Below are 144,179 nucleotides of genomic sequence, written 5' to 3' on the forward strand. Positions count from 1 at the left end.
CTACAGATGACAGCCGGAAGTTATTCAGTATTAGTGCCATTTGAATGGGACGCATACAATATTGACATCTCGGCAATCACTTATATATACAATACTACAGATGACAGCCGGAAGTTCTGATTTTTTATGGAGATTTGAATGGGACGCATACAATATTGTCAGCTCGGCAATCACTTATATATACAATACTACAGATGACAGCCGGAAGTTCTGATTTTTTATGGCGATTTGAAAGGGACGCATACAATATTGTCAGATCGCAAATCACTTATATATATAATACTACAGATGACAGCCGGAAGTTATTCAGTATTAGTGCCATTTGAATGGGACGCATACAATATTGACGTCTCGGCAATCACTTATATATATAATACTACAGATGACAGCCGGAAGTTATTCAGTATTAGTGCCATTTGAATGGGACGCATACAATATTGACATGTCGGCAATCACTTATATATACAATACTACAGATGACAGCCGGAAGTTCAGATTTTTTATGGCGATTTGAATGGGACGCATACAATATTGACAGCTCGGCAATCACTTATATATACAATACTACAGATGGCAGACGGGAAGTTCTGAATTATTATTGCGATTTTAAAGGGACGCATACAATATTGACAGCTCGGCAATCACTTATATATACAATACTACAGATGGCAGACGGGAAGTTTGGAATTATTATTGCGATTTGAAAGGGACGCGTACAATATTTACAGCTCGGCAATCACTTATATATACAATACTACAGATGGCAGACGGGAAGTTCGGAATTATTATTGCGATTTTAAAGGGACGCATACAATATTGACAGCTCGGCAATCACTTATATATACAATACTACAGATGGCAGCTGTTACTTTATCGTTTACAAACAATATTGCAGCAACATTGATCGATCACATTCGATGCACATTATACACAACTATGCACTTTCATTCATGTTAGCCTGGACGTGTGCTTGTTACTATAACATCGCGTTTAAGAAATATTGATTACGCATATGATCAAACATTACAAACATGCACTGTATGTGTGATATTTGACACTTTCACATTGAGATTCATTGTTTGAAAATAACATTTCAGCAAACAACAAATAAACGCCCACTGTGAAAGCATTCGCGCCGCTCACATACAAACAGGTGAATACAATCAGCAATCATTACAAACTCACTACCATTGGACTAATTGTACTATAAATCACCCAAACAACATGGCCAAAGCATCACTTGTGATCCACATCAGATCAAGTGCATACCTTGTTACGCTGTTTTGAAAGATGGATGACGATGACATGGTAGACGCTGCTGGTGCTGCTATTGGCGAACTAGCTGTTGGTCGAATCAGGCAGCCTCAGCGGCTCAGACCGAGACGAAGGGGTCGTCTGGTTCGAGGTCCTCGTGTCTACAGGGTGAGACCCACCTTGGAAAACATGAGCGACTTTGAGGTTTTTGATAAGTATCGGCTCGATCACGAACAGCTCATTGGCCTTTACGAGCTTCTTAAACCTCATTTGGAGCCACGTATACAAATAAGGACTGCTGTTCCCGGCATGAGTAAGATGCTAAGCTGTCTATACGTCCTGGCCTCCGGGAGTTTTCAATCCGGAGAACTGTACATGCATGGCCTGGCTCAAGGTACATTCTCTGTGGTGTTTGATAAATTTCTGGACGCCATGGTACGTATCAGTAAGCAATACATAGGATTCCCACAAAATGATGGTGATTGGAGGCGCCTGAAGCGGGAATTCTTTGATATTGTTCAATTGCCCAATGTCTTGGGAGCCATAGATTGTACCCACATTGCGCTGCGTGCTCCAATTGATGACTTGCCCTTCAGAAATCGCAAACATTTTCATAGCCTGAACGTGCAGTATGTTTGTGACGCACGGATGAGGATTATGCATGTGTGTGCGAATTTTGCAGGTGCTTGTCATGATGCCCGCATCCTCTCTCTGTCGTCCCTGTGGAGACAGTTTGACGAAAGACAAATGCCCCCTGGTTATCTCGTTGGTGAGTATTTGTGCACAACATGTTTAATTAGTTTGAGAATTGCCACTGTAGTTTTAAAATGTTAGCGTCATGTTCATCTATAGGATGCAATTTAACCATTTGTTATTTACCGACGCTAATGTTTGCTTTTATTTAAATGCAGATATGTAGCATGTCTTACCTTAAGTGCTCAGATAGAGAATGCAATGTAACCATGTATTTAGCATTTTACACAATTTTTTTTTTTTTGGAGAAATACGCATATGTAGCATGTCTTAGCTGAAATGGGAAGATATTATCTCATGCAATGTAACCATGTCATTGTCTCTTTCCGCTAATGTGTACTTTTAGTTCAATGCAGATATGTAGCATGTCTTACCTTAAGTGCTCAGATAGAGAATGCAATGTAACCATGTAGTTAGCATTTTACACAAGGTTTGGTTTAGGAGAAATACGCATATGTAGCATGTCTTAGCTGAAATGGGAAGATATTATCTCATGCAATTTAACCATGTCATTGTCTCTTTCCGCTAATGTGTACTTTTAGTTCAATGCAGATATGTAGCATGTGTTACCTTAAGTGCTCAGATAGAGAATGCAATGTAACCATGTATTTAGCATTTTACACATGTTTTTTTTTTTTGGAGAAATACGCATATGTAGCATGTCTTAGCTGAAATGGGAAGATATTATCTCATGCAATGTAACCATGTCATTGTCTCTTTCCGCTAATGTGTACTTTTAGTTCAATGCAGATATGTAGCATGTCTTACCTTAAGTGCTCAGATAGAGAATGCAATGTAACCATGTAGTTAGCATTTTACACAAGGTTTGGTTTAGGAGAAATATGCATATGTAGCATGTCTTAGCTGAAATGGGAAAATATTATCTCATGCAATGTAACCATGTCATTGTCTCTTTCCGCTAATGTGTACTTTTAGTTAAATGCAGATATGTAGCATGTCTTACCTTAAGTGCTCAGATAGAGAATGCAATGTAACCATGTAGTTAGCATTTTACACAAGGTTTGGTTTAGGAGAAATACGCATATGTAGCATGTCTTAGCTGAAATGGGAAGATATTATCTCATGCAATTTAACCATGTCATTGTCTCTTTCCGCTAATGTGTACTTTTAGTTCAATGCAGATATGTAGCATGTCTTACCTTAAGTGCTCAGATAGAGAATGCAATGTAACCATGTAGTTAGCATTTTACACAAGGTTTGGTTTAGGAGAAATACGCATATGTAGCATGTCTTAGCTGAAATGGCAAGATACAGAATAATATAGAACTTTTTTTTTGGATGTTTCTGAAAAAACTTTTAATATGGATTATCGTGTACAAAAAAATATTTCTAAAACAATATACTATTTTAAGGATTCTGTTTGAATTATGTTCTGTTCATAATTTATAGGTGATTCTGGGTACATGAGCCGGCCTTGGCTCATTACCCCCTTGCGTAGCCCGACTGATGTGTCTGAGGAGCGCTACAATAGGGCTCATAAGAGAACCAGGGCGGTGGTTGAAAGGATGTTCGGGCTCCTGAAGATGAGATTCAGGTGCCTGGACCGTTCTGGAGGAGCACTCCAGTACAACCCAAAGAAGGTGGCTAAGATCGTTGTAGCCTTAGTGTCCTGCATAATATTGCACAGCGGGCTGGGATGCTGCAGGCCATCACGGTGGACAGAGACCTCCTCAGAGATGAGGAGGATGATCCTGTTCTAGAGGGGGAATTCCAGGACGAGGGACTTGATGTCAGAGCAGACGTCATCAACCGCCACTTTAGACGGTAAAGAATAGAAGTTAGACTGGAGTATTTTCAATAGATGTGAACTCTAGGGAAATGACAAGTAGAGAATTGTGCAAACATGTTAGTATTGATCAAATTTTAAAAATATTTTTAATTTATTCATATAGGTGATGCTCTGGGCATTGGGTCCTGTAGCGAGTCTTTGCCACCTGGTTTTTAAAGAGGACATCAGATGGTAAGTAGAAATGTATGGACTGTTGCTGGCATGAATTGTACACAAATACATCATATGGCATACATTTTCAAAAATAGAATTTAGTTTACACATTACTTAAAATGTACATACTCAGAAAGGGATCCTCTAGAATGACTATGGTTCAATGTCACATATTAGATGTTTGTTCTGCTCAATATGACTCATCTTCACACTTGATAGAAAATAACACACGTTGATACACACGCTTAGTAAGCTAGTGACAGAAATTTATTATGAAATGGGGGGTGGGAGAGGGGTACAGAACTGATTCACACACTTGTATGAATTTTATTTAAAATATTTCTTCCATTAGGGAGATGACTTAATCTAAAGACTGAAAGGGAACAATTAGAAGCCTGACAGTGAAGATTGCCCAGACTGACAGTGGGGAAAAAGCCAAGATTGAAATTGAAGTATACCAATGGGATCATGTCTGGCATTATCTTTCAATTCTGCTGACCTTGAAAACCATACAAAGACATGTTCACATGGTAAGTGCAAACTATTTGATAGAATAAGGCTGTGGAGACATCCTATTGGAGACACTTAGATGATTTTCTAATTTGTAGATGGTATTTCCCAGTCCTCTATTTAATGAACTGATGAATAAGACACCTATTGAAGATCAACTGTTTACCCCTGAATTGACTTTCAAAGACCATGCATTGTCCAGGTTGGTGTACCAATGCATGCTAGTGAAGGCTGTTGAATATTAGTAGCTTACATACATTAGTCATATTTAGTTCTAAATTATATATTTAGGGATCACAATCAGACACTTAGATGATTTTACTTTTTTAGATGGTATTTCCCAGTCCTCTATTTAATGAACTGATGAATAAGACACCTATTGAAGATCAACTGTTTACCCCTGAATTGACTTTCAAAGACCATGCATTATCCAGGTTGGTGCATGCTAGTTAAGAATCACATGAAGAATGTTGATTATTGTTAGCTTACATACATTAGTCATACTTATTTCATCATTAGATATTTAGGGATCACAATCCGAAAAAGGAATACATATTATAGTTGATATAGAGGTATTTGAATGGACATGAAATATTACATTTATGTTCAGCATACATATATTGTTGAAATGTGATATACATTATTATGTATAATTTGAAATTTGGATATTTAAATAGAATTTTGATTCAACAATATAATGGTGTATGTATTTTTTTTTTTTTTAAATCAATTTAATAATTATCTTTCAAAAATGTTGAACAAAGTTAGAGCATAGACACAAGATGATTTTAAATGTATTTTATGAATATTTGACAACGTGTGTATTAACTTTGTTCCATTTTTTTATTTGTCATTTCAGATTGGCATCTGATGACTTCCAGGAATATTTTTATTTTTTCGATAAACTTTTATTTTTTTATTTTTACATGTTAATAATAAACATTTTATTATTAAATACATTCTTTTGAACAGATTCTACTAAATATCAATATAATCTGTCAATAAATAAAAGTTGGACTCCCATGACTGGTAGTTGGCTATTTGACAAGCACATGCATAAGATCAAATAATGCATTAATATTAGAAAATCAACTGATTCCGAGAATATTACATTAAAATATCTTTTATAACATTAATTGGGGAGTGAGATCCTTCAATGCTTTTCTTTTGAAAATGTAGATATTAAATTAATTTTGGATATGTATTCAAAAGTTTTTTATTTTAACTTTAACTGTTGTTGAATGTAAAATTAATTTTATAAGATCTTGTATCTTCCTTAGGTATCTCAAAACATTATTTTCTAAATTCTTTTAATTTTTACATTTATAAATGGTAGGTCATTTAACTTGATATTTTTCACAAGCTAGTTATTGGATGCCAGATTAATCTATGTAATTTTCTAGTGGAGTCATTTAACTATACTTAGTAATATTATGTATTTTTTTAAATCTTACCTCTTGGGTTAGACATGAAATATCTATATAGAATTTTAATTCCACTTTAGTTTATTTTGTCAATGTTAAATCAACATTCCAAATGTTTGGGTCCTTAAAGGGACATTCACAAAGTATATTGTGTATAGATTTTTAAAAATATCATACAAGAATTTCAACATATTTAGAAAGTAATATAGAATTACATTCAGTCTTTAAATATACTTTTCCAAAAATACATCAATGCACATATCTTAGTCAATTACATAAGGCATCTATATGCAAACAACAATCAGCATCAAAATAGCCTATGTAGAGATGTATTTAATCCAAGAATATATATATAGTTACAATATAATGATTGAATAACAAAACATATTAAGTTGGTCAAATATAAGAATATTATACAAAATGCATACATAACATATAGCTTAATGTCCCTCTAAGCTGAAGGCTCCAAAATACCTCCTTTAATAAATATATTTCAGTCAGTGTGTAAAACAATCTAGAAGTTAATCTAAATTTGCTTTACTCATATGTTAGACTAATTTAGCAAAAGGAAGGTGCCTAGGTTTATGATATTTTAAGCATTATTGTGAAATGTTTCTTTAAAGGGACATGAACTCAAAATATACTCAAAGGTAGACAGTTAAAAAATTAATGATTTATACATTCTGAATGAGTATACTATTTTAAGCAACTTTAAAAATGGTCTCATATTATGAATGCTCCTTGTGATGTTGCTATCATTACTTTAAAAATAAGGCATTAAATAGATAATTTATTTGCTTCAGTACTCTGGACAGAACTTGCTTGTTTTGTTTGGAATAATTGATCCAACAATCGTCAAGGACAACCCAGGTTTTTTTAAAACAATTGTCCGTAATATAAAATATCATTATTGATTTGCAAAGAAACATAACAAGATAACTGTTAACATTTGATAATCGGATTAAATAATAAAGTTGATTAACATTTCATGCTCAATCACCAATGCTAAATTTGTTTGGACAGTGTCCCTTTAAGAGCTTTAAATAGTGTATTTACTTATCTTCCTATCTTGACATACTTTGCTTGAAAAGCATATCGAGATCGGCTCAGTAGATGAAGATTGGTGGATGCACAGAGATGCCTTATGTGATTGGCTCAACCATGTGCATTGAAATTTCTTCTGTTGAGGATATCTAAATACTAAGATAAATTGATTTACATTTTAAAGTCTAAACAATCTTCTATCTCTACAGATCATTTGATACAATTGTTTGTTTGTAATGTCTATTTAAAAATAAAGACGCCATTGCACAATAACATGTATGAGCACTTCAGAGAAATACAAGCTCGAGGTTTATTTGCTAATAACAAACAAACATGTAGTTTAACATTTATAAACAGATTATCAAATTTACTGACATTCTAACCGGAATTTGAACATTAAGAAATATTGCGTGGGAAACGCATCTTGAAACACCAGATTAGCATCTTTAAACATTAGAGTCTAATGTCATGCAATAGCACACAATCAATGTGTATTATAAATAAATACAAATTTATTTAAAGAACAATAAAGACATACAATATTAAATGTGTATTTGTATTAAAGAAACAGACCGTTATTAAACCGAGAAATGTCTACAACATTTAATAATGTGACAGTATTAGATTTTAAAGAGTATTTAATCATTAATATTTAACGGATCACGGATATTAAATCTGCGTCACACATATCCGCATGACAGGCCCATGAGTTACAAATAAGTCTACATGAAAAATTAAGTAACAGCACCACCAAGCGGTATGTGTAAGGAAGTTACTAAGATATGAAACATTAAGGAACGGCCAATCAGAGTTCATCACACAAACACAACTTGAGTCAGGATGGTCTCACAGACATTCTAACAATATTTCAAACTTTTATCCAATCAGATGTACAGATAACTTGTCCCATGGTGCATCTCATGTTTACTTCACCATATAAAAGTCCATTACACGTTGCCATCTTTGTCAGTTCTCTAATGCCTGCAGGCAGTATATATATTGATATATTTATATATTATTATCAAACCGAGCAGGCATGTCAGTTCCCAGGTTCACCAAGGAGGAGAGCGCTGCACTGGTCCACGCCGTCAAGGACTTTTATCCCCAGCTGTTTGGGAACAAGAGGAGGTTGACAGATGCGCCTGTTAAGAAGGCCCTCTGGGAGTCTATCACCAATGCGGTTAGATTGGTGTGTGACGTCCAGAGGACCCAGGATCAGATCATGAGGAGATTCGGAGATATGAGGTTGCGTTTATCCAAAAAAGTCAACCTCATAAGGGACTGGGTACAAGCCCGTAAAAGAGGTGGCAAAAGAGAGGCCCCGCGGAAACTGTACCTACTCCCTTATGAGGTGACTTTATGCGAGCTCCTCAATCTCCGGGTCCCCAAAAGATTTAGATCCTCGCCATCCTCGGCCTCCTCTTCTTCCCTCCCAGCTGCGGGATCTGAAAGTCCTGACGCGGGGGACAGGGCAGATGCTTCTCCGTCCGGTGGCCTGGGAGGAGCTGATAGAGAATCTGAACCAGGTAACTATCCATCTTCATATAATATCTTAAGATTTGTTATTTTTATCCAAATATGTGTATATAGTCAGATACTAAACCTATACAGATCTCACAACATACACTACATATGATGTTTAGATATCTGATTTTAGATTAGTGACACATGAAATAGGAATGATGTTTCTTGCGCTCTACAGAATATGCGTCACAGAGCGGAAATGTAATTTCTCATCCACGTTAACATGGCTTTGCTGTAAGTTGCATTGCTTTATACATGTTGTTCAAATGACGGATGCGTAATTCCGCTTGGAATCATTGCGCAATGATCGCGAAAATGGAATTTCTCATCCACGTTAACATGGCTTTGCTGTATGTGGCATTGCTTTATACATGTTGTTCAAATGACGGATGCGTAATTCCGCTTTGAATCATTGCGCAATGATCGCGAAAATGGAATTTCTCATCCACGTTAACATGGCTTTGCTGTAAGTGGCATTGCTTTACACATGTTGGTCAAAATTAAATGTGAATTCTTATATTAGTGAAGAATACAGTATTCTTATTTTCAATATTATAGCTAATAAAAAACGAAGAATACAAATAAATTATAACATATGGCCATCAATTGATGATTATGAAATAACAACCAAAAATTATTAAAGATACAGTAAACAACACAACTGATTGAAAATAAGAGTCCAGGATATATTTATCATTCATTTAATTGAGGAAACAATTAACTCATGGGACTACCAAAGGATTAATATTTTTAAATTGATTTGTTAATAATGTAAAGTTTTTAAACATGGCATGATTAGTATTAATGATATGCAATCCTCATTTAATATATTACAGATATGGATGTGGCTGCTGGATCCTCAAGCCAGGGCTTGTCACAGTATGGTATGTCTCTTTTTAATTGACATTTGTCTTAGAAACATGGACAGAACATTACATACTAAATCCACATTGTTCAATATTTATATGTAATGTCCCTTTAATAGATGTAAATTTAAATAATTCTTCGGATATACTTAAATAACATATTAGATTTGAATTGCATGCTCAATACCATTCATTACATCAACATATGGAGTAGATAATTCATTAACAACAACATTGTCGAATCAATTTAATTTTAGATTAAAGGGATACTGAGCTACAATTATTAATGTTGTCATTCAGATACAGTATGCAATATTAATAAACATAAAAATATAATACTATCATCATATGTGACATATTCTAGTGCTAAATGTATTTTAAAATCAAGAATGTACGTTTATCTGCATCTAAATTTTGGTTGACCAACCTGGGTTTTTATTGATGATTGGTGGATACCTTCAACAAACAATATTTATTGAATCCAATATTGCTTATCTGCCTTTAAGATTAAAATTTAGCAACATTCTAATTATAATAGGAGTCAATGTTAAATCATTTTGAACAGTTTGAACATAGAAATCAATGATTTAAATTAATCATGTCAGTGTCCCTTTACGACAAAATAGATTCATTCATCTTTACATTCTTTTGATTAAACAATATTGATATATAATTCACATATTCTCTGTTGGAGTTACTTTATAGATATCTGCATACTCTAACAGCACCATGATTACATATTTGTAATAATCAATTTTGTTTTGTATTGTGATAAATATGTGTTGTGTCCTAAACAAGATTACTGTACATTGCACAAATGGCTCGATGTGACACATGTGTTTGTTTAGATTTGTCAACAGATGCTCTTCAAAATGTGGTTTGTGTGTATTTTTTTAACCTCTTAAGGACATATGACGGAATTATTCCGTCATAAAACAATTGAGCAAACTGAAAGCTGTGTCCTTAAAGGGTTAAGAACATTGATCAATGGGTATATTTAGATATGCAATAGCATCGTATGAGATGATTTTGATGTCTAATATAGTCTGACATTAAACATATGTTCAATACAGAATTTTTAACAGAATCCCCTTGATTCAATCAAGCATTTTCTGGTGTAATGACTGCTCTATTCTTCACATTTTAAAGTTGATTAATGGTAAAATTCGAGACAGATGTGATTTAGTGATATCCCAAATGTGTTTCATAATATATATCTATATCATTCATAGAGAGAGTTGGTGTGGTGAGCCCACAGGAATCCAGCAGTGACATAGAGCCGCCTTTGCGGTCTCCTGGTAAGTCCATTGACTCATTTATATGTAATTGAAAGTGTATTGCTAATCAATATTATAAGCATGATTCTGATGAAGCATAACATTAGAAAAAAAAAAAAAAATTCTCTTCTGATTATATATTAATTTTCTTTTAATATTGAACGATTAATAATTTCAACTTTATTAGTCTCCACATTTGTTATTCAGAAGATGTATAACATATGTTTGTTTCCATGTTCTTTTTTGACAACAGTCATCAAGTGATACACAAATCTTAAATGTTCTATGTACTATGCTTTTATGATTTTTACATTAATCCAAACAATACATCGAAAATATGAATCATTGAGAATAACAAATATAATGTAATTTGTATGCTCCATCAAAATGATGTAAATCATAACTTTGGGTGTGTATATCTTTAATGCAACATTGATGTGTGTCTTTGACCAACAGTAACATATGTTATAATATCTGTTGTTAACGTGTACACAACATGTTATGTTTTACAGAGATTGATTTAACATATGTGACGGAGGAGGAAGAGGCTGCCTTGGAGTCTAATGGTATGTGAAATATGTCTATCATGTTTCCAACATGTTTGTTTATTTGAAATAATTTAATTGAAGACATTCAAAGTCTACAGCTTTTGCACTTTAAAAAGGAATATTATTTGTCTGTTCAAATACACTACTGCCCCCTTTCTATATCAGGCAGCATGAAAAATTTTGAATAGAAAATATTTAAAATTCATGACATCATTATGTCACATGCATATTCCAGGCCAAAACACAATAATAATGTTATAATTGTACAGACAGTCATTGATATTCATCTGAGTGCCTATATACATACCATATCCTCATTTCAGAATTGTTTACAAATTCAAACACACTTCGAAGTATATTGAAAACATAATCAATTTGAAATGCGTTGATTTGATGTCAGGATGTATGAGATGTTAATATATTTTTTTTAAATTTTCAGATGGATCCACCACTTCTGGTCATCTGGTTTCTGCCCCTGCCCAGTCCCCTGCACAGTCACAGAACCCTCCCCATGCACAGACCCCTGACCATGCCCAGACCCCTGCACAGACCCAGACCCCTGCCCATGACCAGACTCCTGCCCATGCCCAGACCACTGCCGGCCCTTCCCATTGTTCATTTCCTGTCCCTCCCAAAAAACGCCCCTACACCCCCCTTCGCCGCTCTCCCCGTATTATGGCCCGTACAGCTGCCCAGACCCAAACTCCCCACTCCCCAGCTGTACGGCCTACCCCGGAGCGGCAGCTCACCCCTCCCCAAGCCATTACCATCCCTCCCCAAGCCACTCCCATCCCTCCCCAAGCCAATCCCATCCCTCCCCCCTGTCTCAACCTTCATTGTCCTGGGTGTCGGATTGTCCTTCCCAGGCACAGCTGTAAGTATCATTCAAAATACATGTTATAAGATACTTAAAGGTACAGTGAAGTAAAATTTTTTCAATTGTGATTCCAATCCAGCATGCAATGTTAATCAAATTTATAATTTACTACTCTTATGAATTATTCTTCATTCTCTTGATATCTTTATTGAAACAAAGAAATGCCTATAATTAGTTTAAACAATAAAAAAATTCTGGCCATCATTTCTTTATTGTTGGATGAATGTATCCATCAACCAGCAGGGACAAACAAAGTTGATAAACAAATATTGGCTTCCCTAAAAAGCAACATTCTTGCATTCAAAATCTAGCTAGAGAATTCAAACATTTAATGAATATGTGTAAGTTTTAAAGATTTGTAATGTCATGCTCTATCTGAATCAGTCCATTAAATATTTAGGTTCAGTGTCCCTTTAATTGGATATCACTACATATACCAATCACCACTACTTGGATCCAACAATTAATGTACAAATGTTGATACATTATCTCTTGTCTAACCCAGTGGGAATGTAATTTCTTCAGGTTGCTATGTTTACACAGCTTGTCCTCAATGCCAAAATGTTTAAGGATAGGTGTGCCTACCACAGTATAATTGAAATTTTTAAATTGCTAATGTAAGTACAATGTAAATCCTTTAACAAGATTTGATACACTCAAGCTGTATAAGTGGATCATCTAAAACCAATTAAAGGGGACAACATGTTTGAGTAAAATGTCCCTTTAATGATTTCTGTCTGTCTGAATAACCTAATTCATGTGTAAAGAATAAATGTAAACTAATTGATGTAAAGAATTATTTGTCTTTATGATGACAATGTATGTTGTAAAAAATTTTCGTCTGTTGTGTAATTATCCTTAATATTTAATGTATTCTTTATTTTAGGCTGTGACTCAGCATGGCTCATGCTAGAAGGTATAGCAAGAGTAGAGCAGGCCGTGTTGAGGAACGCAGCTGTCCTGAGAGGGATGAACGACACCATGCAGGCCCAGCTCCGGGTTCAGGACTTGACTCTGCGTGCAATTATGAGATTAAGTTCAAGGCCTGAATCTGGAGCTGGACATGCACAGGACGATGAAGAGGATGACCAGTAAGTGGAGGATCTGGAGATGCTCCATGGTGGCAGATAAGAATCCTCCGTCCACATGTTGATTTTGTTGTTTTATTGTTGCCAGTTGGCCTTTTTAAAAGTTTATTGTTGTGCCTGTTGCACTCTTTTACCTTGTCATATGTCTCCATTGGGGCTATGGTGGCCCTTGGCAACTCTCTTCATGGACTGTGATGCACTGTGTTACCTTGTCATATGTCTCCAATGGGGCTATGGTGGCCCTTGGCAACTCTCTTCATGGACTGTGATGCACTGTGTTACCTTGTCATATGTCTCCAATGGGGGCTATGGTGGCCCTTGGCAACTCTCTTCATGGACTGTGATGCACTGTGTTACCTTGTCATATGTCTCCAATGGGGCTATGGTGGCCCTTGGCAACTCTCTTCATGGACTGTGATGCACTGTGTTACCTTGTCATATGTCTCCAATGGGGCTATGCTGGCCCTTGGCAACTCTCTTCATGGACTGTGATGCACTGTGTTACCTTGTCATATGTCTCCAATGGGGCTATGCTGGCCCTTGGCAACTCTCTTAATGGACTGTGATGCACTGTGTTACCTTGTCATATGTCTCCAATGGGGCTATGCTGGCCCTTGGCAACTCTCTTCATGGACTGTGATGCACTGTGTTACCTTGTCATATGTCTCCAATGGGGCTATGGTGGCCCTTGGCAACTCTCTTCATGGACTGTGATGCACTGTGTTACCTTGTCATATGTCTCCAATGGGGCTATGCTGGCCCTTGGGCAAACTCTCTTCATGGACTGTGATGCACTGTGTTACCTTGTCATATGTCTCCAATGGGGCTATGCTGGCCCTTGGCAACTCTCTTCATGGACTGTGATGCACTGTGTTACCTTGTCATATGTCTCCAATGGGGCTATGGTGGCCCTTGGCAACTCTCTTCATGGACTGTGATGCACTGTGTTACCTTGTCATATGTCTCCAATGGGGCTATGCTGGCCCTGGGCAACTCTCTTCATGGACTGTGATGCACTGTGTTATCTTGTCATATGTCTCCAATGGGGCTATGCTGGCCCTTGGCAACTCTCTTCATGGACTGTGATGCACTGTGTTACCTTGTCATATGTCTCCAATGGGGCTATGCTGGCCCTTGGCAACTCTCTTCATGGACTGTGATGCACTGTGTTACCTTGTCATATGTCTCCAATGGGGCTATGCTGGCCCTTGGCAACTCTCTTCATGGACTGTGATGCACTGTGTTACCTTGTCATATGTCTCCAATGGGGCTATGGTGGCCCTTGGCAACTCTCTTCATGGACTGTGATGCACTGTGTTACCTTGTCATATGTCTCCAATGGGGCTATGCTGGCCCTTGGCAACTCTCTTCATGGACTGTGATGCACTCTGTTACCTTGTCATATGGCTCATATATTCCTTATTTTATATTATTTATAAACGTTGTGTATGTTTTCTTACATACTAATAAAATACATTTTATTGCACGAATCTTTGTCCTGATTCTTCATGTTATTTTTTGAAAGCTCTAGTTTATGTTGTTGATCCTTAAAGGGACCTACCAAATATATTTTTTAATAATAAAATCATATATGTAAGACAATTGTAAATGACTTTAAGATTAACATCTCCAATGTAATCTTATTATTTGTCTTTATATATTTTTTCTCTTAGCTTTATCATTGCCTGATTATGATTAGCATAGTAATTGTTTTATATATGTATATATAGATTGTTATTTGTGTATATATGTATATTTCAATGTTCAGATCCATGTGTGTATTTAGAAACTCTGCATGAATTGATGCACCTTTACCAAATGATCTGAGTATTGATACAATGATATAATCCCTGTAAAGTGTTCATTTTATTGAAATAGTATTGTCTATGTGTATGCTCTTTTTAAAAACAAAATCATGTCCCTTTAAGTGATGGTGAGCACAATTGTTAATGAATGTATTTCCATTTCTAAAGCGTTTTTGTCCTTTTTACATGAACAAGGACATATAATCTTATTAATAAACAATCTTATTGTAATGTTGACAGCACATGTATTTCATTTTCAATTCTATATTATTGTAAAAGTGTAACCAAATAAATCTCTGTGTGTAATGCAAATAATTTAGATGATGAATATTTGTTAACAAATATGTTAACAAAATACTTCTCCTCCCATATATGGTTATAGGTAGGCTGACAATAATTAAACTTGAATAAATGAAATGTTTAATCAATCCATGTATAACTATTGTTATTCCACAACAATCCAAACATATCTTAAAACATCAATGGCATATGTATTTCTCATGTGTATCTTTTAAATGTTAAAGATATACACCATAGCTATAGTTCAAGGGACAGTCAAGTCCGAAAAGATGATTCATGATTTGGTGACATTCCTAGATAGCAATCTAGACACATACTAGTTCCTAAACTATAAATACGTTTCTTAGTGATATGCCAAGATGTCACTGAGTCCTTGTATTGGCTGCGGTTTTTCAGCGATGTCGGATGCGCCATGTTGCTTAATACGTCACCTGCCAGGCTGTCCAATGATTCCTTGTATTCACTGACGTTCTTACGTGATCAAGAATGTGCCTTTTATTGGATTGCGTTTTGACGCGATCAAGGATGCGCCTTTTTTTTTGGGCGTTCTTACGTGATCAATAATGTGCCTTTCATTGGATGGCATTCTTACGTGATCAAGGAAGCGCCATGTTAAGACGTCACATGCAAAGGTAAAAAAACGTCTGATTGGATTACGTAGTCCCGCAATATTTGTGCACGTTAAAAACGTTTGTGACTGCAGCCAATTTTAAAAACCTTGCGAATATGTATTATTTGCATCATGTTACATTGTTGACCCGTAGCTGATAAAGACCAACACATTCTCTTTTGCTGGATGTCTGGTTGAATAAACGAACGAAAGCAAAATGTTTTCATGCATATGATATTTCGAGGCAAGTGCAAATCTCTATAGTCCATGTTTAATATGTTTGTCAACAATGTTCCTTTTTCTGAAAAATTACTGTTGTGTTTAATGTTGAATATATCTAATTAATAAATATGCGCTATTGTGTTTGAATAAAGTAATCAATATGCATTTATATTTATCATATGCTAAATATATGATGCCGACTTCTTCTAAATGTAATTTCGTTGTATATTTTATTAAAGGTTCATTAGACACTCACATTATAAATCAAAAGCTTTAATTTTGTCTCTAGTTAGATAGTCCATTGTTTAACCAATACGTTTATTTTTTCTTCTGTTCTACGAAAATGTAAGTAATTTTCTGACTCCTCGCAAAGCCTCTGAGTTTCATGTGAGTACCATCTCCAGCTTTCTCCTGTTTGTGTAAAGGGTCTTTTCATATGTTAATGATGGGGTATTGTCTTGTTTTACGTTTGTAATGGGGGTTCATCTATATTTTCAATATAGCTAACCCTATTTTATTTGAAAGTGTTTGAAGCTTTGTAATATTGATATCAGTATATGTTAATCTTGTTGTTTGTAGTAGTGTCTATTACATACAGTTCTGTTAAAATATAGTATACTGTCCCTTGAATGCAAATGTTGTTTTTTGTATCATGTATGAGATCCACATTGTTTAATCTTCAAATATATTATTGTTAGCATATTTTCACCCCCCCCCCCCCACTCCTAAAAGGACTTTAAACCATATTAATTGTTCAAACAAATGTCTTTACAATAAAATATTAACACAATAATGTCTCTTTAAGAAAATAGACTTTATTTAACACGTCAATATAAATGTGATTTCAATATTTATTTTTTCACAAAGTACATGTAGATATACCAACAAGCTTCAAATATGTGTTAGCATATGTAATTTTGTTAAAGGGACAGTTTCGAAAACAAATAATGTTTTTCATTATTCTAAAAGTCAATTATGTAATATCAATGATATCAAATGTTTCTCAACAATTGATCATTTGTCTGGGTTTATTTAAATTTGCTAGCTAAACCTATGAGGTTCGTGTGCTCATTTCTTCGATCTTGAAGAGTGCTTGTAATCATTATACAATTTGACCACTAGAGGGCATTTGGATAGCATTTGTATATGTAAAACCTTGCGCTCATACAGCATATTATTGACCATGTATTGATCATTGATATCTAAGATGTTGTTATGTCTGAACAACAAATAAGTGGTCATTTTTCATAGTCATAGATACAAGGGTAAGCACATAAGTCACACGTATTTCTCCATGTTTTGTTGTTTCCAACTTGATAATGCGTAATACAGTGTTTTCTTTGTAATCAATAATTTTCTGACTGTCCCTTTAAGCTGTGTTATTGGCATTCAAACAGTAATATGCCATCATGGATAATTGTAATGGTAATTTTGTTTGCGATTCGGGAAACAGTTTGGACATCACATCACAGAAACCAATCAATATCATGAACAAGGATAGGTATGTGATGATGTGGTTTTCACACACTTATAACCCACACTCTGAAAACAATCTGCCTCCATGGACCCGGTCCCATAGAAGTCGATTATATACAGAGTGTGGTCCACAAGTGTATGAAAACCACATCATCACATACCTATCCATTACACATTAAATTAAAAAAACCAGTAAAGATGAAAACAAATACTTACTTCCTCTTCCTTCCCCTCTTCCCACGGGGCTGAGGCTCTGGGAGAGGCAACTGCCGACTCCGAAGAGTTCTCCTTGGAGCTGTTGTGGGAAGAGTGGAAGGAAGAGTACTGGGACGACCAAGGTGAGGAGGAGAAGATGGCTGAGGAGGAGAAGATGGCTGAGGAGGAGAAGATGGCTGAGGAGGAGTAGATGGCCCGGCAGGAGTAGATGGCCCGGCAGGAGTAGATGGCCTGGCAGGAGTAGATGGGCCGGCAGGAGGAGATGGGCCGGCAGGAGGAGATGGGCCGGCAGGAGGAGATGGCCCAGCAGCAAGAGGCCCAGCAGCAAGAGGCCCAGCAGCAAGAGGCGGACCAGGAGGTAGACCAGCATGCGCCTCCCGAAAAAAGTGAACATTTCTTGGTGAAGCTGAAATATTCTGTTTTGTCCTTCTTCGATTCGATTGAGTATGGTGATGATTTGGTTTTGTCCTTGAATAATTTGATTTTGGCCATCAAGTATTCTATTGCGTCCTTCGATATTTTCTATCCGGGAGGTACGCATCTGGTCTATGTAGTCCAGTAGAACCCGCACCTCCGCTATTTCCTCTTGTTGTGCTTGTTGTTGTACCCGTGCACGGCGGGGTGCCCGTGCACGGCGGTGTGCGGGTCCTTGAGGGGCCTCGGGTTCCACGGGATCCTCCTGTGCTTCCGGGGCCTCTTCATCATCTCCCGTGCGCTCTTCGTCACGGGGGGGCCTCTTCCCTCCGAAGTGGAAATTCCTCCCCACCACTCTCATCCCGGGGAGATGCATGAGGCTGTGTTTCCTGTGCTGCCTCCTCCCCAGACTCTGTATATTAAAAAAATTAAAAAAATAAAAATGTATATATTAGCATATTTGAAAATCAAGCTTTAAATGACTTAGCTTACGATACAATTACAAATGCAGAATCATTAATCCACTTAGAAATCTAACAAACAATCAATACGATTTCAGCTTTTTCATAAACCGTGTTTGTGATATCTGGTCAATGTGAATGTTTTAGCGTTTGTTTTCAGTCTGTTTAAATGCACACCTAACCTATAGCCTAGATACTGATGTAACCGCAAAGTAATTGAATGCGTGTAAACAACGTTATACCATTAATCGGATCCTTAACACATGAAACACAATGTTTTATCTTTCATGATTTAGAAGCATACATTTTTTATCAACTTTCGAATGTACTTTTCTTATCTAATTAGCTTAATTCTCTGGATATTCTTTGCTGAAAAGCATATCTAAATATGCTTATAAGATGCTGATTGTTAGCTGAATATAGCTGCCTCCTGTGATTGTTTCACCGTGTGCATGGCTATTTCTTCCTTAAAATATATCTCAAGAAGGATTCAAATTAGGTAATTTAAGTACATTTGAATGTTTTGTCAAATTGGTATTCGCTACCTCAATCATGAAAGTAAATGTTTGCGTATAGTGTCCATTGAAATACATTCGTATGTGAAATTATTGTTCAATGAGCTTACCGTCAGATGAGAGTGGCAGGTTCCCGGTATCAATTCCTCCGATACCGACTACTTCCACCTCAGAGATGCTGGGCCGCAACATTTCCTCCCATTGGCAGTACTCGATTTCAAGGGCAGGTCCGCCACCGGTTCCTGCGGCATGTCGTGCCTCCAGACCTAACTTTTTTTTGAGTTCCAGTTTACAGTCCCGGTAGCGATGTTTGATCGAATCCATATCTCGGTTCCGGCCACCCACTGCATTGACTGCATTCCTGATCTCATTCCAGAGCCTCCTCTTGTCAGTCGGGGTTGTCTTTTGGTGCTGCAGCCTCCTATGCCTGGCCATATAGGCCTCTACGAGGGCCTCCTTCTCCTCCATCGAAAACCTCGCCTCCCTAGTCGCCTTGGCCTTCCCCTGTGATGATGCCCTCTGTTTCCCGGACTGTGAAGCCCTACTCTGACCGTCACTGGGCCCAGCCACTTGGTCATCTTGAACCAAGTGGCTGGGTCCACCCACCGCTTCCACCCCCCGCTTCCTGCCCCCCTTCCTGCTCCCCTTCCTGCCCTGTTCCTCTCCCCTCCCTCTCCTCCCCCCCTCTACCTGTCCCCCTGCCTGGCCTCCATCTGTTCCCTAAACTAAACCCCCCAAATAATCAAACAAAAAGTGAGTGTGATGAAATGAAAGGGGGTCAAAATAAAGAAGTAAAAAGACAAAAAAGGTTGCTTAAAGTGTGAGAGGGATGTAAAAAAACAAAGAGGGGTAAGAGTATTTAAATAAACCCAAAAGAAGAATAAGACTAAAAGGAGGATATGCTAAACTAAATGTAACTAGGGGGATGGGTATGGGATGGGTATGGGGTATGGGAATAAGAGTAAAATGGGATGAAAGGGAATGGGAACTACAAGGAATGGGGTATGGAGTGTAGCTATGAGGGGTAGGGGGGTATGAGGTGTATGTAGTGTTATTGATTAGTGTATGTATGTATTGAATGTGTTTGCCGTGTAAATGTGTTAAGTGTACAGAAAAATCACTCGCTCGCTAACTCACACTACTACTAATTCTCACTAACAAACACTCCCACTAACGCTCACTAACTACCAGTAACTTACACCTCCCCACTAACAACTCCTCACTAATAACTCCCACTAACTCACTCACGCTCCCACTAACAGAACTCTCTCCCACTCCCACTAACTCCCACATACTCACTCACTCTCTCACGCTAACACTAACTCACTCTTCAAAATTCTCAAACTCTCTAATATTAAACCTCCAATCTCCAAAGACACCCAATCAGCAACACAGTCAAAGAATCCCTGCTTGTGTGGTGCTTATATACCCTGTGTAAATGTTTAATGATGTCCCCAATTTCCGTTGTAATATAGGTGTTCAGGTGTGCTTTATTAGCAATTAATATTATTGCAATGTGTATTAAGTGTGTGAATTGCGCATGCTCATTTTGAGTTGGGTATTTGTGGAATGTGTAGAATGCGATGATGTCATAGTGGTCGTTTTCTCTAACATTGTCCAATAGTATTCTTTTTAAATGTGAATTTGCGATGGTGTGTTCTTAGTGAAGTGTTGTATATGTATGTTTGTCATAATATATAGTGATATTGAATGCGATTTTTTTTTCTAGTGTATGTATATCTTTTTTAATCCTTGTTGTTATTTTGCGATTTTCCGCATCTTAAGTATATGCGTATTCCCCCGTATTAAATTTTATTACAAATTCCCCCGCTTGTGAATGTGTAATGCTTGTGTGCTTTGTTGATTGATTGTTGTTGTGACATTGGGGCGTGTTATTGTTGTGCATGAATGTGGTATGCGTCATATGACCTGAGCTGTGCGTATTCTTGCGAGATCGAGTGTTAGGTGAAAAAAGCTATTTTTTTGCCTTTCCCATTGATCTCTATGGAGACTGTCTAACGCGGGGCAGGATTACGCGTGTGACATACACGGCGTTTGGAAGTAGGCATCTTTAGATGGTCTTATTTGGAACTCTAAATACCGGAGTTAAACAATGCCGTGCGTTAGACATAAAATCACGCGTGCGTTAGCAACCCATCACCGCCGAACTCTAAATCTAGCCGGTATGTGTGGTAAAAAATAAGGCACAGCATTACCAACAATCAAAACTTCATCCCAGACTGTGAAGTATGGTGGTGGGGCCATCATGGTTTGGGGCTGCTTTGCTGCAATCAGGGCCTGGACGGATTGCTATCATCGAAGAAAAAATTAATTCCCAAGGTTTATCAAGGACATTTGTGCAGGAGAACTTAAGCCATCTGTCTACCAGCTGAAGCTCAACAGAAGATGGGTGTTGCAAACAAGGACAAATGATCCAAAGCATAGAAGTAAATCAACAACAGAATGGCTTAAACAGAAGAAAATACACCTTCTGAAGTGACCAGTCAGAGTCCTAACCTCAACCCGATTGAGATGCTGTGGCATGACCTCAAGAAAGCAATTCACACCAGACATCCCAAGAATATTGCTGAACTGAAACAGTTCTGTAAAGAGGAATGGTCAAGAATTACTTCTGACCGTTTGTGCACGTCTGATCTGCAACTACAGGGAAACGTTTGGTTGAAGTTATTGCTGCCAAAGGAGGTTCAACCAGTTATTATATCCAAGGGTTCACATACTTTTTCCATTTGCACTGTGAATGTTTACATGGTGTGTTCAATAAAAACATGGCAACATTTCATTCTTTGTGTGTTATTAGTTTAAGCAGACTGTGATTGTCTATTGTTGTGACTTAGATGATGATCAGATCAAATTTTATGACCAATTTGTGCAGAAATCCATATCATTCCAAAGGGTTCACATACTTTTTCTTGCAACTGTAATTGATCAAATTAAAAACACAGGTGCTAGAGAACTATTGGTAAAGGTACCTCTAATATCCTATATTGGTAAAACCATTATTGAAAATACATTTAACAACACACTTACTACAGACAAAATAAAAATATTTTTTAGATACAAATTCATGAAAAAATAAAATATAAAATATAACCCTAATATATCTCATTGTGAATATCATGTTATCACTATAGATTGTAACTAGAACTAGTCAATTAATTCCTAATAGCTGAATTCATTAGTATGGACACTATTTGATGTTTATTACGTTCAAACCAATCATCTTTAATAGATGCCTGTTCTTAATGTTGCTTTATGTAGCTTGCTCAGTGCAACTAGACTTATAGAATGAAGAAATCTTTATTTATTTATTTTGGTCCTCAATATATATTTCGATCATATAAACATATATAGCTATACAAGGAAGCATGTCAAGATATATGCAGGAGAGATGGTTTCTTTTTATTTATTTATTTAAGTATGTTCTCAATCCGTTCAAAATTCAAAGACAGCTATATATAGACAGTAGATCTCGTAATGATGCCAAAGTTGTACCTTGTTTTTAGCTTCCTTCCTGATGGCATATAAACTATTGTTTTAATGGCGATTTTAGTTTATGCCGGAGGTTACATCTGTATAAATCACTGGTGTCTACATCAGAAGATACCAATGTTTATTGAGTATTTTCTTTATGGCTTTGTGATTAGAGTTATAGTTAGTAATAATTGATGTAGTTTTCTTTTTATTACTATTATTATTCCTATTCAACCCATTTTTGGGTGGAGGATTAAGAATGTCCTCTCTTTCTAGTTGTCTAGCTCTCAAATACCCTTCTTCTATAAGCATCAAAGGATAACCCTTTTCAATATATCTATTCCTCAGAGTGATGGACTGCTCATCATATGTATCTAATAGAGTGCAATTGCATCTAATGTGCCTAAATTGACTAAATGGTATGTTCCTCTTCCAACTACCCAAGTGGTTACTTTGGTAGTCCAAAAAATTATTACTGTCCACTGTTTTGAAAACAGTTTTGGATTGGACCGTATTGTTTTCATCCCAAGTGAGAACTATATCACACGAGGAGGCGCCTTTTTTTTGTGATTCCTTTTCACAGAGAAAGTTTGTATCCACTTGTAATCAAGCCTATAATATTTATTATAATTATGCCTTTTAGAAGGGTTCACATGTGCATCATTTTCTAACCCTTTAACCTGAAAAATGAAAACATAACAAAATAGCATGATAATGTAATAAAAACATATCCCACGGGGGGCGGAGCCAGCAGCCTGAGCAATAAGACGTGTATCTAAGAGGCTCCTGAATTTACTTAAATTTTACTCAAATTTTCCTCCGTGGCACAATGTTTGACTATCCAATTAATGTTAAGAACCTCAGGGGGGACATTGTAAAACCCCGGGCTGAGTGAAGAAGACACCTGCACTGGTATATCGCTGTTTCTGAGTCGCAGCAGGCCGCAAACTTTCCCTAGACTATGGGGGAAACCATCTACGCCACACTACGGACCCTATTTGCTGATTATGAGACACGGATCCTAACTAGATTTGATGACTTGCTCACAAAGATTGAAGCAACACATCCACCAGGGAGCCGCATGCTAGCTGATAAGACAAATTATGGTGATCTTTTAATCATGCCTGACCAACCTGAGGTGGCGCGACTGCAAGATGGAGGTATGGGAGGTCTTGGTGAGATCTGTAAAGTGCCGGTCCAGCGGCACTGCAATGTGCTGATCCCCGGAACAGAATATTGTGAGATCGGGAGGATTCTCTCCGTCGGAGGCGGGCTGGTGAGTCATTCTGAAGGCTGCACCTGGAGGTGTTTCTTGACCTCTACCACGGGGCTGAGCACAGATGGAAGTGTGGCCGGTTTCTGTGAGGGTGCTCCTGCTGACATACGTGGATCACAGGTGGCCTCCTATCGAAACATTGCCTTGGTGACTCTCATGGTCTGGGGCCTAGTGAGACGCTGCGCTGGGGTTTTGCCTATGGTCCTTACCCCCCCACACGATATCCCTGCAGCGTGAAGGTCTCTGGCCCCCTGAGGCAAATATAAAGGTTGGAGTCGGATGACATCTTTGTCGGGGAGGTGGTTGCTAGACACTCACTTAAAGTTCAGCTCACGGATTTAATCAATAATCTCCCAATAACCGTAGCTACAAAGTCTGCACTTATGAAGATTGTTATCGGAGAATAGGTGGATTTTGTGACTGGATCCATGTGCAGAACTGTGGGACTTATCAGTGATGATTTTGGGTAGAGTGCTTGGTTGACTAACTACAGTTATGTTTTTGTTGGCTCGCCACAGTATTTCATGTTTTACTTTTATCACGTTGCAGTATGCTATATTTTATTAGTTCTATGTTGTTATGTGTATAGGTATGTCTCATGGCCCTTCCTTAGAGGCAATTGCATGTTCTTGCATGAGTGGATAACTCCTATTATAAATATACCAAAGCTAGAAAGCATCATTACTGGTCAGGATGTGAGTTTGCATTGTGTAACATTGTTTGGAGCACTTTCTTTCCTTTTCCTCCTCTATATACTAGGTCCTGGTGATACACAAGTACACAGCAGAGTGAGGGGCTCATAGGGTGGGCTGTTCAGTTTAGGATAACCCTCTGCACATAGCTGTGAGTCTACCTCAACTAGTACTACTGCATCTCAGCCCTATGCTATAAATGATATGTCTTCCCAGTTCAGGAACCAACAATTACATATTTGCCCATCAGGTGTATATTACTCTAACTACAGTGTCCATATTCATTTAAGCTGATTATTTGGCTGATCCACTCTCATAACGTCCAGCTCTTCTGTTATATTTCAGCCATTAAACTAGGCGATTGGTATTAAGCTTAAAATTTATGCCTGCTAATGAGGGGGACCAATCTTCAGTGTACACAAACATATTAACCTATGCTCGTCCTTATGCAGTACTGTAAAAGCCCTATTTATGCGGGAAAAAGACGATGGAAAGGAATTTAAATGTGGGAGCTAGCTGCTGTCTCACACTGTACACTGTATGCAGCTCTTTTTTTGATAACTGAAGTACCTTTGTCATACACTGTTATTCTCACTCCTATGTTTACAGCAGCTCGGATGAAAATCATTGCCATCACTCTGTCCCCTTGCTCTGACTGTTACATTAATATTGTCATTCCGGTCCCCCCCCATCCTTTTTATGCAGTAGAGGGGATTATTGCTTCTTCCCCCGCATTCTCCCTTTTAGCAGAGTAAAGTAGTCTATGCTCAGTTTGAAGAGTCCATGACTAAGTTTTTCCCATATTCTTGTAATTAGGCTCTTCGGACCCTACTTTAAGCAATTTGCTATTCTTAAGCTGCCAACTCTTAGAAGACTGTCTAGGCTAATACTCTTAATAATGTTCTTATCAATGCAAATGCTCAGGGTTAATATCTAGTTATGTTACAACAGCAACTTGAGGACTGATATGGCGCAATTTTCTTTTTCACTAGTTTGATATGACTAATGTTAATGTGCCATTAGCTGAGAACAATTTAGATGCTATCATGTATGTGTATATTTGAAACGTGTATGCAGAACCTAAAGTTTACTGATGAGCCATAGCATTGACACTGGACTTTCTTCTATTAGTTTTCTTACGGCTAGATTTAGAGTTTTGTTGGTAACGACCCCGCGTAGCAAACGCTGGCTTTTTTTCTGGCCACACCTTTAAAATAACTCTGGTTATTTGAGAGTCCACAGAATGGCTGCGTTAGGCTCCAAAAAGGGAGTGTTACTTGCATATTTAAACGGCCACTGCAACTCTCGATACCCAGAGTTGCTTACGGACGCAGCCAGCCTCAAAAACGTGCTCGTGCACGATTCCCCCATAGAAAACAATGGGGCTGTTTGAAGCTTGAAAAAAAAACCTAACACCTGCAAAAAAGCCGCGTTCAGCTCCTAAGCGCGAGCCCCATTGTTGGTCTATGGGGAAACAATCCTACCCCTATGTACCCCTAATCTGCTGCCCTAACACCGCCGACCCCTATGTTATAGTTATTAACCCCTAATCTGCCCCCCACAACGTGCGCCTTCACCTGCCTACACTTATTAACCCCTAATCTGCCGAGCGGACCGCACCGCTATTATAATAAAGTTATTAACCCCTAATCCGCCTCACTAACCCTATAATAAATAGTATTAACCCCTAATCTGCCCTCCCTAACATCGCCGACACCTAACTTCAAACATTAACCCCTAATCTGCCGACTGGAGCTCACCGCTATTCTAATAAATGTATTAACCCCTAAAGCTAAGTCTAACCCTAACACTAACACCCCCGTAAGTTAAATATAATTTAAATCTAATGAAATAAATTAACTCTTATTAAATAAATTATTCCTATTTAAAGCTAAATACTTACCTGTAAAATAAATCCTAATATAGCTACAATATAAATTATATTTTTATTATAGCTATTTTAGGATTTATATTTATTTTACAGGTAACTTTGTATTTATTTTAACCAGGTACAATAGCTATTAAATAGTTAAGAACTATTTAATAGCTAAAATAGTTAAAATAATTACAAATTTACCTGTAAAATAAATCCTAACCTAAGTTACAATTAAACCTAACACTACACTATCTATAAATATAATTAACTAAAATACCTACAATTACCTACAATTAACCTACACTACACTATCAATAAATTAATTAAATGCAATACCTACAATTAAATACAATGAAATTAAACTAACTAAAGTACAAAAAATAAAAAAAGAACTAAGTTACAAAAAATAAAAAAATATTTACAAACATCAGAAAAATATTACAACAATTTTAAACTAATTACACCTACTCTAAGCCCCCTATAAAATAACAAAGGCTCCCAAAATAAAAAATGCCCTACCCTATTTCTAAATTACTAAAGTTAAAGCTCTTTTACCTTACCAGCCCTGAACAGGCCCTTTGCGGGCATGCCCCAAGAATTCAGCTCTTTTGCCTGTAAAATAAAACAAATACAATACCCCACCCCCCAACATTACAACCCACCACCCACAAACCCCTAATCTAACCTAACCCCCCCATTAAATAAACCTAACATTAAACCCCTGAAGATCTTCCTACCTTATCTTCACCGTACCAGGTTCACCGATTCGATCCAGAAGAGCTCCTCCGATGTCCCTGATCCAAGCCCAAGCGGGGGGCTGAAGATGTCCATGATCCGGCTGAAGTCATCATCCAAGCGGGAGCTGAAGAGGTCCATGATCCGGCTGAAGTCATCATCCAAGGCGGGAGCTGAAGAGGTCCATGATTCCGGCTGAAGTCTTCTATCAACGGCATCTTCAATCTCTCTTTCTTCCGGATCCATCTTGCAGGACCTCCGACCTGCAGAACATCCTGCTGCCGCGACGGACTAACCGACGAATGAAGGCTCCTTTGAAGGGACGTCATCCAAGATGGCGTCCCTCGAATTCGATTGGCTGATAGGATTCTATCAGCCAATCGGAATTAAGGTAGGAAAATTCTTATTTGGCTGATGGAATCAGCCAATCAGAATCAAGTTCAATCCGATTGGCTGATCCGATTAGCCAATCAGATTGAGCTCGCATTCTATTGGCTGTGTTCCGAATTTTCCTAACTTAATTCCGGATTGGCTGATAGAATCCTATCAGCCAATCGGAATTCGAGGGACGCCATCTTGGATGACGTCCCTTAAAGGAACCGTCATTCTTCAGTGGGACGTAGTCGGAAGAAGATGGGTCCGCGCTGGATGTCTTCTACGATGGAGCCGGGTCCTCATCGGATGAAGATTAGAAGATGCCGCTTGGAAGAAAGATGGTTGCCGGTCCGGATCTACCTCTTCTTCCCGGATAGGATGAAGACTTTGGACCCTCTTCTGGACTTCTTCAGCTGTCGGTATGTTGGATGTCTTTCCCCGCTGGGTTTGGATGAAGATTTTTTGAGCCAGGACGCGATCGGTGTGGATACCCGGCGAGATGAAGATAAGGTAGGAAGATCTTCAGGGGCGTAGTGTTAAGGTTTATTTAAGGGGGGTTTGGGTTAGATTTAGGGGTATGTGGGGTGCCGTGGTGTTGTAATGTTGGGGGGGGTATTGTATGTGTTTTTTTTTTACAGGCAAAAGAGCTGAATTCTTTGGGGCATGCCCCGCAAGGGCCCTGTTCAGCTGGTAAGGTAAAAGAGCTTTGAACTTTAGTAATTTAGAATAGGGTAGGGCATTTTTTTATTTTGGGGGTCTTAGATATTTATTAGGGGGCTTAGTAGTAGGTGTAATTAGTTTAAAATTGTTGTAATATTTTTCTGATGTTTGTAAATATTTTTTTTATTTTTTTGTAACTTAGTTCTTTTTTATTTTTTGTACTTTAGTTAGTTTATTTCATTGTATTTAATTGTAAGTATTGGTATTTAATTAATTTATTGATAGTGTAGTGTTAGGTTTAATTGTAGGTAATTGTAGTTATTTATTTAATTAATTTATTGATAGTGTAGTGTTAGGTTTAATTGTACTTAAGTTAGGATTTATTTTACAGGTAATTTTGTAATTATTTTAACTATTTTAGCTATTGTACCTGGTTAAAAATAAATACAAAGTTACCTGTAAAATAAATATAAATCCTAAAATTCTATAATATAAATATAATTTATATTGTAGCTATATTAGGATTTATTTTACAAGGTAAGTATTTGGCTTTAAATAGGAATAATTTATTTAATAAGAGTTAATTAATTTAGTTATGATTTAAATTATATTAATTTAGGGGGGGGGTGCTAGTGTTAGGGTTAGACTTAGCTTTAGGGGTTAATACATTTATTAGAATAGCGGTGATGCTCCAGTCGGCAGATTAGGGGTAATACTTGAAGTTAGGTGTCGGCGATGTTAGGGAGGGCAGATTAGGGGTTAATACTATTTATTATAGGGTTATTGAGGCAGGAGTGAGGCGGGATTAGGGGTTAATAACTTTATATAGTAGCGGTGCGGTCCGCTCGGCAGATTAGGGGTTAATAAGTGTAGGCAGGTGGAGGCGACGTTGAGGGGGGCAGATTAGGGGTTAATAAATATAATATAGGGGTCGGCGGGGTTAGGGGCAGCAGATTAAGGGTACATAAGATAACGGAGTTGGCGGTCGGCAGATTGGGGGTTAATTATTGTAGGTTGCATGGCGGCGACATTGTGGGGGGCAGGTTAGGGGGTTAATAAATATTAATATAGGGGTCGGCGGTGTTAGGGGCAGCAGATTAGGGGTACCTAAGTATAACGTAGGTGGGCCGTCGGCAGATTAGGGGGGTTAAAAAATTTTAATCGAGTGGCGGCGATGTGGGGGGGACCTCGGTTTAAGGGTACTAGGTAGTTTGATGGGTGTTAGTGTACTTTAGAGGCACAGTAGTTAAGAGCTTTATGAACCGACGTTAGCCCAGAAAGCTCTTAAGTACTGACTTTTTTCTGCGCTGGAGTTTTGTCGTGTAGATTTCTAACGCTCACTTCAGACACGACTCTAAATACCGGAGTTAGGAAGATCCATTGAACAGTTAGGATACGCAATTGACGTAAGGGGATCTGCGGTATGGAAAAGTCGCGGCTGAAAAGTGAGGCTCTAACGCTGGTTTTCACGGCTACCGCCAAACTCTAAATCTAGGCCTTAGTGTGTCCTCAGTGGTTCGCCATAGTTGCCGGTCCCTTGAGTGGACCTCACTTGGAGGACACGGCAAAGCTACAGTAACAAATACTGAGGTGCCTGTAAAGCCATGTCATGTTAGTTTGTTGTATGTCAATCTGTTTTCTCCCTGAAATGACTGTTGGTATAAGCTATGTTTTGCTTCAATAAAAATAAAATAATAATACAAAAAAAAAAAACATATCACACCGTGGTAGGAGTCAAAGAGTTACCGTGGTAGGAGTCAAAGAGTTACACACAGCACAGAGCTACAATAGCGAGGTAAAGGTCTTCAACATGTTTTGTCTTCCAGAAGAAAAAGATAAAAAAACAAGAAAATCATTACACATCACTCATTGTTAATACATATAAAGACCTATGTCTAATATAATTGTTGTGTTCTAAAAGACTCTACCAATCTTGTCCTGGGAATTGGTTTTGCTAATAGTCAAAGTACTTTCCTAACTGAGCTTGCACTATTGTTTGTTCTATTGTTCCAGGTGCATAGAATACACAGTTTATATCAGAGTGACTCCTGAAGCACATTCTATCAAGAATTCATGGGGCGAATGGTACAAAATATTTACTATACCCGGAACTGGCAGAGGACAGAGTAAACCGCAGAGTCCTGGCTGTCACAGGAGCAAGTTGAATACGGCTGCGGTCTCAACCCTCAAAATTCCTTGAAGTGACAGGAGCAGCGAGCAGCAAGAGTGCATGTTTTCACTCTGACTCCGCAAACAGTGGATGCTCGTGTTGGAAGGGACAAACGTCGCCTTGGGTGAGAGCTCATTTGAGCGGTGATAGGCAATATCTTTCTCTACCTTACTGAACAACACATTTGTTTGTATATATCCTTTGCTGTTTGAACAATTGCCTACACTAAACCGTGGACTGCTTTATTATATTCAAACGTTATTTCCAGTATAAGACCAGAACTATTTCTTTTATTGAAAATATTTACTTACTTTACTGCCCACCAGCTTTTTTTCTGGAAAAAAAATAATAATAATTCAGGAGTGGGGGTTGGTGTTAATGGTTAGAAAAATGCATAGGAAAAAATAAAAATGATCATTTTCAGAACAGTAAGCACTAACTTTATATTTCTGCAATGATTTTAATGAATTGTACTAATCTGTAAGGTTTAACTTCACTTCAACTAATACAAAAGGACACAATTCTAATGGATTGAACAGAATAGAAAGTATTTTTTTCACATAAAATTCAAATGAATTTGAATAGAAGCCCATATTATTTTGATCACATGGATAAATAAAGAAAAGATAAATGGTGTGATAGACTTTTGATGTAGTGTCATTTTTTTCTATAAATTAAATCCAGAATTTTTTTGTTTAAAAAGATAAATAGGAGCGCGGAGCTAGCTGCCGTGCAGGATAGAAGCATTTAGCTGAAGCTCCGCTTAAAGTCCATCATAATAACAATTTTAAAGGCTATAAATTCTTGAAATCTGCCCTAATCTAGCTCCTAACATCAAAGCATTTTTTTGTGCACTAGAGGTACTTTAAAATAATGGAGAAAAAGAAGCAGAGGCCTTGGAGGCGGGCTACAGTTGCCGGAGGGTCGGGGCTCTGCTCCGACGGCTGTAGGTGAGACCCAGAGAGAAGCACTCAGAGAGAAGCACTCAAAGTCCAAACAACAAAGTAGAAGAAAGTTCAACAGTGCAGAGACATAGTTCGGAGGGTCGGGGCTCCGCTCCGGATGTAGGTGCAACTTTTGTTCGCTAAGCAGAATCGCCACTGTCTACAGCTGTCCGGATCCCCACTGGAGGACTCACAAGTAAGCAGACCAGGGACCTTTTAACACATAACCAAGCTAGCACTGTAACGCTTGGTCCACAAAAAGCGCAAAAAGATGCCATTTTCATTCCTGACTGACAGTACTTGGTAGCTACAGTTAATCAGTGAGCTGAACAATATTGCTTAGTAGGGATCACCGTGTCTGAGGTTGCTGTTCCCAAGAGTGGCCTGGCAGCACTTTTATTAACACCCTCTCTAGCCCCCTGCTCAGTTCAGCTCTGGGTCACTATAAACCTGTACCCCTTAGCACATATCATCATTTTCTCTGTCCCCTTCAGAGACCTGGGGAAGTCACGTTTTAGACAATAAACATCCACTATCTCCTGGGTAGCTTTGATGGAAATAACTGGATTGCCCTATTTCATTTGCCAACACAGACTTAAACAAAACAGCATAACAATAAACCAAGAAATGGTCTCCACTGCATAGGCTTATTGGACATTACAGACAGGGCCAACAGATAACCTATCTAATCTGCTACTGTTAATATACCTTATCTCAAATACTCTCACCACAAAGCAGCATTCTTATACTAAGGGCAAGTGGGAGACATCAGCAACCGTAGTTCTAGAAAGGCCTTTCACTAAGGAGACTCCTGAATATATTGTTTATTATTAAAAATTAATGGTTTTGGCCTGCTTTGAGGGGTATACATTTATTATATTGCTTGCTGTAATTACCCACGGTACGCTGCCCCCCCTTTCCTGCTGACCCTTGTGCCAGTAGGTCATACCCAAAGCACTCTTTTCCTGAGATCGTTCCTGTGAGGACAACTTCCCTGTGAGTAGCGTATTGGTGGAATCCTAATAAATGCCTAAGGAGGGCTGTTCTTGTAACGTGATCTATAGGATACAATAAAGATGGCCTTAGTCCTCCAGCCATCATCCAACCTGAGACACCTGGCAAGTAAGATCTGACTTTATTTTCCCTTTCTCTTGACCCATGTTGTGCCCAGTCCACCGGGCGAGTTGAGAAGCCAAGAAAGAATTTACCCCAGGAGGGCCTCAAAGAGTTCTGAGAACCACCAGAAACCCCTTTACTTTCGCCTACTATGAACATGATGATATAAAAAAAAAAAAAAAAATTCAGAAGCCAACAAACCAAAACTTAGGAAGGTTCAGGAGGAAACACCAATCTCTACAGTTCCATTACAACAATCCGCTCATTGCTGCTTTCTCTTACCTGGAATAGTATAGGTCCACCTGCAGGATGAAAAGCCAAAACCAAACTATGAAGGACTGCTTATCTAAATCCCAGTCAAGAAAACAAAAAGGGGAGACTTTCACCACAGGAACTGCGAGTGGGAGTTTTCTAGAGAGGATTCGACTGAGACATCACACATGTCTAACACTGGTAAACACTAATCAAGAGTTACTGGTCCAAATCAAATCAGTGGGAACTCTGGTCAGCTTTACAAGAGCTTAAGCAGGACATCCAAGATGATTTGGAGGCAGGAACAGCAGACCCTCGAGGAGAGGGGTAGATGAGATAGCAGATGTTGTACCTACAATGCAAACTACACTGGAGGAACAGCGCTCCAGATTATGGGGGCTGGAACTACAGCTAGAGGACCTAGAAAACCACTCTAGACGGTCCAACTTGAGAATCCGCAATATACTGGAGTCAGTTACTAACCTTCAGGACGCTGTCACATAGTTATTTCAGCAGCTAATTCCGTCCCTAGACAAATCCTTACTATTATTCGATAGAATCCACAGGGCTCTTTCTAAACCACCCACTGGAAATCTTGCAAGAGACATTATACTCAAAATGCATCATTACCACATTAAGGAGCAGATACTCACAGATCTTCACCGATCTCTCTCCAATAACCCTGAGAAAACGGAGAGACTTAAAGCCAGTCCTAGCTGCCTTGCAACAGGTACACATATGCTACAGATGGGCCTTCCCATTTAAATTAGTGTTTAGACATGACAATACCACTCATAGTTGCTCCTCCTTGGTAGAAGGCCTCTCTCTGCTCCAAAATCTGAAGATAGCCACACCTGTATCATCACAGCCTTTACCGCAAAGAAGCCCTCGAAGACCCATAGAAGAACATGGACATGGGTCCAGAAAACAAATCAGAACAAAAAAGCACGCCAAGTCCTCTATGGCTTATAGAGGATCAATCCCACCAATCTGATGACAACACAATGAATTTCTATCTGAAACTCTAATCACTACTGAGGGGACCAAAAGTGGTAGTGATAGAGATTTTTTTTTTCTTTTTTTCCTGAAGAATCAGGGGTTTGATTTTGTGTACTGACCACTAGGAAGATGGTTCAACCACTACTTTCTGAAGCACAAATAATTGATATCTCATGTCTGACCATGCAATAGTCACAACTAAACTCTCAGGCCATACTTAACCCCAACAGACGAAAGTCTTGGAACTTAAACCCAACCCTATTGAGGGACCCATTGTTTCCTTGAATCTCTGAAAGAACATCTCCAACACTATACTAGGCATAAGGAAAATACTTCCTCTAGCCCCCTCTTTGAATGTGGAGCACTGAAGGCCTTCACAAGAGGAATTTTTAATAGGAGAGGTCCAGCAAACAAAGAAGCTGCAGACAGGAAAATGGAATCACTTAAAGGACCAGTCAACATTGTACATTTGGCATTATCAACAAATGCATGATAAGAAGATAATGCAATAGCACTTAGTCTAAACTTCAAATTAGTAGTAGATTTTTGTTAAATAAATTGCAAAGGTTATGTCCATTTCCACTCCCCCTGGATCATGTGACACTCCATCAGCCAATCACAAATGCATATACGTATATGCTGTGAATTCTTGCACATGCTCAGTAGGAGTTGGTGACTCAAAAAGTGTAAATATAAAAAGACTGTGCACATTTAGTTAATGGAAGTAAATTGGAAAGTTGTTTAAAATTGCATGCTGTATCTGAATCATGAAGTTTAATTTGACTTGAGTGTCCCTTTAAGTTAGAATTAGCAGATCTGTCGCAGCAGAGTGAGAGGAATCAATCGGCTTATCTGCTTAGCCAGATAAAGATTTAAAAAATGGGAGTTAGAAGACCTCATTGATAAGGAGGGTCTATAGGTCACTTAAGATATTGGGATGCATACTACTTATATTCGCGGATAAACCGTATAAAATGCTGGCGAATAAATTAAAAACTAGAACTAGAACTACCACGATAACTCCAAATTCAGACACCTGAGGGGACAATAACCAACAACCCCCAGGAAATAGCTAATACATTTGCTAAATTTTATAAAAAATTATATGATCTGCCTAAGCCAGAAGATCAAGCAAAACATTTAGAAGAAATAAGTAGTTTTCTGACAAATTGACACTTACCCTCCCTTGACGAGGGAGGGACAGAAATATTTAATGGCCCTGTACCATTACAAGAGGTTTTAATAGCAATCAAAAATACTAGAGTAGCTAAAGCCCCAGGCCCAGATGGCTTCCCAGGTATTTTTTACAAAACTCTAAAGGACATCTTAGCCCCGCAACTAGTGAAAATCTTTAATCACATCCTGGAGGAGAATACAGTTCCCTCAGATCTTTTGTTGGCTAGTATCTCAGTAATACCCAAGCCAGATAAAATAAGCAGCATTGTCAGAACTTCAGGCCAATTTCACTTATAAACCAAGACATCAAGCTATTTACGAAAATTCTAGTGGATATATTGAACCCTTTTATGACGACCCTAATACACCAAGACCAAGTGGGCTTTATCCCTCATAGGGAAGCTCCTGACAACATCTGTAGAACCATAGACCTAATCAATTTTGCTGATAGCACAAAAATGCCTTCTCTGCTCCTTTCGTTGGATGCAGAGAAGGCGTTTGACAGGGTTAACTAGACTTATCTGTTCACACGATACTCGAAAGGGTCAGGATTAGAGGGAGATTCTTAAAGGCTATCAAAGCGTTATACTCAGGGCCCAAAGCTTTTACCAAGATTGCGGGATATCAATCAGAAGATATCCTAATTATAAATGGCACGAGACAGGGCTGCCCATTGTCCCCATTGCTTTTTGCATTGTGCATAGAACCTCTGGCGACCCAGATATGAAATTGCCCCGACATTTCTATGTATAAAATAGCACTATTTGCGGATGACATGATATTGTCACTTATTAGAAACCTAATTTCTCTCCCTGTACTTTACAATACGCTACAACAATTCGGTAGGATATCGGGATATAAGCTGAACAATGATAAATGTGAGGGCTTGAGTATACACTTGCCTGCAGACACAAATAAACTTCTTGAATTAAACTTTAGGAATTGCATGGGCACCTAGGGTCTCAAATATTTGGGGACCAATCTCTCCAATGACATAAACTTCTCTTTCTCTCTTAACTATAGGCCTGTGTTCCTCCAGATTAGAAACCTCCTAAAAAAATGGACCAAAGAGAAAATTTCCTTCTATGGAAGGATAGTGACCTCTAAAATGACTAATCTCCCCAAATTACTCTACATTTTCAGGTCTCTGCCGGGTGTCGTTCCCAGTGGCCATACGTAACACATAACTCCAATAAGACATAAATAACTTTATCTTGGGAGTGAGAAAGACCTAGGATTAATTGTCTACCTTAACAAAACATAAGAAGGGGGGAGGGTTGGGGGGTACCACATTTAGTCTCTTATTATTATGCTGCCAGAATGGCATAAACAGCGCTTTGGCACAATTCTCATGACCAGATCTGATGGGTCCAATTAGAATCAGACTTAATCCAGACTAATCCCATATATAAAATACTATGGGCAGGCAGGAACACAAGACCATCTCAATGGCAAACATTTACATAACCATAGCACACACGGTATTCCTGTGGGATAGAATAACCCTCCTCATACACCCTGAAAATTTACAACATTCTAGGTTGACTTCCCCTGGGACTCTTGTGCTCCCCTTCTGACCCTGGTAGTGGATAAATGGGCCAACAAGAGGCCTGTATCGAATTGCTGATGTATTCATAAAATAGCTCTGTTCTATCCGTTAATCAGTATGCGGACCTAGACCCCTCTGAACAACAACATATGTTTTCATTATCTGCATCTTAAGTCAAGAATGACATTTTAAACAACTTTTTGGTTTCTTATATTATCAATTGGTGCTTAGTTCTCTTGGTATCCTTTGTTAAAGAGTAACCCTAGGTGAGTCTCAGGAGCATCTAAGTGTCTATAGTTATCTGCAGCAGTGTTTGCACATTGTGTTATTGCAATATTATACATTGGTAGCAAATACTGCTGCCATAGACTGCTACAGATATGGTGAACACTCCTAAGCACCTATCAGCCACCCTAGGGTTTATGCTTCAACAAAGGATAACAATAGAAAAAAGCTAATTGTATAATAAAAGGTAAATTGGTAAGTTGTTTAAAATGACATGCTCTATCTGAATGATCAATATTTAATTTTGGCCTTATTGTCCCTTTATGTAAAAAAAAATAACCTTAGAGTAGTGTCCCTTTAAGTGAAAAGAGGATTCTGGAAATATGTACTGTGCAACATTCCAATGATCCCTTTCTGTAAATATTTTTCTCTCACCATTGCTGAGTAACTTTTTATGGAAATACATTTTTAGGCTGATGATATTGCTGAAACTATGTAATATCTGAAAGAATAAAACATATTTGTGGTTTGTTTCCAGTTATTTTCCACCTGCATCTCATAGTACCAGTTCACCCCACACCCAGTGAGGAGATATTTAATACCTTCAGTATTATCCACAATATCCAGTTGTTTGTTTACTGGCTTCTAACTACAGCTGTGCCCTTTAAGTTATTTTTCTCATTGAATATTCAAGGTCCTAAGCCATTTTACTGCAGAATTCTTTTTGAGAGCCTCATGTTTCATGTATAGAAAAATGTGAATTATGCTTCTGTCTTGCAGGATTAAACAATCTCTGACTTTGTCCCCCATAACCTTATGTGCCTAAGAATAAATAAATAGTAGATCCAGAGAGAAACAAACAGGTATAAAAGACAAAATGTGCCTGTATTTTCAATAAAGATCTCGGAAAAACATTTTCCAAAACTTCTTCCTATGTAGGGCTTTACTCTCGTTTTGAGTGGTGTGAGGCCTCTGCTGATTTTTACTGAAGAAAAACCCTTGCATTTTTTATTGACATTTAGCTGCCATTTGTCTAAAACATTATTGGTGCATTGTGATTGTACCACATACAGTGATCGTTTATTGTTTTAAGGGACATTTACCGTCAAGATTCAGCATAAAAAGTTTAATATGAATGAATTATATATATATAATACTTTCATGAGTTATTTTTCTACCTTTCTATAAATTTTTTTAAAGAATATATTCTTATTGAGTTTTCAATATAACAAGGCAAATTAATAATATAACAAAGGTGTATAAAGTAACATATTTTCTTCAGCATCAAATGCAAAAATCACATATCATATCAATTTGGTCACAATAAATCTATATCATAAAAAAATGAAAAAAAGAAAGGAGAGAGACCCACATTTTCCTATTACCACCTCACTGATTAAATAGTACCTTTCTGCAATGGATCTATAAAACTTGTAGATTTTCTATTGCCCACAGATAGCTTGCATCATGCAGAATTCATTATTGGTGATTTTTATCAGTTTAAGGAGCTCATTTAAATCTGTTGCTAACTGGCCACAACAAAAGAAATACGATTAAAAAATCTCAAAAAACTTTTCTTTCATATAGGTGGCGAGAGTCCATGAGCTAGTTACTGATGGGGATAACACTTTCCTACCAGGAGGGGGCAAAGTTTCCCAAACCTCAAAAGCCTATAAATACACCTCCCACCTCACTCATACCTCAGTTTTAAAAAGTTGCCTCCTTAGGTAGGGTGGGTGAAGCGTGATGTACTTGATTTCTTCAATGAAAGGCACTTCTAAGCATATTGAAGCCCAGTTCCTTTCTAAGTGCAGTGTTTGTCTGAGGGATGTGAAGGGAGTATTGCCTGATAATACAATGTTTTTTGCCTATGGGAAAGCTTCTCATAAGGCTCTCTGTAAATCGGTTGCAGGGATTCATCTGCTGCCTCCATTACAGATCAACATTATACTCCTCTACTAGTACCTCTGCTGATATGTTTTAGTACTGGGTTGGCTGTCTGCTATGTGAATGGGTGTCTTACACAGTAAATATATACTTTTATTATAAGACACTTTCAGCTAGTGATTGCCACTCTTTAAGTAAAAGTTTGTTATATATTGTTTGTATACATGCCTTGAGTCAGTAATTCAATGCTCTTTTTTAGTGACTTTATTTGGTGGGCTAAATATTTTCAAGGTTGGTAGAGTCTGTGAAAAAATACAGGGTTTTTTTTGGAGCTAGTAATTAATTTATAAATGAGGATGCTAAGTAGTTTTTTTAGGTCTCATGGAATGTTTGATAATCCATTTTATGCAGCTATAATAGAAGCATCCATTAAGCTTTATTTAGGTACATTTAGTTTTTTTGTGTATACAATCATAATTCTTACCCTGCGTTTTAAATGATAGGTGTATTAAAATCCACTACAGGCTTTGCATGTCTCGCATGTGATGATGCTATTTATGCCATAGTGTTTTGTCATCATTTTGTGTCAATAAAGTTTTTGGCGCCAAAGCATTTCCCCCAAATTGTTTTATTTTCCAGACAAAATTGCCGTTATAAGCTCTGCCCCAGCTCATTCAGTATTTTAGGAAACACTTACGGCTAGATTTAGAGTTGGGCGGTAGCCGTCAAAACCAGCGTTAGAGGGTCCTAATGCTGGTTTTAATAACCGGCCCTCCTGGTATTTGGAGTCAGTCAGGAAAGGGGTCTAACGCTCAGCCTTTCCAGCCGCAACTTTTCCATACCGCAGATCCCCTTAACGTCAATTGCGTATCCTATCTTTCAATGGGATCTTTCTAACGCTGGTATTTAGAGTCGTGGGCTGGAAGTGAGCGTTAGAAATCTAACAACAAAACTCCAGCTGCAGAAAAAAACAGGAGTTAAGAGCTTTCTGGGCTAAACGCCGGTTTACAAAGCTCTTAACTACTGTGCTCTAAAGTACTCTAACACCCATAAACTACCTATGTACCCCTAAACCGAGGTCCCCCACATCGCCGCCACTCTATTAAAATTTTTAACCCCTAATCTGCCGTGCAAGGTACATTATACTTATGTACCCCTAATCTGCTGCCCCTAACACCGCCGACCCCCTATATTATATTTATTAACCCCTAATCTGCCCCCTCAACGTCGCCTCCACCTGCCTACACTTATTAACCCCTAATCTGACGACCCGGACCGCACCGCTATTATAATAAAGTTATTAACCCCTAATCCGCCTCACTCCCGCCTCAATAACCCTATAATAAATAGTATTAACCCCTAATCTGCCCTCCCTAACATCTCCAACACCTAACTTCAAGCATTAACCCCTAATCTGCCGACCGGTGCTCACCGCTATTCTAATACATTTTTTAACCCCTATAGCTAATACTAACCCTAACCCTAACACTCCCCTCACTTAAATATAATTTAAATCTAACAAAATAAATTAACTATTATTAAATAAATTATTCTTATTTTACAGGTAAGTATTTAGCTGTAAAATAAACCCTAATATAGCTACAATATAAATTATAATTATATTGTAGCTATTTTAGGATTTATATTTATTTTACAGGTAACTTTGTAATTATTTTAACCAGGTACAATAGCTATTAAATAGTTAATAACTATTTAATAGTTAACTAGTTAAAATAATTACAAAATTACCTGTAAAATAAATCCTAACCTAAGTTACAATTAAACCTAACACTACACTATCAATAAATTAATTAAATACAATACCTACAAATAAATACATTTAAATAAACTAACTAAAGTACAAAAAAATAAAAAAGAACTAAGTTACAAAAAATAAAAAAAATATTTACAAACATAAGAAAAATATTACAACAATTTTAAACTAATTACACCTACTCTAAGCCCCCTAATAAAATAACAAAGCCCCCAAAATAAAAAAAATGCCCTACCCTGATTCTAAAATTTAAAAAGTTCAAAGCTCTTTACCTTTCCAGCCCTTAAAAGGACCTTTGGTGGGGCATGCCCCAAAGAATTCAGCTCTTTTGCCTGTAAAAAAAAACACATACAATACCCCCCCCCCAACATTAAAACCCACCACCCACATATACCTAATCTAACCCAAATCCCCCTTAAATAAACCTAACACTAAGCCCCTGAAGATCTTCCTACCTTATCTTCACCTCGCCAGGTATCACACCGATCCGTCCTGGCTCCGAAATCTTCATCCAAGCCCAAGCGGGGGCTGGCGATCCATAATCCGGCGGCTGAAGAGGTCCAGAAGAGGCTCCAAAGTCTTCATCCTATCCAGGAAGAAGAGGCGATCCAGACCGGCAACCATCTTGATCCAAGCGGCATCTTCTATCTTCTATCCGATGAGGATCGGGCTCCATCGTGAAGACCTCCAGCGCGGATCAATCTTCTTCTTCCGACGTCCAACTGAAGAATGAAGGTTCCTTTAAGGGACGTCCCTCGAATTCTGATTGGCTGATAGGAACAGCCAATAGAATGCGAGCTCAATCTGATTGGCTGATTGGATCAGCCAATCGGATTGAACTTGATTCTGATTGGCTAATTCCATCAGCCAATCAGAATATTCCTACCTTAATTCCGATTGGCTGATAGAATCCTATCAGCCAATCGGATTTGAGGGACGCCATCTTGGATGACGTCATTTAAAGGAACCGTCATTCGGCGAGTAGGCGTCGCTTGAAGAGGTTGGATCCGCGTCGGCTGGGGAAAAAGATGGCTCCGCTCCACTCCGGAAGAAAGAAGATTGAAGATGCGGCTTGATAGAAGACTTCATCCCCGATGATGGACTTCCGACTTCAGCCTGATAATGGAGTTCTTCAGCCGCCGCTTGGATCAAGACTTCGGACCCTCTTCTGGACCGAGTCGCTGAACCCGGGTGAGGTGAAGACAAGGTAGGGAGATCTTCAGGGGCTTAGTGTTAGGTTTATTTAAGGGGGGTTTGGGTTAGATTAGGGTATGTGGGTGGTGGGTTGTAATGTTGGGGGGGTATTGTATGTTTTTTTTTACAGGCAAAAGAGCTGAATTATTTGGGGCATGCCCACAAAAGGTCCTTTTAAGGGCTGGTAAGGTAAAAGAGCTTTGAACTTTTTTAATTTAGAATAGGGTAGGGCATTTTTTTTATTTTGGGGGTCTTTGTTATTTTATTAGGGGGCTTAGAGTAGGTGTAATTAGTTTAAAATTGTTGTAATATTTTTCTAATGTTTGTAAATATTTTTTTATTTTTTGTAACTTAGTTCTTTTTTATTTTTTTGTACTTTAGTTAGTTTATTTAATTGTAGTTATTTGTAGGTATTGTATTTAATTCATTTATTGATAGTGTAGTGTTAGGTTTAATTGTAGATAATTGTAGGTAGTTTATTTAATTAATTTATTGATAGTGAAGTGTTAGGTTTAATTGTAACTTAGGTTAGGATTTATTTTACAGGTAATTTTGAAAATTATTTTAACTAGGTAACTATTAAATAGTTATTAACTATTTAATAGCTATTGTACCTGGTTAATATAATTACAAAGTTGCCTGTAAAATAAATATTAATCCTAAAACAGCTACAATATAATTATAATTTATATTGTAGCTATATTAGGGTTTATTTTACAGGTAAGTATTTAGCTTTAAATAGGAATAGGTTATTTAATAATAGTTCATTTATTTTGTTAGATTTAAATTATATTTAACTTAGGGGGGGTGTTAGGGTTAGGGTTAGACTTAGCTTTAGGGGTTAAAAAATTTATTAGAATAGCGGTGAGCTCCGGTCGGCAGATTAGGGGTTAATGTTTGAAGTTAGGTGTCGGCGATGTTAGGGAGGGCAGATTAGGGGTTAATACTATTTATTATAGGGTTATTGAGGCGGGAGTGAGGCGGATTAGGGGTTAATACATTTATTATAGTAGCGGTGCGGTTCGGTCGGCAGATTAGGGGTTAGTTATTGTAGGTAGGTGGAGGCGACGTTGTGGGGGGCAGATTAGGGGTTAATAAATATAATATAGGGGTTGGCGGTGTTAGGGGCAGCAGATTAGGGGTACATAGGGATAATGTAGGTAGCAGCGGTTTACGGAGCGGCAGATTAGGGGTTAAAAAAAATATGCAGGTGTCAGCGATAGCGGGGGCGGCAGAATAGGGGTTAATAAGTGTAAGGTTAGGGGTGTTTAGGCTCGGGGTACATGTTAGAGTGTTAGGTGCAGACGTAGGAAGTGTTTCCCCATAGAAAACAATGGGGCTGCGTTAGGAGCTGAACGCTGCTTTTTTGCAGCTGTTAGGTTTTTTTTCAGCTCAAATGGCCCCATTGTTTTCTATGGGGGAATCGTGCACAAGCACGTTTTTGAAGCTGGCCGCATCCGTAAGCACCACTGAAATTTAGAGTTGCAGTGGCGTTAAATTATGCTCTACGCTCCCTTTTTGGAGCCTAACGCACTGAAAACGCAGCCCTTCTGTGAACTCTAAATACCAGCGGTATTTAAAAGGTGCGGGGGAAAAAAGCACGCGTAGCTAATGCACCCCTTTGGCCGCAGAACTCTAAATCTAGCCGTTAGAGAGCTTTCAAGCAGCATTTTATGAATCCGTTTTCTTTTTTTATATATACATTTTTGCTCTGTTTCCCATTCTCTCAAGCCTGTTTTATATTCATGCTCCTATGTATGATATATATATTTGCAGAATTATTTATTTTATTTTTTCAAATTTAGTTTATTTTGTCTCAAACTGAACCTGCCTCTGATGTTACCATAGGATTTGAGCTGCATGAACACGTATCTACCAAAGCTAAGTGTGTTTGTTGTAATAAAGCTAATCTAAATTCTTCAGCTCCATTGTATGGCTCTTGTTTTGATAATAATAACAAATTGTTAAATGCTGATAATATATCTATGAGTACAAATACACCCACTGTTATTCCATTATTACCTGTAGCCAATTTAGAACTTTGGGAAACAGTTCCTAAAGTTGATGGGGCATTTTCCATTCTTGCCAAACATACTACTATTCCTATGGAAGACAGGACTTCTTTTAAGGATCATTTAGATTGGAAGCTTGAAACTTATTTAAGAAGGGCATATTTACATCCTGGCTATACTCTTAGACCTGTTATATCTATGGCTGATGTTGCTGCTGCCTCTACTCTTTGGTTGGACGGTTTACCACAACAGTTGTCTTTAGATTTGGAATTATCTAACATTATTGTTTTACTTTAACATGCAAATCATTTTATTTGTGGTGCTATATTTGATATAATGAAAATCAATGCCAAATCCATGTATTAAGCTATTTTAACTGGAAGAGCTTTATGGCTTAAATCTTGGAATGCTGACATGGTGTCTAAAACTAGATTATTATTTATCTCTTTTCAAGGTAAAAATCTTTTTGGCTAACAATTGGATTCTATTATTTATACTGTTAGTGGGGGTAAGGGAGTTTTTCTACCCCAAGACAAGAAATCTAAGGGTAAATTGAAATCTACCAATCATTTTCGTTCCTTTCGTCAGAATAGAGAACAGAAAACCACTTCCCCTTAGGCCTCTGGCTCTAATTGGAGACCATCTCTGAATTGATTCAGAATATAATTGGATACAGAATATAATTTCTCAGGGGTATCAAATAGGATTCAGAATAAGACCTCCTTTGGGAAGATTCTTTCTTACCCATGTATCAAAAAATCCAGTAAAAGCTCAAGCCTTTCTAAAATGTGTTTCCGATCTAGAACTTTCAGGGGTAATTATCAAAGTTCCACAGCAGGCACAAGGATTGGGGTTTTTATTCAAATATATTCATTGTATCAAAGAAAGAAATTTTTTTCAGACTAATTTTGAATCTGAAAACTTTAAATCATTTTGTAAGAGTTCCACCTTTCAAGATGGTGACTATAAGGATTATTCTGCCTTTTGTTCAGCAAGGTAACTTCATGCTCACAATAGACTTACAGGACGCTTACCTTCACAATCTGATTCATCCAGATCACTATCGATTTCTGAGATTCTCGTTTCTAAACAAACAATACCAATTTGTTGCTCTTCAGTTTGGCCTTGCAACAGCAATAGTTCTAGGTACCCTTTTATCTGTAATCAGAGAGCAGGATATTGCAGTGTTTCCTTACTGGGACAATATCCTGGTACTAGTTCAATCTTTTCATTTAGCAGGATCTCACACAAAACAATTTCTGTTGTTTCTTCAAACACATATTTGGAGGATCAATTTAATAAAGAGTTTCTTGATTCCTCAGACAAAGGTCACCTATTTAGGTTTCCGGATAGATTCAGTGTCCATGATTCTATCCCTAACAGAAAATAGACATTTAAGATTGGTTTCAGCTTGTTTAAACATTCAGTCTCTTATAATTTCCTTCTGTGGCTATGTGCATGGAAGTAGGTCTCATGTTTGCAGCATCAGACTAGATTCCTTTTGCTTGTTTTCATATGAGACCTCTACAGCTTTGCAATGTTTCATCAATGGTGCAGGGATTATACTTAGATATCGCAAACTGATATACTTAATCCCAACACTCACCTTATTGTTCAAGGGGCCTCCTTTGTTTGTTCTACCTGGACTGAGATCACAACAGATTCAAGTCTCACAGGTCGGGGCCTGTCTGGGAGTCTCTAAAAGCACAAGGAGTTTGGAATCCTCGAGAGCCAAGCTTAACCATCAATATTAGAACTATTATGTGCGATTTTAAGAGCTGTTCAGGTTTGGCCTCTATTAAAGAGAGAACTGTATATTCGGTTTCAAACAATGGCATATGTCAATCATCAAGGGGGGACTCACAGTCCCCTAGCAATGAAAGAAGTATCTCTAATACTTTCTTGGCAGAATCCAACTATTGTCTAATCACTGTGATTCATATACCAGGTAAAGACAATTGGGAAGTGGATTATCTCAGCCATCAGATTCTACATCCGGGGAAGTGGTCTCTCCATCCAGATGTGTTCTATCAGATTGTGTAGATGTGGGGTCTTCAAGACATAGAACTGAAGGCCACTGGTTTAAACAAGAAACTTCCTAGATACCTCTCCAGGTCCAGGGATCCTCAGGTGGAATTGATGGATGCTCTAGCAGTTCCATGGTTTTACCAACCTGCTTACATTTTTCCACCTCTGGTTCTTCTTCCAAGAGTGATCTCAAAGATCATAATGGAACAATCTTATATGTTTATGATAGCATCAGCATGGCCTCACAGGTTCTGGTATGCGGACCTTGTCCAAATGTCCAGTTGCCAACCTTGGTACCTTTCTCTAAGACCAGACCTTCTGTCTCAAGGCCCGTTTTTCCATCTGGATCTCAAATCTCTAAATTTGAAGGCATGGAAACTGAACGCTTAGGCCCCTACTTATCAAGCCGTCAACCTCAAATACGCTGGAATTTCACAGCGTATTTGTGGTGAGGCTGATTCGCCTTAGTTATCAAGCCCTACACACCGGCAAAAGTAGAATTTAGTGATGTAAGCTTTGATCTGCCGGACTCAGTCCAAAACAGATCAATTCTTATGTCACTCCAGATGTTCCACACACAAGTTCGGCACAATCTGACTACTTTTGTTAGTTATCAAAAAACGAGCAGGTACACTCGGCACTTTTCCGGCCCAGCATACCTGGTTTTCAATCCGCCGCCCTGGAGGCGGCGGATCCCATAGGAATCAATGGGAGTCTGACCATAGCGAAAGTTCATGTTCACTGCTGCCCGACATCCCATTGATTCGTATGGGAAATGTCTGCACCTAACACCCTAACATGTACCCCTAGTCTAAACACCCCTAATCTGTCCCACCCTACACCGCCGCAACTAAATACATTTATTACCCCCTAAACTGCCACTCCCGGAACGCCCACCGCCACTGTAATAAACTTATTAACCCCTATCCCGGATCCCGGACCTTGCCACAACAAAATAAATAGTTTAACCCCTAAATCGCTGCTCCCGGACCCAGCCGCAACCTATATTAAACTTATTAACCCCTAATCTGCCCCCCCTACACCGTCGCCACCTATAATAAATTTATTAACCCCTATCCTGCCCCCCTACACCGCCGCAACTATAATAAAATTATTAACCCCTAAACCTAAGTCTAACCCTAACCCTAACACCCCCCTAACTTAAATATTTATTAAATACATCTAAATATTATAACTCTTATTAACTAAATTAATCCTATTTAAAAAAAAATACTTACCTTTAAAATAAACCCTAATATAGCTACAATATAAATAATAATTATATTGTAGCTATTTTTCGTATTTATTTTTATTTTACATTCAAATTTCAAATTTTTTTTTTTTTTAAATAATTGTTTTTTATTGAGAAACTTAGGTACACATAGACAAAACCTCAGCATCCACGCAGGGATGACAAAATGTTTGTGAAGGTACATTATCCATATATTCGAAGACAAGGTTAAGAAATTGTCCAAAACAAACTGTGAAAGATACCAATAAAAGAAAAAACAAAATGGAGAACACCTCCAAAAAATATTTAGAAATTAGTCTTCGAGGTTACTAGCAGAACTTCTCATTTTCCTGATATTAAACAATAGATGCTAGACTTTTAAATATATATAATACTTTCGTATAAAACCAGGGTGAGAGGGGAAGAAGAAAAAAAAAAAAAAAGGGGAGAGGGGGGTAGGAGGGGGGAGGTGGAAGGGGTTAGGGGGGGGAGGAAGGAGATTTAAACAGAGTTAGTCTCATTGATATGAGGAATTTTAGGTGGTGAACTTCTCCGCCCATGGACGCCATATATCTAAGTAGGTATCCAGTGCGTCCTTGGCCTTATATGCATATAACTCCATATCACGGAGGTAGGTGACAGTGGCTATGACTTGCCTGATAGATGGGGGGGATCTCTGCTTCCAAGCCCTCTCTATCTCAAGTTTGATGGACATAAGGAGATAAATCGTTAGGCTTTTTTTGTGCTGTAGAGAGTGGGGGGAAATCTAGGTGGAGAATACATGTTTGTGGGCTGAGGGGGGGTGTGATGCCTAGCTGTCAGAGAATGCCAAAAATTTGCATCCAGAGGGGTGTGAGCAAAGGGCAATGGAACCATATGTGGCTCTGGGTGCCCCTAAGGCCACAACCTCTCCAACCCAACAGGTTGGAGGGTGGGAATTATATATTTTGTGCAGAGTGGTCGGTACTAAGTGCCAGCGCACTGTTATTTTAAAATGCAGTTCCCACAGGGTGGCGCAATGTAGGATCTTTCTGGTAGCAAGAATTTCCCTGTGCCAAGTATCTAAGTCACATGTAAAGTTCAGCTCCTTTTCCTATGCTGTATGTTGTGAGATCTTGTGATGTGCGTATGAGTCAAGAGTAGGTCATAGTGGTATGAGAGGGCACCCCTAATCTGTGTAGCTGACAGCCATCTGTTTCCCAGTTATAAGTTGATCTAAGGGAAGCGTTAGGAACTTCCTGTGTTTCAAGTTTGAGGATTGGGTGTGTGACAAGGAAGTCTTTAAGCCTCCAAGTAGGAGGGGGCGTGTAGAAGGGGTGAGGTCCTAGGGTCAGAGTCGTGGTCCGACCAGGAGATTGGGAAAATTTGAACTTGTGTCACTTGTTCTAATACACGAGAACCAGTGAAGAAGAAGTCAATGCGGGAATGGGAGCGGTGTGGGGAGGAGTAGAAAGCAAATTCTTTATCTAAAGGGTGTAATGCTCTCCAGGTGTCATAAAGGTCATATTGGGAGATTAGATTTTGGAAGGCTTGGGAGAGGGGATGTGTGGATCTCTCAGTTGTCGAGATCTTCGGGCCCATTCTATCTAATGAAGGGTCCCTTATTAAATTGAGATCCCCCCTAGAATTAAAATTCCTTGTTTGACAGCAAAGGCCTGATCTAAGAGATGTCTGAGGAATTTAATTTGTTTTATGTTGGGGGCATAGGCGTTAACTATGGTACATAATACGTCATTTAATTTACATGTCAAGATGATGTATCGGGCCTGTGGATCAATTTCTGCATAAATAGGTTCAAAGTTTACTAGGGAATTAATAAGGATTGCAACCCCTCTAGATTTAGAGCTAAATGAGGCCTCAATGATAGTTGGATACTTTCTATACTTGCGGGTAAAGTCAGGGTTAGTGAGCCAATGGGTTTCTTGAAGGAGAGCTACGTCTATTCTGGAACGCTGTAACATACCCAGCATAAGGCTACGCTTGGTGGGAGAGTTCAGACCCTGAGCTTTGAGTGTTAACATGCTGAACTGAGCCATGACTAGGAGAGGGGAAGGGAAGGAGGAAGGAGTATGGGGAGAGAGAAAGAAAGAGGAGAAAAAAATTTGGATGGGGGAAATTCGATATAAAATGCTAGTTAACCTACGAGAGGAGTAAATTAGAACATATGCATGACATTGCAATAAACATCAAATAAGGGGGGAAATTCAGCGGGCGAGAGCCACTCGTATGTAAAGGGATAGGGGATGGGGGGTTAGAATGATGTGTAACTGTAGAGATAATGAGGCCAGGAAAGAAACAGATAAAAAGACAATATAACAGGTACACCGTGCTATAGAATTTTTTGTAAACCAAGTGCTATAGATAGTTGGAGGTAGGGATATTATATGAAAAGATTAGTATATCTATCTGTCAAAGATTAGATATTAAGATAGGAGAGAGCTTGCAAGAGTAATAAAAAGGGAAACACATAGGGAAAAGGGGGGGGTACCAAAATACAGTGTAGAGGGAGGTAATTAGTTAATACAAATGAATTGTGGCACATCAAATTTCTGAGTTTTGGCAACATAAAATAGATGAAAACATTTATATACGGATGATAATTATAGTTATATAATCTAATTAACCTCATAAGGAATAACAATACATTACGACATTGCTATGAGTAAAAATAACCTGTCATACCCAGATAGAAATAGAAAGAAAAAATAAAATAATAAAAAACAAAAGGGTCAGATCTTAAGTATAAAAGGGTGTTGTACTAAGGATAGTAGTTGTTATTGAATAGGGGAGATAACATTTGGACCTCAGTGCGTGGCTAACAGCTTTAAGCAGACTAGAAGGGGATTTGGTTATTCAAAATTTACAATGACCTAAGTCATGTCCAGGGGAGAAAAATACTATATTGGGAGTTAAGTTAGCGCACTTTCTATTATGTGATCACTACAGGGAGAAATAAAGGAAACTATCATAGGGGAATAGCCATAGATGAGAAAACGAATGTTAAGTATCTGGGTTAGAACTTAGTTAAATAAGAATTAAAAAGAAGCAGAAACAAAACATTAACGGAACTGACAATATCATAACAGAGAGCATAACAGATCTTGTTACTTTACCAACAGTAGTGTCCATCAAAGATGTGGTCCCTAAAACGTGAGATTGACTGTTTCACCCACATTAAATAAAATAATAGAGACCAAGGGCTGACGTGAATAGTCCATCATATTCTAAGCGGTATCAAAAGAAAAAACAATCCACTGATATGAAGATCAAGGATTGGACTGTAAAAAGAATTTCCACTCTGAGCTGCATCAGGGATCTTCTTGTGTGGAATGAACCTCTTTTCTTTTAGCTTGGTAGCTGAATCGTTGTGGGAGAGGAAGCCATTCCATTGCAGTGGCATTGAGTTTCCCAGGCTGGGCTGCAGAACCCTTCAGATCATTTTGAGAACGAAGGAGGCCGGTTGATTGTAGAATCTTACATCCTTGTTCAAGAGTGGATACAGTATATGACTGATCATCTATCTCAAAAAATAGCTTGACCGGGAATCCCCATCTATATTTGATATTATTTTGGCGTAAGGTCTGAGTTATTTGCTGGAAGGAGTTTTTTTTATTCAACGTGTGCGTGGATAAGTCAGGAAAGATCTGGATGGCTTGGTATGGGTCTTTTAGTTGTTTATTTTGGTATGAGGCTCTGAGTAGCTTCTCCTTAAATGTGAAATAGTGTAGTCTTAGGATCACATCTCTGGAGGAACCATAGGGGGCAGTTCTTGGACGCAGAGCACGGTTGGCTCTATCAATCAGGGCCTCTTGTTCTTATACTGAACCAAGCAATTCTTTAAACAGCTCTGCAAGATATTTAGGGAGGTCTGTAGTGCCCACTTCCTCTGGAATGCCGCGGATTCTAATGTTATTGCGGCGCAACCTATCCTCGAGGTCCGCCAGTTTTGACTCAAGGTCTGTAATCATTTCCGCAAGTGACTGCTTGTACGCCAAGAGATTAGAGTGATCTAAGTGTAGATCCTTTTGCTTTTTTTCCAGATTTTCAGTCCTTTCTCCTAGAAAAGAGATATCTCTTTTAAGTTCCGAAACTGAGGCTAGGGTATTTCCTTTATTAAAATATTAGGAGAAGGGAGGCTTCAGGGGATGCGGTGTACAAAGGTTGCCTTTAGTGTTGACTCACCATGTAATGTAGTCCCAGGGAGAGGCCTTCTCTGACAGCCACGTGGGTGCCTCACAGAGGAAAGTGCCTGCTGTACTTTGATTGTAAAATCATGCACTACAAGGCCCCAGGATGTTTGTATGGAGTGGAGAGGAGCTGAGGTTCAAAGACCGGTGTCTACAATTTATCTCCAGGGCCGTAGGTCTATGACTCTCAGCTTTATTTATTTTCCCCCACTGGTGCGGTAAGTCTACCAGCCGAGCAGCCGGCCACTAGGAACCTCCGCTATCATGCGGCAGGGAGCAGGCAGTCAAATAGAGCCGCAGCACGGCTAGAAAAGGTGTAAGCGGCAAAAGGGGGTAAGTGACACACAGAGTTATGTTAGTGTCGTCGGGGAGCCGCGATATTGGGTGCTTCCGTTCCGGCTTGCTGTAAGTGCAGGTAATGCGGCCCAAACCGACGGCTTCATTATGCGGCTCCCGGTCAGTGATATTTACTTCGGAGGGAAGTCTCGGTCTGATGGTAGATGTTAGGTGGGGATGAATAAGATAAAAAAACAAAAATAGAGGGGAATTTACTGAAAATTATGTGATAAATACAGGGTAATAGCACTCGGGATACGGAGCTAGGCAGAGATGCGTCCTGTCAGTAGCGTGGTTGCCTCCACCCCCCCTTCAATTTATTTAACTAGGTACAATAGCTATTAAATAGTTAATAACTATTTAATAGCTACCTAGTTAAAATAAAGAGAAATTTACCTGTAAAATAAAAACTAACCGAAGTTACAATTACACCTAATACTACACTATCATTAAATTAATTATTCCTATTTAAAACTAAATACTTACCTGTAAAATAAACCCTAAGATAGCTATAATGTAATTAATAATTACATTGCAGCTATTTTAGGATTTATATTTATTTTACAGATAATTATGTATTTATTTTAGCTAGTTAGAATAGTTATTAAATAGTTATTAAAGGGACAGTCAAGTCCAAAAAAAAAAAAAAAACTTTCATGTTTTAAATAGGAAATGCAATTTTAAACAACTTCCCAATTTACTTTTATCACCAATTTTTCTTTGTTCTCTTGGTATTCTTAGTTGAAAGCTAAAACTAGAAGGTTCATATGCTAATTTCTTAGACCTTGAAGACTGCCTCTAATCTGAATACATTTTGACCACTAGAGGGCATTAGTTCACATGTTTTATATAGATAACATTGAGCTCATGCACGTAAAGTGACCTAGGACTGAGCACTGATTGGCTAAACCGCATGTCTGTCAAAAGAACTGAAATAAGGGGGCAGTCAGCATAAGCTTAGATACTAGATAATTACAGAGGTAAAACGTGTATTATTATAACTGTCTTGGTTATGCAAAATTGGGGAATTGGTAATAAAGGGATTATCTTTCTTTTTAAACAACACAAATTCTGGTGTTGACTGTCCCTTTAACTATTTAATAACTACCTAGCTAAAAGAAATACAAAATTGCCTGTAAAATAAATCCTAACCTAAGTTACAATTAAACCTAACACTACACTATCATTAAATTAATTAAATAAATTACCTACAAATAACTACAATTAAATACACTAAATAAACTAACTAAAGTACAAAAAATAAAAAAACTAAGTTACAAAAAAATAAAAAAAATAAGTTACAAACATTTCAAAAATATTACAACAATTTTAAGATACTTACACCTAATCTAAGCCCCCTAATAAAATAACAAAGCCCCCCAAAATAAAAAAATGCCCTACCCTATTCTACATTAAATAGTTAACAGCTCTATTACCTTACCAGCCCTTAAAAGTGCCTTTTGCGGGGCATGCCCCAAAGAATTCAGCTCTTTTGCCTGTAAAAAAAAAAATACATCCCCCCACAACATTAAAACCAACCACCCACATACCCCTAATCTAACCCAAAACCCCCTTAAATAAACCTAACACTACCCCCTGAAGATCATCCTACCTTTAGCCGTCTTCAGCCAGCCGACCACTGATGGAACAGAAGAGGAGATCCGCAGCGGCCGAAGTCTTCATTCAAGGGGCGCTGAAGAAGTCTTCCATCCGATTGAAGTCATCATCCATGCGGCGTCTTCAATCTTCATCCATCCGGAGCGGAGCCATCTTCAGATGAGCCGACGCAGAGCCAACTTCTTCCACCGACGACTGAACGATGAATGACGGTTCCTTTAAGTGACGTCATCCAAGATGGCGTCCCTCGAATTCCAATTGGCTGATAGGAATCTATCAGCCAATCGGAATTAAGGTAGGAAAAATCTGATTGGCTGATTAAATCAGCCAATCAGATTGAAGTTCAATCGGATTGGCTGATCTAATCAGCCAATCAGAATGAGCTCGCATTCTATTGGCTGTTCCAATCAGCCAATAGAATGTGTTATTTGCAGTTAATTTATTTAATTAATGTAATGATAGTGTAGTGTTAGGTTTAATTGTAACTTAGGTTAGGATTTATTTTACAGGTAATTTTGTATTTCTTTTAGCTAGGTAGTTATTAAATAGTTAATAACTATTTAATAACTATTCTAACTAGCTAAAATAAATACAAAGTTACCTGTAAAATAAATATAAATCCTAAAATAGTTACAATGTAATTATTAATTACATTGTAGCTATCTTAGTGTTTATTTTACAGGTAAGTATTTAGTTTTAAATAGAAATAATTAATTTAATGATAGTGTAGTGTTAGGTGTAATTGTAACTTAGGTAAGTTTTTATTTTACAGGTAAATTTCTCTTTATTTTAACTAGGTAGCTATTAAATAGTTATTAACTATTTAATAGCTATTGTACCTAGTTGAAATTGAAATTTGCCTGTAAAATAAAAATAAATCCGAAAATAGCTACAATATAATTATTATTTAGATTGTAGCTATATTAGGGTTTATTTTAAAGGTAAGTATTTAGTTTTAAATAGGATTATTTTAGTTAATAAGAATAATATTTATTTAGATGTATTTAATTAATATTTAAGTTAGGGGGGTGTTAGGGTTAGGGTTAGACTTAGGTTTAGGGGTTAATAATTTTATTATAGTTGCGGCGGTAGGGGGGGCAGGATAGGGGTTAATAAATTTATTATAGGTGGCGGCGGTATAGGAGGTGCAGGATAGGGGTTAATAGGTATTATGTAGGTGGCGGCGGGGTCCGGGAGTTGTGGTTTAGGGGTTAATCAGTTTATTAGAGCGGCAGTGGGCTCCGGGAGCGGTGGTTTAGAGGTTAATACATTTATAAGAGTTGCGGCGGGGTCTAGGAGCGGCGGTTTAGGGGTTAATAACTGTATTTAGTTGCGGGGGGGCGCCGGTATAGGGGGTAGAACAGTATAGTTAGTGTGGGTGCTTAGTGACAGCTTGTCAATAAAGCTGTAAAAAAGCCTAAGAGCAGCGAGATCGGATGAGTGATAACTATCACAGTCCGCTGCTCATCGCCCCGTACTTGGTGCGTGGCTTTTTGACAGCTTTATTGATAACTTTGGTGAGATTTTTCAGATCCGCGGCGGCGATGGTAGGCGAGCTTAGGTGGGCGTATTGGGCCGGCGAAGGCAGGTAAGTAGACACGTTGATAACTAGAGGCCATTGTCCTTAGTCATAGAGGTATCTCTGACTCTGTAATTAACACTATGATACAGGCTTGTAAGCCTGTTTCAAGGAAAATGTATCACAAAGCTTGGAAAATGTCTATTTCATGGTGTTCCACTCATGATTATTCTTGGCATTCTTTTAGAATTCCTAGGATTCTACAGTTTCTTCAGGATGGTTTGGATAAAGGTTTGTCTGCCAATATTTTGAAAGGACAAATCTCTGCTCTTTCTATTTTATTTCACAGAAAGATTGCTAATCTTCCTGTTTTGTACAGGCTTTGGGGCCTATTTATGAAAGGCCTGTCGGACATGATCCGACATTGCGGATCATGTCCGACAGACCTCGCTGAATGCGGAGAGCAATACGCTCCTGCATTCAGCATTGCACCAGCAGCTCTGGTGAACTGCTGGTGCAACGCCGTGAACTGCTAGTGCAACGCCGCCCCCTGCAGTTAGACTGTTATAACTGGTGAGTCTGAAGTCTCGCCAGAAACACGGGGCTTCATGCTCCATATGAAGCTTGAAAGATAGGCCCCTTTGACTCATATCAAACCTGTTATTTAATCTATCTTTCCTCCTTGGAGTCTAAATTTTGTAGTAAAGACTTTGCAGGCTCCTCCTTTTGAGCCTAGGCATTCTTTGGACATTAACCCCTTAATGACAACTGACGTACCAGGTACGTCCTGCAAAAACTGACAGTTAGTGACAATGGACGTACCTGATATATCAGTTGTCTAAGAGAGTGCTGGAAGCGATCGATATTGAGGCATCCTGCAATACCCTTTAAAAAGCATCCGATGCAGAGAGAGCCACTCTGTGGCCCTCTCTGCACCGGTAGCGATGGTGCCGTTCGTTGGTGGGTAGGAGCTTACAAGGGAGGCGGGTGGGCGGCCCATCGCTCCCCGGCATCCGGTTCCGGCAAGTGCTTTGTGCACGCCGGATACTGGGAGCGTGCAGAGGGGGGTCTGTGGGGGTGCGCACCCGTGTGCATGTGTGTGCACGTGCGCGCGCAGCAACCACTACCACTAATGATTAGAGAAGAGAGAGGGGGGCAGAAAACTTTTTTTTTTTTAAATAATAGGATCTGCTAGGGTAGGGGTTTGGGGTTATTGAGGGGGCAGCTACACTACAGAAAACGGTGTGTTTAAGAAAAAAATAAAATAAAAAATAAAAAACCTTTCTTTTTTGGGGAAAACTGGGTACTGGCAGACATCTGCCAGTACCCAAGATGGTGGCAAATAGGTAGGTTGGGAGGGTTAGAGAGCTGTTTGGGGGGGGGGTCAGAGAGGTTGGGGGCTAAGGCCGGGGTCCATCACATATGAATAATTTAAAAAAAAAAAAAAAAAAAAAAAAAAAACACCTTTTATTTTAGTACTGGCAGACTTTCTGCCAGTACTTAAGAAGGCAGGGACAATTGTGGGGTGGGGGAGGGAAGAGAGCTGTTTGGGAGGGATCAGGGGGTGGGATGTGTCAGCTGATCTCTACACTAAAGCTAAAATTAACTCTGATATCTACACTAAAGCTAAAATTAACCCTGCAAGCTCTCTACAAGCAACCTAATTAACCCCTTAACTGCTGGGCATAATACAAGTGTGGTGCACAGCAGCATTTAGTGGCCTCCTAATTGCCAAAAAGCAACACCAAAGCCATATATGTCTGCTATTTCTGAACAAAGGAGATCCCAGAGAAGCATTTACAACCATTTGTGACATAATTGCACAAGCTGTTTGTAAATAATTTCAGTGAGAAACCTAAAATTGTGAAAAATTTAACTTTTTTTTTATTTGCTTGTATTTGGCGGTAAAATGGTGGCATGAAATGTACCAAAAGGGGCCTAGATCAATACTTTGGATTGTCTACTACACTACACTAAAGCTAAAATTAACCCTTCAAGGTCTCTACAAGCTCCCTAATTAACCCCTTCACTGATGGGCATAATACACGTGTGGTGCACAGCAGCATTTAGTGGCCTTCTAATTAACAAAAAGCAATGCCAAAGCCATATATGTCTGCTATTTCTGAACAAAGAGGATCCCAGAGAAGCATTTACAACCATTTGTGCCATAATTGCACAAACTGTTTGTAAATGATTTCAGTGAGAAACCTAAAGTTTGTGACAAAATTTGTGAAAAAGTGAACGATTTTTTTTTATTTGCTCGCATTTGGCAGTGAAATGGTGGCATGAAATATATCAAAATGGGCATATATCAATACTTTGTGTTGTCTTCTAAAAAAAATATACATACATGTCAAGGGATATTAAAGGTTCGGGACAGATATCAGTGTTCCAATGTAACTAGCGCTTTGAAAAAAAGTGGTTTGGAAATAGCAAAGTGCTACTTGTATTTATTGCCCTATAACTTGTAAAAAAAGCAAAGATCATGTAAATATTGGGTATTTCTAAACTCAGGACAAAATTTAGAAACTATTTAGCATGGGTGTTTTTTGGTGGTCGTAGATGTATAACAGATTTTTGGGGTCAAAGTTAGAAAAAGTGTGTTTTTTTCAATTTTTTACTCGTATTTTATATTTTTTTTTATAGTAAATTATAAGATATGATGAAAATAATGGTATCTTTAGAAAGTCCATTTAATGGCGAGCAAAACGGTATATAATATGTGTGGGTACAGTAAATGAGTAAGAGGAAAATTACAGCTAAACACAAACACTGCAGAAATGTAAAAATAGCCATTGTCATTAAGGGTAAGAAAATTGAAAAATGGTCCGGTCATTGATTGGTTAAACTACTTTTTTGGAAAGTGCTATCTCTCTTGGCCATCTCTTCTGCTAGAAGAGTTTCTGAATTGTCTGCTCTCTCTTGCGAGCCTCCTTATCTGATTTTCCATCAAGACAAAGCTGTTTTGCGGACTTCATTTAAATTTTTGCCTAAAGTTGTGAATTCTAACATCAATAGGGAAATTATTGTTCCTTCTTTATGCCCTAATCCTAAGAATACTCTTAAAAGGTCTTTACATTCTTTAGATGTGGTAAGAGCTTTGAAATATTATGTTGAGGCTACTAAAGATTTCAGTAGTCTATTTGTTATTTTTTCTGGTTCCAGAAAAGGTCAGAAAGCCTCTGCCATTTCTTTGGCATCTTGGTTGAAAACGTCTTATTCACAAAGCTTATTTGGAGGTGGGGTAGTCTCCATCACAGAGAATAACAGCTCATTCTACAAGATCAGTTGCCACATCTTGGGTTTTCAAGAATGAAGCTTCAGTTGATCAAATCTGCAAAGCAGCCACTTGGTCTTTTTTGCATACATTTACAAAATTTTACCATTTTGATGTTTTTGCTTCTTCAGAAGCAGCTTTTGATATAAATGTTCTTCAGGCAGCTGTCTTTTTAAGTCTAGTGCCTATGATTTAAGTTTTAGTGGCTAGAAGTAACCTGATTAAAGCAATTTTGTTCCCCAAATTACTATATCTACTTCAGAGTATACCAATTTTTCGGCGTATGTCAGATATAAATAATTTTAATCTGGTGTGTGCAAACTTCATATGGAAGGATAAAAGACCATGCATCGCTTTAAATAAGTTGACTCATCATAGGGAAGTAGCTGGCCTAGCATTCCCAAATATCAAGTATTATAATTTAGTGACAATCTTGAAGTTTGCAGTTGATTGGGTAACAGAAAAGGAATACATGACGTTATTAGCATGTGGAGTAGATTGTCCCTTACCAAAAATATCTATAAATGTGTCTTGCTTGATAACATGTAGAACTGCAATCAGCCGGGCATCAGACGGAGATAAAGTGCAGAAAATTAAAGTGGATGCAGTGTTTTTTTTTCATAAAAAGGTGATTTACCTTTATTAAGTGAGACAAGTTAAAAGCAGAAAAAGCAGGGCTCGCAGCCCATAATGTCAGATAAGGGTTTTCAATGGAGATACACACGAGCAGACATGTTTGGTGTGGGGCTACCACACTTGCTCACTGCTTATTGAGATCTCCACTGACGTCTCTATTTAAAGAGACCAACAACACTTGATTACTTTAATTGATTACACATCAATGTTGAGAATACTTAAAAAAGTTAACCCTTAACCAACCATACTTAAAGTTTCATGTGGACTCCAGCTAATATTAACTCTATCTTGTAAAATATAAACCAATACATTACTATATGCATTTTGCTTCCTAGACCCAATGTATAATTATATCATAATTTCATGTATGTACAAGTATGAAATATCTAAAAATACAATAGGTTATATTCATTGGTTTCAAAACAATCCCAGATTTATATCCATATATCAGAAATAGATAGATATAATAGATATAAGTCCAAATAAGATACAGAGGGCAAATTTTACCAAAAGGACAGATTAAATGAACAAATTGACATCACTTTCCATGTTTATCCCCCATGGATGTCCATGGATGTCTGGTATTTAGATAGAATATCCATTTAGCTTCAGTGTAATTCAAATGGTACTCCCTGTCCTCTCCCCTCTTATGTGCAGGGACATGGTCAATGGCTTGTATAGAGAGTAATGAGGCATCTGCTGCGTGCTTGTTCTTAAAATGTCTGGCTACAGGGGTAAATACCTCTGGATCCTCTATATCCCTGACATGCTCAAGTGCCCTGCCCTTCAAAAAACTTTTGGTTTTGCCAACATACTGGATTTGGCACCCCCTACAGGTCAACAAATAAACTACATGCGTGGATTTACAGTTTAATTTGTACCTAATTTCATAGGATCTATTTGTCACAGTAGAGACAAACTGTGTCCCCTCATTTACATATGTACACGCCTTGCAGCGTGTGGCCCTACATTTATAAAAACCTAATCTGTTATGTAGCCATGTTCTAGTATTTTTACTGCGTAAATCTGAGGGTGCTAACAAATTTCACAAAGTTAGCTACACATTTACAACCTCCTGAGGCTAGTCCTTCCAGACTTGGGTCCCCAGCCAAAATGGGAAGATTCTGTTTAACAATGTTACAAATCTAAAGATAGTTTTATTCCCCACACTTGTTTGCATTCCCTTTTTAGTGTTTTTATATTGTAATAGTTCCTCTCTATGAAGCTGGTCTACCCCCTTTTTGACATTGCTTAACAATTTATCGGGGTAACCTCTGCTTTGTAACCTGTGTTCAAGTATTTCACATTCTTTTTTATGTCATGTCATCCGAGCAAATCTGTTTAGTACGAATGTACTGTCCCTTCAGGATTGCCTTTTTCACGTGCCCTGGATGGCATGACCTGTAATTGAGGATGGTCTTCCCCCTGATGGTTTCCTGTACACACTTGAGCTAATTTGTCCAGTACAAGGGTCAGCCTCTAACGCTACATCCAGAAATGTTATTGTAGTTTCATGTTGTTCAGCAGTTAATTTTAACCCTACCGTGTTGGTATTAAGGTTATCTGTGAATTCCTGTGCGGACTCAGCACTTCCATCCCACACCACCAGGAGGTCGTCAATACACCGGCCATAATAAACTATATTAGATTTAGAAGGGTTGCTATCTCCATAGACGTGGGTGGCCTCCCACGAACCCATGAAGAGGTTGGCGTAAAAGGGAGCAAATTTGGCCCCCATGGCCGTCCCATGCCTCTGGAGGTAGCAACAACCTTCTAAAAGAAAAAAATTATGTGTCAAAAAAACTCTATAGCTGTAAGCAAAAAATGTTTCAAATCGGTTCCATAATATGAGTGATTGTCCAAAAAATAAGAAATTGCAATTAACCCCTGATGGTGTGGGATGGAAGTGTACAAAGATACCACATCAATTGTCATAAATCTATATCCCACTTGCCATGTCAGATTTTTAACCACATTCCGGACCTGAGTCGAATCCCTGATATAACTCATAAGTTCCATTACCAGGGGTCGCAAAAAGGAATCTACCAACTCAGATAGTGGTTCTAAAAGGAACCTCACCCCAGATATAAAGGGCCTACCTGGGGGGTGAGTGACATCTTTATGCAGCTTGGGTAAAAAATAAAAGATAGGGGTATAAGGTTTAGAGGGAAGGAGAATATCAAACAAAGTCTCCTTAAAGGCCCCCACCTGCTTACCTAATTCCAATATATCTTTTAATTTTGTTTGAAATTTTTGTGTCGGATTAAAACTTAATTTAAGGTATACCGACTCCTCTCTCAGTTGGCGGTGGGCCTCTGCTACATAGTATTCCCTGTCCATAATCACAACGTTTCTGCCTTTATCTGAGTTTTTTATGACAATGTCTGAATTTGATTTTAGTTGGTTTATTGCTTTGTTCTGTTCAATTGTTAGATTATGTGTATAGTGTCCCTTAGATTTTTCACCCTCCCGGATTTTTTCTGACAATGTTTTTAGTTGTCACTCCACTGTGCGCTGGAATATGTCAATTGACTTACTCCTACTTTGTACCGGATAGAAGTTACTTTGTTTCATACTAGGTTTAAAGACAGGAGCTGTTACTGAGGACTCTTGATTCACATTATCATTTAACAATGTTGTAAGTTCAAGAACAAGACATTGCTCACCAAAACTAAGGGCATTAGCCTCTATTTTTGATGCAGGTGTAACCAATGCAGTTTCCTCTTGTTCAGCACCATCCACGGAACCCTCAAAATGTTTCTTTAAGGTGATTTTTCTAACAAATTTATTAACATCCTGGATGGTGCTGAACAAGTTGAAATGTGCAGTAGGGACAAATCCCAAACCCTGAACTTCAATCTCTCTTCTGGATAGCTCATACTGAGAGAGATTTACCACATTCTTTACACATATTTCCTCGTGTAGGTGCATGTCTGATATTGTATTTTGTTTTTGTTTGATTTTTCTCCTCCCTCTGCACCCCCTTCTTGTTTTTTTCTTTTTGATTTGCTCCCTGTGCCCCATTTGTTTTTTGACTGAGTGCTGCCCTCTACCTGTGGTGTATCTATTACAGACAAATTATTCACAATTTCTACTTCCTCATTGGACTCATGATCCGAAGTGTCAACATCATACTCAGTCTCTTCAAAGTGTACCTTTTTATTCACTTTGGGTGTACCCCCCATTTTAGGATCTATTTACCACTTCTCTGAGACAATTTAGTATAATGTTGACCCCTTCCATTTTGCACCTGCCATCTGTACACCTTATTAAAATCATAATCTCTCTTGTCACGGGACAATTTTTGTTTTTTAAAATCCCATAATTCTTTGGAAAAGCGTGCCATGCTTTCCTCGAATTTCTGATCATAAGATTTAAAATCTTTATCTGATTGAAACATTTTAAGATCAGATTGTGCAGTCTTAATATGACTAATGCATTCAAGTCTCTGTTGTTTCTTGAATTCAACTAATAAGTCCATTAGGGCAAAGGAGCAGGCATTCAGAATCTTATTCCATTTGTTAATGAAATCGGTATCGTTACCCAGGAAGGAAGGAAACTTTTTAATTGTTAGACCTCTTGGTATCCTCTTCTGTCTTTTATACAATAAAAAGGTTCTTATGTCTAAGTCCAATTTAATATCCCTCCTTCTTAGCTCGTCCATTTGAAAAAACAAACCGTCCAATGTATTGTCACAGTCCTGTAATATGTCATCTTCATCTAAGTCATACATTTGTAGTGTGGCTTCCAGATCTTTAAACACAACGCCTTGTGGTGGGTCTGCCATATCACCAGAGATGATTTCCACAAAAAAAAAAGAAGAAATGCTCAGTTTAAAATAGCTGTACTCACTTGGTAAAAAACACACACCCCTTTACCTCCTAAGTAGAAACTTTCAGTGTATTGAGGAGATCTTCAGTCCCGCACACACAAAAACGCTTAATATGGCCCCACAGTCAGAAGCGATATTCCCACTAAGCGAGCCGCCTCAGTGTAAACGTCCACACAGCACAGCAATATAGCAACACACACCGTAGCGCTTACCAGCCTCCAGGGGACTTGTCTTCAGGGCAGCGTGTCTTCAGTGGAACACCGGTCGGTCCTCTCTTCGCACTCCTCCCACTCACTTCCTAGGTGCCTCAGGCCTTCAGACGTCAAAGTCTCAACATCACAAGTAACACGTAGAACTGCAATCAGCCGGGCATCACACATACGTAAAGTATAGAAAATAAAAGTGGATGCAGGGTTTTTTTTTCCATAAAAATGTGATTTACCTTTATTAAGTGAGACAAGTTAAAAGCAGAAAAAGCAGGGCTCGCAGCCCATAATGTCAGATAAGGGTTTTCAGTGGAGATACACACGAGCAGACGTTTCCTGTGGGGCTACCACACTTGCTCACTGCTTATTAAGATCTCCACTGACATCTCTATTTAAAAAGAACAACAACACTTGATTACCTTAATTAATTACACATCAATGTTGAGAATACTTAAAAAAGTTAACCCTTAACCAACCATACTTAGTTTCATGTGGACTCCAGTGTCTTGCTTGATAACCCTGAAAAATGTAATTATCGCATGGCAAAAATACTGTAATGAGATTAATTTAAACCCACTCTGTACAAAATTTCTCCCAATTGTCGGTAATTCAGAATTTATTCCTGATATTAATTATCTTATCCTCAAAGAATGGAAGAACAAAGGTTTAACACAGGTTAAACAACTTATCTCAGATGAAAACACTTTCCATAATATTTTGAATCATTTCCAATTGTCGCAAAAGGATTTTTTTGCCTTTTTGCAACTCAGACACTATATACAGTTGTGCTCATAAGTTTACATACCCTGGCAGAATTTATGATTTCTCGGCCATTTTTCAGAGAATTTGAATGATAACACAAAAACTTTTCTTTCACTCATGGTTAGTGTTTGACTGAAGCCATTTATTATCAATAAACTGTGTTTACTCTTTTTAAAGCATAATGACAACAGAAACTACCCAAATGACCCTGATCAAAAGTTTACATACCCTGGTGATTTTGGCCTGATAACATGCACACAAGTTGACACAAAGGGGTTTGAATGGCTATTAAAGGTAAGCATCCTCACCTGTGATCTGTTTGCTTGTAATTAGTGTGTGTATAAAAGATCAATAAGTTTCTGGACTCTTGACAGACCCTTGCATCTTTCATGTCATGGGTAAAGAAAAAGAATTGTCAAAGGATCTGTGGGAAAAATGTAGTTGAACTGTATAAAACAGGAAAGGGTTGTAAAAAGATATCCAAGGAATTGAGAATGCAAATCAGCAGTGTTCAACCTCTAATCAAGAAGTGGAAAATGAGGTGGTCATTTATCTATCTATCTAATCTATGTATCTATCTATATATCTATCAAATCTATCTATCTATTTCATGTTATCTGACAGCCACTTGCGTGTCGGCCAAATGTCCGGCTGCCGGGGGCATGGCCAAGACTCGCCCATGAAAAGCCGCAAAATATGACCCACCTAAAATGGTGGTGCTGCCTTCCAGCACGGACCCTCATGATAGAGCTCTTCCTAGCCTAGAGAGCTATCCTGATCCTATCCCTGACATCTCAGTTGTTACCCTGGGCCTGGCTCCGAAGCGGCTGAATGGAGGCGGGGCTTGGGGCCGACACACAATATCTCCATCCAGCGACACGTCAGTCTCCACTCCATATGGAACTGCTAACTAAATGCCAGTGTACGTAGCTTCAACGAAGCGCACCTCTAACCCTGTACGGATGGAAGGTCTCATGGTGGGGGTTTAGGTCTCAGGATCGTAAGCACCACTCTCTTGGCTATAGCGATCAGATTAAGGTCTACTCACTCTGCAATCTGCTGGCCCCTGAGAGGGCTCCTATCTGACCTATCTGACCTCCGTGGCAAGTACATGATGAGAACTGGTATCGGCTAAACATTTAAATTGCGGCTAGGAATGTCAGAGACTGTGTTAACAATCCCTACAACGTTCCCTTTTGCTCACAGCAACGGCTCCTTTAAACTTAGAGACACCTCTACACCTTAGGACTTAAATTATCACTGATCCTAATGTAGATGTTACATATCTCTGGTGTTATACTCAGTCCCCCTCATATTTCTCTAAAGTTAAGTTTTATTAGCATACATGTGCTTCTATTTTACTATAACTCACTTGATATAACAGTTTTGTACCATGTCTCAGTATGGAGTTGAAAGGAGACATCATCAGGGCTCTGATTTATACCCCCTAAAAGGTTATAGCTGGGACCTCGTTTAACATATGCTCATATGTGACATGTATAATTTTCAGGCAGAATTAGTGTGTTTCAATGCTAATGCCCTTGTGCCCTCAGTACCTGCTCATAAAAATTTAAAGATAAGGGTATCTAAACCCACAACACCATAGGCCTGAAACCATTACTGTACAATGAGGATATTTTAAATGTCTGATAATATATTTTGTACTGCTCACACAACCCTTGAGCTCAGATTTATTAACATATTTGCTGCTTTATTTTATTATAACCTAACTGATATAATGGTATTGTTCCATATTCTTCCTGATTTTACCCTACTACTTGATATTTAAGAACTGAGGAAGGGAGAGATATATACTTTTTCTTAGGTAGGTTCAATAGCCTACAATATCATATGACTTACAATGGCACTGAACTTACTGAAGGCATTAGGTATTTTTGTTGATGTATTTTATGGTACTCATATAACCCTCAAACTAAGACTTATGAGCACCTAAGACCTGAAATAGGGAATGTAGGGCAAAACTAATCCTATGAGATCTCTATAGTTTGAAACTTCAGATTGAATATAGATCTCTGAGATAATGTGCTTTAAGTCATAGCTCTTTGTACTTACCTTACTCATATTGTTAACTGTCATTCTATTGTACTTTACTTGAGAATTATATTTGCTACACATTGTGAAGTACGGTGACATATTTATACCGGAGCTGAGAGGCCATTTATGAAAATATGTAGAAACATTCATTCAACCCCAAGTACTTTTAGAGTTTTAGATTAGTGTACTTACTAAGTTTCACTTTATGAACAGTTTAAATGTTGTATATTTTGTCAGACCCTATATACCCGGACTGATGCCAGATCCCTAATCATAAAATTCAGCTATGCTGCTGAGGCTAACCTACATATTCACTCACAGACATTTTGTCTGGGCACTATTTATATTTCTTTAGCTGTATTCAAATTATGTTAGGCAACCAGGACAACACTCTTAATAAGGAACACCTGCATAGGACATGACTCTTTGAAACCTATTTGCTTACATAAGTCCCTGATTACATTCTCATTGCATTATAGCTCACGTAATAGCACTGTTGTTCCCATGTTGTTTTTGATGAAAGGGTTTATTCTTCAATCACTCTACATGTAGCCACTTAATTTGAGATGACATGATCCTTAAAACGAATTTGCATCTATGGGTCTACAAGTTATAAGCTCCACTTGCTGGATATTCTATTCTGTTAATTATTGATATTGTGCATTATTTATTGTGAGGCATGGAAGAACATATTTATCTCTCAGCTTAGCATACCCACTCAGTTGCTCGCCTAGCATGTACATATAAAAAGGGGCAGTTTGGATATTGGGCTCACTCATTACCTCATACATAAAGGGTTATTAATATTTGTTGGCTTATCTCCTTTTACACATGATGTATCACTATTCTGTTTGTTCATGGCCCTTTTATAATTGTATGAGTAGCTGATATAACCAGTATAGACCCTGATAACTCTACTTCTTGGTCCTTAGGGGTGAGCTATTACTCCCATTTGCTGCCCAGCAGACCAGACATTAGTCTCATCTTCAAGATAGAGGAAATAGAGTTCTAACTTGAGCCCTACACTGACCTCTTATTCTGTTGTATCCATAACTATATTGCCCGCCCCCTCCCCTCTCCTCCCCAACTTAGGGCAGCTCTTGCCTGATGAAATTCCTGATTTTTACAAGGCCCAAGAGTGGTCATCATGTAACTACCAATGGACATAACATTACTTACCTACCTGGTCCAGGAGAGGTAAATATAGTAGTTACATTAATGCTATACCCTATCAGAAAAATGAGGTTCCACTTATGTTTGTTTTATCCTATTTCTTGACACTTGACTGTTTGTTATTATATGTTCCAATTCACATACTCTACTTACAGGATATTATTCATCTAAACTTGTTCCCGAAGTCAGACGATGTTTCATTATGTTATCTTTGTGAAGTTTTCATTTTGTAATACCTGGTATACTAGGTCAATGTACAAAACCTCAATAAAAAACTTTTCTTTTAAAAAAAATGTCTGTTTTACAACATAGTAAATACTCACACAGACTCACTCCAATGGGTTGATATTTTAGCGAAATAGACAAAGTTTTTCCCTGAAATTGAGTTACAAAATATCCAAAACAGTTTTAAGTTGATATATAAATCTTGGGTTCCAGCCTAATGGCAAGAATCCCATTTAAACTTAATTAATCAAATCTACATCACATCAGATACGTTAACCAAATGGTATAGACACCAAATCTACTGTCTTAAGTGCAACCATGAACATGCAGATATCTTGCATTATTTCTGGATATGCCCCAAGATTGTTCAGTTATGGATGCAGATCAATTTTTGGATAAATATTGTACTTGGTATACATTTTGCCGTCACCTCGCAGCACATCTTTTTTTTAGCCGCCTACTCTGAAGCAGGTCATAATTTGGATTTAATTAACACAATAATTTTATTAGTACGGAATCTACTGCTAAAGAATTGGAAAGCGAGTTATGCACCAAAAATTTACTTATTTAAAAAAAAGAATTTATTAGGCAAATTGTATTAGAACAATACACGATTCAAAATTTTGAGAATAAGTGTTTAAAGTACTTCTTTTCCAAATGGCTCAAAGTCATTCAGTCATTCAATTCAATTTCTGCCGAGGGATTCCCAAATCCAATTAGTTCGGTCTTTTAATAAGACAGAATATGTCCTCCAAAACATTCATGCAGGTCATTTCCCAACATTCTGGGCCTAATAATAATAGAGTTATCATAATGATTTGTCACACTTTGTGGGCAGGAACACAAAAGGAACTAAACCTAAATTAATCCAGGTGGTGGGAAGGGAGGGGGGCTGTGTTCGTGTTGTTTTTTTTTTTGTCTTGTTTTGCTTTGGCTTCCTGAGGTGCTAACCACATATTTATGTTTATTTCAGACAGATTGTATCAGCTAGAAATACTACAGGGCTCTGCTGGCAAATTTTCTTTGTTTGTTACTATATCAACCTGTTACTATATCAACCCAAGTCGGTTACATTTTTGCTATTTTTTCTTTGTTCTGATATATATATAGACTTGATATTATGCAGATATAAAATGGTAAATATTCCAACAAAGTGAATGTAAGATGGTAAAGATTTATGTTTTTGACTAAATGACTGTTATATATATGTTGTATAAACGTGATGTATTTATATGCCATTTTGCCCTGTGTGGCACCAAACTCATTGTTTGTATTGTATTCATTTTGTTGGGCCCAAATAAAAAAATAAAAAAATAAATAAAAGTTTTTTGAATTTTTAAGAAAGCTTAATTATTTTTTTTGGATTTAATTTCTCAGCGGAAATAGCTGTTCTTTTTTTATCCCTCCCTCTATAGTTACTCATGGAAATTCCACATCTTGGGTATTACATCTCATCAGTAACTAGCTTGTGGTATGTGAAAGAAAACATAATTTATGTAAGAACTTACCAGATAAATAAATTTCTTTCATGATGATGAGAGTCCACGAGACACACCCGTTTTTTGGCGGTTATTTTATTTGTATAAAGCACATTATTTATCCTGTTCCTCTTTTTTATGCTTTTACTCCTTATACACCTCACTAACTTGCAAAAACACAGTAGTATTCCCCAGGGTTCACAATCACTGTAACTCAAAGTGTTGCTATATATAAAAATACTCCAAAACATATACCTGCCGTTATAACGTGATAATCTTCATATCCCCATGGTAAGCACAAGTCCATATAAATCAGCGCAAGTGGAAATAAATTCACATTTAAGTTCAATTCAAAACAAGGGTATAAGCCTCTGCACTCACCCAACTGATGGTCAGCTTTACTTATACGTTTCACTCTGGACGTTGTGGCAGCTTCCAGGTTACAGGTTTCGTCATCCCGGTGAACCGCAGCTCCTGTGCGGAATTATACACTAGACGTGCCTTCCTCTAAGCGCCATCCGAGTCTTCTGGGCGTCTGACGTCATCATCGGGACATGCCGAAAGGGGGGGTGTGAGGCTTATCCAATCCAATTGCTCCGGCGCCGATCGAATCTTCAGCTAACACATGGGGAAAGGAATGCTGAACGGCAGGTAAAAACCAATAGGAGTGGAGGCTCTGTGGGCTCTTGAAAGTGAACGGACTCCTTGTAGTCCGTAAATGTAAGCAAGAAAAAGGAGATTCAAGAGTATCCAGTATAAAGGAATCAAAGTGACTTTATTAAGGATAAAATCCAAACTATACCAGCACGGTAACAGAGAGACAGCTGGCCCTACTAGTTTCGGCGGTGTGCCGTAATCTAAGACCTGAGGTCTTAGATTACGGCACACCGCCGAAACTAGTAGGGCCAGCTGTCTCTCTGTTACCGTGCTGGTATAGTTTGGATTTTATCCTTAATAAAGTCACTTTGATTCCTTTATACTGGATACTCTTGAATCTCCTTTTTCTTACCTCACTAACTTGTCTTTACGTTAAACTGAGTTATGGGTGATGTGGGAGGTGTATTTATAGGCATTTGAGGTTTGAGAAACTTTGACCCCTCCTGGTAGGAATGTATATTCCATCAGTAACTAGCTTGTGGACTCTCGCCACCATGAAAGAAATTAATTTATCAGGTAAGTTGCAAAACAGTGAAAATATGAAACATTTTTTATTCAAAAGCAGATCCTCATACCCTTTCATTCCTCTCCTCTCTTCTTGCAGCTTATCCTATCAAAATGTTATCCTCTACATTGGAGACAAATAGTATACTAAAAGTATAATGATGTTAGGATTCTTTTTTTTTTTTTGTTCTATTTTGTTTTGCTTTGTTTGATTTTGTTTAATTCTGTTCTGTTTGGTTTTGTCTTGTTTGTTTTTTTCTACTTAAAAACACCCCAACAGTGTATAAGTAGAAATTACAGGTATTAGTCCTTTACAGAAATTCCCTTTTAGTGGTCTTTTTTTTTTTTTTTTTTTTTTTAAAAAACTGTCAATTAAGGATCTATCTGACTAGTTTTGTATTTGTATTTTGTACTTTATTTACCTGATTTTTGCTGTACCTGTATAAAGATTGGAGTATATCATTTGCTTACGTTTTTTTTTTTTTTTCCTTTTTGAATGACACCCTGCGTGGTGTGCTGAAAAAGCAAATGCTACATTTTTTTTTTGTTAACCTATAGTGTTGAAACATTAATAAAAACAGAATTTATGTTTACCTGATAAATTACTTTCTCCAACGGTGTGTCCGGTCCACGGCGTCATCCTTACTTGTGGGATATTCTCCTCCCCAACAGGAAATGGCAAAGAGCCCAGCAAAGCTGGTCACATGATCCCTCCTAGGCTCCGCCTACCCCAGTCATTCGACCGACGTAAAGGAGGAATATTTGCATAGGAGAAACCATATGATACCGTGGTGACTGTAGTTAAAGAAAATAAATTATCAGACCTGATTAAAAAACCAGGGCGGGCCGTGGACCGGACACACCGTTGGAGAAAGTAATTTATAAGGTAAACATAAATTCTGTTTTCTCCAACATAGGTGTGTCCGGTCCACGGCGTCATCCTTACTTGTGGGAACCAATACCAAAGCTTTAGGACACGGATGAAGGGAGGGAGCAAATCAGGTCACCTAAATGGAAGGCACCACGGCTTGCAAAACCTTTCTCCCAAAAATAGCCTCAGAAGAAGCAAAAGTATCAAACTTGTAAAATTTGGTAAAAGTGTGCAGTGAAGACCAAGTCGCTGCCCGACATATCTGATCAACAGAAGCCTCGTTCTTGAAGGCCCATGTGGAAGCCACAGCCCTAGTGGAATGAGCTGTGATTCTTTCAGGAGGCTGCCGTCCGGCAGTCTCATAAGCCAATCTGATGATGCTTTTAATCCAAAAAGAGAGAGAGGTAGAAGTTGCTTTTTGACCTCTCCTTTTACCAGAGTAAACAACAAACAAGGAAGATGTTTGTCTAAAATCCTTTGTAGCATCTAAATAGAATTTTAGAGCGCGAACAACATCCAAATTGTGCAACAAACGTTCCTTCTTTGAAACTGGATTCGGACACAAAGAAGGCACGACTATCTCCTGGTTAATGTTTTTGTTAGAAACAACTTTCGGAAGAAAACCAGGTTTAGTACGTAAAACCACCTTATCTGCATGGAACACCAGATAAGGAGGAGAACACTGCAGAGCAGATAATTCTGAAACTCTTCTAGCAGAAGAAATTGCAACCAATAACAAAACTTTCCAAGATAATAACTTAATATCAACGGAATGTAAGGGTTCAAACAGAACCCCCTGAAGAACTGAAAGAACTAAGTTGAGACTCCAAGGAGGAGTCAAAGGTTTGTAAACAGGCTTGATTCTAACCAGAGCCTGAACAAAGGCTTGAACATCTGGCACAGCTGCCAACTTTTTGTGAAGTAACACAGACAAGGCAGAAATCTGTCCCTTCAAGGAACTTGCAGATAATCCTTTCTCCAATCCTTCTTGAAGAAAGGATAGAATCTTAGGAATTTTTACCTTGTCCCAAGGGAATCCTTTAGATTCACACCAACAGATATATTTTTTCCATATTTTGTGGTAAATTTTTCTAGTTACAGGCTTTCTGGCCTGAACAAGAGTATCAATAACAGAATCTGAGAACCCTCGCTTTGATAAGATCAAGCGTTCAATCTCCAAGCAGTCAGTTGGAGTGAGACCAGATTCGGATGTTCGAACGGACCTTGAACAAGAAGGTCTCGTCTCAAAGGTAGCTTCCATGGTGGAGCCGATGACATATTCACCAGATCTGCATACCAAGTCCTGCGTGGCCACGCAGGAGCTATCAAGATCACCGATGCCCTCTCCTGATTGATCCTGGCTACCAGCCTGGGGATGAGAGGAAACGGCGGGAATACATAAGCTAGTTTGAAGGTCCAAGGTGCTACTAGTGCATCTACTAGAGTCGCCTTGGGATCCCTGGATCTGGACCCGTAGCAAGGAACCTTGAAGTTCTGACGAGAGGCCATCAGATCCATGTCTGGAATGCCCCACAGTTGAGTAATTTGGGCAAAAATTTCCGGATGGAGTTCCCACTCCCCCGGATGTAATGTCTGACGACTCAGAAAATCCGCTTCCCAATTTTCCACTCCTGGGATGTGGATTGCAGACAGGTGGCAGGAGTGAGTCTCCGCCCATTGAATGATTTTGGTCACTTCTTCCATCGCCAGGGAACTCCTTGTTCCCCCCTGATGGTTGATGTACGCAACAGTCGTCATGTTGTCTGATTGAAACCGTATGAACTTGGCCTTTGCTAGCTGAGGCCAAGCCTTGAGAGCATTGAGTATCGCTCTCAGTTCCAGAATATTTATCGGTAGAAGAGATTCTTCCCGAGACCAAAGACCCTGAGCTTTCAGGGGTCCCCAGACCGCGCCCCAGCCCATCAGACTGGCGTCGGTCGTGACAATGACCCACTCTGGCCTGCGGAAGTTCATCCCTTGTGACAGGTTGTCCAGGGACAGCCACCAACGGAGTGAATCTCTGGTCCTCTGATTTACTTGTATCGTCGGAGACAAGTCTGTATAGTCCCCTCCACTGACTGAGCATGCACAGTTGTAATGGTCTTAGATGAATGCGCGCAAAAGGAACTATGTCCATTGATGCTACCATCAAACCTATTACTTCCATGCACTGCGCTATGGAAGGAAGAGGAACGGAATGAAGTATTTGACAAGAGTTTAGAAGTTTTGTTTTTCTGGCCTCTGTCAGAAAAATCCTCATTTCTAAGGAGTCTATTATTGTTCCCAAGAAGGGAACCCTTGTTGACGGAGATAGAGAACTCTTTTCTACGTTCACTTTCCATCCGTGAGATCTGAGAAAGGCCAGGACTATGTCCGTGTGAGCCTTTGCTTGAGGAAGGGACGACGCTTGAATCAGAATGTCGTCCAAGTAAGGTACTACTGCAATGCCCCTTGGTCTTAGCACCGCTAGAAGGGACCCTAGTACCTTTGTGAAAATCCTTGGAGCAGTGGCTAATCCGAAAGGAAGTGCCACGAACTGGTAATGCTTGTCCAGGAATGCGAACCTTAGGAACCGATGATGTTCCTTGTGGATAGGAATATGTAGATACGCATCCTTTAAATCCACCGTGGTCATGAATTGACCTTCCTGGATGGAAGGAAGAATTGTTCGAATGGTTTCCATTTTGAACGATGGAACCTTGAGAAACTTGTTTAGGATCTTGAGATCTAAGATTGGTCTGAACGTTCCCTCTTTTTTGGGAACTACGAACAGATTGGAGTAGAACCCCATCCCTTGTTCCCCTAATGGAACAGGATGAATCACTCCCATTTTTAACAGGTCTTCTACACAATGTAAGAATGCCTGTTTTTTTATGTGGTCTGAAGACAATTGAGACCTGTGGAACCTCCCCCTTGGGGGAAGCCCCTTGAATTCCAGAAGATAACCTTGGGAGACTATTTCTAGTGCCCAAGGATCCAGAACATCTCTTGCCCAAGCCTGAGCGAAGAGAGAGAGTCTGCCCCCCACCAGATCCGGTCCCGGATCGGGGGCCAACATTTCATGCAGTCTTAGTAGCAGTGGCAGGTTTCTTGGCCTGCTTTCCCTTGTTCCAGCCTTGCATTGGTCTCCAGGCTGGCTTGGCTTGAGAAGTATTACCCTCTTGCTTAGAGGACGTAGCACTTGGGGCTGGTCCGTTTCTACGAAAGGGACGAAAATTAGGTTTATTTTTGGCCTTGAAAGACCTATCCTGAGGAAGGGCGTGGCCCTTACCCCCAGTGATATCAGAGATAATCTCTTTCAAGTCAGGGCCAAACAGCGTTTTCCCCTTGAAAGGAATGTTAAGCAATTTGTTCTTGGAAGACGCATCCGCTGACCAAGATTTCAACCAAAGCGCTCTGCGCGCCACAATAGCAAACCCAGAATTTTTCGCCGCTAACCTAGCCAATTGCAAAGTGGCGTCTAGGGTGAAAGAATTAGCCAATTTGAGAGCACGGATTCTGTCCATAATCTCCTCATAAGGAGGAGAATCACTAGTGATCGCCTTTTCTAGCTCATCGAACCAGAAACACGCGGCTGTAGTGACAGGGACAATGCATGAAATTGGTTGTAGAAGGTAACCTTGCTGAACAAACATCTTTTTAAGCAAACCTTCTAATTTTTTATCCATAGGATCTTTGAAAGCACAACTATCTTCTATGGGTATAGTGGTGCGTTTGTTTAAAGTAGAAACCGCCCCCTCGACCTTGGGGACTGTCTGCCATAAGTCCTTTCTGGGGTCGACCATAGGAAACAATTTTTTAAATATGGGGGGAGGGACGAAAGGTATACCGGGCCTTTCCCATTCTTTATTTACAATGTCCGCCACCCGCTTGGGTATAGGAAAAGCTTCTGGGGGCCCCGGGACCTCTAGGAACTTGTCCATTTTACATAGTTTCTCTGGGATGATCAAATTCTCACAATCATCCAGAGTGGATAACACCTCCTTAAGCAGAGCGCGGAGATGTTCCAACTTAAATTTAAATGTAATCACATCAGGTTCAGCTTGTTGAGAAATTTTCCCTGAATCTGAAATTTCTCCCTCAGACAAAACCTCCCTGGCCCCCTCAGACTGGTGTAGGGGCCCTTCAGAAACAATATCATCAGCGTCCTCATGCTCTTCAATATTATCTAAAACAGAGCAGTCGCGCTTACGCTGATAAGTGGGCATTTTGGCTAAAATGTTTTTGATAGAATTATCCATTACAGCCGTTAATTGTTGCATAGTAAGGAGTATTGGCGCGCTAGATGTACTAGGGGCCTCCTGAGTGGGCAAGACTGGTGTAGACGAAGGAGGGGATGATGCAGTACCATGCTTACTCCCCTCACTTGAGGAATCATCTTGGGCATCATTTTCTCTAAATTTTGTGTCACATAAATCACATCTATTTAAATGAGAAGGAACCTTGGCTTCCCCACATTCAGACACAGTCTATCTGGTAGTTCAGACATGTTAAACAGGCATAAACTTGATAACAAAGTACAAAAAACGTTTTAAAATAAAACCGTTACTGTCACTTTAAATTTTAAACTGAACACACTTTATTACTGCAATTGCGAAAAAGTATGAAGGAATTGTTCAAAATTCACCAAAATTTCACCACAGTGTCTTAAAGCCTTAAAAGTATTGCACACCAAATTTGGAAGCTTTAACCCTTAAAATAACGGAACCGGAGCCGTTTTTATCTTTAACCCCTTTACAGTCCCTGGTATCTGCTTTGCTGAGACCCAACCAAGCCCAAAGGGGAATACGATACCAAATGACGCCTTCAGAAAGTCTTTTCTATGTATCAGAGCTCCTCACACATGCGACTGCATGTCATGCTTCTCAAAAACAAGTGCGCAATACCGGCGCGAAAATGAGACTCTGCCTATGATTAGGGAAAGCCCCTAGAGAATAAGGTGTCCAAAACAATGCCTGCCGATATTATTTTACAAAATACCCAGATTAAAATGATTCCTCAAGGCTAAATATGTTTATTATATGAATCGATTTAGCCCAGAAAATGTCTACAGTCTTAAAAAGCCCTTGTGAAGCCCTTATTTATTGTCTGTAATAAAAATGGCTTACCGGATCCCATAGGGAAAATGACAGCTTCCAGCATTACATCGTCTTGTTAGAATGTGTCATACCTCAAGCAGTAAAATTCTGCTCACTGTTCCCTCAACTGAAGTTAATTCCTCTCAACAGTCCTGTGTGGAACAGCCATCGATTTTAGTAACGGTTGCTAAAATCATTTTCCTCTTACAAACAGAAATCTTCATCTCTTTTCTGTTTCTGAGTAAATAGTACATACCAGCACTATTTTAAAATAACAAACTCTTGATTGAATAATAAAAACTACAGTTAAACACTAAAAAACTCTAAGCCATCTCCGTGGAGATGTTGCCTGTACAACGGCAAAGAGAATGACTGGGGTAGGCGGAGCCTAGGAGGGATCATGTGACCAGCTTTGCTGGGCTCTTTGCCATTTCCTGTTGGGGAGGAGAATATCCCACAAGTAAGGATGACGCCGTGGACCGGACACACCTATGTTGGAGAAAAGATATTTAAAGAAAATATGAAACATTTATTTTGTATGCAGATCATTTACAATACAGTGCTCCATAGCTAAAATACACTATGCAAATATGAAACATTCAAATGCTCCTGAGCCAATCAGGAGTGAAATTTGCACTACCCACTAATCAACATCCGTGTTCTATGTGGCTTGCAAACGTGACTTCAATTTTGTGTTTAATTCCTTTGCGGGAGTAGTAAAGTCTTAAATATAAACTGAAACCTCTGCTTCTTTCTCAGACTCTTGCCAGACTTCAAGGGACAAATACATTGAAAGAGTTATGAAATCTGTAACAATTATTATTAGAAGCATGTGTGCAAAGGCATGATTACTAAGTTCATATGTGAATCTTCAATGCTTTATTACTGTGAATTTCAGTTTTGTTTAATTTCCTTTGAATGTCAATTTTGAAATTAGTCACTGTTGTTTGTGCAAAGAGTTTAGTTTCAGAATTTCAATAAAATGGGAGCATTAGTCTGTCTTTTAATTAAAGGGCCATTTTAGTGAAAATATAATATCCTCTCATTTGTTAGGGAATTTAATTTTATCACTATTGACTCTATATCTATAAACAAATTTATATGTTTAAACCCTGATTGTGGCCTACCATAAGGGTCGGCTCCAGAACAAATTAAATGGGGGGGGGGATTTTTTTTCACGAGGGGTACGCATTTACAAAGCATGTATGAGAGTCAAAATAAGAGCAGACCTACATATTCTGCTGGAAAGTGTAGCCATCTTGATATTAAATTTATAGCCAAGTATTAAAGGAATATATTGTAGAGGAGATGGGAATAATTGAGTCTGCACAGCTTTTCTCTTTGTCTATTGTCATTATTTGGAAGCCATTCTGGCATCCTGCAGATGGCACAGGTGGCATATTAACATTATTACAAATGACACAGCACAAGCAGCACATGTCAGACACTATAGACACCTTAATGACCCTAATCAATAACCTATATTCTCTATTTAGTGCGTATGACCACCCAACTTCAAAGACTGAGTAATCCCACCTACAGTGTAAGTAGGCATATTTATTTATATTGATACTGCCGGGTGTCACTCAGGTTTTTGACAAGCCAGACAGGACAGGGCAGGATAGGACTCTTTACAGATAAACATTTACAGGATATACAGAACAAGGTAATCCTACTAGTAAAGACTACAAACAGGACTGGTATGTTTAATTCAATGGGATATGATTACATTTCCTTCAAAGGATTTAGCCAAAGTTACTTCCTGAAAGTGTACAGGTGTAGGATGCCCTAAATGAAAAAGATATCAAAATGCCAAAAAAAAAAACAGTCATATTACAGAGCACTATTTAAACTGGTTAGTATTTTATTTTTAATAAAAAGGTTAATATAAAGCTGTTTAAACTGAATGTGGAAACGCTGGGGAAAGAATACTCACTAGTTGATAAAAACCAGCTTCTACTGCTCTGTTATATGGATATAGTGAGTTACTCCACAACCATAAAAGCTAAATTGTTTATTTTTCAGTATATGGAACATAAAACTAGACTTATGTCATCGTTATTTTACATTCACAAATACTTGTAGTAGCTGTGTAGTAGCTTATCCCTGGAATATTCCCATAGCTACTTTTTAAAGTAAACTGTTTAAAATACCAGGCCTAATTCATGTAAGAAATCTTTTCCCCCCTGATACATGTTTGTAGTCTAGGCATGGCTTTTGGCCTAGTTTTAAAATACTTTCATTTAGCCTATTAATGCCATAGAATAGCATAAAGGGGGTGAAACAGGTTCTATCTCCTCCTGCTAAAAGATGGCTGATCTAGGACAGAGAGACACAAAGTAGAGAATTTGATATTCTACCATCTTTTCTTGAGATAAATTATTTTATATATATATATATATATATATATATATATATATATATATATATATATATATATATATATATATATATATATATATATATATATGAAAACATCAAGCAGGGGATCTGCACACACAATAAACTTCCAACTTCCGGGGTGCTCTGGGTAGGAAAAGTAAACAAATGAAATAAACAGGTCCCGCACTCTCCGCTGTGAAAACACAAACTTCTTTAATTGAACTGTGACGTTTCGGGGTAGTAAGCCCCTTCCTCAGACAGATAACAAAAATAGTGCAACTTACTCCCCTTAAATACCCTCCACAATGTACTATGAATGCTAAACATCTGCAGCTTTTCATCTGCGCAACTGAGCATGCTCAGAGATAACTATGGTGGCTGCATTGGGAAAAACAACTAAAAGCAAAGTTAAAAATGGAAAATGCCTGAAATTAGAATGTAAAAATGTTCATATAAACAAAAAAACAAAAATGTAACCTAAGTAGCCCTGATAAATGTGATAAATAACTTGTCTTCACAATATGTAACAAAACTTAGCAAAAACAAAAATGGGCTACAAATAAATATTATATCTTAACTACTGAGGGGAATAAGTAAGATGTTACTTACAAGAAAACAGGCAAGTAATGAATATCAAGTGTAATTATGAAATCCATACCCTGTAACAGGACATAATTAATTTGACCAGGGAGACAAATGAAACCTACCTACCACAAAAATTGCTTTAACTAGGTGGGAATATGTCAAAAAGACATACAAATTATGAATACAATCTTAATCATCCCCGTAAAATCTAATAACTGACAGACTCAGAGTATAACTATCAGATTAGTATGAATCTATGGCTAGCTGTGCTACACAATATACAATTACGTGTAAAATATGTACAAAGAGGATCATTACAAGAAACATTGAATATCAAAATGGGTATTAAGGCCCCTAGGTATTAAAGTATCCAAGGTGTAAATCCACCTGGTCTCTTTTTGCAACAACAATGTGGCCCTATTACCCCCTCTCAGTAAGGGAGGGACGTGATCAATGATCATGTATTGCAAATCGGCCACAGTATGTTTGGCAGACAAAAAGTGTCTAGCCACTGGCTGATCACTTTCACCAGTGGCTAGGGCAGCATGTATGGATGCCCTGTGATTGGCCATACGGGTGCGTAGATCATCATTCGTTTTGCCAATGTAATATCTGCCACAGAAACAATGCAGCATGTACACTATAAACTTGGTAGTACATGTGACTCTGTGCTTAATGGCATAGCATTTGTTGTGCCATGTGTGGACAAAATGGGTGGTTTGTACCAACCCATTACAGGTAGTGCAACCCATACACTTAAAACAACCATGTTTAGGCTTCCCTAACCAAGTCTTGTTGGTATAACTTTGGACATTGTCAGGATGCATCAAGTAGTCCCTCAAAGATCTTGAACATTTATAACCAACCCTCAGATGGATGGTATTCTTAAAGGGTAAGCGTTCATCTGTGTTGATGATGTGCCAATTCTCCTGTAGAATACTGGGTGTTTGCCACTTGTCAGGAGAATATGTGGTCACGAACGTCACCCTTGAAGCAACGTCAGATGTGTCTTCGCTGGTTCTCTTTATCAATGCTTCAGCTTGTGTCAATGTGGACATAGTAGATTTGATATCCTGAATGGTTTTACATTTATATCCCCTTTGGATAAACTTGTTCTCCATTTACTGGTGTTGTTCCAACTTTTTACTTTCAGTACTGCTGTTCCGTACCACTCTCTTCAATTGGGAGATAGGCAGTGCCCTTTTAAGGGCCGGTGGATGGCAGCTCTCAGCTCTTAGGATGGAGCTCCTATCCGTCTCTTTGGTGTATAGAGTAGTCTCTAGGCAATTATCATTCTTGAAGATTAACAAATCTAAAAACTCAATACAGGTATCAGAAGCATTCATTTTGAATTTGAGGTGTTCACTTGATCCGTTTAGTTGGGCAAACCAGTTATCCAACTCATGTCTGGTGCCCATCCAAATGATACACAAGTCATCTATATATCTCTTAAACATCCTGATGTTTGGGTCACGAAATAGATCAATGTCAAATAGCTCAAATTGCCATAAAAATGTTGGCATATGATGGGGCCATATTCGACCCCATCGCCGTTACAGAAATCTGTAAGTAAAAGTTCTGTTTAAAACGGAAATAATTACATTCCAGGCAGAATTCAAGAAGACATAATATTACCTCCACAGGTGGACCCACATATGGGTATAGATTTAAATGTCTCCTTGTGGCATCTTAATTATTTCAATTGAATCTAATAGAAATGATGGGATGTTTCTTACTAAAGGCTGTAGTATAGAATCCACATAGATAGCAAGGGATTTTAAAACAGATCCACGAGCAGAGACGATTGGTCTCCCTGGAGGTTTCAATGGATTTTTATGTACCTTAGGCAAGGTGTAGAGGATAGGAGTTATCGGGCAATCTGTGAGTAAATAAGATGCTAGGGTTTTATCAATCCAGCCTTGTTGTTCCAAAGATTGTATGTAATCATCAATCTCCTTCTTAAATCCTTTTATAGGATCTCCAGGTAAGGCTCTATAGCTCTTGCTGTCATTCAATTGAAGCAAAATTTCGGACCTGTAATCATCATAGTTCATAACTACCAGAGAACCCCCTTTGTCTGCTTCTCTGAAAACAAGTTTAGGATTGTTTCTCAAGTCCATTAATGCTTTCCACTCCTTTCCAGATAGTTTTTTTATGTATTTGAGGTTGATTTAAATGGATGGCTGTTGTAAGATCATGTTTCATCAATCTGGAGAAGGTGTTAATACTAGCATTCTGGCTCCTAGGATCAAAATCACTCTTCTTCCTGAGCATACATCCCTCCATAGTACTATCTTTAAAGAATCATTTTAATCTTAAGTTCCTTTGGAATTTATAGGTCTCAATCTCCAAATCAAAGGGATCAGTTTTGGTGGTAGGTATGAATGAGAACCCTTTCCATAGAACCGTATGTTCTTCATTGGTCAAAATATGGTCACAAGATAATAATATTCTCCTCTATTTCCTCCATGGGCGTGGTGGCCTCCCTCTCCTTCTTGCTCCTCTGTTTCCCTCAGCGTATCCTTCTCCACCGTAGTTTTTGATGATCTGGTGGTAACGATCCTGTATCAGAGCTGTCAACAGTTAATAGGGTTCTAGGTTTAAATACCTGTTGTTGTCTAGGTCTACTGTATCTTCTCTCTTCAGGCCCCAAGGACCACTTATATAACCTTTTCTCCCTGTAGTCAGAGATGACCGCCTCCCACTTACATTCTTTAAACATTACCAATTCCTTCTCATATTCAACTAGCTGGGTTTTCAATTTGCCCAGCCAGTCCTCATCTTTATTTGATTCTAGAATCCATAAATTCTGTTGATCGAATTGGGATATTTCTACTTCACATAGATTAAGTTGGCATTTGGTCTCTTCAATGACTAACAGTATTAAATCAAAGGAACACTTGTTTAGTATTCCGCACCACTTGTTACAGAAACTGATATTATTTCTTCCAACTGTGGGAATATTTTGGATGCAGAACCCTCTTGGAATAAAACTTTTACGGTGGTACTCTGAAAGATAACCTCCATGCAATTTTAAATCAATACAATGCTTTTTCAGTTTAACTAGATGCGTAAATAGGCGGGTGTGGGAGGCGGTCATCTCTGACTACAGGGAGAAAAGGTTATATAAGTGGTCCTTGGGGCCTGAAGAGAGAAGATACAGTAGACCTAGACGACAACAGGTATTTAAACCTAGAACCCTATTGACTGTTGACAGCTCTGATACAGGATCAGAGGGTGAGATCAATGTGCATAGTTTACCCTTGGGTACTTCACAAGGCGTTACCACCAGATCGTCAAAAAACTACGGTGGAGAAGGATAAGCCAAGGGAAACAGAGGAGCAAGAAGGAGAGGGAGGCCACTGCGCCCATGGAGGAAATAGAGGAGAATATTATTAACTTAAGTGACCATATTTTGACCAATGAAGAACATACGGTTCTATGGAAAGGGTTCTCATTCATACCTACCACCAAAACTGATCCCTTTGATTTGGAGATTGAGACCTATAAATTCCAAAGGAATTTAAGATTAACAGAATTCTTTAAAGATAGTACTATGGAGGTATGTATGCTGAGGAAGAAGAGTGATTTTGATCCTAAGAGACAGAATGCTGGTATTAACACCTTCTCCAGATTGATGAAACATGATCTTACAACAGTCATCCATTTGAATCAACCTCAAATACATAAAAACGTATCTGGAAAGGAGTGGAAAGCATTAATGGACTTGAGAAACAATCCTAAACTTGTTTTCAGAGAAGCGGACAAGGGGGGTGCTCTGGTAGTTATGAACTATGATGATTACAGGTCTGAAATTTTGCTTCAATTGAATGACAGCAAGAGCTATTGAGCCTTACCTGGAGATCCTATAAAGGGATTTAAGAAGGAGATTGATGATTACACACAATCTTTGGAACAACAAGGCTGGATTGATAAAACCCTAGCATCTTATTTACTCACGGATTGCCCGATAACTCCTATCCTCTACACCTTGCCTAAGGTACATAAAAATCCATTGAAACCTCTGGGGAGACCAATCGTCTCTGCTTATAGATCTGTTTTACAATCCCTCGCTAACTATGTGGATTCTATACTACATCCTTTAGTAAGAAACATTCCATCATTTCTATTAGATTCAATTTAAATGATTAAGATTCTACAACAGGATGATATGAAGATCACTGATACTGACTTACTGGTGACACTGGATGTCACCAGTTTGTATACTGCCATTCCTCATACAGGTGGCCTGGATGCCACAAGGAGACATTTAAATTGATACCCATATGTGGGTCCACCTGTGGAGGTAATATTATGTCTTCTCGAATTCTGCCTGGAATGTAATTATTTCTGTTTTGAACGGAAATTTTACTTACAGATTTCTGGAACGGCAATGGGGTCGAATATGGCCCCATCATATGTCAACATTTTTATGTCAGAATTTGAGCTATTTGACACTGATCTATTTCGTGACCCAAACATCAGGATATTCAAGAGATATATAGATGACTTGTGTATCATTTGGATGGGCACCAGACATGAGTTGGATAACTGGTTTGCCCAACTAAACAGATCAAGTGAACACCTCAAATTCAAAATGAATGCTTCTGATACCTGTATTGAGTTTTTAGATTTGTTAATCTTCAAGAATGGTAATCGCCTAGAGACTACTCTATACACCAAGGAGACGGATAGAAACTCCATCCTAAGAGCTGAGAGCTGCCATCCAACGGCCCTTAAAAGGACACTGCCTATCTCCCAGTTGAAGAGAGTGATACGGAACAACAGTACTGAAAGTAAAAATTTCGAACAACTTCAGCAAATGGAGAACAAGTTTATCCAAAGGGGATATAAATGTAAAACCATTCAGGATATCAAATCTACTATGTCCACATTAACACAAGCTGAAGCATTGATAAAGAGATCCAGCAAAGACACATCTGACGTAGCTTCAAGGATGACGTTCATGACCACATATTCTCCTGACAAGTGGCAAACACCCAGTATTCTACAGGAGAATTGGCACATCATCAACACAGATGAACGCTTACCCTTTAAGAATACCATCCATCTGAGGGTTGGTTATAAACGTTAAAGATCTTTGAGGGACTACTTGATGCGTCCTGACAATGTCCAAATTTATACCAACAAGACTTGGTTAGGGAAGCCTAAACATGGTTGTTTTAAGTGTATGGGTTGCACTACCTGTAATGGGTTGGTACAAACCACCCATTTTGTCCACCCATGGCACAACCAACGCTATGCCATTAAGCACAGAGTCACATGTACTACCAGGTTTATAGTGTACATGCTGCATTGTTGCTGTGGCAGATATTATATTGGTGAAATGAATGATGATCTACGCACCCATATGGCCAATCACAGGGCATCCATACGTGCCGCCCTAGCCACTGGTAAAAGTGATCAGCCAGTGACTAGACACTTTTTGTCTGCCAAACATACTGTGGCCGATTTGCGATACGTGATCATTGATCACATCCCTCCCTTACTGAGAGGGGGTAATAGGGACAAATTGTTGTTGCAAAAAGAGACCAGGTAGATTTTACACCTTGGATACTTTAATACCTAGGGGCCTTAATACCCATTTTGATATGCAATGTTTCTTGTAATGATCCTGTTTGTACATATTTTACACGTAATAGTATATTGTATAGGACAGCTAGCCATAGATTCATACTAATCTGAAAGTCATTTTTGCGGTAGGTAGGTTTCATTTGTCTCCCTGGTCAAATTAATTATGTCCTGTTACAGGGTATGGATTTCATAATTGCACTTGATATTCATTACTTGCCTGTTTTTTTATAAGTAACATCTTACTTATTCCCCTCAGTAATTAAAATATCATAATTATTTGTAACCTATTTTTGTTTTTGCTAAGTTTTGTTACATATTGTGTAGACGAGTTATTTATCACATTTATCAGGGCTACTTAGGTTACATTTTTGTTTTTTTGTTTATATGAACATTTTTACATTCTAATTTCAGGCATTTTCCATTTTTAACTTTGCTTTTAGTTGTTTGTCCCAATGCAGCCACCGTAGTTATCTCTGAGCATGCCCAGATGAGAAGCTGCAGGTGTTTAGCATTCACAGTACATTGTGAAGGGTATTTAAGGGGAGTAAGTTGCACTATTTGTGTTATCTGTCTGAGGAAGGGGCTAACTACCCCAAAACGTCACAGTTCAATTAAAGAAGTTTGTGTTTTCACAGCGGAGAGTGCGGTACCTGTTTATTTAATTTATATATACATATATCTATCTATCTATCTATCTATCTATCTATCTATCTATCTATCTATCTATCTATCTATCTATATATATATATATATATATCTATATATATATATATATATATATATATATATATATATATATATATATATATATATATATATATGTGTGTGTGTGTCTATTTACCCTTTCCTGACTGTACTTATTTGTCATGAGTCTTAGATTGCTACATTCAGAGATCTGGAGTTAATTTCATTGTGTTAAGCATAGTTTTACAACTGCATCATCAAACTTTATGGAAAGTATATACTTACCAAAGTATTATTTCGTGTCAATCACACAGACTATTTCTGATGACAGCAGATAGAAGAACCTTTGCAATATTATTTTATTTCATCCCAGAGTGGCAATTTGGCTATGTACACAAAATAAATTTTATGGCTCATTGAGGAATTAACAATTAAATTCTAATTAATCCAGAAATAAATACTTATACTTCTTGACCATGCAAGACATAACTATATGAAATCTGTCTTATTATTTAGCTAAAAAGGGGTTTACAATATACAATTTATAACTATGGGATTAGATATTTCTATATTGGATTAATAGGCAAAATTGACTAGGTTCTAGCCTTCATATATTCTCTTGTAAATATTGCATAAATACACATATAGATAAATCAATGATAGATAACCCAATGTAATAAGGACTCTTAAAAATACTGTTGGTTTCCAAATACACAATCATTTATTAGATCAGCTAAAAACATAATATTACACAATATTCAATGTTTTAGGCCTAAATACAATAACAATTACATTTACTTACAAGACAAATATACACTTATACAAACATACATGATACAAGTACCTTATTTAGATGTTCTAACAGGGTTGTCTGGGACAGTCTGGATGTTTTCTCTGCTAGCTTCCTGTTCTCATCCTCTCCTCTCTTCTCTCTCCTTTTAACTCCTTCTTACCAACAGACTATACTGTATATCTTATATATATTTGAAACTATGTCCCATCTGACAATATTAACTTGGATGTAATTGATTCAATTTTCCTTCTCTAACCATATTTGGAAAAACAAATGTCATTGGTCTTAGCATTGTTTACATGTAAATAGGTGCTATTGTAGGGGGTAGACATCTATAAATCATGATAACCTGGTATCTACCACATTCACAACTCAACAGCCACATGAAAGACTCCAATTTACATGGAAAGATTTGGTGACTTTATTGAATGGGAGGAAGCCTGTGGACTTTCTTTATGGCTTTTGTTCCTGAACAGAGCATGGTAAACAAAAGGACAATTTCCTTCCATTGAAGTTAATATTATTAGAATATCATATAAGCAGATATACACACACACACATACAGTATATATATATATATATATATATATATATATATATATATATATATATATATATATATATATATATATATATATATATATATATATATATAACATGATTTAGCAAGAAAGAGAAAATCCTGGAAAAATTTGATACCAGGATAAAAGACAGGGAAATCAGCACTCTTTTTTACAAAAAAGTTTATTTAGCTCTACAAAATATAGTAAGGTGTATCCAAAGTAAAAGCTGTAATGGCTACAAGAGAGATCAATCTCTGGCACTGGAATTCCCAAGACAAAGTTGTCTCAGAAACATTCTTAGCAATAGGTAAATACACAAGTGACCAAGTAGTGTATATATCAAAAACATAAAATTGATTAACAAACCTGACCAGTCAGGGGTGAGTGTTCAAGCATGAACAGGATATACTAGTAAAGAACGTCTATGTTATGTTAGACATGAATATCTCATTGTACTCACTACACTATAAGTGCAATATGTTTCTTGAGAAACAATAGTCAGACTGCTACTCCCTACTGCAGACGGCACCTTTTAGAATGTAAGGCAAACTGCCGAGCAGATATCGAAATGGGAACGAAGTAGTTTCTGACTGTGTACCTCAAGATGTAATACAGGTATATATAGTACAGGTTAGAGCAAAGCATGGTAATGTACATACATGGTATAGCTGAGATATATTAGTGGGGAACAATTATCAAACTACTACACCCTGCTGCGTACGGCACCTTATTAGATAAGGCTTAATGCCGGGCAGGTATAGTAATGGGATCTAAGTAGTTAATGATAATGTACCTCAAAATATTTACATCTGTCTGTAGATAAACAAGCAAAGCATCAAAAAAGCAGAGGTGAAATTTGCTCAGCAGGGATTAGTAGTAAGCAGGTAGTAGCATATTGTTTTAAAAGTCACTGCAGAGATCCTTTGCATTAGGTCATATATGCATGAGATGGAAAAAGTCATGAGAAAATGACAAACGTAGTGCAAAGTGAGGAATTGCAAATCAGTTATGCATAATGTTAGTATTCCATGAGCGATAGATCAAGATATTAAACTCTTATGTATAGAGTGACTTCTGTTTCTACCCTCTCTGCATGGTAACGATATCCAGATCGAACATTAATTTGCCTATTGATCAGGCCAAATTATGACAATATACGACCTGTCTCTTGTATAGTCCTCAAGCTGAAGCATACTATATCAACATCAGTGGTTTCCCAGGAACATCCAAACTTTTCCTGAATGCGATGCTTGTTGTGTATACGTTCAGTGGCGTTCACACTGACCACATGTACCGTGTCGGCTTGTCCAATGCCGACGCGCGTTTCACCCGCTGGGTGTGTCGGGCTTCGTCAGGGCGTGATGACGTAGTGAGCGTCTCATCTCCCTTTTAAGCTTTGCTAGATTGCACGCCCCTTTTTCCAAGGTTCTAAGATCAAATCATACTTGAAGAGGATAATTAAATCAATACTGAACCCTCTATATCTTACATAATTAAAGTGCAGACATGTCAAACCGGGCTAGTAAGCCCTAATGGAGAGATAGATATATACACACAGATTAGATCGTATTTTGGTTATTTGTGTACTGTGAAAGGCTACAGAAATTACAAGCGTAAAGATACCTATGGCGGAGGGAGCCCTAAATCTATAATACTCAAAGGAGTAGTTATGCTAATTACTAGTGATAATAAAAGATTAATTAAATATATAGTTACAATTTTCACTATGGAATATAGTAATTTTACATCATTATACGATATATACATGTCTGAATTAGAGAAGTAAGGATAGGGTTATGACAGTAACCATTCCTTATAGGAAGCAGGCCATGTCTATTCTGTCATTTAACCCTTTGGGTATCTGAGTTTGTAGGATCCTGATCCACCTACATTCTTTCTGGAGGAGGACTTTGTCGTTATCACCCCATCTGTTGTTGGTAATGCCTCTGTCAATACCAATAAATGAGAGAGAGTCAGGGTTACAGGCATGAATTTCTTCAAAGTGTTTAGCCACATTACTTTTGGGATTTTTATATTTTATATCATCCCTATGCTCAGTTATTCTGTCTTTTATGGCTCTCCTGGTTTTACCCACGTAAAAACGTGAGCAGCTGCAGGAGAGGAGGTAAATAACACCTTCAGTACTGCAGGTAATGTGGTGTTTCAGCTTGTATATTTTGCCTGTGTGAGTTGAAAATATTTTGGTTTTCATCATATATTTGCAAGCCACACATCTTCCACAAGGATGATTCCCAGTGGATCTGTGTGTAGTGAGCCAATCTGTTTCTTTTTTAAGTGACACATATTGGCTTCTCACAAATTTGTCTCTGAGATTAGGTGCCCTTCTGGCAGTGATGTTGGGGTGATCTCCTACCTCCTTAGATACCCCTTCATCGCTCGTTAGGATATGCCAGTTTCTTTCCAGTACCATTCTCAGGGCTGTCCAATGACAGTTGTAATCTGTTATCAATCTGATTGTACTTTGTACAGCCTTTTGTTTGGGCATTAAAAGTTGTTCTCAATCCAAATGAGCTGCTTCATTAAGAGCTCTATTTACTACTCTTTTGGAGTACCCCCTGTCTAGAAACCATTTTTGCATTTCTATGGCATGCTCATAATATTTAGTTTTAGTGGAGCAGTTCCGACGTAGTCTCAGGAACGACCCCTTCGGTATCCCTTTCTTGAGATGGTCAGGATGGTGGCTTGTGGCGAGAAGCAAACTATTAGTTGCAGTAGTTTTTCGAAAATTCTCAGTCACAATAGAGCCTTGTTTGAGATTGATCTTAATATCCAAGAAGGATATTTCCTCCTTACTGCTTTGCAGTGTGAGAAAGATATTTTTATCATTTTTATTGAGAGTTTCTACAAAATCAGAAAGGCCCATTTAAGAGCCCTCCCATATGAGGAGAATGTCATCCACATATCTTAACCATATGTGGATGTTTTCCTCAAAGAGAGGGCTCTGATAGACATCCTCCATCTCCCAGGCTCCTAGGTGTAGGCAAGCATAAGTGGGGGCACACGTTGCCCCCATAGCAGTCCCTTGCTGCTGTACATACACTTTGTTATCGAAGAGAAATACGTTATTTGTCAATATAAACTCCAACAGTTCCATGACAAAGTCGGTGTATTGTTGTGTTTGTGTACCTCTCATCGTTAGAAAGTGGTTGCATGCTTTAAGACCAACGTTGTGAGGGATAGATGAATATAATCCTTCCACGTCCAAGCAAGCCATGATGGCTCCTGGTGGGACTGTGAGGTTATCAATTTTCCTTAAAAAATCAGCTGTATCCAGGATATATGATGGTAATGTACTTAGGAATGGCCTAAGAAAATAGTCTACATAGTTACCTAGATTTTCAGTTAGGCTACCAATGCCTGCAATTATTGGGCGGCCGGGTGGATGATTAGCGTTTTTATGTATTTTGGGGATACAATAAAAGACAGGTGTTATTGGGTACTCACAGTAGAGATATTTCTGTTCAGAATTCGTAATCAGGCCTTCACTCTTTGCCTTTTTTAGTATATTTAAAAGCTTAAATTGTAGGGAAGATGTTGGATTATACGTCAATGATTTGTAGTGCTTCTTGTTCAAAAGCTGCTTCCAGGACATACATGTTCTCATCCCAAAGGACCAGGTTTCCACCTTTGTCCGCGGGCTTGATCACAAATCCTTTTGCATTTATAAGGTCGTTAAGTGCTTTACATTCAGGTATTGTTAGGTTATCATCAACTATTCCTGTAAAAGACAGTTGGTTCACCTCTTTCTCAAAACAATGATAGTGATCACAGCGCCGAACGGCCTAAGGGTAAGTCCACAAACACGTCGGGGAAGGCTAAATAAATTTATTGTGTACAAAGTGGTACTGATAAAATTAATATTAATATGAACAAGAGTTAAAATTGCGATAAAAATAAACACAGAAAACTAAAAACCAAATATTTAAAATAAACACAAAAATAATCACAAAAATAATACAAAAATAAAAATAAAAAATAATTTGCCAGTTAGTGGGGGAAACTATTACGTTAACCCCACTGGCAACAATATTGGGATAACTAAATGAATAGGCTAAAAAAGTTTACTAAGACACAGTAGTACAGTAAGACCCTTCTAAAAGTAGGTGTATCCGGGTATATATAACTGTGGGTGAGCACGGTCGAATACCACTTGCTAGATCAAACCGTTAAATGATGGCAGCAATAAACGTTGATGACACCGTTTAAGGGCCTAGAGCCTGATAAGTAAAGTGCTAGATATGTAGCACGATAGATGTCAGTGGGATTATGGATCCATATCCAAGGGTTTGGCCGCAGTGAAGATCCTAAAATCGGAGTGCTTGACAGTTGCCGCACTCGAATTGGAGTCTTAGAAGCTAACCCCTGTTAGCAGGGTCTAAATAACCAGTTAGTGCTAAGTGTGTAGCAAAAAGATCAAACAGTAAACAGTGGGTGCATATATAAATAGGTAGAGTAAGCAGTAATAGCAATAATAAAAATAAAAAAGGATTCAATAAAATATCGTGCAGTGCCCTGAATAATCCAAAGAAGCTTCTGTTGGGCCCAAAAAAGGAAAAAGAAAAAGGGTGAGGAAAAAATGATGAGGAAAAAATGAGGAGTACAAGATTAATTCAAATGTCAGTGTGTCAGTAAAAGAGTTATAAACAGACAACAGTCTATTACAGACCAAAGTCTATTAGCCAGTTATGGAAGTTCCATTATAGGTCTTTATCCATATGAAAAAAAAAAAAGGTAGTGGTAGCTGGAAGAGGGTTATCCAGGAAATCCTTTGGATAGTCCAGCTGTGTCTGTGAAAATACCGTTGATCCCTAAAAAAGAGAGTCTTGATAAAGGTCTTGTGAGGACCGAAACGCGTAGACGACACATTGGTAAGCATCTTTCTGATTATTCTTCATTTAGAAAACTTTGCCACTCTATGTTTTATCTTTGTTTTTAGGGATCAACGGTATTTTCACAGACACAGCTGGACTATCCAAAGGATTTCCTGGATAACCCTCTTCCAGCTACCACTACCTTTTTTTTTTTTCATATGGATAAAGACCTATAATGGAACTTCCATAACCGGCTAATAGACTGTGGTCTGTAATAGACTGTTGTCTGTTTATAACTCTTTTACTGACACACTGACATTTGAATTAATCTTGTACTCCTCATTTTTTCCTCATCATTTTTTCCTCACCCTTTTTCTTTTTCCTTTTTTGGGCCCAACAGAAGCTTCTTTGGATTATTCAGGGCACTGCACGATATTTTATTGAATCCTTTTTTATTATTGTTACTTTTTATTGTCACAGATTTTGAATTGACTCTGCTCACACACATATTTTTTTCGCCTGCACTTTTGCACTGCAAGGCTCATTGTTATCCTTTGTTGAATACCACTTTTTTGCTTTGTGGATTATTGTACACGATCTGTGGAATTAGCACTAGATTTTTTGTACCACTTATTTTTCATTTCTCCCACTCGGTCCACCAAATAATGATGTATAGATTTATGTAATTATTGCTCAGATTTTTTATTGCTATTACTGCTTACTCTACCTATTTATATATGCACCCACTGTTTACTGTTTGATCTTTTTGCTACACACTTAGCACTAACTGGTTATTTAGACCCTGCTAACAGGGGTTAGCTTCTAAGACTCCAATTCGAGTGCGGCAACTGTCAAGCACTCCGATTTTAGGATCTTCACTGCGGCCAAACCCTTGGATATGGATCCATAATCCCACTGACATCTATCGTGCTACATCTCTAGCACTTTACTTATCAGGCTCTAGGCCCTTAAACGGTGTCATCAACGTTTATTGCTGCCATCATTTAATGGTTTGATCTAGCAAGTGGTATTCGACCGTGCTCACCCACGGTTAGATATACCCGGATACACCTACTTTTAGAAGGGTCTTACTGTACTACTGTGTCTTAGTAAACTTTTTTAGCCTATTCATTTAGTTATCCCAATATTGTTGCCAGTGGGGTTAACGTAATAGTTTCCCCCACTAACTGGCAAATTATTTTTTATTTTTATTTTTGTATTATTTTTGTGATTATTTTTGTGTTTATTTTAAATATTTGGTTTTTAGTTTTCTGTGTTTATTTTTATCGCAATTTTAACTCTTGTTCATATTAATATTAATTTTATCAGTACCACTTTGTACACAATAAATTTATTTAGCCTTCCCCGACGTGTTTGTGGACTTACCCTTAGGCCGTTCGGCGCTGTGATCACTATCATTGTTTTTAGATTCTGTCCCTTTAGGGGATTGGTTAGACCCCTATTTGTGTTTCACAGCTTAGGGTATTTCTTAGCGCTGCAATATCAAACCATTCTTCTTGTTTCACCTCTTTCTCAACCTGTTTTACAAAAATATTGACTGCTGGCACCGTTGAAAGTTGCGGCATATACTTAGATTTCGCCTTAAAATTGGAAGTAGTTTTGTTAAAGTAAGGAATATCCTTAATTTGGGTAGGAGCATATTGGCTGCCTTCATTTTCTTCTAGAAGGCTCTGTAGGTCTTCTACCGTGGACTTGTCATCCAGGGTGATGGAGACATTGTCTACTAGGTGTTTACTTTTGCCCTTCATTAATTGTGATAACACAATTTTTCGGGCAAAAAGATGGAGATCTTTTGTGAAGTTAAATTTGTCAAGGTAATTAGTTGGGCAGAAAGAAAGGCCTTTCTTAAGTACCTCTATGTGAGCGAGATTTAACTTAAATGTGGATAAATTAATTATCTGAAGGCCTTCTTCTGCTGTTTTTAGTATCCCCTGCATCCCCAGAATCGCCGGGGTCTGCCCCTCGTGTAATTCCCTTGATTCTGTTCTTGTCTCCGTTGTCTGGAGGGATATCTCCTCTCTCGTGAGTCTGAATTTGTCCCTCCTCCACCTTCTCTTCCTGCCTCCTCTCCTCCTTCCCCTAAAAAAGAATGTGATTTTTTTGTAATAGGTCTATGATGTTCTGATTCTACGTCAGACACATCTGTGCCAGAGTCATAAGTGCCCCTTGCTGACAAATAGTTATAAACCTTATTGTTCTTATAATCGTCATTGTCTCTGGACAGTTTCCTACCTTTCCTCAATTTGATGTCATTTTGTAGTCTAGCAATCTGTTCTTTAATGTCTTCATTAAGTTTAGCAAAATTTAGGTTGCTGGAAAAGGTATTAACCATTTTTAGGCACTCCTCTGCCTGTGTGATTGTCTTATCCACTCTTTCTTTGTTGCGTTTAACCATTTTTCCCATCAAAATGATGGAGCACTCAGTTAGACTGGAGTTCCAGTCCTCCATAAATGCTTCTCCTCCTTCATCTTCCCTTAGATTAGTTCCGGGGTCTAGTCTCAATCGTAGCCCCCTAGGTATGATATTGTTTTTTATGTAATTCTCTAGGCTGGATGTCTCAGCCCTGAGTTTGACCTGTTTTACCAAAAGTTTTTTATAATTTTTAAATGCCCCATATATGTTAACGGGTGCATTATTCTCAAGCTGACTCTCTTCCAGACTTGACATAGACAATGACGCTGTTAATTCAGCTTCCCAATTCTCATCAGACAGTGTAAATGCCATGGTAATGATGTACTGAAAAAATAGGGCTCAAGTGTCAAAGATAATATATATATTATCTTCATAAATATGGGATTAATACATAAGCAATTGCCCAAACTGTAACAGGTTGCAGAAGTGTGCCTGACATTTTACCTGGAGCAAAATTCCAGGAAAGGAGAGAAAGAAATGAGTGAAAGAAGGGAGCAAGGGAGGGAGTTGACAGAAAGAAGGGAGGGAGTTGAAGGAGGGAGTGAGGGAGTAAATTGAGGGAGTAAGGTTGTTAATGGAGGAAGGGAGGGAGAAAGGAAAAGAAGGGAGAGAGGAAGGGAGGGAAAAAAGAAACAATCACTGCCCTTCACATGCAACAACATACAATAAATACCATCATTCAAGTAATTAAACTTTTTAAGTGTCTGTTTACTATTTACTCCGTGGGTTCATGAATGCAGAGAAAGCTAGCTATTAGTAGCTAACATACATTAGCGCTGAGAGTTTATGACTAGACATCACAAGCTGATCTAAGCAGTGCACAGATGCATCCAGTCTGTTAGTTACTAAGACCTGCAATAAGCACTGTGCTCGCAGACCCACCACAGCTGACAAGGGGAGGCAGCATATTGGCACAAGGTCTTCTCCTCCACCCACACCTTGTAAGCATATCCCTGGGCAAGTTTCTCACCAAGAACGCTTCCACTGCAAAAATGTCTGCGGCTATAAATGAAGCAATGGTTTAAAGGAGCACTACCTGTGACGAGCGACCTTAATCACGGCACGTGCCTTGTCTTCTCTTTTATAGAGAGGATAGAGCAGATGTGCTGCCCCTCGCAAATCTGCCTTCCTAGGCACCAGCCTTGTTGGCCCAGGCCATAATACGCCCCTTGAAAAATGGATTGAGATTGCAGAGAACTTTCCTGCTCTATGTTAAAAAAAGGCATTTATTGGCTGGATGAAAAAAGCAATATCGTGATTGCGGCAAAACAGATAGTGCCCTTTTTGGGCTGAAAACCCACCAGAAAACAAATCCGCTATTAAATTGTGATCAACCCCATAATGGACTAGAATACGAGTGGAGCGCTAGGTGTAGTGCGCAATCCGATAAGGGGTATTTCATGGCTCTTAACATGCTTTGGAAATAGCACTGGTGTTACGAGTTAAAAGTAAACGCATTCAATTAAAGGGACAGTCAAGTCCAAAAAAACTTTCATGAATGTAATTTTAAACAACTTCTCAATTTACTTTTATCACCAATTTTGCTTTGTTCTCTTGCTATTCTTAGTTGAAAGCTAAACCTAGGATGTTAATATGCTAATTTCTTAGACCTTGAAGACTGCCTCTAATCTGAATGCATTTTAACCACTAGAGGGCATTAGTTCATGTGTTTCATATAGATTACATTGAGCTCATGCACGAGAAGTGACCTAGGAGTGAGCACTGATTGGCTTAAATGCAAGTCTGTCAAAGGAACTGAAATAAGGGGGCAGCCAGCAGAAGCTTAGATACACGTTAATTACAGAGGTAAAATGTGTATTATTATAACTATGTTGGTTATTGAAAACTGGGGAATCTATACTATAATTGTGTTTGTAATGTCCGTCCGCGCTGCCAACATTCCATTGAGGATGCATGCGCAACTGCATCCAGGTGAATTCCAAAAATGGCAGGGTGGTGAACTGCCATTTTCGGAATCCACTGGAATGCAGTGAAGGCAAACGGAGCATTACAAAAGTAAAACCTAATCGCCGACATTAAAGTAATTTAAAAAAAAAAACTAACCACCCGCATCAAGTATTAAAAAAAAAAAACTAACCGCCCGCATCAAGTACTAAAAAAAAAAACACAGCCAGCATGAAATATAACAAAAAAAAATTCCTACACGAAGTATTAACTCCTAAACCGCAAAATCCCTACATCGCAATAAACCAATTTACCCTATTAACCCCTAAACCGCAAAACCCCTACATCGCAATAAACCTATTTACCCTATTAGGGAATTAAGGTAGGAAAATTCTGATTGGCTGATGGAATCAGCCAATCAGATTCAAGTTCAATCCGATTGGCTGATTGGATTCGCATTCTATTGGCTGTTCCGATCATCTTGGATGACGTCCCTTAAAGGAACCGTCATTCTTCAGTTGGACGTCGAACGAAGAGGATGGATCCGCGCCGGAGGTCTTCAAGATCAGCCGCTCGTCATCCAATGGAACAACATAGAAGATGCGGCTTGGATGAAGATGTTTGCCGGTCCGGATGTCCTCTTCTGCCCGGATAAGATGAAGATTTCTTCCCGAAGATGGACTTCTTCATTTGCCGCTTGGATCCAGACTTCAGCCAGAGGATGGACGTCACTCTTCAGCCCCTGCTTGAGTTGGATGAAGATTTCGGAGGCTCTTCTGGACAGATCGGGACCCGCTGTGGTGAAGATAAGGTAGGGAGATCTTCAGGGGCTTAGTGTTAGGTTTATTTAAGGGGGGTTTGGGTTAGATTAGGGGTATGTGGGTGGTGGGTTGTAATGTTGGGGGGTATTGTATGTTTTGTTTTACAGGCAAAAGAGCTGAATTCTTTGGGGCATGCCCCGCAAAGGTCCTTTTCAGGGCTGGTAAGGTAAAAGAGCTTTTCTATTTTAATTTTAGAATAGGGTAGGGCATTTTTTATTTTGGGGGTCTTTGTTATTTTATTAGGGGGCTTAGAGTAGGTGTAATTAGTTTAAAATTGTTGTAATATTTTTCTAATGTTTGTAAATATTTTTTTATTTTTTGTAACTTAGTTCTTTTTTATTTTTTGTACTTTAGTTAGTTTATTTAATTGTAGTTATTTGTAGGTATTGTATTTAATTAATTTATTGATAGTGTAGTGTTAGGTTTAATTGTAGGTAATTGTAGGTATTTTATTTAATTAATTTATTGATAGTGTAGTGTTAGGTTTAATTGTAACTTAGGTTAGGATTTTTTTTACAGGTAATTTTGTAATTATTTTAACTATTTTAGCTATTAAATAGTTATTAACTATTTAATAGCTATTGTACCTGTTTAAAATAATTACAAAGTTGCCTGTAAAATAAATATTAATCCTAAAATAGCTACAATATAATTATAATTTATATTGTAGCTATATTAGGGTTTATTTTACAGGTAAGTATTTAGCTTTAAATAGGAATAATTTATATAATAAGAGTTAATTTATTTCGTTAGATTTAAATTATATTTAACTTAGGGGGGTGTTAGTGTTAGGGTTAGACTTAGCTTTAGGGGTTAATCCATTTATTAGACTAGCGGCGAGATCCGATCGGCAGATTAGGGGTTAATTATTGTAGGTAGCTGGCGGCGACGCTGTGGGGGGCAGATTAGGGGTTAATAAATATAATATAGGGGTCAGCGGTGTTAGTTGCAGCAGATTAGGGGTACATAGGTATAATGTAGTTAAAAAAATATGCAGGTGTCAGCGATAGCGGGGGCGGCAGATTAGGGGTTAATAAGTGTAAGGTTAGGGGTGTTTAGACTCGGGGTACATGTTAAGGTGTTAGGTGCAGACATAGGAAGTGTTTCCCCATAGTAAACAATGGGGCTGCGTTAGGAGCTGAACGCTGCTTTTTTGCAGGTGTTAGGTTTTTTTTCAGCTCAAACTGCCCCATTGTTTTCTATGGGGGAATCGTGCACAAGCACGTTTTTGAAGCTGGCCGCGTCCATAAGCAACGCTGGTATTTAGAGTTGCAGTGGCGGTAAATATGCTCTACGCTCCCTTTTTTGGAGCCTAACGCAGCCATTCTGTGAACTCAAAATACCAGCGGTATTTAAAAGGTGCGGGGGAAAAAAAGCATGCGTAGCTAACGCACCCCTTTGGCCGCAGAACTCTAAATCTAGCCGTAAGTAAAGTACACTAACCTAACACCCCCTAACCTAACAGCCCCTAACCTAACACCCCCTAACCTAACAAACCCTAACCTAACACCCCATTAAATAAACCCAAATTACCTAAACTAATACCTTCTAAAGTTACAAAAAATAAAAAAAAAACTATCGACTAGATTTAGAGTTCTGCGTTAGGGTTAAAAAGCAGCGTTAAGGGGTCCTAACACTGCTTTTTAACGCCCGCTGGTATTTAGAGTCAGGCAGGAAAGGGTCTACAACTCACTTTCTTTCCGCGACTCGAGGCTACCGCAAATCCCCTTCCGTCAATTGCGTATCCTATCTTTTCTATGGAATTTGCCTAACGCTGGTATTAAGAGTCTTGGAAGAAGTGAGCGGTACAGCCTCTACCACCAAGACTCTAACCGCAAAAAAAAGTCAGTAGTTAAGAGTTTTATGGGCTAATGCCGGAACATAAAGCTCTTAACTACTGTGCTATAAAGTACACTAACACCCATAAACTACCTATGAACCCTTAAACTGAGCCCCCCCCCCCACATCGCAAACCCTATAATAAAAATTTTTAACCCCTAATCTTCCGACCGGACATTGCCACCACCTATATTATCCCTATGAACCCCTAATCTGCTGCCCCTAACATCGCTAACACCTATATTATATTTATTACCCCTAATCTGCCCCCCCCAACGTCGCGGCCACCTACCTACACTTATTAACCCCTAATCTGCCGACCGGACATTGCCGCCACTATAATAAATGTATTAACCCCTAAACCGCCGAACTACAGCCTCGCAAACACTATAATAAATTGTATTAACCCCTAATCTGACGTCCCTAACATCGCCACCACCTACCTACAATTATTAACCCCTAATCTCCCACCCCAACGTCGCCGCTACTATAATAAAGTTATTAACCCCTAAACCTAAGTCTAACCCTATCCCTAACACCCCCTAACTTAAATATAATTTAAATTAAACAAACTAAATTTACTATCATTAAATAAATTATTCCTATTTAAAACTAAATATTTACCTATAAAATAAACCCTAATATAGCTGCAATATAACTAATAGTTACATTGTAGCTATTTTAGGATTTATATTTATTTTACAGGCAACTTTGTGTTTATTTTAACTAGGTACAATAGCTATTAAATAGTTATTAACTATTTAATAGCTACCTAGTTAAAATAATTACAAAATTACCTGTAAAATAAATCCTAACCTAAGTTACAAATACACCTAACACTACACTATCATTAAACTAATTAAATAAATTACCTACAATCATCTAAATGAAAATACAATTAAATAAACTAAACTATAATACAAAAAAACAAACACTAAATTACAGAAAATAAAAAAAATTTACAAGAAGTTTAAACTAATTACACCTAATCTAAGCCCCCTAATAAAATAAAAAGCCCCCCAAAATAATAAAATGCCCTACCCTATCCTAAATTACAAAGTAATCAGCTCTTTTACCTGTAAATAAAAATACAATACCCCCCCAACATTACAACCCACCACCCACATACCCCTACTTTCAAACCCACCCAAACCCCCCTTAAAAAACCTAAGGGATTGAAGTTCAATCCGATTGGCTGATCCAATCAGCCAATCGGATTGACCTCGCATTCTATTGGCTGTTCCGATCAGTCAATAGAATGCGAGGTCAATCCGATTGGCTGATTGGATCAGCCAATCGGATTGAACTTCAATATGATTGGTTGATTGAATCTGCCAATAAGATTTTTCCTACCTTAATTCCAATTGGCTGATAGAATCCTATCAGCCAATCGGAATTTGAGGGATGCCATCTTGGATGACGTCATTTAAAGGAACCGTCAATCGTCAGGAAGTCGTCGGCCAGGATGGATGTTCCGCGTCGGAGGTCTTTAGGATGCTGCCGCTCCGCTCCGGATGGATGAAGATAGAAGATTCCGCTTGGATGAAGACTTCAATATCGGATGTAAGACCTCTTCTGCCCCGCTTGGATGAAGACTTCAACCGGATGGAGGACCTCTTCTGCCCCGCTTGGATGAAGAATTATGCTCGGCTGAGTGAAGATGACTCAAGGTAGGGAGATCTTCATGGGGTTAGTGTTAGGTTTTTTAAGGAGGGTTTGGGTTGGTTGTAGAGTAGGGGTATGTGGGTGGTGGGTTGTAATGTTGGGGGGCGTATTGTATTTTTATTTACAGGTAAAAGAGCTGATTACATTGGTGCAATGCCCCGCAAAAAGCCCTTTTAAGGGCTGGTAAAAGAGCTGATTACTTTGTAATTTAGGATAGGGTAGGGCATTTTATTATTTTGGGGGACTTTTTTATTTTATTAGGGGGCTTAGATTAGGTGTAATTAGTTTAAACTTCTTGTAATTTTTTTTTTATTTTCTGTAATTTAGTGGGGGGTTTTTTGTATTATAGTTTAGTTTATTTAATTGTATTTTCATTTAGATAATTGTAGGTAATTTATTTAATTAGTTTAATGATATTTTAGTGTTAGGTGTATTTGTAACTTAGGTTAGGATTTATTTTACAGGTAATTTTGTAATAATTTTAACTAGGTAGCTATTAAATAGTTAATAACTATTTAATAGCTATTTTACCTAGTTAAAATAAATACAAAGTTGCCTGTAAAATAAATATAAATCCTAAAATAGCTACAATGTAACTATTAGTTATATTGTAGCTATATTAGGGTTTATTTTATAGGTAAGTATTTAGTTTTAAATATGAATAATTTATTTAATGATAGTAAATTTAGTTCGTTTAATTTAAATTATATTTAAGTTAGGGGGGTTTTAGGGTTAGACTTAGGTTTAGGGGTTAATAACTTTATTATAGTAGCGGCCACATTGGGGGCGGGAGATAAGGGGTTAATAATTGTAGGTAGGTGGCAGCGATGTTAGGGAGGGCAGATTAGGGGTTAATAAAATTTATTATAGTGTTTGCGAGGCGGGAGTGCGGCGGTTTAGGGGATAATACATTTATTATAGTGGCGGCGATGTTCGGTCGGCAGATTAGGGGTTAATAAATTTAGGTATGTGGCAGCAACATTGGGGGGCAGATTAGGGGTTAATAAATATAATATAGGTGTCGGCGATGTTAGGAACAGCAGATTAGGGGTTCATAGCTATAATGTAGGTTGCAGCGGTGTCTGGAGCGGCAGATTAGGGGTTAATTATATAATTTAGGTGTCAGCGATAGCGGGGGCGGCAGATTAGGGGTTAATAAGTGTAAGATTAGGGGTGTTTAGACTCGGGGTTCATGTTAGGGTGTTAGGTGTAGACTTAGAGAGTGTTTCCCCATAGGAAACAATGGGGCTGCGTTAGGAGCTGAACGCTGCTTTTTTGCAGGTGTTAGGTTTTTTTTCAGCCAGCTCAGCCCCATTGTTTCCTATGGGGATATCGTGCACGAGCACGTTTTTCCAGCTTACTGCTACCGTAAACAATGCTGGTATTGAGAGTAGAATTGGAGCTAAATTATGCTCAACACTCACTTTTCTGAGGCTAACGCAGCCATTCAGACAAGTCGTAATACCAGCGTTGTCTTAAGGGTGCGCTGGAAAAAAAAGGCTTGTTAGCACCGCAGGTCTTTACCGACAAAACTCTAAATCTAGGCATATGCTTACAAAAAAATAAAAAAGCTAACATTACAGAAAATAAAAAAATCAAATTACCAAATTTAACAAAATTAAACCTAATCCCTATTAAAATAAAAAGACCCCCCAAAATAAAAACACCCCCTACTCTCATAATAAACTACCAGTAGCCCTTAAAATGGCTTTTTGCAAGGCATTGCCCCAAGATAATCAGCTCTTTTACAAAAAATATACAAAGTCCCACCTAACATTAAACCCCCCCACCCCCCAAAATAAAAGAACCTAACACTAAAAAACCACCAACTACCCATTGCCCTGAAAAGGGCATTTGTTTGGGCATTGCCCTTAAAAGGGCATTTAGCATTTTTTCTGCCCATCCCTAATCTAAATTAAAAAAACACCCAAAAAACAATTAAAAAAACCTAACACTAACCCCCGACGATCCACTTACAGTTGTTGAAGTCCCGCTTGAAGGATCTTCATCCAGCCTGCGAAGTCCTCATCCAGGCGGCAAGAAGTCTTCATCCAAAAAAACCTTAAAAAATCCTAAGTCTAACCCCCAGGTTGGTACTCACGGTTCCCGAAGTCAGACGGAGAAGGTCCTGTTCCAGGCGGTGAAGTCTTCTTCCAAGCACAACTACTTCTTCCAGGAACATCAAAGGGCATTAACATAGAGATACATGTATATACATCATTAAATATATATATGTATGTATCTGTATTTATGTATTTATATCTGTATGTATGTATTTACAGACATATATACACATATAAACACATAATACATATGTACATACACACACATATATATATATATATGCATTGGAGTTCTTTGAACTTTCCTGTTCTTCGCATAGGGGAATATGTTGTAAGTATTTTTCAATAGATATTTATATATATTTTTATATATATATATATATATATATATACATAAAATAATATTTATATATATTTATAGGTATAGAAATCCAAAATGCACTCCAGAAATCCAAATGCTAGTGCCCTGGGTGCTGCTCAAAATATCAATATATCTAAAAATGAAAGAGCACTCCAATGGTCTTTAATGCTGTGAACTTTTTTGGATCAAAACATCCACAGCATTAAAGTGATCCTTTTTCAATAAGACCCTTGAAGTGCTCTTTCATTTTTGGATATATTTATAGGTATAGATATATATTTTACCAACAAAATCGTCATATATATTTAGAAATATGTATTTAAGAATAAATAAAAGATATTCTTCTATGTGAAGAACATTTGAATGTGAAATATTCATAATTCATGTCGGGTTTGGCGCACTTGAATAAACGCGGTCGGGTTAGTGTGCAAGTATGGGTGTTAGGTTTCTTTTGCAGTTTGCACGCTCCATTGAAGTCTATGGGAGAATACGGAAATGTATTCGAAGTTCCACTTTTTGCTTGCGTCGAATTTTCTCTAGCGTGCCAACTTTTTACTTTCAAAACAGCGCTCCACTCATAATCTAGCCCATGTGTAAAATATGATGCAAATTATGTCATCACTAATGCAAATAATTACTATTTGCAGACTGATTGACTATTTGCAACATTATCCCCAGTGCCCCTTTCTTCTAATAATACTTTTATGTGATATGATGTGATATAAGATAAAGTGATTTTTAGAAACATTCACCTAGATTACAAGTTTTGCGTTGCGGCTTTTAAAAAATTGAAAAAATGCCATATTTTCAGCGTTAAAACAGTACTGCAGCTATTACAAGTCTTCTCAGTATAGCTGTGCCGCCCACTTTTTAGCTTGTACTTCAGTCCCGCACACGTAAAAATGACGTTTTTTCATGGGATTCCCATAGGGCCGGTATCTGTAATGCCATCTTAAAGCAGTAGTTATGAGTTTTACGCTACAAAGCTGTAACATAAAACTCATAACTAAACTGCTACAAAGTAGACGAACACCCATAAACTACCTCTTAATCCCTAAATCGAGGCTCTCCCGCATAGCAAACATTATAATAAACGTATTAACCCCTAATATGCCGCTCCCGACATCGCCGCCACTTAACAAATGTATTAACCCCTATTCCGCAGCTCCCCGACATCATCGCCACTATAATAAACTTATTAACCTCTAAACCGCCGCCCTACCACATCGCAAACACTATTTAAATATTATTAACTCCTAATCTGCCCCCCCCCGTCCACACGGCTACTATAATAAACCTATTAACCTCTAAACCGCAAGCCCCCCACAACGAAATATACTAAAATAAACTATTAACCACTAAACAGAAAGCCCCCACAACAAAATAAAATAATTTAAACTAGTAATGCATAAACATAACGACCCCCTAACTTTATATTAAAATTAAAATTTCCCTAGCTTAAATTAAATAAAAATGTACCTGTCAAATAAAAAAATAAAAAATTTAAACTAGCAATTAAACTTTTATAATTATTAAACTAAAATAAAACTAAACTACCAATAAGCAAATCCTAACACAAAAAATTACAAAAAGTGTCTAATTTCAAAAAATAAAAACTAACTAAATTACAAAAAAACCCCCACTAAATTACAAAAAATAACAAACAAGTTATCAAAAATAAAAAAGAATTACACCTAATCTTATAGCCAAATCAAAATAAAAAAGACCACCCAAAGTTAAGAAACCCTAGCCTTCAATAAACCTCCAATGGCCCTTAAAAGGGCCTTTTATGGGACATTGCCCCAAAAAGATATCAGCTCTTTTACCTGTAAAATCAATACAAACACCTCCCCGAACAGTAAACGACCAAACTAACCCCCCCCCCAAATAAAAAAATAACCTAAGCAAACCATTGCCCTGAAAAGGGCATTTGTATGGGCATTGCCTTTAAAAGGGCATTTAGCTCTTTTACATTGCTTAAGATATGGACTAGCGCCTACTCAATTCCCTTAAAGCCTGAGGGGGTAGGTGATACCTAGTAACCACCAATAGAAATCGTAAAAAATGGTAAAAAATAGTAATCCCCCAATCGCCTACCAGGAGGCAAAGGGATTGCTAACGATTGACAATAATATTGCAAATGGACAATGATAAACCAATGTAAGAAGCGATTATAAAATTACATAAAAACACTTATTTAATAAACCTGAGCATAAAATAGTAAATACAGTTCATGGATCCATGAAGTAATGCAGTGATATAAAAATAGATTAGTAATGATATGTACAATGTGAAACAATATAGACAATGGTATTTAAAAACAATGGTATTTAAAAACAAAATTCAAAAATTACAGATACAATCAAATGAGAATTGGATGGTAGAATGGTGGAATAGGACTTGGGCCTATCCGTAAGTGCACAAAAATCACAGATACTTGGGTGAGTGTATCCAATTGAGAGTGTAAGTTCCAGTAGTGGTTGGTCAGTGACCCAATGTATATATAATTTGTGTGTGAAATAAAATCCTATGAAACCAGTGTTCAAAAATTATATTGAGGAAATCCAGTGAGTCAATGGGCTCCATGTACTAAGCCCGCAAATCTTGAATTCTCGTCTTTTTTGTAGCTAGAAAATACTCGCTCGACATAAATCTCGCACAAAACAGTAATTACTAAACTATCTATTTATACGCTCGTGAATTTATCCGTACCTACCTCGTTAAAAATCCCTCGCCAGCTAATAGGTGGCGAGCACCATAATAAACAATAGGGTCTATCAGATCAACGCCTACAACTGATTTAAAAGAGGTGTACAATTGAATGGTTACTCACTTTTGATCCTGTTAGCCATTATGGAGACACTTCTTCAACTTTATATTATTCGTCTGATGCAAATGAGGGGTAGAAGGCAAATTCGTCAACCTGATGCCCCAAATCCGGTTCGAAGAAGGCGATTACGAGTACAGCGGGTATTCCTTCCTCGGGTTCCTTTAGATGCCCTTTCCGATCGAGAGGTTATTCAAAGGTTCCGTCTGGATCGACATTCAATATTGACTTTATATGCTCAAATAGCACATTTTCTAGAGCCTGTGACGGCTCGTTCAAGGGCCATTCCCGGAATACTCAAGTTTCTTGCTGCCTTGCACTTTTTTGCCACCGGATCATTTCAGGCAGTGTCCAGTGTCATCATTGGTTTCAGTCAGTCTGCCTTTTCTCGTCATCTTTCCAAAGTTATCGATGCACTCATGCATATATTCCCCGAATATGTTTGTCTACCATCTACCACAGAAGAGTGGCAATCGATAAAGTCGCAATTCTACAGTGTGGCTGGAATGCCAAATGTTCTTGGGGCAATAGACTGTACCCATATTGCAGTTCGACCGCCACGGTTACGGGAGGAGATTTACCGCAACCGAAAGTCCTGCCATTCCTTGAATGTACAGATGGTTTGTGACCCCAAAATGAGAATAATAAGCGTGAGATCAAATTACCCTGGCTCCTGCCATGACGCTTATATCCTGCGGCAGACTGGACTGTACCAAAAATTCGAGAATGGGGAAATGCCAGAGGGAAGGTTATTAGGTAAGCTTGAATTGAACTAAAAAAAATTTTTTTAAGGATTTTTAAAGAGCATGTAATTTTAAACGACTTTCAAATTGACTTTTTATTATTTTTATATCACTTGCTGAAAATCATATCTAGATATATGCTCAATAGCTGCCGATTGGTTGCTGCACCTAGAGGCCTTGTGTGATTGGCTCACACATGTGCATTGCTATTTTTTCAACAAAGGATATATAAATACATTTTAAAAACACATAATATAATTAAATTTTTAATTTATTACTATAAATTTATACTAATTTGACGCTAGCCTCAATAACTAATAAAAAATATTTTGTCTTTTTGGAATGACTTACATCAATATTTTTTTTTTTTATTACAGGGGATGCCGGTTACCCTTGCTATGAATGGCTTCTGACACCCTATAATAACCCCCAACTCAGGAAACATATTCGTTTTAATGAAGCACACAAGAGCACAAGGGGTGTCATTGAAAGGACTTATTGATTGTTGAAAATGAGGTTCCGATGTCTGGACAGATCTGGCGGTGCAATGCAGTATTCTACAGAAAAAGTAGCAAGAATCATATTAGTTTGCTGTGTCTTGCATAATATTGCCACCAAAAGAGGATGCCCCATTGTTGACGATATTGCCATGCCTTTTAATGACTTTCCAGAAGGAATTTTCAGAGAAAACACAAATAGACGTGGCATGGCCACAAGGCATATGGTTTCTAACCAATATTTTGATGATTGATCTTTCTCGACCAATTTTTTCCTCTTGTATGTAAATTGTGTTCTGCAGTTATGTGTTATTTTTTTCAAATAAAATTTGTGTGCAACATCATCATATTGTTATTTCTTTTTAGCCTTTTTTTTAAACAAACCTTATTTGCATTGGTCACACCCAAAAAATACATGAAACAGAATTTTTTTTCATGAAAATAATATAACAATTTCAAAAGGCAACAATAATAAGAATTATAACTATTTCTATCCTAATACAACTAATATATTTACATAACTAAAAAAGTACAACATTTATCTATTCAAAAGGTTACATATTAGACTTACTATTCTACATTTAACCAGTGATTTTGTTACATAGTAATTGTATCAAATATAAATGAATCACAAAATTTGAGAATATATATATTAGTAGTGTTATCTGTGGTGAATAACCTAGGATATAGTGATGTACTAAAAAACCAATTATCCATGACGATATATTTATATCGTCATTGTTCATTCCTCATGCAAAATGTATCGTTCCAACAAAAATTTAATATAATTCTTGTTATTAATGGTTAGTCGGATCAACAATATTATTCATGTTACATTTTATTAGAAAAATAAAGATTCAACAAAAAATAATGCTACATTGTAAAAATAGTCATGCGTCAATTTGATTGACAAGTATAGTTGTGACGTCAGATACTAACATGTCGCTAACGGAGCCTTTCACAGCTGGAGAAATAGTCATTCTGGTATATGCAATGGAACGATATTTTCCTCATCGTATAGGAGGAGTTAGATTGGTAAAGCAGGACAGTCGTGATCATATTATATACGAAATGATAAGAAGGATGTATAGAGTATCAAAGATAAAAAGGACAAGACGTCAATGCCTAAGAAAGTACAGCGATTTGAGGCGTAGGGAAATTAAGTATTACAATTCAATTAAACGACTAATAAGAAACTGTAAGTATAAATGTTTAGCGTTACTGATAGTAAGTTTCAATTGTAAACGTTATTGATAGTAAGTCCAATAACTGCGTCATCTTTTACCTTTCACCATTGATTTATTTGCAATAATAGTAGGAACAAGGGACAACACATTTGATTTTCAGTATTCCGTTAAAACTTTTCTATCTGAACATTGAAAGACAAAAATTATGTTCATTGTTCCTTTAGCTTTAATAGACTGTTATTTAATTTTTCGCACCTTGTTTATAGTATCTTATTTTTTTCTAAAGGTATTCACCTTTAAGTAAGCTAAATACTTGTTGATTAAACTAGAATGTACTGTCTAATAAGCATTAAATTAATAATATTGACATCAAGATATCTCAATATCCAATTTTACATTGATAATAGCATTCGATAATCGATTTAATCATATATTTTTAGTATTATTAATCAAGAAAATGTTTGTTTTTAGTATACCTTCAACTTGCATATATGAAATGAAAATTAACATCTATTAATCATTAGTGATGTCGCGAACCTAAAATTTTCGGTTCGCGAACCGTGGACTCGAACTTCCGGTATTGTTCACGAACGCGCGAACCGCCATTGAATTCAATAGGCAGGCGAACTTTAAAACCTACAAGGACTCTTTCTGGCCACAATAGTGATGGAAAAGTTGTTTCAAGGGTCCTAACACCTGGACTGTTGCATGCAAAACTCCCATGGAAAATTACATAGTTGATGCAGAGTCTGCTTTTAAGCCATAATGGGTCTAAATCAACTAACATTCCCAAAGTGGCTGTCTCAAAACATCCCGGACAGAAGATAGATTGATAGTGATGGATAGGATAGATAGATATACATAGATTGATAGTTAGATAGAATCGATAGAAGAGAAATAGATATATTTGTTAGATATATAATTACCCTAATAAATTCTAATAATCAAACATGCGTTCTTGGACCCAACTAGCTTGTGTCAATTAGTACTTTTCTTAGCACTTTAATCCCTGTTCCCCCCCCCCCTATCATGGGAGTTCTATATGGCCTGCCAGATTACCCTGAAAAATTATAATAATAAGACATGTGGTCTGCTACCTATTTTAACGAGGTTGTGTTTTAAGTACTACCATTCTTAGCACTTTAATCTCTGTAACTCCCCCTATTTGGTGAGGTCTATACGGCCTGGATGATTACCCATACAAAATATAATAATAAGACATCTGCTCTTGGTCTGCGACCCATGGTAACTATGTTGTGTTAATTAGTAATGTCCTTCGCATTTTAATAGCTGTTACTCATACTCACCCTATCGGTGGAGGTCTATATGGCCTGCATGATTACCCTTACAAAATATAACAACCAAACATATGTTCTGTGACCCATGGTAAGTAGGTTGTGTTATGTAGTACTGTTCTTTGCATTTTCATACCTGTTACAACACCAAATGGTGGCAGGTCTATCTGTCCTTCATGATTAGCTGCACCCAAACCCAAAAAAAAGCAGAGTGGTCTTAGACTAACACCAATGGCTAACTCGGTTGTTTCAATTAGTACTATTCTTAGTACTTTCATCCCTGTTACGGGCGGTCTACATGGCCATCATGATTAGCCGAACAAAATACTACAATCCAACCTTTGCTCAGTCTTCATAGGCCCTTCATTGTCTGTATTTCGATAGTACAGTTCTTATTATTTTTATAGCTGATACAACACCGAATGTTGTCAGCTCTATATGGCCTGCAGGATTAGCTGCACCCAATACAAAAATAAATCCAAGCGGTCTTGGATTAACACCCATGGCTAACTCTGTTGTTTCAAGTAGTACTATTCTTAGCACTTTCATCTCATCATCCCTGTTACTTCCAGGACTCTTGGTGGTGGTGGTCTACATGGCCATCATGATTAGCCTAACCAAATACTACAATCCAACCTTGGCTCAGTCTTCCTAAGGCCCTTCATTGGCTGTATTTTGCTAGTACTGTTCTTATTACTATGGTGGTCTACATGGCCATCATGATTAGCCTAACCAAATACTACAATCCAACCTTGGCTCAGTCTTCCTAAGGCCCTTCATTGGCTGTATTTTGTTAGTACTGTTCTTATTAGTTTAATAGCTGATACGACACCGAATGTTGTCAGCTCTATATGGCCTGCATGAATAGCCGCACCCAAAGCCAAAAAAAAGCCAAGCGGTTTTGCACTAACACCCATGGCTAACTCTGTTGTTTCAAGTTCTACTATTCTTAGCTCTTTCATCTCATCATCCCTGTTACTTCCAGGACTCTCGGTGGTGGTGGTCTACATGGCCATCATGATTAGCCTAACCAAATACTACAATCCAACCTTGGCCCAGTCTTCCTAAGGCCCTTCATTGGCTGTATTTTGGTAGTACTGTTCTTATTAGTTTAATAGCTGATACGACACCGAATGTTGTCAGCTCTATATGGCCTGCTTGAATAGCCGCACCCAAAGCCAAAAAAAAGCCAAGCGGTTTTGCACTAACACCCATGGCTAACTCTGTTGTTTCAAGTTCTACTATTCTTAGCTCTTTCATCTCATCATCCCTGTTACTTCCAGGACTCTCGGTGGTGGTGGTCTACATGGCCATCATGATTAGCCTAACCAAATACTACAATCCAACCTTGGCCCAGTCTTCCTAAGGCCCTTCATTGGCTGTATTTTGGTAGTACTGTTCTTATTAGTTTAATAGCTGATACGACACTGAATGTTGTCAGCTCTATATGGCCTGCATGAATAGCCGCACCCAAAGCCAAAAAAAAGCCAAGCGGTTTTGCACTAACACCCATGGCTAACTCTGTTGTTTCAAGTTCTACTATTCTTAGCTCTTTCATCTCATCATCCCTGTTACTTCCAGGACTCTCGGTGGTGGTGGTCTACATGGCCATCATGATTAGCCTAACCAAATACTACAATCCAACCTTGGCTCAGTCTTCCTAAGGCCCTTCATTGGCTGTATTTTGGTAGTACTGTCATCCTTTTGAATAAAAGATTACAGTAAAAGCATTGATTTTAGAAAGCCACAGATCATTATTTGCAACCGTGAATTTAGAAAAAAAATTGATTACACAGCCGTGACACTTATTTATGCTCAGGCCTTTTTAATACGAGGGTCCCGGAGCCTCAACCGAAACAACAGCATGAAAGAGGAGATATGTCATCCTTTTGAATAAAAGATTACAGGAAAGGCATTGATTTTAGAAACCCACAGATCATTATTTGCAACCGTGAATTTAGAAAAAAAAATTGATTACACACCCGTCACACTTATTTATGCTCAGGCCTTTTTAATACGATGGTCCCAGAGCCTCAACCGAAACAACAGCATGAAAGAGGAGATATGTCATCCTTTTGAATAAAAGATTACAGGAAAGGCATTGATTTTAGAAAGCCACAGATCATTATTTGCAACCGTGAATTTAGAAAAAAAAATTGATTACACAGCCGTCACACTTATTTATGCTCAGGCCTTTTTAATACGAGGGTCCCGGAGCCTCAACCGAAACAACAGCATGAAAGAGGAGATATGTCATCCTTTTGAATAAAAGATTACAGGAAAGGCATTGATTTTAGAAACCCACAGATCATTATTTGCAACCGTGAATTTAGAAAAAAAAATTGATTACACACCCGTCACACTTATTTATGCTCAGGCCTTTTTAATACGATGGTCCCGGAGCCTCAACCGAAACAACAGCATGAAAGAGGAGATATGTCATCCTTTTGAATAAAAGATTACAGGAAAGGCATTGATTTTAGAAAGCCACAGATCATTATTTGCAACCGTGAATTTAGAAAAAAAAATTGATTACACAGCCGTGACACTTATTTATGCTCAGGCCTTTTTAATACGAGGGTCCCGGAGCCTCAACCGAGACAACAGCATGAAAGAGGAGATATGTCATCCTTTTGAATAAAAGATTACAGGAAAGGCATTGATTTTAGAAAGCCACAGATCATTATTTGCAACCGTGAAATTAGACAAAAACATTGATTAGACAGCCGTGACACTTATTTATGCTCAGGCCTTTTTAATACGAGGGTCCCGGAGCCTCAACCGAAACAGCATGAAAGAGGAGATATGTCATCCTTTTGAATAAAAGATTACAGGAAAGGCATTGATTTTAGAAACCCACAGATCATTATTTGCAACCGTGAATTTAGAAAAAAAAATTGATTACACAGCCGTGACACTTATTTATGCTCAGGCCTTTTTAATACGAGGGTCCCGGAGCCTCAACCGAAACAACAGCATGAAAGACGAGATATGTCATCCTTTTGAATAAAAGATTACAGGAAAGGCATTGATTTTAGAAAGCCACAGATCATTATTTGCAACCGTGAAATTAGACAAAAACATTGATTAGACAGCCGTGACACTTATTTATGCTCAGGCCTTTTTAATACGAGGGTCCCGGAGCCTCAACCTAAACAGCATGAAAGAGGAGATATGTCATCCTTTTGAATAAAAGATTACAGGAAAGGCATTGATTTTAGAAACCCACAGATCATTATTTGCAACCGTGAATTTAGAAAAAAAAATTGATTACACACCCGTCACACTTATTTATGCTCAGGCCTTTTTAATACGATGGTCCCGGAACCTCAACCGAAACAACAGCATGAAAGAGGAGATATGTCATCCTTTTGAATAAAAGATTACAGGAAAGGCATTGATTTTAGAAAGCCACAGATCATTATTTACAACTGTGAATTTAGAAAAAAAAATTGATTACACAGCCGTGACACTTATTTATGCTCAGGCCTTTTTAATACGAGGGTCCCGGAGCCTCAACCGAAACAACAGCATGAAAGAGGAGATATGTCATCCTTTTGAATAAAAGATTACAGGAAAGGCATTGATTTTAGAAAGCCACAGATCATTATTTGCAACCGTGAAATTAGACAAAAACATTGATTAGACAGCCGTGACACTTATTTATGCTCAGGCCTTTTTAATACGAGGGTCCCGGAGCCTCAACCGAAACAGCATGAAAGAGGAGATATGTCATCCTTTTGAATAAAAGATTACAGGAAAGGCATTGATTTTAGAAACCCACAGATCATTATTTGCAACCGTGAATTTAGAAAAAAAAATTGATTACACAGCCGTGACACTTATTTATGCTCAGGCCTTTTTAATACGAGGGTCCCGGAGCCTCAACCGAAACAACAGCATGAAAGACGAGATATGTCATCCTTTTGAATAAAAGATTACAGGAAAGGCATTGATTTTAGAAAGCCACAGATCATTATTTGCAACCGTGAAATTAGACAAAAACATTGATTAGACAGCCGTGACACTTATTTATGCTCAGGCCTTTTTAATACGAGGGTCCCGGAGCCTCAACCTAAACAGCATGAAAGAGGAGATATGTCATCCTTTTGAATAAAAGATTACAGGAAAGGCATTGATTTTAGAAACCCACAGATCATTATTTGCAACCGTGAATTTAGAAAAAAAAATTGATTACACACCCGTCACACTTATTTATGCTCAGGCCTTTTTAATACGATGGTCCCGGAACCTCAACCGAAACAACAGCATGAAAGAGGAGATATGTCATCCTTTTGAATAAAAGATTACAGGAAAGGCATTGATTTTAGAAAGCCACAGATCATTATTTACAACTGTGAATTTAGAAAAAAAAATTGATTACACAGCCGTGACACTTATTTATGCTCAGGCCTTTTTAATACGAGGGTCCCGGAGCCTCAACCGAGACAACAGCATGAAAGAGGAGATATGTCATCCTTTTGAATAAAAGATTACAGGAAAGGCATTGATTTTAGAAAGCCACAGATCATTATTTGCAACCGTGAAATTAGACAAAAACATTGATTAGACAGCCGTGACACTTATTTATGCTCAGGCCTTTTTAATACGAGGGTCCCGGAGCCTCAACCGAAACAGCATGAAAGAGGAGATATGTCATCCTTTTGAATAAAAGATTACAGGAAAGGCATTGATTTTAGAAACCCACAGATCATTATTTGCAACCGTGAATTTAGAAAAAAAAAATTGATTACACAGCCGTTACACTTATTTATGCTCAGGCCTTTTTAATACGAGGGTCCCGGAGCCTCAACCGAAACAACAGCATGAAAGAGGAGATATGTCATCCTTTTGAATAAAAGATTACAGGAAAGGTATTGATTTTAGAAAGCCACAGATCATTATTTGCAACCGTGAAATTAGACAAAAACATTGATTAGACAGCCGTGACACTTATTTATGCTCAGGCCTTTTTAATACGAGGGTCCCGGAGCCTCAACCGAAACAGCATGAAAGAGGAGATATGTCATCCTTTTGAATAAAAGATTACAGGAAAGGCATTGATTTTAGAAACCCACAGATCATTATTTGCAACCGTGAATTTAGAAAAAAAAATTGATTACACAGCCGTCACACTTATTTATGCTCAAGCCTTTTTAATACGAGGGTCCCGGAGCCTCAACCGAAACAACAGCATGAAAGAGGAGATATGTCATCCTTTTGAATAAAAGATTACAGGAAATGCATTGATTTTAGAAAGCCACAGATCATTATTTGCAACCGTGAATTTAGAAAAAAAAATTGATTACACAGCCGTCATACTTATTTATGCTCAGGCCTTTTTAATATGAGGGTCCCGGAGCCTCAACCAAAATAACAGCATGAAAGAGGAGATATGTCATCCTTTTGAATAAAAGATTACAGGAAAGGCATTGATTTTAGAAAGCCACAGATCATTATTTGCAACCGTGAATTTAGAAAAAAAAATTGATTACACAGCCGTCACACTTATTTATGCTCAGGCCTTTTTAATACGAGGGTCCCGGAGCCTCAACCGAGACAACAGCATGAAAGAGGAGATATGTCATCCTTTTGAATAAAAGATTACAGGAAAGGCATTGATTTTAGAAAGCCACAGATCAATATTTGCAACCGTGAAATTAGACAAAAACATTGATTAGACAGCCGTGACACTTATTTATGCTCAGGCCTTTTTAATACGAGGGTCCCGGAGCCTCAACCGAAACAGCATGAAAGAGGAGATATGTCATCCTTTTGAATAAAAGATTACAGGAAAGGCATTGATTTTAGAAACCCACAGATCATTATTTGCAACCGTGAATTTAGAAAAAAAAAATTGATTACACAGCCGTGACACTTATTTATGCTCAGGCCTTTTTAATACGAGGGTCCCGGAGCCTCAACCGAAACAACAGCATGAAAGAGGAGATATGTCATCCTTTTGAATAAAAGATTACAGGAAAGGCATTGATTTTAGAAAGCCACAGATCATTATTTGCAACCGTGAAATTAGACAAAAACATTGATTAGACAGCCGTGACACTTATTTATGCTCAGGCCTTTTTAATACGAGGGTCCCGGAGCCTCAACCGAAACAGCATGAAAGAGGAGATATGTCATCCTTTTGAATAAAAGATTACAGGAAAGGCATTGATTTTAGAAACCCACAGATCATTATTTGCAACCGTGAATTTAGAAAAAAAAATTGATTACACAGCCGTCACACTTATTTATGCTCAGGCCTTTTTAATACGAGGGTATCGGAGCCTCAACCGAAACAACAGCATGAAAGAGGAGATATGTCATCCTTTTGAATAAAAGATTACAGGAAATGCATTGATTTTAGAAAGCCACAGATCATTATTTGCAACCGTGAATTTAGAAAAAAAAATTGATTACACAGCCGTCACACTTATTTATGCTCAGGCCTTTTTAATACGAGGGTCCCGGAGCCTCAACCGAAACAACAACATGAAAGAGGAGATATGTCATCCTTTTGAATAAAAGATTACAGGAAAGGCATTGATTTTAGAAAGCCACAGATCATTATTTGCAACCGTGAATTTAGAAAAAAAAATTGATTACACAGCCGTCATACTTATTTATGCTCAGGCCTTTTTAATATGAGGGTCCCGGAGCCTCAACCAAAATAACAGCATGAAAGAGGAGATATGTCATCCTTTTGAATAAAAGATTACAGGAAAGGCATTGATTTTAGAAAGCCACAGATCATTATTTGCAACCGTGAATTTAGAAAAAAAAATTGATTACACAGCCGTCACACTTATTTATGCTCAGGCCTTTTTAATACGAGGGTCCCGGAGCCTCAACCGAAACAACAGCATGAAAGAGGAGATATGTCATCCTTTTGAATAAAAGATTACAGGAAAGGCATTGATTTTAGAAAGCCACAGATCATTATTTGCAACCGTGAAATTAGAAAAAAAAATTGATTACACAGCCGTCACACTTATTTATGCTCAAGCCTTTTTAATACGAGGGTCCCGGAGCCTCAACCGAAACAACAGCATGAAAGAGGAGATATGTCATCCTTTTGAATAAAAGATTACAGGAAATGCATTGATTTTAGAAAGCCACAGATCATTATTTGCAACCGTGAATTTAGAAAAAAAAATTGATTACACAGCCGTCATACTTATTTATGCTCAGGCCTTTTTAATATGAGGGTCCCGGAGCCTCAACCAAAATAACAGCATGAAAGAGGAGATATGTCATCCTTTTGAATAAAAGATTACAGGAAAGGCATTGATTTTAGAAAGCCACAGATCATTATTTGCAACCGTGAATTTAGAAAAAAAAATTGATTACACAGCCGTCACACTTATTTATGCTCAGGCCTTTTTAATACGAGGGTCCCGGAGCCTCAACCGAGACAACAGCATGAAAGAGGAGATATGTCATCCTTTTGAATAAAAGATTACAGGAAAGGCATTGATTTTAGAAAGCCACAGATCAATATTTGCAACCGTGAAATTAGACAAAAACATTGATTAGACAGCCGTGACACTTATTTATGCTCAGGCCTTTTTAATACGAGGGTCCCGGAGCCTCAACCGAAACAGCATGAAAGAGGAGATATGTCATCCTTTTGAATAAAAGATTACAGGAAAGGCATTGATTTTAGAAACCCACAGATCATTATTTGCAACCGTGAATTTAGAAAAAAAAAATTGATTACACAGCCGTGACACTTATTTATGCTCAGGCCTTTTTAATACGAGGGTCCCGGAGCCTCAACCGAAACAACAGCATGAAAGAGGAGATATGTCATCCTTTTGAATAAAAGATTACAGGAAAGGCATTGATTTTAGAAAGCCACAGATCATTATTTGCAACCGTGAAATTAGACAAAAACATTGATTAGACAGCCGTGACACTTATTTATGCTCAGGCCTTTTTAATACGAGGGTCCCGGAGCCTCAACCGAAACAGCATGAAAGAGGAGATATGTCATCCTTTTGAATAAAAGATTACAGGAAAGGCATTGATTTTAGAAACCCACAGATCATTATTTGCAACCGTGAATTTAGAAAAAAAAATTGATTACACAGCCGTCACACTTATTTATGCTCAGGCCTTTTTAATACGAGGGTATCGGAGCCTCAACCGAAACAACAGCATGAAAGAGGAGATATGTCATCCTTTTGAATAAAAGATTACAGGAAATGCATTGATTTTAGAAAGCCACAGATCATTATTTGCAACCGTGAATTTAGAAAAAAAAATTGATTACACAGCCGTCACACTTATTTATGCTCAGGCCTTTTTAATACGAGGGTCCCGGAGCCTCAACCGAAACAACAACATGAAAGAGGAGATATGTCATCCTTTTGAATAAAAGATTACAGGAAAGGCATTGATTTTAGAAAGCCACAGATCATTATTTGCAACCGTGAATTTAGAAAAAAAAATTGATTACACAGCCGTGACACTTATTTATGCTCAGGCCTTTTTAATACGAGGGTCCCGGAGCCTCAACCGAGACAACAGCATGAAAGAGGAGATATGTCATCCTTTTGAATAAAAGATTACAGGAAAGGCATTGATTTTAGAAAGCAACAGATCATTATTTGCAACCGTGAAATTAGACAAAAACATTGATTAGACAGCCGTGACACTTATTTATGCTCAGGCCTTTTTAATACGAGGGTCCCGGAGCCTCAACCGAAACAGCATGAAAGAGGAGATATGTCATCCTTTTGAATAAAAGATTACAGGAAAGGCATTGATTTTAGAAATCCACAGATCATTATTTGCAACCGTGAATTTAGAAAAAAAAATTGATTACACAGCCGTGACACTTATTTATGCTCAGGCCTTTTTAATACGAGGGTCCCGGAGCCTCAACCGAAACAACAGCATGAAAGAGGAGATATGTCATCCTTTTGAATAAAAGATTACAGGAAAGGCATTGATTTTAGAAAGCCACAGATCATTATTTGCAACCGTGAAATTAGACAAAAACATTGATTAGACAGCCGTGACACTTATTTATGCTCAGGCCTTTTTAATACGAGGGTCCCGGAGCCTCAACCGAAACAGCATGAAAGAGGAGATATGTCATCCTTTTGAATAAAAGATTACAGGAAAGGCATTGATTTTAGAAACCCACAGATCATTATTTGCAACCGTGAATTTAGAAAAAAAAATTGATTACACACCCGTCACACTTATTTATGCTCAGGCCTTTTTAATACGAGGGTCCAGGAGCCTCAACCGAGACAACAGCATGAAAGAGGAGATATGTCATACTTTTGAATAAAAGATTACAGGAAAGGCATTGATTTTAGAAAGCCACAGATCATTATTTGCAACCATGAAATTACACAAAAACATTGATTAGACAGCCGTGACACTTATTTATGCTCAGGCCTTTTTAATACGAGGGTCCCGGAGGCTCAACTAAAACAACAGCATGAAAGAGGAGATATGTCATCCTTTTGAATAAAAGATTACAGTAAAGGCATTGATTTTAGAAACCCACAGATCATTATTTGCAACCGTGAATTTAGAAAAAAAAATTGATTACACAACCGTCACACTTATTTATGCTCAGGCCTTTTTAATACGAGGGTCCCGGAGCCTCAACCGAAACAACAGCATGAAAGAGGAGATATGTCATCCTTTTGAATAAAAGATTACAGGAAAGGCATTGATTTTAGAAACCCACAGATCATTATTTGCAACCGTGAATTTAGAAAAAAAAATTGATTACACACCCGTCACACTTATTTATGCTAAGTCCTTTTTAATACGAGGGTCCCGGAGCCTCAACCGAGACAACAGCATGAAAGAGGAGATATGTCATACTTTTGAATAAAAGATTACAGGAAAGGCATTGATTTTAGAAAGCCACAGATCATTATTTGCAACCATGAAATTACACAAAAACATTGATTAGACAGCCGTGACACTTATTTATGCTCAGGCCTTTTTAATACGAGGGTCCCGGAGGCTCAACCGAAACAACAGCATGAAAGAGGAGATATGTCATCCTTTTGAATAAAAGATTACAGGAAAGGCATTGATTTTAGAAAGCCACAGATCATTATTTGCAACCGTGAAATTAGACAAAAACATTGATTAGACAGCCGTGACACTTATTTATGCTCAGGCCTTTTTAATACGAGGGTCCCGGAGCCTCAACCGAAACAGCATGAAAGAGGAGATATGTCATCCTTTTGAATAAAAGATTACAGGAAAGGCATTGATTTTAGAAACCCACAGATCATTATTTGCAACCGTGAATTTAGAAAAAAAAAATTGATTACACAGCCGTGACACTTATTTATGCTCAGGCCTCTTTAATACGAGGGTCCCGGAGCCTCAACCGAAACAACAGCATGAAAGAGGAGATATGTCATCCTTTTGAATAAAAGATTACAGGAAAGGCATTGATTTTAGAAAGCCACAGATCATTATTTGCAACCGTGAAATTAGACAAAAACATTGATTAGACAGCCGTGACACTTATTTATGCTCAGGCCTTTTTAATACGAGGGTCCCGGAGCCTCAACCGAAACAGCATGAAAGAGGAGATATGTCATCCTTTTGAATAAAAGATTACAGGAAAGGCATTGATTTTAGAAACCCACAGATCATTATTTGCAACCGTGAATTTAGAAAAAAAAATTGATTACACAGCCGTCACACTTATTTATGCTCAGGCCTTTTTAATACGAGGGTCCCGGAGCCTCAACCGAAACAACAGCATGAAAGAGGAGATATGTCATCCTTTTGAATAAAAGATTACAGGAAATGCATTGATTTTAGAAAGCCACAGATCATTATTTGCAACCGTGAATTTAGAAAAAAAAATTGATTACACAGCCGTCATACTTATTTATGCTCAGGCCTTTTTAATATGAGGGTCCCGGAGCCTCAACCAAAACAACAGCATGAAAGAGGAGATATGTCATCCTTTTGAATAAAAGATTACAGGAAAGGCATTGATTTTAGAAAGCCACAGATCATTATTTGCAACCGTGAATTTAGAAAAAAAAATTGATTACACAGCCGTGACACTTATTTATGCTCAGGCCTTTTTAATACGAGGGTCCCGGAGCCTCAACCGAGACAACAGCATGAAAGAGGAGATATGTCATCCTTTTGAATAAAAGATTACAGGAAAGGCATTGATTTTAGAAAGCCACAGATCAATATTTGCAACCGTGAAATTAGACAAAAACATTGATTAGACAGCCGTGACACTTATTTATGCTCAGGCCTTTTTAATACGAGGGTCCCGGAGCCTCAACCGAAACAGCATGAAAGAGGAGATATGTCATCCTTTTGAATAAAAGACTACAGGAAAGGCATTGATTTTAGAAACCCACAGATCATTATTTGCAACCGTGAATTTAGAAAAAAAAAATTGATTACACAGCCGTGACACTTATTTATGCTCAGGCCTTTTTAATACGAGGGTCCCGGAGCCTCAACCGAAACAACAGCATGAAAGAGGAGATATGTCATCCTTTTGAATAAAAGATTACAGGAAAGGCATTGATTTTAGAAAGCCACAGATCATTATTTGCAACCGTGAAATTAGACAAAAACATTGATTAGACAGCCGTGACACTTATTTATGCTCAGGCCTTTTTAATACGAGGGTCCCGGAGCCTCAACCGAAACAACAGCATGAAAGAGGAGATATGTCATCCTTTTGAATAAAAGATTACAGGAAAGGCATTGATTTTAGAAACCCACAGATCATTATTTGCAACCGTGAATTTAGAAAAAAAAATTGATTACACAGCCGTCACACTTATTTATGCTCAGGCCTTTTTAATACGAGGGTATCGGAGCCTCAACCGAAACAACAGCATGAAAGAGAAGATATGTCATCCTTTTGAATAAAAGATTACAGGAAATGCATTGATTTTAGAAAGCCACAGATCATTATTTGCAACCGTGAATTTAGAAAAAAAAATTGATTACACAGCCGTCACACTTATTTATGCTCAGGCCTTTTTAATACGAGGGTCCCGGAGCCTCAACCGAGACAACAGCATGAAAGAGGAGATATGTCATCCTTTTGAATAAAAGATTACAGGAAAGGCATTGATTTTAGAAAGCCACAGATCATTATTTGCAACCGTGAAATTAGACAAAAACATTGATTAGACAGCCGTGACACTTATTTATGCTCAGGCCTTTTTAATACGAGGGTCCCGGAGCCTCAACCGAAACAGCATGAAAGAGGAGATATGTCATCCTTTTGAATAAAAGATTACAGGAAAGGCATTGATTTTAGAAACCCACAGATCATTATTTGCAACCGTGAATTTAGAAAAAAAAATTGATTACACAGCCGTGACACTTATTTATGCTCAGGCCTTTTTAATACGAGGGTCCCGGAGCCTCAACCGAAACAACAGCATGAAAGAGGAGATATGTCATCCTTTTGAATAAAAGATTACAGGAAAGGCATTGATTTTAGAAAGCCACAGATCATTATTTGCAACCGTGAAATTAGACAAAAACATTGATTAGACAGCCGTGACACTTATTTATGCTCAGGCCTTTTTAATACGAGGGTCCCGGAGCCTCAACCGAATCAGCATGAAAGAGGAGATATGTCATCCTTTTGAATAAAAGATTACAGGAAAGGCATTGATTTTAGAAACCCACAGATCATTATTTGCAACCGTGAATTTAGAAAAAAAAATTGATTACACAGCCATCACACTTATTTATGCTCAGGCCTTTTTAATACGAGGGTCCCGGAGCCTCAACCGAAACAACAGCATGAAAGAGGAGATATGTCATCCTTTTGAATAAAAGATTACAGGAAAGGCATTGATTTTAGAAACCCACAGATCATTATTTGCAACCGTGAATTTAGAAAAAAAAATTGATTACACACCCGTCACACTTATTTATGCTCAGGCCTTTTTAATACGAGGGTCCAGGAGCCTCAACCGAGACAACAGCATGAAAGAGGACATATGTCATACTTTTGAATAAAAGATTACAGGAAAGGCATTGATTTTAGAAAGCCACAGATCATTATTTGCAACCATGAAATTACACAAAAACATTGATTAGACAGCCGTGACACTTATTTATGCTCAGGCCTTTTTAATACGAGGGTCCCGGAGGCTCAACTGAAACAACAGCATGAAAGAGGAGATATGTCATCCTTTTGAATAAAAGATTACAGTAAAGGCATTGATTTTAGAAACCCACAGATCATTATTTGCAACCGTGAATTTAGAAAAAAAAATTGATTACACAACCGTCACACTTATTTATGCTCAGGCCTTTTTAATACGAGGGTCCCGGAGCCTCAACCAAAACAACAGCATGAAAGAGGAGATATGTCATCCTTTTGAATAAAAGATTACAGGAAAGGCATTGATTTTAGAAACCCACAGATCATTATTTGCAACCGTGAATTTAGAAAAAAAAATTGATTACACACCCTTCACACTTATTTATGCTAAGTCCTTTTTAATACGAGGGTCCCGGAGCCTCAACCGAGACAACAGCATGAAAGAGGAGATATGTCATACTTTTGAATAAAAGATTACAGGAAAGGCATTGATTTTAGAAAGCCACAGATCATTATTTGCAACCATGAAATTACACAAAAACATTGATTAGACAGCCGTGACACTTATTTATGCGCAGGCCTTTTTAATACGAGGGTCCCGGAGCCTCAACCGAAACAAAAGCATGAAAGAGGAGATATGTCATCCTTTTGAATAAAAGATTACAGGAAAGGCATTGATTTTAGAAACCCACAGATCATTATTTGCAACCGTGAATTTAGAAAAAAAAATTGATTACACAGCCGTCACACTTATTTATGCTCAGGCCTTTTCAATACGAGGGTCCCGGAGCCTCAACCGAAACAACAGCATGAAAGAGGAGATATGTCATACTTTTGAATAAAAGATTACAGGAAAAGCATTAATTTTAGAAAGCCACAGATCATTATTTGCAACCATGAAATTACACAAAAACATTGATTAGACAGCCGTGACACTTATTTATGCTCAGGCCTTTTTAATACGAGGGTCCCGGAGGCTCAACCGAAACAACAGCATGAAAGAGGAGATATGTCATACTTTTGAATAAAAGATTACAGGAAAGGCATTGATTTTAGAAACCCACAGATCATTATTTGCAACTGTGAAATTAGAAAAAAAAATTCATTACACACCCATGACACTTATTTATGCTCAGGCCTTTTTAATACGATGGTCCCGGAGCCTCAACCGAAACAACAGCATGAAAGAGGAGATATGTCATACTTTTGAATTAAAGATTACAGGAAAGGCATTGATTTTAGAAACCCACAGATCATTTATATGACCCGTGTAGTAGAAAAAAACATTCATTAGACACCGGTTAGACTTATTTATCCTCAGGCCTTGTTAATACGAGGGTCCCGGAGCCGCAACTGAAACAACAGCATGAAAGAGGACATATGTCAATCTTTTTGAATTATAGATTACAGGAAAGGCATTGATTTTAGAAACACTGAGATAATTACTTGCAACCGGGAAATAAAAAAAAAAATTGAACAGACACCCAGTACACTTTATTATCCATAGGCCTTTTCAGCAGAGGCTCCAGGACCCTCAACAAAAACAAGAGGAGGGAGCTGGGCATAGGAGTACAATGGAGTGTGACAATAATAATCTGAAGGTGAAGATTGCATAGTTGTGGCATTTTAATTTTGTTATCGTGGGAACTTAGTACTTGCAATGACCTTGCTCTGGTGAATCCATATCGCAAATGTGTTATTTAAGGCACTGTTTGTCTATTTTTTTGAATATCAGCATTTGTTAAATGAAGCTCAACTTAGGCTGGTGAGAAACGACCTTTCTTCTGGCTGTTTGCAAATGTTGTGGCTCTGGACAAACATGTGAATAAGGGGCCATCAGCCATATTCTGCACGCAACCCATTTGATGATTGACAATAAACATGTGTCACCTGCAAGCAGAGCTCGTTACTTCTGTCTAAATCATCTTCCTGGTATGGACAGGCCACTGTTTCCCACAGCAAGTACGAATTTTGAAATACAAGATTGTCTTGAGTATGGTAGGAAACCAAAGTTTATTTAATTCAGTACTATCTATCACCACAAAAAATGAACTTCTTGAAGAAACAAAAATGCCAGCAATTTCATGTGCTTATGGATGACAAGGACGTCATGTCCTTTGGTGCACAGAGATGGAGACGATTTTTGCCCTCCCTGTACACTACCCAGATGTCTCAAACATCACCAGAAACACAATACAGCCACTCTTGTGAAGTTCCTGGTGTTCCGGTAGCCATCTCTTTGCGCTCCTAAAGGAATACTTTATCAGTGTTTTTGTATACATCCGACAACAGCTTCGGAGACTGTGGTGACGCACATGTTATTTACTGTTGTTCCAGCTGTGGCAATATCAATTGGCATGAAAAAGTTAAGATTTGTGGGTTGTGGAGCCTATAGCTGTTAAGGTAGGACGTGTGTTTGAGGAGCTCCAGGTCTTACAAGTTACTTTGGAGTTAGTTTTCAACCTTAATTTAATTTTCTTTTTGGGATTCATAGTCACACTTTCTGGCGCTATCCAAGAGGAGCCTGGTAAAAGCAGTAGTAGTCACCCCTTATATCAACGGGTACGGAGACGTGTTTTTTGCGTTTCCAATATTGCGCCGTACGCCAAACTAATCCTGAATGAAAAAAAAAAAATTTAAATTTGGACTAGTGACGCACATTTTATGCACGCTGTGGCAATTGCAATTTGCAATAAAAATAATCTGCTAACAACAACCACTACCTACGACCACACCTGACTCCTGAAGTCATGCTTCAGTTATTAAGTCAAGTTAAATTAATTTTTTTTTCTTTATTATGCGCAGCAGAGGCTCCAGGACCCTCGACAAAACCAGCAGCAGGAAAGAGGACATATGGCATCCTTTTGAAAAAAATGATTATACGAAAGGCATTGATTTTAGAAACACAGAGATCATTAGTTGCAACCGTGAAATCACAAAAAACTTCGATTATACACCAAGTACACTTATTTATCCTTAGGCCTTTTTAGCAGAGGCTCCAGGACCCTCCACAAAACCAGCAGCATGAAAGAGGACATATGGCATCATTTAGAAAATTAGATTACAGGAAAGGCATTGATTTTAGAAACACAGAGATCATTAGTTGCAACCGTGAAATCACAAAAAACTTCGATTATACACCAAGTACACTTATTTATCCTTAGGCCTTTTTAGCAGAGGCTCCAGGACCCTCCACAAAACCAGCAGCATGAAAGAGGACATATGGCATCCTTTAGAAAATTAGATTACAGGAAAGGCATTGATTTTAGAAACACAGAGATCATTAGTTGCAACCGTGAAATCACAAAAAACTTTGATTATACACCAAGTACACTTATTTATCCTTAGGCCTTTTTAGAAGAGGCTCCAGGACCCTCCACAAAACCAGCAGCATGAAAGAGGACATATGGCATCCTTTAGAAAATTAGATTACAGGAAAGGCATTGATTTTAGAAACACAGAGATCATTAGTTGCAACCGTGAAATCACAAAAAACTTTGATTATACACCAAGTACACTTATTTATCCTTAGGCCTTTTTAGCAGAGGCTCCAGGACCCTCCACAAAACCAGCAGCATGAAAGAGGACATATGGCATCCTTTAGAAAATTAGATTACAGGAAAGGCATTGATTTTAGAAACACAGAGATCATTAGTTGCAACCGTGAAATCACCAAAAACTTCGATTATACACCAAGTACACTTATTTATCCTTTGGCCTTTTTAGCAGAGGCTCCAGGACCCTCCACAAAACCAGCAGCATGAAAGAGGACATATGGCATCCTTTAGAAAATTAGATTACAGGAAAGGCATTGATTTTAGAAACACAGAGATCATTAGTTGCAACCGTGAAATCACAAAAAACTTCGATTATACACCAAGTACACTTATTTATCCTTAGGCCTTTTTAGCAGAGGCTCCAGGACCCTCCACAAAACCAGCAGCATGAAAGAGGACATATGGCATCCTTTAGAAAATTAGATTACAGGAAAGGCATTGATTTTAGAAACACAGAGATCATTAGTTGCAACCGTGAAATCACAAAAAACTTCGATTATACACCAAGTACACTTATTTATCCTTAGGCCTTTTTAGAAGAGGCTCCAGGACCCTCCACAAAACCAGCAGCATGAAAGAGGACATATGGCATCCTTTAGAAAATTAGATTACAGGAAAGGCATTGATTTTAGAAACACAGAGATCATTAGTTGCAACCGTGAAATCACCAAAAACTTCGATTATACACCAAGTACACTTATTTATCCTTTGGCCTTTTTAGCAGAGGCTCCAGGACCCTCCACAAAACCAGCAGCATGAAAGAGGACATATGGCATCCTTTAGAAAATTAGATTACAGGAAAGGCATTGATTTTAGAAACACAGAGATCATTAGTTGCAACCGTGAAATCACAAAAAACTTCGATTATACACCAAGTACACTTATTTATCCTTAGGCCTTTTTAGCAGAGGCTCCAGGACCCTCCACAAAACCAGCAGCATGAAAGAGGACATATGGCATCCTTTAGAAAATTAGATTACAGGAAAGGCATTGATTTTAGAAACACAGAGATCATTAGTTGCAACCGTGAAATCACAAAAAACTTTGATTATACACCAAGTACACTTATTTATCCTTAGGCCTTTTTAGCAGAGGCTCCAGGACCCTCCACAAAACCAGCAGCATGAAAGAGGACATATGGCATACTTTAGAAAATTAGATTACAGGAAAGGCATTGATTTTAGAAACACAGAGATCATTAGTTGCAACCGTGAAATCTAAAAAAACATAGATTATACACCCAGTACACTTATTTATCCTTAGGCCTTTTTAGAAGAGTGTCCCGGAGCCTCAACAGAAAGAACAGCATGAAAGAGGAAATATGGCATCCTTTTGAAAAATAGATTACAGGAAAGGCATTGATTTTAGAAAGACAGAAAAAAATTGTTACAAACGGGAAATCTAAAAAAACATTGAATAGACACCCAGTACACTTCTTTATCCTTTGGCCTTTTGAGCAGAGGCTCCAGGACACTCAACAAAACCAGCAGTAGGAAAGAGGACATATGGAATCCTTTGTGAAAAAAGATTATAGGAAAGGCATTGATTTTAGAAACCCGGGGATAATTTGTTGCAACCGTGAATTTGAATAAAAAAAAAAGATTGGATGGACACCAGGTACAATTCTTTATCCATAATGCCTTTTTATAAGAGGGTCCAGGACCCTCAAACAAAAAACCAGCAGGAAAGAGGACATATGGCATACTTTTGAACAATACAGTAAGAGTACAGGAAAGGCATTGATTTTAGAAACCCATAGATAAATTTTTGCAAATGTAAATTTGAATAAAAAAAATGATTCGATGGACACCCAGTACACCACTTTCTCCTTAGGCCTTTTTATAAGAGGGTCCTGGACCCTCAAAAAAAACACCAGCATGAAAGAGGACATATGGCATACTTTTGAAAATTAGATTACAGGAAAGGCATTGATGTTAGAAACACAGAGATCAGTTATATGACCCGGGAAATAGAAAAAAAACATTGATTGGACACCCAGTACACTTCTTTATCCTTAGGCTTTTTTAAAAGAGTGTCCCGGAGCCTCAACAGAAAGAACAGCATGAAAGAGGACATATGGCATCCTTTTGAAAAATAGATTACAGGAAAGGCATTGATTTTTGAAAGACAGAAAAAATAAGTTACAACTGTGAAATCTAAAAAAACATTGAATAGACACCCAGTACACTTCTTTATCCTTCGGCCTTTTTAGCAGACGCTCCAGGACACTCAACAAATCCAGCAGTAGGAAAGAGGACATATGGCATCCTTTGTGAAAAAAAGATTATAGGAAAGGCATTGATTTTAGAAACCCGGGGATAATTTGTTGCAACCGTGAATTTGAATAAAAAAAAAAAGATTGGATGGACACCAGGTACAATTCTTTATCCATAATGCCTTTTTATAAGAGGGTCAAGGACCCTCAAACAAAAAACCAGCAGGAAAGAGGACATATGGCATACTTTTGAACAATAGAGTACAGGAAAGGCATAGATTTTAGAAACCCATAAAAAAAATTTTTAAAATGTAAATTTGAGTAAAAAAATGATTCGATGGACAGCCAGTACACCTCTTTCTCCTTAGGCCTTTCTATAAGAGGGTCCTGGACCCTCAAAAAAAACACCAGCAGGAAAGAGGACGTATGGCATCCTTTTGAACAATAGAGTACAGGTACAGCATTGATTTTACAAAACCAGAGATAATTTAGGTCAAATGAGAAATAGAAAATAAAAATGAGTGGACACCCAGTACACCTCTTTCAGCATTGATTTTACAAACCCAGAGATCATTTTGGTCAATTGTTAAATAGAAAAATAAAAATGAGTGGCCAACCAGTACACCTCTTTCTCCTTAGGCCTTTTTATAAGATGGTCCTGGACACTCAAAAAAAACACCAGCAGGAAAGAGGACGTATGGCATCCTTTTGAACAATAGAGTACAGGAACGGCATTGATTTTACAAAACCAGAGATAATTTAGGTCAAATGAGAAATAGAAAATAAAAATGAGTGGACACGAAAGGCTCTGATGGTGCATGGGAGTTAAAAAGGTACGCATGTCCTCCATCAACAAGACGTCAGGAAAGCGCCCGGTCCTTGCCGCCGTGGTCGTGGGAGGAGGAGGATTAATTTCATCTCTTCCCCTGTTACATTCCCGTGGTGCTGTGACATCACCCTTATACGCTGTATAAAGATTTTAATTTATTATGAAAATGCTCCATCCTTTCCGACTTGCGGGAATTTGGTAACATTTCAGGCACTTTATGCTTATACCGGGGGTCGAGGAGCGTGGACACCCAGTACAGGTCGTTCTCCTTCAGCTTTTTTATATGAGGGTCCCTCAACAGGCACGACAGCATGAAAGAACCCATTTGAACAAGGTTGGATGCTGAGCTAATCATGTCGCGTTCCTCCTCCTCACTGATCTCACTGATGGTATCTTCTTCCCCCCAGCCACGTACAACACCACGGGTACCAGATAGGTGACAACAACTAGCACCCTGGGATGACTGTTGTGCTCGGTCTTCCTCCTCCTCATCCTCCCCAAAGCCACATTCCTCCTCTGACTCCTCTTCCTCACAATCCTCTTCCTGCGTTGCCGCAGGTCCAGCAAGCAATGCTGATAAGGCTGTTTGTGGGGGTGATGGACACCACAACTCTTCCTCTTCCTCTTCACGCTCATCTACTGCCTGATCCAGCACTCTTCGCAGGGCACGCTCCAGGAAGAAAACAAATGGTATGATGTCGCTGATGGTGCCTTCGGTGCGACTGACAAGGTTTGTCACCTCCTCAAAAGGACGCATGAGCCTACAGGCATTGCGCATGAGCGTCCAGTAATTTGGCAAAAATATCCCCAGCTCCCCAGAGGCTGTCCTAGCACCCCAGTCATACAAATACTCATTAACAGCTTTTTCTTGTTGGAGCAGGCGGTCAAACATTAGGAGTGTTGAATTCCACCGTGTCGGGCTGTCGCAAATCAAGCGCCTCACTGGCAGGTTGTTTCGACGCTGGATATCAGACAAGTGCGCCATGGCCGTGTAGGAACGCCTGAAATGGCCACACACCTTCCTGGCCTGCTTCAGGATGTCCTGTAAGCCTTGGTACTTATGGACAAATCGTTGTACAATCAGATTACACACATGTGCCATGCACGGCACATGTGTCAACTTGCCCAATTTCAATGCCGCCACCAAATTACTTCCATTGTCAGAAACAACCTTGCCAATCTCCAGTTGGTGCGGAGTCAGCCACTGATCCACCTGTGCATTCAGGGCGGTCAGGAGTGCTGGTGCGGTGTGACTCTCCGCTTTCAGGCAAGTCAACCCCAAGACGGCGTGACACTGCCGTACCCGGGATGTAGCATAGTACCTGGGGAGCTGGGGGGGTGCCATAGATGTGGAGCAAGACGCAGAAGTTGAAGAGGACTCAGCCGAGGAAGAGGTTATGGAAGAGGATGGAGTAGGAGGAGTAGAGGAGGTAGCAGCAGGCCTGCCTGCAAGTCGTGGCAGTGTCATAGTAGATAAGGTTGAAAAAAGACTGAAGTCCATCGAGTACAACCTATACAAATCTAAAATACTTACAAAAAGCTCCAGTTAAGCTTAAATAACCCCATTAAAATGTGACCCATTTAATACTAGCAATCATATCCATGAATTTTGTTTATATACAGAAATTTATCCAGACTATTTTTAAATGTATCTATGGTATTGGCATTCACTACCTCCTTTGGTAATGAGTTCCACAATTTTATTGCTCTTACAGTGAAAAAACGTTTCCGTTGCAGGAGATTAAATCTCCTTTCCGCCAACCTTAAATTATGACCTCTTGTCAGAACCAATTTTCTTGGAATAAAAAGAGCTTCTGCCATCTCTGTATATGGGCCTTGAATATATTTATATAAAGTAATCATGTCACCTCTCAAGCGCCTTTTTTCTAAAGAGAACAGACCCAGTTTGGCTAGCCTCTCCTCATAGGTTAATTTCTCCAATCCCCTTATTAGCTTTGTGGCCCTTCTCTGAACTTTTTATAGTTCTGCAATATCTTTTTTAGCAATCGGTCCCCAGAACTGCACTCCAAACTCAAGGTGAGGTCTTACCAGGGCTTTATATAATGACAGAATTATGCTTTCCTCCCTTTAATCAATGCCTCTTTTAATACATGCTAGTATCTTATTAGCCTTTGAAGCTGCTGCCCTGCATTGTGCACTCATCTTTAGCTTGTTATCTATTACTACTCCCAAATCCCTTTCCTCCTGTGTTTGGCTAAGTCTTGTCCCATTTAAAAAATACATAGCCTGCTTATTTTTACTTCCAAAATGTAGAACCTTACATTTTTCCGTATTAAATCTCATTTTCCATTTACTTGCCCATAGTTCTAATTTTAGCAAATCCCTTTGCAAAGAGAGTTCATCCTGCTCTGACCTAATGACCTTGCTTAACTTAGTATCATCTGCAAAAATAGAGATGTCGCTATTTAATCCTTGCTCCAAGTCATTTATAAAAATATTAAAAAGAACAGGGCCCAGTACTGATCCCTGGGGGACGCCACTGATTACCTTTGTCCAATCTGAGTATGATCCATTTACTGCTACTCGTTGCTCCCTATCTTTTATCCAGTTATTTATCCATGAGCTAACATTTTCAGCTATTCCCAGTCCCTTAATTTTGTGCATTAATCTCTCATGTGGCACTGTATCAAATGCCTTTGCAAAATCTAAGTATACCACATCAACTGATTCCCCTTTATCTATATTTTTACTTACTTCCTCGTAGAATCTAATTAGATTAGTTTGACATGATCTATTTCTCCTAAAGCCATGCTGATTAGCACTCATAATCTTGTTTACACGAATATGCTCATCAATATAATCCCTTATAATCCCTTCAAATATCTTCCCCACTATTGATGTCAGACTAACTGGTCTATAGCTTCCTGGATCATCCCTGCTTCCCTTTTTGAAGAGTGGCACCACATCAGCTTTACGCCAATCCTGGGGTCACCAACTCTTCTGCAGAGCCACGCATTCCATGCTTGTCAGAAGTCAGCAGGTTTACCCAATGCGCAGTTTAGGTGATATACCTGCCCTGACCATGCTTTGCAGACCAGCTATCCGTGGTCATATGGACCCTTGCCCCAACACTGTGTGCCAGACATGCCATAACTTCCTTTCTCACAACAGAGTACAGGTTTGGGATTGCCTTTTGTGAAAAGAAATTTCTGCCAGGTACCTTCCACTGCGGTGTCCCAATAGATAAAAATTTTTTGAAAGCATCAGACTCCACCAGCTTGTATGGTAAAAGCTGGCGGGCTAAGAGTTCAGACAAGCCAGCTGTCAAACGCCGGGCAAGGGGGTGACTTGGTGACATTGGCTTCTTACGCTCAAACATGTCCTTGACAGACACCTGACTGTGGGCAGATGACCAGGAACTGCTACGTAAGAGAGACTGAGTGGAGGATGGTTGAGAGGGGGCAAGGAGGACAGCACTGGTTGACGTGGCTGAAGATGCTGGAGCAGGAGGAGGAGGGCGGCTTTCACTTTGTGTGCTGCTTCTACTCATGTGTTCTTCCCATTGGCCTTTGTGATGGGAGACCATGTGCCTTCGCAAAGCAGTTGTACCTAGGTGGCTGTTGGACTTCCCACGACTCATTTTCTTTTGGCACAGGTTGCAAATGGCATCGCTGTTGTCAGAGGCAGACACACAAAAAAAATGCCACACTGCTGAGCTCTGCGATGACGGCATTCTGGTGGTGGCAACAGCATGCATTGATGGGCGTCGGCGGGCTGTCTGGCTGACCCCTGGTGACGATGCATGCTGTCTGACTGTGCCACTAGCTCCTTGAGACGACCTCCCTGTGCTTCCAAATTGTCTCCTCCTCCTCCTCCTCTCTGTCTCCATCTGAACTTTCCCCCTCTTCTTCTTCTCTTCTAGCAGGCACCCACGTGACATCCACCAACACATCATCATCAACCGCTTCACTTGTATCTGAAACATCAAGAAAGGAAGCAGCAGCGGGTACAACATCGCCATCATCATCAAACCGTACCTCCATGTCGGTAATGCTGCCTGACTGAGACTGATCACTATTATCTACATCCTCTGTCAATGATGGTTGCGCATCACTCATTTCTTCAAAATGATGTGTCAATGACTCCTGTGACAGATCAAGTGAAGCGGCTGTGGTGCTAGTGTTGGTGGTGGCGACAGGCGGCGGAGTGTCACTGGTCACTTGAGACCTGCCCAAAGCACAGCTGGACTTAGATGGTGCGTCAAGGTTAGGAGGACTAGCAGCGGAAGCTGAAGAAGATTGGGTTTCCTGTGTTAGCCATTCAACTAGGTCCTCCTCAGAAGTTTTTGCATCCCCCCTGGCACCCGGCATCTGAACAATGTGCATATTTGTAGGGTCTAAAGGAATCACAGCACCACGACCACGACCACGGAACCTGCGGGGTGGCCTGCCTCTGCCTGTCATTTTTTTTTAAATGGACAATAACAATACTATTACACCAATTGAGTGGTGGCACTGTGAAAGTGGGCACAGTATACGCTGTGAGACTGACAACAACAAAAAAGACAGATGTTTTAAAAATCACAAATTGTTAATTTTTTTAAATATTACTAGTACTGTGGCAACAAATATGATTGTTTGGCACTATTTGGCAAATGAGCCTGTCTGGCACACACGCTAGAAGAAAGGAAACTGCAATTCAATGGCACTAGGAGACTGAAGAATCACAGTCAAAACAGTTATGATTAACAAAAATTCCAATCCTGTTACAATAAATATGAGTGGTGGCACTAATTGGCTAGTTGGGACTGGCACACAGGCAGACAGGCAGGAAGAAAATGCAATTCAAGGGCACTAGTAGACTGCAGATTGACAGTCAAAACAGTGTTGATTGACAAATTTTGCAATACTGTTAAAAGAAATATGATTGCTAGCACTAATTGGATAGTTGGGCTTGGCACACAGGCTGGCAGGCAGTAGAAAAGTGCAATTCAATGGCACAAGCAAAATGAGGATTAAGATCAACCATCAAGATTTATTTTATTTAAATTAGTAACTATACTGTGACAACAATTAGGATTGGTGTAAATAGTTGGCAAGACGGCCTGGCACAAAAGGATGGCAGGCAGGAGGGAGATGCAATTCAAGGACACTAGGAGACTGATTAATGACAGTCAAAACAGTGATGATTGACAATTTTTGCAATAATGTTAAAAGAAATATGATTGCTGACAACAATTGGCTAGGTGGGCCTGGCTCACAGCAGGCTGCAAGGCAGGAGGAAAGTGCTATTCAATGGCACCAGCAAACTGACGATTCAAATCACAGCAACTATTACCAAAAAAATTTATTTTTAATTATTAGAATACTGTCACAACAAATATGATTGGTGTAAATATTTTATAAGTAGGCCTGGCACACAGGCTTGGAAGGCTGTAGAAAAGTGCAATTCAAAGGCACGAGCAAACTGAGGGTTAAGATCATCAACAATAAAGATTTTTTTTATTTTAATTAGTAACTATACTGTGACAAAAAATTAGGATTGGTGTAAATAGTTGGCAAGACAGCCTGGCACAAAAGGATGGCAGGCAGGAGGGAGATGCAATGAATCAAGGACACTAGGAGACTGATTACTGACAGTCTAAACAGTGATGATTGACAATTTTTGCAATACTGTTAACAGAAATATGATTGCTGACAACAATTGGCTAGGTGGGGGCCTGGCTCAAAGCAGGCTGCAAGGCAGGAGGAAAGTGCGTTTCAATGGCACCAGCAAACTGAAGATTCAAATCACAGTAACTATTACCAAAAATTTTAATTTTTAATTATTAGAATACTGTGACAACAAATATGATTGGTGTAAATATTTTTTAAGTAGGCCTGGCACACAGGCTTGGAAGGCTGTAGAAAAGTGCAATTCAAAGGCACGAGCAAACTGAGGGTTAAGATCATCAACAATAAAGATTTTTTTTATTATAATTAGTAACTATACTGTGACAAAAAATTAGGATTGGTGTAAATAGTTGGCAAGACGGCCTGGCACAAAAGGATGGCAGGCAGGAGGGAGATGCAATGAATCAAGGACACTAGGAGACTGATTACTGACAGTCTAAACAGTGATGATTGACAATTTTTGCAATACTGTTAACAGAAATATGATTGCTGACAACAATTGGCTAGGTGGGGGCCTGGCTAACAGCAGGCTGCAAGGCAGGAGGAAAGTGCGTTTCATTGGCACCAGCAAACTGACGATTCAAATCACAGCAACTATTACCAAAAATTTTCATTTTTAATTATTAGAATACTGTGACAACAAATATGATTGGTGTAAATATTTTTTAAGTAGGCCTGGCACACAGGCTTGGAAGGCTGTAGAAAACTGAATTCAAAGGCACGAGCAAACTGAGGGTTAAGATCATCAACAATAAAGATTTTTTTAATTATAATTAGTAACTATACTGTGAAAAAAAATTAGGATTGGTGTAAATAGTTGGCAAGACGGCCTGGCACAAAAGGATGTCAGGCAGGAGGGAGATGCAATTCAAGGACACTAGGAGACTGATTACTGACAGTCTAAACAGTGATGATTGACAATTTTTGCAATACTGTTAACAGAAATATGATTGCTGACAACAATTGGCTAGGTGGGGGCCTGGCTCACAGCAGGCTGCAAGGCAGGAGGAAAGTGCGTTTCAATGGCACCAGCAAACTGACGATTCAAATCACAGCAACTATTACCAAAAATTTTCATTTTTAATTATTAGAATACTGTGACAACAAATATGATTGGTGTAAATATTTTTTAAGTAGGTCTGGCACACAGGCTTGGAAGGCTGTAGAAAACTGAATTCAAAGGCACGAGCAAACTGAGGGTTAAGATCATCAACAATAAAGATTTTTTTAATTATAATTAGTAACTATACTGTGACAAAAAATTAGGATTGGTGTAAATAGTTGGCAAGATGGCCTGGCACAAAAGGATGGCAGGCAGGAGGGAGATGCAATTCAAGGACACTAGGAGACTGATTACTGACAGTCTAAACAGTGATGATTGACAATTTTTGCAATACTGTTAACAGAAATATAATTGCTGACAACAATTGGCTAGGTGGGGGCCTGGCTCACAGCAGGCTGCAAGGCAGGAGGAAAGTGCGTTTCAATGGCACCAGCAAACTGACGATTCAAATCACAGCAACTATTACCAAAAATTTTAATTTTTAATTATTAGAATACTGTCACAAAAAATATGATTGGTGTAAATATTTTTAAAGTAGGCCTGGCACACAGGCTTGGAAGGCTGTAGAAAAGTGCAATTCAAAGGCACGAGCAAACTGAGGGTTAAAATCAACACTAAAAATTGTTTTTATTTAAATTAATAACTATACTGTCTGACTGTGACAACAATTATGATTGGTGTAAATAGTTGGCTAGACGGCCTGGCACAAAAGGCTGGCAGTTGCAGGCAGGAGGTAAATTAAATTCAATGGCCCTAGGAGACTGAATATTTGCAGTCCAAAAAAATATGTTTTTTTTTTTTTTATTACTGTTACAAGAATTGTGATTGGTGCCACTAATTGGCTACTTGGGCCTGGCAGACAGGCTGGCAGATATGAGTCGTGGATGGTAGGTAGGGCAGTAATTTAACACAGTATGCTGTGTAAGTGACAAAAACACAGGACTGAGAGAAAATTAAGTTACATTACACTAGCAAAATATTTTAAAATTTTAGATTTTAATATTAAAATTATGTTAAGAAGTGCAATGCACATATGACTCTATGATTGGTCGCACTGGCTGGCTGCTACGTAGGGCAGCAATTATAACAACAGTATGCTGTGTAAGTCAGATAGACAGTTAGACACAGGCCTGATAGAAAATACAATTAGATTACACTAGCATAATGATTTAAAGACTTTTTTTTGGAAATTTTAAGAAAAAGGTTAAGCACATACATATGAGTCGTGGCTGATAGCCTTGGAAGGGCAGCTATTAAAAACAATAGGCTATGTATGTCGGATACACACACGCCTGATAGAAAATACTATTAGATTACACTAGAAAAATGATTGAAATTATTTTTTGGGGGGGGGAATTAAAAAAAGGTTAAACACATATGAGTCGTGGCTCATAGACTAGGGAGGGCAGCAAGTAAACACAGTAGGCTCTCTATGTCAGCAAAACACACAGGCCGGATAGAAAATTAGATTTGATTACACTAGCAAACAAATTTAAACTTTTTTTTTTTTATATTAAAATTAAGGTGAAAGAAAAATAGATATGAGTGCTGGGTGGCTGCCTGGCACAGACCAATTAACCAAAAGACTGAAAAAAAAGAGGTATATTAATGCTGAGTGAGCCTGACAGACACAGGCATGATAGTAAATGTAATTAGATTACACTAGAAAAATATTTTTTTGTGTTTTTTTTTAAATTAAAAATAATGTTATTAACGGATATTAACACTGCTGGCTGCTGGCTGGCACAGAGCAATGAACCAGAGTATATGCTGTGTGACACTGGCCTGATAGAAATTGAAAAAAAATTACACTAGAAAAATAATTATATTTTTGGGTTAGTTAAATTTAAACTAATGTTGTTAGGGAGATATCAGTGGTGGCAGTAGTCACAGCATATGCTGTGAGCCTTAAACACACAGCTGAAAGCCAGGCAAATGCTAATAAATAAAAAAAAAAAACGGCACGAAATATAGCCCTAAAAAGGGCTTTTTGGGGTGCTGTGCTTGCAGCAGAGATGAGTGGAGTCCTTCTGGACTGTAAATACACTAGCCTAGCTATGTTTTTCCTATTAATGTCAGGAGCAAAAACACAACACGTCCTCTCATTAAAAAAGCAAGGTCGTTATGAGTCTAAAATGGCGGATTCTGAGTAGCTGGGAGTGTCTGTGAGGGAGTGTCTGATGTTGATTGGCTCTAATGTGTCAGGCGGCTGTGACATAAAGGGTCAAAGTTTCCACAATGATGACACATAGGGGCGGATCGAACATCGCCATGTGTTCGCCCACAAACGCGAACGCGAACAACCTATGTTCGTTGTGAACCGTTCGCGGGCGAACAGTTCAGGACATCACTATTAATCATTACAACTATAAAAATAAAGTCAATTTTTACAAACAGATATGAAAAAATCAAAATCAAAAACTCAAAAAATTCCACGTTATTTACGAGAAATAAGGATTGAAACGCCAAATAGTGGGATCACTTCACCACCCCTTCCTTTGACACTTATGGACATACCAATGACTCCCAAAAATAACAGAGCAGTGAAAAAAATGGCTGTCAACACTCAAAAAGGTACATAACGATAGAACAGGGTTAACAAGGTTTTAGAAATTGTAAATAAAATAACTAATAATTAAAAAAAAATTATGTTTAATAATCTAATGCACATTTAGATATCCCTGGATGTTCTTATGAAGAAATTCCATCCGTTGAAAAAGAACATAATTATTATTTTGATCTTGAGGTCGATGAGCCATGCCCAAAAGATGATGATACTAATCTTGGAAGAGGTATTAGAATCTTTGTTTTTTAGGGAAGTGAAATATTGAAAAAATAATGTAATATTAAATTTCATTTTTTATATATTTATAAAAAGGTCAATCTTTGGACAAAGCGGTACAAGTGGAAATAGAATTGGATGGCATGGTATACCCAACAAGTAATGATATTGGACAAAACATGGTTCCTCCTAAAAAAAATCTGATAGACAAAGATATTTTATTTAGTTACCTTTGGCAAAAATCGAATAATTGTAAAAACAATAAATTAAAAAGTTAAAATTGTATTTATTTATTTTACTCTAGCCTCTGGTTCAAGCGATGTTTACACATTAGAGGAAAAAATTGTGCAGACAGAAAATGATATGGATATCATACCTCCCAAAGAAAATGAAGGTATATACAGATATCAATATATTATTTCTATTTTGTTATGTGATTAATATGTAAATTTAATTTATTTTTATTTATTTTAAGGTATAGAAGTTTTTGAAGAAAAAATCGATGAAAGCACACAAACTTTTTTGGATGATTACTTCAAAATTAAATTGGCAAAAATTAGGTCTACAATGGGAATGTTGATGGAGCAAGTTGATTTTTTGTACAAGAAATATGGCATTTAGATTTTTTTTTAAATAAATCTTTTAAAGCACTTTCTATATTTTGTTTTGAAAATTTTTTTTACACATTTTGAAACATCCAAAAAATAAGGGATGATGATTTTTTTGTATAAAAATCGAAATTTTGTTTTTTTACCATTTCATATAAAAAAAAAATATTGTAAGCAATAAAAAAAATTTTCAATGAAAAAAAACTTGGATTCATTTTTTTTATTTAAATTTTAATAAAACACCAAAAATTATTTGTAAAAATATTAGTGGAACTCGAAAATAGAAATATATTTTGAACAAAAATATAAAATAAATTAAAAAGTGCAACATCAAAAACAGTATAAACTTAAGTTATTAATACAATTAATAAAGATGTCTATCACTACTGTCCTGGCCTATTGGGTTCAGAAGGACCCTGTCTTTCTCGAATAATGGACAGGAGAGAATTAATTCTTTGTTCTGCGAGGTGTAATGAACGGTTTATCTGTTCGTTGTGCTCCTCGTCCATTCGCCTCTGCCAATCAAACCTCTCTCTGTCTAACTGCAATTGTCTTTCTGCTAATGATGCACTTCGGTCCAGGTGTGCGATTATAACATTCTGTAACTCTCTATGATCCACCCTATATTGTCTAGCAAGAGAGATCATTTCATTGAGACAGACATCATCCACTTCTTCAATTTCATTGTTGCCAGGTACCACTGGTCTTTCATTAGATTGTGGTTCTGCTGGCTGTACATTTCCTTGAATTGTTGGTTCTTGTACTTCGGATTCATCAGGGACAGGTTGATGGATCTCCATTGGTTGTGCATCCATGATATCATCCAAAAATTCTGGGGTCTCACTTCCATGATCCCTGGATTGAAGTTCCTCTTCCTCGGGTCTTTCTGGTTGTACAGCAACCAGGTTTAAGATTACCTCCCTCAATGACTCTTCTGTATCTGTGATAATTAAAAAGCAAAAAATAAATATATATGAATATATTAAGATATTAATATATATATAAATATAATGTATATATATATATAAATATATATATATTAAAAAAAAATAACCAAATATATATATATATATATATATATATATATATATATATATATATATATAAATAAACAATATTTTAAATTTCTTTTTTAACGATTTTTGTTCATAAAAAACTAAACAACTAAATAAATATTTAGTAGCAGCTGTCAGGATGTACTATGGAAAAAAAGGCAGCACTCACTGGTCATTTGTAACTAAAATTCAGCTGTTCATAACACAAAATTAAATAATCTTTCATGTTTTTTTTGTTTAGAAAATTAAATGAAGCTTTTGTATTATTAAATGCTCATTTTAATTTCAAATGACGAGTGATTGATGCCTTTTTATGATCTAAAATTGTAAATATATCTATCTATATATATAAATGTATATATATATATATATATATATATATATACATATATATATATATAGATAGCGATATATATATTTTATTTTATATAAATATATATCTTTATATCTCAAAAAATTAAAATATATTTGAAGATGTTGCTATCTTGATATTTATGTATAAGAAGAAAAAAAAAAAAGTAATGTATTAATAGTACAGATTCTCACCATCAAACAACCGTGGAGAACTTCCCGTCATGGTCCGAAAAAGATGTCCAAGGTCAGCTATGATAAAATATATATATATATATATATATATATATATATATATATATATATATATATATATATTAACATAAAATTTCTTTATTGAAAAATCCAAAATAAAAAAATAAAAAATTATATCAATGTTATCTATATGGCCTAAGTGAGCAAACATTACCACGCTTTTAAAAGAAAAAAAAAATGGAATTCAAGTAATTAGATTTTTTGAGAGAAAGCGAATTTCGGTTAACTTTGACCAGTATGACCAGTGGAGAATGGAAAAAATGAAAATATATTGTTTACCTGTACCTCTACCAACACTTGTTTCAGGGGTGCTGGTCCTGATATCTGGAAGTGTATCAGCTGATAAAAAGGTATGGCTAGCAGATGATGTGCTTCGTATCGATTGTCCAGTAAGGACACCACCACTTGTCATCGACGTCCCAGAGGAGGTTGATGGAATGGCTGAAGCAGGGTCATCACCACCCCTAGCTGTCACGGATTGTGGTCGAGCTGTTAAGAGATAAATAAAATTAATCGTTATTCATGTTTATATCCATAGAAGATTAATAAACAACTGATATTTTAAATTTTAAATAGTGGTTATTGAAAGGGACAGTGTAGCACACACAATAGTATCCAGGTTGAACAATTTGAATGTAAAAATTAAAAAAGTAAATATCTACAGACTAACCAATGTTTAATATTAAACAAACATTAATTCAAATTTGATTCAAGGACATTAAAAAATTTTGTAGACACTGAAGGTTGTTTGTATTGAAACGGTTTTGTAAAGCTTGTTGCTATTATTTAAAAAATGTTGAGTACTTTGTTTGACATAAAACAATAGTCCTGTGTTTATGTAATCTTTCATTCTATTCATTATTCATTCTATTCTATTCATTCTATTCATTAATTCTATTCATTCATTGTATTATGTATCAACAAGCTGTTATAAGTGTTATTTGAACTTGTCATTTAATTACCTTGTTAACAATTAACTGTAAACGAAAAAGAGTCGTCTGCTCATTTGCTAATTAAATGACAAGTTCAAAGACTACTTATAACAGCTTGTTGATACATAATAAAATAGTTGAATGAATGAATAGAATGAATAGAATGAAAGAATAATGAATAGAATGAAAGATTACATAAACACAGGACTATTGTTTTATGTGAAACCAACTATTCAAGATTTTTAAAATAATAGCATTTAAACACTCATTAATCCGCTGAAAAAACAATATCTTGATAATATTGTTATCTATGTACGACCCACAGAATAAGTGGGTGTGTATATTCATTTATAAGTGTATTTTAGAAGTCAGTGTTTCTACATGTATAATTTTAAGCTAATAATTGTGAGTATCTGCATGTATAACAGTGTATCTTCATTTATTGAGAACATCGGCATGTATAGTGTGTGTGTGTATATGCATGAAATAAGTATACACTAATGTTGGGAGTGTGTATCTGCATGTGTAAGTGTATAATATTAGTGTGTGTGTATCTGCATGTATAAGTGTATATGTTTTTGTCTGTATACATGCTTGTCTAATGTATACTGTAGCGTTTGTTTTTGGGAATTTGTAGGTTTATACTATGCAGGTGTATATGCATTTTATTATCATTTTAAAAAATATATTATTAAAACTAAAATTTGTCTACAAAAATATAGCACTGTATTTGCAAACGTTCGTTGAATACAGAGCTCACATAGCAATAACATTGTTTGGCGCAGCTTTTGATTTGATGAATAGGGACATTAAACCACAAAAGATTTGTTCATCAGTCAGAAAGAAAATAAGATTTTAAAATACATCGAAATATACTTCCATTAAAGGCGTCTATTTTCAATTAGCTAGTAAGCAGTTCTAAATATGCTTTTCATCAAAGGATATCAAGAGAATGAAGTAAATTAAATAAGATTTGTTATTTTTAAAGCGATACAAAAATAAAGCAGTAATAGGACTATATTCTGCATAATCAAAATTGGCGCCAATAAATATTGATTTTCCAAAATATAATTAAATGTTAAATATTTTTATAAACTGACTCCACTGGAAAATTACAATATGATCATCAGTCAATTTAAAAAATAGTAATTATATTAATGTTTTACATCTTCGGTCGCTATCACAATCATCTGTGATCATGAATATTACATTACATACGTTATTGGTTAAGCTATACAAAAATCTAGCAGTAATCTGCATTGATTTAACGTAATCAAAATTGACGCACCAAAAAATTGATTTGAAAAAATATCTTTACAAGATAGATATTTGGATAAACCAACTCTAATGGATAATTACAATATGATCATCATTCAATTTAAATAATAGTAATTTGATAAATGTTTTACATCTTCGGTCGCTATCACAATCATCTGTGATCATGAATATTACATTACATACGTTATTGGTTAAGCTATACAAAAATCTAGCAGTAATCTGCATTGATTTAACGTAATCAAAATTGACGCACCAAAAAATTGATTTGACAAAATATCTTTACAAGATAGATATTTGGATAAACCAACTCTAATGGATAATTACAATATGATCAACATTCAATTTAAATAAAAGTAATTCGATAAATGTTTTACCTCTTAGGTCGCTATCACAATCATCTGTGATTCTGACGATTACTTCTGGGCCTAGACGCTGCACCAGTCTCTGCTCGTAATCATTAAGATCAGCGACATAAGCTGTTCCACCTCTGGTAGCACGAGTTGAATTTTTTTCTTTTGCCAATTTGGCTTTTGCAAATCGTTTGATGTCGTTGTACCGTTTTTTGATTTGGTCAACGTCCTTTTTCCCAGGTCCCTGAGCACTGACAGCATCACTTATCCGGGTCCATATACTTTTTTTACGGATACTAGAAGTTTGCTTCGCACGACAACCAAATAAATAGTCATACGAGTCTAGCACCATATCGACAAGAACCAGGTTCTGCTGATGTGAAAAGTGGGGATTCTTCAATTTGGACTGTGAATCAGATCGAGAAGTAGCCATACTTAATTTATCGATAAGAATAACAGTCAGTAAAGCTTCAAGTTCTTGAAATATGCAGTCTGAAAAACTTTATTAAATCGAGTTTATATAGTGCTGCAATATGTTCCCGCGACAAAGCTGAAGTTTCTGACACCTTGCAGTCACGTGGGACAAACATGACTGACAGGTTGTAAGCGATTAATAGTACATTCGCAAATAGCGAGGCGTCATATGTATGAATCATTCGCCAGTGCTCGATGCGGATTAGACGCGCCTTTTTTTTGGATAGTTTTTAGTACATATGGCGGGCGGGCAACATCTCGCTAGCTGCGAGTTCAAGCAAGTCGAGAAGACACGTTGTCGGCGAAAAAATTGATGCTTTAGTACATGGAGCCCAATGAATAGTGTTAGTGCAAAAAATAAAAATACATAAAAAATGCACTTATGTGAATAGCAATTCCTCTTAAAAAAGATGCAATACAAAACGAAAAATGACAAAAGATGCAAAAATTTGGTGAGAAAAATAAAAGTGTAAAAGTGTAAAAATATGTGTGAAAAAATAAATGTAAAAATAGTCACCCGGATCCTATTAGATCAGATATTGTTCGCAGACATCCCAAAGTGTTGCTATATCCGTGAATGTGTAGAATGGAGAGATGGTGGGCCCACAGATGTCTGAACCAAATAGTCAGAAGTCGATATGCAAACCAGAGTGGCACAAAAAACGATATCCATCTAAAAATTTATAAAAGAATATAGTGCAGATAACTTCAAACCAATATTGCATAAATGGAATTAGGCTTACCAATACTCAGTCGACGCATTTCAGCCTTAATATAGACCTTTATCAAGACTGAATTAACTAAGGAAATCTGTGTCCTTATAAGGGGTATCTTAGCCAATAATTGTGTGTTGATTTTTGCGCCAAAATAGGCTCCACCCACTTCCTGTTAGGGTGTCTTATGGGTATGGGCAATATTTAATAATAATAGTCCTTTATTCAATTCTGTCAAAAATGAGAATCCTATAGTCAATGAGATGTAATGATTTAGAAATAATATGTGTATAGTGTAGAAATTCCATTTTCCACAACCATATCTTATTTGTATTATTGGAACAAAATTAAAATTATCACCGGAATCTGACTTCGGGTTTTGGTTTAGAAATGGTGTCACTTCCGGTTTATCTAAATAACATGCGTGGGGTATAAAAATGAATTATAATCCGATTGGGTACATATATAAAACTAAGCTACCACTAAGCAAATCCTAGCACTAAAAATTACAAAAAGTATCTAATTTCAAAAAATAAAAACTAACTAAATTACAAAAAAGCAAACACTAAATTACGAAAAATAACAAACAAGTTATCAAAAATAAAAAAGAATTACACCTAATCTAATAGCCCTATCAAAATAAAAAAGACCACCCAAAATTAAAAAACCCTAGTCTACAAAAAACTACCAA

The sequence above is a fragment of the Bombina bombina genome, chromosome 1 (assembly GCF_027579735.1).
Source record: "Bombina bombina isolate aBomBom1 chromosome 1, aBomBom1.pri, whole genome shotgun sequence".
NCBI lineage: Eukaryota > Metazoa > Chordata > Amphibia > Anura > Bombinatoridae > Bombina > Bombina bombina.